The sequence below is a fragment of the Balaenoptera ricei genome, chromosome 17, assembly GCF_028023285.1.
Source record: "Balaenoptera ricei isolate mBalRic1 chromosome 17, mBalRic1.hap2, whole genome shotgun sequence".
Lineage (NCBI taxonomy): Eukaryota > Metazoa > Chordata > Mammalia > Artiodactyla > Balaenopteridae > Balaenoptera > Balaenoptera ricei.
Genome location: NC_082655.1, coordinates 1,456,401 through 1,591,769, shown reverse-complemented (window position 1 = coordinate 1,591,769; position 135,369 = coordinate 1,456,401). Strand labels below are relative to the sequence as shown.

Here is a 135,369-nt window from a genome sequence, read left to right as displayed (position 1 = left end):
CAGGGTGTTGGTGCCCTGGCAGAGGCGGGGGTCCAGGCCTGGGCAACGGCAGGGCCTGGTAGAGGGCCCACATGAACCTCAGGAGCAAAGGCTGCTGGCTCTCCTGGGGCTGGGCTTGGGGCCGCCAGGTAGGGGCAGGGGCTCTGGCCTCAGCCCCAGGCCTCGTGGCAAGCTCCGGCAGGAGAGGATGGCTGCGCAGTGGGCAGCAGTTCCTGGGCTGGAGCGAGGCCGGGCCCGGGGTGGCGGCCCTGGGGGCGGGCGGGCCGGTGGGCGGCCAGCGGGGCGGGCATAGCGGCAGGCCCTGGCCCTCACGCTGGCCCGTCTTCACCACCAGCCTCTCGCCGGCCTCAGACTTCTCCTCTCATGCAGGCAGCTTGCAGGGGGAGAGGAGAGGAGACACTGCCAGGCACAGCAGCAAAGGCTCCGCAGGAGCCTTGAGACCTGAAAGGAAGGAAGACGCGGATGGCCAGGGACTCAGGAACAGGCCAAGGCCAGGAGGGGCTGCACGGGAAGGACATGCGGTGGACGTCACGGGGCTGCTCTCCCATGGCTGCTTCTCAGCTCACCCAGAGGACTGGAGGGGGGGGCCTGGGACCTGGGGGCTGGGGAGGAGCTTGAGGGCCCCGTGTGAGGACAGCCGAGGGACGGGGTCTCCTGCATTACCTGTTGTCACTCTCCTGGCTCCGAGGGCCGGCTGCTGCCTCAGCCGGATTTGAGGACTCAGGCCCTGTGGGACCTTCCGCCTGCCACGGGTGAGTCATCGAGCGGGGCTCGGTCCCTCCCCAGGCTGGCATGAATCAGTGGTGCTGAGGCGAGAGAGAAAACACGGTCCGTGTGAGAGCTGGCTCAGCAAACTCCCCCAGCCCTGCTCCCACCCCAGCCCCCTCTCCCTGATCCCCGGGCTCTCTGCTCCTTCCCCGCCTCCCCACCATGTCCCCCACCCCCCACCCCATCCCGGCTGCTAACTTGCTGGGGATGCGGATGCCCCAGGGCCTCCTGGGCTGGCCTGGAAAGTGGGCTTGGCCCGGGGCCCTCCCGGCTCTACGGCGCCCCCTGGCGGTGGTGCCATGGGGCAGGGGCTCACCTGAGGGGCCAGGAGGCACCAGGACGCCAGGTCTGTTGCTGCCACTGCTGCTGCTGCCTTTTTGGCTTCGGCTCTCTTCCAGGGGAGGGAGCCACACTGCCCGAGGCTGGCCAGCTGCCCTGGGCGGTGGCAGGGGTGCCAGTCGGCTACGAGGCGACTGCCAGGAGAGGCGGCTTCCCAGAAGCCCAGGCTCCTGGGGCACTGGTTCCGCCAGAGCTTCCGCTCTGGGGTGTCCCTTGAGCTTGGTGCCTGTTGGCCCGTGCCATCTGGATACTGGGTTTCTGAGTACCCAGAGGGCCAGGACACAGCAGGACGAGGCCGCTGTCATGGCCTGAGAGTACGGAGGGTGGGGTCGCTGGCCCAGGCCGGCCCATGCTGGGGAAGACAGACCAAGGGAGGGTGAGAGGGGCAGGGCCCCGCAGGGAAGGGGAGCCCCTTTGGTGTTTGGGGGACGCTGCCCACATCTGAATCACACGTGTCTGTTAGAGTCAGGCTAGGAGGCCGAGGCGGGTGTCCAGCTGCATGAGGACGAGGGCTCCCCCTGCAGGGGTCAGCCCGCTCAAAAGTCCCGGTGGGCAAAGGCCACGGCGGGCAGGCGGGGGGCCGGCGCCCTCTATTCGGGCTGGGTCCGGTCACTGGCTACAGACTCGCTGGTGAGGGCTGGCGTGAGGGCCTCGCTCTCCTCCTCGGCGGGCAGGCGGGGGCCGGCGGGCTCGGCCACCTGCGCCAGGCCGTCCTGCACCTCCATGCCCTTCTGGATAAGCTGCTCCAGGGTCCTGGGCAGCGGGGGCCGCAGGAAGCGCTTGAGCTTGGGCTGCAGGGTGCCCACCACGTACTGGATGATCTCCTCTTCCTCGGCATCCACGTGCAGCGTCTGGTACAGGTCCCGCTTGCGCCACAGGAACTGGTCCAGTGGCTCTCCCTGCTTCTGCGGCAGGTCCAGCTCACGCTGGATGGCCTCTCGTGACAGCGTGCCCTCGCTGTACTGCAGGAATTCCTTCTTGAACTCCACCCAGTTCTTCACCGAGCCCTGCTTGAACTCCCACCACTTCTTGGCCGGCCCATTCATGTGGTTCTGGATCTGTGACAGCCAGTACTCCTCGGAGCCGCCCACCTGGCGCAGGTACTCCTCCAGGTGGCTGAGGAACTCCCGCGGGTCCTCGAAGATCTGCGTGTCCACGCCGGGGCTTGGCTGCCCGTCCTCTCCCAGCCCCCAGGGTGGGTACTGCTGGGCCTCCACCGCCTCTTGTCCGGGCAGCTCGCCCGCGGCCGGTGGTGGGGTGATGGCATAGGGGCTGACCGTGTAGTCGTAGGTGTCAGCCTCGTTGCCGTAGCTCTCGGGACCCCCGACACCTACAGAGACGGTGTGGCGGGAGGGGTTGCCGCCAACGGGGTACTTGCCGCCCATGGACTCCAGGCGGTCGGCCCACCTCTCCAGCCGGTAGAAGACCTCCCGCCACACGTGCATCTCCCGCTTAACCCAGCGCTCCAGGTTGGCGATGGTCTCCTGGCAGCGGCACAGGCAGGCCTTGATGGACCTCTTCCAGCGCTGTGAGTCGCCCGTGGGCACGTACCCATCCAGGTTGCTCTCCAGCTTGCCCACCGAGCGGTGCAGTCCCTTCAGCTCCCGCTCCACCTGCTTGGACACCTCGGCCAGCAGGTGCCGGTGGGTCCTCCGCACGTGCTCCAGCATCTCGGCCCGGCACTTACCGATCTGCAGGATCACGTTGGGCTTGGCCACCGGCCCGCCGCGGGGCGCGGGGTAGGCGTGGAGGCCGCCGGTCGTCCTGCGGTCCAGCTCCATCTGCTCGCAGGTGGCGGCGGTGCTCGGACAGGCGGCGGGGGCGCAGAGGCTGCAAAGTCCTCTTGGGACCGACGAGGAGCGGCTGGGCGCCGGCTACGCGGAGCTGCGCGTGGCGGAGGCTCCCGCGGAACAGCGGCTGGCCCGGGCTGGTCTCGGCGGCCGCGGACCCGCAGGACCCGGCACCCGAGCTCTGCGCTCAGCCTCTCAGCCTCGGCCGCCGGCTCTTTATGCCGCCAGCGCGGGCCGTGGGCGGCCCCGTCGCCGAGCCCCGGCTCCCATTGGCCCGGGCGCAGGCTCCGCGCCCGCGCCCCCAGCCTGCCGGCTCGCCTCCCCGCGCCCACGCGCGCTCCCGGCGGAGGGAGGACCCACCCCCTGCACACCCGGCGGCGGCGGCGGCGGCGGGGTGACTAATGCGCTCGCTCGCACCGCCCCCTCCCTGACCCATTCAGCCCGTGGGACCCAGCGACGGTACTGGGAACAGGCCTGCGACGGCCCCCCCCCCCGCCAGCCAGCGCCGGGCAGGGAGGCGCGGTGAGCGCCCCGCTGCCCCCAGCCAGAGGTAAGGAGGGAGCCCCTCCCCCGGGCCTCAGGGTCAGCTCCCTCCTGTGTCTGCTGTGTCCTGACTGGGGCGGGGGGCGGGGGCGCTGGACTCTGCTCTCCTGGGCCGCCGGCCGCAGACCTGATCTTGCCCAGTCCCGCGTCTGCAGGATGTTCAGCCACAGGTGAGACGTGGCAACGACCCCAGTATTCAGACCCTCTTTCCCTTGGGCTGAAGACCTCCAGGAGTTTTCACGTGCACACACACTCGCAGGTGTCAGGTGTGAGCTCCCGGACGTGGCCTTGAGCTTCCGTCTATCCCCGCCCCGGGCGCCCTTGCGTCCAGGCCCTGGGCTGGTCCTGCGCCCCGGGTAAGGGACAGGCACCCAGGCCTTGGCTCTCCCAGGGCCCCTGGCCTTGGTGTGGGTGTGCATCGCCTAGGTGGCAGGAGCTGGACAGGACTGCCCCGTGCCCCGGCTCCCAGGTCTTTGCTGAGGCCCAAGACTTCTCCACTTAGTGCCTCCCGGGAAACCTGGCAGCTGCTCTCGGGGCAGGGTGGGTGGCGGGGGGATGTGGAGGAGACGGAGGGGCCCTCCACCCACCGCAGGGTGTAGGTCCTGAACCCCCAGGCCACAGCCCAACCGGTCAGAAGCTCCAAGACCTCTGGGCGGGAGTGGTGGGGGGGAGGGTGCTGGCAGCCTGATGCAGTCAGGAGAGGTAGAGAAGCAAAACACCATAAAAGGAACGGGGCTCCGGAAGCTGAGATTCCCGCGGGAGGGAGGCCCCTTCTGCCTCCCTGGCAACAGTGGTGGGGAGGGGCCCTCCCCCTGGGTCCCCTCCCCCCTGGGTCCCCATCACGATGGGTGTGGGCCCAGGTCCTCTGCTGCTCAGTGGGCACAGGGAGCACATACCTGCCCGTGGCCACACACAACCAAGGCCAGTCAAGACGCCCTAGCCGTGCTGCCCGTCTTCTGCTCTCACACGCACACTGCACACTCATCCCCCCTCCCCCACAGACATACTCATAGCTCCCCACCCACCCATCCTCCCCCCGCCCCCCCCCCCGTCCAGTCACCCCATCCACGCCCACCCCCTCACAGCAGGCCCGCCAGCCCCCGGGTCTCAGCACACTCAAGGGCACGTGGGTACCCCTGCTCTGGAATCCCCACTCCCTGCCCCCCTTGGAGGCCCCTTCCCTGCCACCCCCTGCCGCTCTCCTGGGAGCACCGCCCCCCAGAGCCAATCTGCCACCTTCTTTCCCTCTCTGAGCTTCCACCCTTGGTGGGGGGAATGTCTCTGGCAGAAACTGCCCCAAAATCGCTCTCCCGGCATTTCTAATTAAAGGCAAGTGGGTGAGCAGAGAGGGGAGGGTGGAGGGGCAGCACGGAGCAGGGAGGGGGAGTCGGGCCAGAAGCTGCGAGAACAGGAATCCCGGAGCAGGAGACAGCGGCAGGCCCGAGCGAGCGTGCCTGTGCGTAAGATGCCTGTGCGGCGGCGAGCAGGCCGGTCACCGTGGGGCCTGAGTGGAGCCGCGAGCCCGCGACCACGTCTGGGTGAGCCCAGGCCTGCGTCCGAGGGCCCTGCTCTGGAAAGGCACGCGATGAGCCAGCTGGGCAGGGACCGCGCTCACACACCTGTGTCGTGTGTGCGCGCGCGCGTGCACACGCGTGCGGTGGGAGTGCCAGAGCCATCACTCGAGTGACCAGGAGCCACCCCTCCACCTCCTCCCACGGTTGACAAAGGCCATGTGGCCCCTGGGGTCCGGCACCCAGACCCGGGAGCCCTGACCAGCTGGGCGGCCCAGGCAGGAGATTGGAAGGGGAGGCACCCCCTTTGTTGGGGGAGGCAGGCAGGAGAGGGGATCGTAGGGCAGCCCAGCAGGCAAAGCTGGTCTTGACCCAGACCCTTGGTGGCCCCTCTGCATGGCCAGCCCAGCCTGACGTGTGTGTGTGGGGTCACAGCCCAGAGGCTGCACTCGCAAGGCCGCTGTGACAGGTGACAGGCCACAGCCGCTGCTCCGGGAACACCTAATCGCTGCCAGCTTTCACCCCAGAAGCCCTCAGCACACCCCACACTGCAGCCTCAGGCTCCACTCTTCTGCCTCCGGAAGGAGGCCTGGCCAGCTCCCGTGCCTCGGGGGGGGCTGCCCCCACCCTGCTCCTCCGCGCCCCCCTCCCACAGGCAGCCTCACCCAGAGCAGGACGACTCAGGGCCGCAGGCCGAGGAGGGGCAGGCGGAGCGGGGAGCCCGACCTGGGCCAGGAGGCAGGGGGCCTGGGCTTCCCCAGCTCTCAGAGCCAAGCTGGTCCGCTGCTCCTCAGGCCTGACAGCTCCTGAGGCCTCGCCTGCCTTAGAAGGTGGGGGCTTTGCGGGGGAGGGTGGGCAGGCGGGGTGACCGCAGGCGGGTCTGCCCGGCGCTGGGAACCAGGCAGCCCCCATTCCAGCCCCTCTGCCCCTCGGGCTCCGGGCTCCCAGACCCCAGGTGCTGCTCTCCTGATACTAAGATGCTTATTTCGGGGGGGGTCTCCCCCCAAGTCCACAGCCTCAGGAGACCCACCCCAAACAGAGCCTTGGGTCTCTCCACTTTCCCTGGACAGCCCCCTGCCTCCCAGCAGCTCCTGCCTTCCCAGGGCTGCTCTGCTCTGTGACCAAGTCCTCCCCGACGGGGCTCACCCCGGCCTCTGCAGACCCTCGGTGCCAGCCCCTGGGCCCGCAGAGGTGCTGGAGGTACCCCTCAGCAGGGCAGGACAGGCCGTGCAACCCGAGCCTCCCTCCCCGGCCCTCCTGGGGGCCGGAGCTGGCCTGCCCTCCAGCAGGGCCCCGGCCACAGTCCTGCGCCTCCCAGCCTCGCGTGAGCACCCAGTGCTCGCAGGAGCGCCTTGGGGCAGAGCTCCCGCATCTCCGGCACACACGCTCTCCCGGCCCAGCCCCGCCGATCGCGGCCGCCTGCCCAGGAGCCGCTGTGGCAGCTGCTCGCGGAGGAGAAGCTGGGCCAGGGCGACTGTCCGCTGCTCACTCTCACCTGACCCTTCCTGCCTGGCTTTGGCCTGGGGTCCAAGTGCCCACCCTCCACATGTACCCACTGCCTGTCCTGCCACCCAGTGGGACCGTCCTGGGTCATGTGGCCTCACTCCACCTCCTCGTGCCCGCCGGGAGCCTGCCAAAGGCATCTCCCGGCCCAGGCGTCCCGGTGCTGCAGGATCTGCCCACCTCGGCCGCAGCTGCTTCTGGCCGCTCGCCTGCCCCGGCTCCCCGCACCAGGCCACTCCTTCCTTCGGCCTGAATCCAGGCCTCCCTCGGTTGCTGCTTCCCTCTCGCTGGCTGCGACTCTGGCACCAGGGCCCGCGTCTGCACCTCACAGCTGAGTCGCCGGAGCCTGGAACAGAGCACACATTCGGGATGAGCCGTGGAACAGACAAAGTTTTGGGCCCTTCTCCCTCCCTTTCTGGTTGGGAAACATTTGGCCGTTGCCCACCTGAGCCTCAACTTTCCACCTGTAAAATGGGGTGACAGTGCCAGGGCCTGGCGTCCAGCGAGGCCGAGTGCTGGCCCTCTTGCCTCACCCGGTCCCTGCCCGAGGACTTCCCCCACCTCATCCTGCCGACAGCCTCCCGTCAGAGTGTCACTTCTGGGATCTGGGAGGTGGGACGTGGTCAGGACACCCTCCCTGTGGCCCCTGGGGAGGGGCTTCAGTGCTACTTCCTTGCTCTGCTCCCCGAGGCAGCACTGGGGCCAGGGACGTCTGCGCAGGCCCCGGTGATGAGGGGCGAGCAGAGGCGCCGGGGGAGCAGCTGGCAGAAGGGGTCTGAGCCCAGGCAGCTGGGAGGACGCCAGGCGCCCCACGGGTCTGCCCCCGCCATGGCTGGCATCCAGCCACCACCCTCCTCTGAGACCACCTGCAGCGGGGCCGGACCTCGGAGAGGGAGAGACAGGGACAGGCAAGGGCCCGGTACACAGGGGTTGGAGCTGAGACCGGGAAAGAGAGCGTCCAGGTGGGAAATGGGGGAGCAGCAAGAGGGAGAGACGCCAGGGCTGGCGGGCTCCTGTCTCGGGAGATGTTCTCCCTCATCTCACAGAGGTTCTGTGAGGTGGGGGCCCTCCCCAGGCCCTGAGCCGGCAGGTGACACAGCTGGGGTCCCTCTGCCACTCCTGCCCGGGATGTCTGCTGCAGCAGAGCGGGCCCTGAGAGACCCCGGGAGGCCAGGGCAGAACGGGGAGGGGTCTTGGGAGACCCGGCAGGGCAGGGCACACACTGACCTGAGACAGGAGCTGACGAGGGAGGGGGCTGGGCCCGCCTCGGGGGCCGTGGGAAGCAGCGGCGCTGGGCCACGGGGAGGGCTCCGAGCGCCTAGAGCCGCAGGGACATTTTTTTCCCATCCTTGCCCCTCCTCCCGGACCTCCTCCTCTCTCCTGGTTTGGCGGGGCGCGCGCTGCGTCCCCGGAACAGGCAGCCTGTTCATTCCGGGCCTCCACACTCCAGACCGTCTTCCTCCTCCCTCCTGCCTTAGCGCCTCCCGGTCCGCTCTCCGAGGAAAATTTTGTATTTTTCTGATGATCCCGGCACGGCGGTGCCCGACCCGGCTGCTCCTTGCACCCTCCAGGCCAGGGGGCCGAGCCGCGGGGCCATAGGCACGGGGGTGGGGAGCCCATCCTCAAAGGACCTTCATTCCTCACCACCCCCAGCCATGGTAGAAGGGAAAGCAAGGCCCCGAGAGGGTCTGGGGCTGGTCTGAGCCCCTCAGCCGGGAAGCCAGAGCCAGGAAAGGCTGGTGAGAGGATGTGGGGCTGAGCCCGCCAGCTCCCGGCGGCGTCGTGAGCACGGTTCACCTCCTGCGTGACCGTGGGTGAGTCCCCTCTGCCCCGCCCCTCCCTGGCCTCAGTTTCCTCACCCATAGAGTGGGTACAGCCACAGCTCTGCCCTGCTCAGCTGTGAGGTGAGTCAGCCAATCAAACAACAGTTCCGGAGCCCGAGTTGGCAGGAGCTGAGCAAGGTGAGGTAGCAGGGAAGTGCAGTTCGCCCCATGAAATAGGGCCATCACCGTGACCCCACACAGTCCCTGGAGGACGCTGGGCTGCGTGTGACCCTAGGCGTGCTGCCTGCTGGGCCACCAGCCTTGGCACTGCGGGCACCAGCAGGCCGTGCCTCTGCTCAGAGGCTCAGGCTTTTCAAGGAGCAGCTGCAGCTTCCAGGGTGCCTGCTGGGACATGAGCGAGGTGAGACGAAGGGAGGGAGGCCGTGTGGCTCCACCGGCGGGGGCTCGGGGTGGAGCCAGGAGGCAGGTGCGAGGGGCAGGAACACTGGACAGGGCTGAGGCCGAGGACGCCTCCGTGCATGCCACCCGCTGGGCGATCACCCACACGGCGTCTGAAGTTAAATGTCCCCTCGGCTTGGCAGGTGCCCTGGCCGGGTCTGCGTGTGTCCACAGAGCCGGGACGGGAGTCAGGCACCTGCCTTCCCCCCTGCCCCTGCTTCTCCCCAAGGCATTGGCTGTGTCACCTGCAAATCACTTAACCCCTCTGTTCCCGCCATCCTCATCACACAACGGGGGTAGATGGCGGTGGTGGGTGGTGAGGAGGAAAGGGCTGGACCTCTGAGGGCACCATTCCCACCACAGGAATGCCCCGGCCAGCCTGCCGCCCACCGCTCCTTGTTTAGCTCACAAAGGCCTGCCCAGTTTCGAAACCCAAGCATAGAAGCTCAGCACGGCTTACGTGGGGTCTACCTCTGAGCCAGGGTCACCACCTCCAGGAAGGCTTCCCAGCCTCCCAGTGTGGTGTTAACCCCGTCTTCTGTGAGCCTTGTCCTCCCTCTTACGTGCCCCCCTTGGAGCCCCTGAGCACGGCCTCTTCCTGCGTGTGCCAGTTTATGAGTGTGTTGTGAGTGTGAGAGTTTGAGAGCGTGTGTGTGTGTGTGTGTGTGTGTCAGTGTGTAAGAGTGTGTGTGCTCGGCTACCTCTTGATCTCTCCAGCCAAGGTGTGCTCCTGCTCGCTGACTGCCAGGCCCTGAGCTTGCTCTGGGCACATGAAGTGGACAGACCCCTGCTTCCTGCCCTGAAGAGTCTCCGTCCGGCCAGAGGTGCCCCCATACCCCAAGTGTGCCAGCAGCCCAGAGGGGCCCTGCCAGGCAGGGACAGCCTGAGGGTGAGTGGGGTGACGTGGGTGCAGGGGAGGCCGATGGGCTGGTTTGAGGGCTCTTTAAAGGGTCAGGGATGAGGGGAGAGCCACGGTCCCGGTGGCCCCGGTGGCCCCGGCCGTCAGGGGCGGGAGGAGCACGAGGGTTCGGCAGCTTGCCTCGGGGGCTGGAGCTGGGCGGCCGCCCCCTCCTCTCCACCCCACTGGGCGCCAGCCAGGCTGCATGCGGCCACCACCGCCTCCCTGGACGCCCAGGCAGGCCCAGATCGTGCAGCAGGAACCCCAAGGGTTGCTGGCCCCTGAGCCAGGATGAGTGGTTCTCTGCCAGCTGGCTCGGCTGGACGCCCCCGGAGCTGGGTGTTGAGGATGCCCGTGCCAGGGAGGGGGCGGCGGCTGCTGTCCTTCTGTTCCCTGTGTTTCCATTTCCATCTCAGAGCGGGCGCAGTGCGCCAGCCTCCACCGCTCACTTCCGGAGCCATAAAAGGAGAGAGGCTGAGAATAGCTGGTGTGACGGCACAAGGAGCTTCCCCACGCAGGTGCGGGCAGCAGGGCTGCCGCAGGGAAGGCCGGCTCTGTCCCAGCTCCTCCCCGGCCCGCGGCCCCTCCTCCACTCCCTCTGCTGCCTCTCCCTCCCCGCCCTGGGGGCTGGGGCCTGAGCCCCCCGCCCTTCAAGCTGCCTGCCCCACCTGGGCATCTCGTCCACGCCCACAGGCCACCTGGTCCAGCTGAGGCCTCTCTCCTGGGCTCCTGATCCCACAGCCGCCAACGCGGGTGCCCTGCCCAGCTGCAGGCTCCTGGGCGGCCCCAGGCTGGCGTCTTCCCCCACTACCCCCCACCCCCCGCCCTTGGAGGTGGGCACCTCCCTGTCTGCTGTCGGCCTCTCAGATGCCAGGCATGGGCCACGATGATCTTTGGCCCTCAGGGGCCCAGTGTCTGCCGGGCCTCAGCCTCCTGGCCCCAGGTCTCAGCTCGACATGTCCCTGGGCTGCCCCACAGGGTGCCTCGAGGGGCATCTGTCCCTGGGGCACTGTCCGCTCCCTCCAGCTCTGTGCTCTGCCGTTGCTGCCGCGTAGTTCTTACTAACTCTGAACAAAGGGCCTGTGCTTCTGTTCTGCCACGGACCCCGCCAATTATGCAGCCGGTCCCACCTGCCACGGTCCCCTTCTTGGTGGTTCTGGGGTCTCTCTGGAAAGAGGGTCGACACAGAAGGCGTGCGGGAGAAGGGGCCCCACTGTGTGCCGAGCATTTCCCGGCACCTTGGAACAGGCTGGGCAAACCATCATTGTCACCCATTTTACAGATGAGGAACTTGAGGTGCAGAGAGGGTGGGGAATGTGCTTGGGGAACCGGCTGGTGAGCAAATGACCGAGACTCCTGGCCCTGAGGCCGATCCTGTCTGACTGTCCGCTGCCGTCGGCCACTGTCAAAGTCCAGGGTCGGGCTACTCCGGAAGCCCTCTGAGCCTCAGTTTCTTCAGCTGATGGGGGAGGGTTGCCCCTTGGAGGTTCAGGGTGGGGGCCAGGTCAGCAGGACACCTGACCCGCATGCCTTGTTCCAACCCACGTCCCCTCTTCTGCATCCTTGGTCCTAAGATCCGTGTCCAGGCAGGTGCCTGACCAGGGGGTGGCAGCGACCTCTGGAAGTGCTCCCTAGGGTGTGGAGGCCGCCGCGCCAGGTGGCTGGGGGAGCTCAGGGAGGATGATGACGTCTCGGACATTCGCCTGCCCTACCACATGCTGGTGCTGTGCCTCTTCCTGGTTTGGGGGTGCCTGTCTGATCCCCACAGGCCAGGGCAGACCCCGGAGGCCCGCACAGACCACTAGGCTCCTTCCGCCATCCAGACACAGCACCCGCCTCCTCCTGTCCCCGCCTCCCTCCCCTGGCTGAGCTCCAGCGGGCTGTTAACCACGGCTGGCCCGGGAGACTGTGACGTCCCAAAAGTCAGGAATCGCCTGAGATGGCCGAGGAGCTGGGTGCACAGCCCAGACCGCCATGGGTGTCCCCACCCTCACCCCACTTCATGGATTCTTCTAAACACACCCTCACTCCTCCCTGGCCACGCAGACTGGGCATCAGGCCCCGGGGCGGGGGCGGGGCAGCACATCAGAGGACGGGCCCCTAAGAGAAGGCCCGGCACCAGGGCTGGGGGGCCGCAGGCTCAGGCCGGGCTGGGCCTCAGAGGGAGGAAGGGTAGAGCCAGCCGTCCTGGGGGTCGGCGCTGCCCACCAGCTCTGGAAGCAGGCCTGCCCTGCCCCGTGCTGGCACCGGCCCATGACTGCCCTGTGGACAGGTGTCCTCCCTGGAGGTGCTGCCCTTGCCCCTCAGCTGGAGGTGAGGGGCTCTGGGACCCCTAAGGTCTCGGGCGGAGGCAGGGGTGGGCTCCAGGGCCCTCCCCGCCGCGGCCCACTTGCCCAGACCCATGGCCGCCCCTGCCCTCTGCTCCCCTCCTGCCTGGGTCCCCGCCTGGCGCTCTCCTGCCACCCCCTCCACCACCATCATCATCACCACCATCATCACCACCATCATCATCACCACCGTCATCATCATCACCATGACCATCATCACCATCATCACCACCGTCATCACCAGCACCACCATCATCATCACCCTCATCATCACCACCATCACCACCATCATCACCATCACCACCTCCATCACAACCATCACCCTCACCATCCCCACTGTCTCAGTCAGCTCAGATCCCTGCAACAAAATACCACAGACCAGGTGGCTTAAACAACAGACATTTATTTCTCACAGTTCTGGAGGCTGGGAAGTCCAATATAAGGGTGCCAGCCCATTAGGTTTCTGGTGAGAGCTCTCTTGGCTAGTAGATGGCTGTCTTCTTGAAGTGTTCCCACAGGGCCTTTTCTTGGCTTGTAAGAAAGAGAGAAACTGAGAGCGATCATCCTCTTCTGATACAGGCATTAGTCCTATCAGGTTAGGGCCCCACTCTCATGACCTCCTCTCACCATAATTACCTCCTAAAAGCCCTATCTCCAAACACTGTCCTGCTGGGGTTAGGGCTTCGTCACATGACTCTGGGCAGGGGGACACAATCCAGTCAACAGCACCCACCATCCCCAACATCACCACCACCGTTAAAACCACCACGAGCTCCTCACTGCCCCACTTTCAGCACCAGCACCCTTGCTACCACGCTACCTTCATCCCCGCCTTCCTCCACCCGGGCTGCTCTGAACAGAATACCACCGACGGGGTGCCTCGCAAACAACAGACATTTTCTTCGCACCATTCTGGAGGCTGGAGATCCAAGGTCAGGGTGCCAGGGTGGTAGGGTTCTGGTGAAAGCCCTCTTCTTGGATGTGGACCGCAGACCTCACTGTGTCCTCACGTGACGGAAGGGGCGAGGGGGCTATCTCGGGTCTCTTTTTTAAGGGCATTAATCCAAATCAAGGCTCCACCCTCATAACCTGATCACCTCTCAAAGCCCCCACCTCCAAATACCATCACCTTAGGGGTTAGGATTTCAACAGTTAAACTTGGGGGGGTTATACAAACATCCAGACCATAGCACCCCCCGTCACCAGCATCCTCATCCACTACCACTATTACTGTCACCTCTACCACACCCACCATCATAACCATGACCTCCGCCATCAACCATCCCCACCGTCCTCTCCACCCCCATCACTCCTGTCATCACCGTCAAAGCCACCACCTCCACTGTGCACAATACATACAACCATCACCACTGTCACTGTGTCCCGCCATCTCCTCTCCACCCCCCGTAACCACCGCACCCACCGCCATTCCCAGCACCACCATCGACATCACTATCACCACCTTCATCATCCACACGACCACCCTACCGAGCCTGCCCTCTGGCTGGCGGTGCACTTCACTGATGACGAGTGAGGGCCTCGAGGGAGGCAGACCTGGGCTCAGATTCCAGTCGTGCTCATTATTGTGGCCACGGCACTTGAACCCACCTTCCTAATTGGAGAAAAGGAGTTCACTGTCCAACTCCAGACCATTGCTTCCTATAAGGACAACTTTGCCCTCTGGGGGCAGTGGGAGGCTGTCTGTCCAGGTGGCCCCATTTCCAGCCCCCAGGAGAGTCTCCAAGGGGTGTCTGGATCATGGGATGACAGCTTGTGACCCAGTGGTCGGGCGAGGCCCTGTCGTCAAGTGTCTGGAAGATTCCGCGTTGTCGGACAGGTCAGATGCAACCGCAGCGTGGGCAGCTCGCGGACCCGGGGCAGGGCGTGGCTTCCAGCCCCCGTTCTTGCAAACAAGCTGGGAGGACCTTTGTGTCACTAAAGAAGAAAGTCCCTTCCGGTGAGAACCAGAGCTGAGGGGATGGTGAACTTCGAAGCGTTTGCTGAAATACCCATTTTGTGTTCTGACGTCCAACCTTCAGTCCTCTCGGTGAGAAACCACTGAACAAGGACTAGTGCTGCACAGGGTGGAGGTGACACGGGGCCGCGGGAGGCAAGGAGACGGGCACTGAACCAGGCCGGCCGGCGCCGCAAGCTCTAACCCTTAGCTGCCGCCCCACGGTCTCGTCCAGGCCTCCAGCTGGGGCGTAGCAGCAGCTGCCCACCCCCTTTGCCAGCCTGGGGCCCAGCAGCATCTCTCTGGCCGCCCAGGACCACCAGGCCTGAGCCTCAATGCCGAGGTCACCGCGCCTGCTGGCTGGGCCCCCCTGCTAGGATGGCGGGGCAGCGCAGATGCCCACGTCTGGTGGACGGCGGCAACTCGAGGCCTCGTGGAATCCGCTGCAGAGCCTCCCGAGGACACCTGGACTCCTCTTTCGTCATTAGGAAGGATCGGCCAGTGGAGTGGCTGGCTCACGGAGAGCCCGGTGACATCACTGCGCCGCTTCGTTAATAAAGTGACGGAACAGATGCCCACTCGCCGGAGGCCGCAGCCGAGCCCCCTCCTCGGAGGAGAATCCTGGGGCCCAAGCTGCTTCCTAAGCTAATGGAGCCCTCCTTAGACCCCTCTTCCGGCTGCCCCCTAGCCCCAGCCCTCTCGCCCTCCTCCGTTTCTCCATCTGCTGCTAGTGGGGCCTCAGCTTCCCCCTAGCTGTTGGCCAGGCTGCAGGTATGCTGCTCGTGGAGGAGAGATGGAGAGCGAGCCTGGAGGATACAGGGTCGGGACCCGGACCCAGGGCCACCTCACCCTTGCTCTGTGGGGTCCTGATCTGGAAGTGGGGAGCAGGGCCTCCTCCAGGCCTTGTTGGGGAACTCCAGGGATGCAGGAAGGTCGGGCACAGGCCCCCACTCCTGCCAGGTCCAGACGTAAAATCCGGGGTCCATCTTCTCCACTGCAGTGAGGCCCCCCCTGCCCTCGTGGTGGCCGGTGTCTCAGTGTCTTGAGGCCTGAGCTCACACCGCAGCCTTGGGGAACAAGGGCACAGGGCCTGCCCATCACCCGCTCCCCAGCCCCTCGCACCTCACACCTCTGTCCCCCAATCCCCACCTTCAGAGGTTCCCAACTGCAGTCGGGACACCACAGCCTGGCAGAGGGGCCCCCAACAGGCAGGTCCCGCCCCCTCCAGGACACTGGCCTTTTGCTCTCACAGGCCTGTTCTGGCCTCCCATTGTCCCCCTGGGAAGCTCTCTCAGCCTGTGACTCCCAGCCCCCGGGCTCCACCGGTGTCGGTCTGCGGGCCTGTGGAGGTGGGACCTGTGTCTGAGTGGGCACAGGGCCAGGCTGGACAGAGAAGGAAGTTCCCCGCCCCCGCAGGATGCCCGCGGCGGGCTCTCTGGCCCCTCCCCACCGCAAAGCCTACAGCCTGACCTCTGCAGCCAGAGGCCACTGGCCCCAGCTGGCGAGTGGGAGGAGCCAGAGCCCAGGTCCCTGGGGAGGGAGGGGCAGAGGCAGGGCAGCTGGCTGCTGGGCCCCCAAGCCCCGTGGTCTCTGCGAATGGGGCTGGCTGGAGGGGTCTCGGCCCTGGTCCCTGCGTGTGCCTGCCCACCAGATGACCGGGGCCTGGCGCAGCCCTGATGCTCCCCCAGGAGCCGCCTGGACCAGCTGGGGTCTGCGCTTGGGCGAGCCCAGCTCTGACACTCACACCTCCCCCGCCCTGCAGTGAGTCAGCTCCACAGTCACTCTCCACCCCCGGAGACTGTCACCCGGGACCTGGAACCGCGCTGCACCTGGAGTTGGGCAGAGGCGGAGGAAGGGGAGTGTTGTGACCACAGAGAGCACTGAGTCACACGTGGGGGAGGAGGGGGGAGGTCAGCAGAGGCTCTTACCTTCCCCCAGGGGAGGAGTGAGACCGACACAGGGCTCCAGGCTCCCTGGTTTTGCCCTCCTTATGAGCTAAGGGAACATGGGGGCCAGGGCGAGGGCTCAGCGTGGGACCAGGGCCAGGGTTCAGTGTGTGACCGGGGCCAGGGTTCAGCGTGGGACCAGGGCCAGGGCTCAGCGTGGGACCAGGGCCAGGGCTCAGTGTGGGACCAGTGTCGGGGCTCAGCTTGTGATCAGAGCCAGCGCTCAGCGTGTGATCAGGGCCAGGGCTCAGAGTGTGACCAGGGTCAGGGCTCAGAGTGTGACCAGGGCCAGGCTCAGCGTGGGACCAGGGCCAGGGCTCAGCGTGGGACCAGGGCCAGGGCTCAGCGTGAGACCAGGGCGAGGGCTCAGCGTGTGACCAGGGCCAGGGCTCAGCGTGTGACCAGGGCCAGGGCTCAGCGTGGGACCAGGGCCAGGACTCAGCGTGGGACCAGGGCCAGGGCTCAGCGTGGGACCAGGGTCAGGGTTCACCCAGGCCAAGCACAGCAGATTCCTGAGTCCTGGCTGATCAGGAACCTTCCAGCTCCTTCAAGCTTCTAGGCTGGGGCCGCCTACACTCCCTCATGAGCCCAGCAGAGGGCACTGTGCAGCCCCTGAAGACAGAACAAAGGAAGCCCCTGTTCTGGAAGGGTCTGTGAGGGTGCCACAACCCCCTGCAGTTTCCACATCCACACACCCCTTGGCCCCAGGCTGGAAGACCGTCCCTGGAGAGGGTGTGTCAGAAGGGTGACCACCACACCTCACAGCCTGGCCTCTGCCAGGGGCTGGGGGCAGCCAGTGAAACCCAGACCCCAGGAGCTACCCTGGGGCCCCCACCCTGCTGGGCCTCTGGCTCCTCTTCTCACTGGGGCTGCTCACGACACGAAGCAGGCCTCGGTTCCGAGCCCAGTTCCCGGGCCCCGGCCAGCGCCATGGGCCTTCTGCGCCTGCTCACGTGTCAGAGGGACGTGGCCATTCCCCCGCCGAGCCTGGGGTCTCCAGCCCACCCTTCCGGCACTGCCCAAGAATCCCCTCCTGCCCAAAGTCCAGAGCGGTGGCCACACTGACCGGGAGTCACACAGCAGTAAGTCTGCGGTCTGGGGCAGGCCTCGGGACCCCTCCGTGAAATGGGGCCGTCACGGGGACGGGCCCCACGTCCACCCGCGAAGGCCTGTGCCCCCCGTAGGCCCGGTTGGGTAGGAGAGGCGGCAGACAGCAGCGGTGGCTCGGGAGGGCTCAGGGCCCAGCGCCACGACCTCCAACCGCGACAGAGGGCCAGGCTGCTGCTGCCGCCTCGGCCTCCCTTTCTGGGCAGTGGGTGAGATTGTCCCACGTGGCTCTGAGACCATCCATCTTCTTCATTTTCATCCTGTCCTTTGAATGGCATAATCTCTATCAGCCTCGAGCACTATCAAGGTCACTAATTCTTCTGTTAGTTCACATCTCCTGTAGAGCCCTTCCAGTGAATTTTTCATCTGTTGTTGTACTTTTCGACTCTGGAATTTCCATGGGTTTTTAAGAGGAATGGTTTTTTGTTGTTTTTTTTTAAATACTTGTATTAAGGTGTCATCTGTCTATTCTTAATTAAGATAGCTGAGTTTCCTTTAAGATGGTCACAGAAGCAGGGTGTGTTTGTTTTTAGACCACGCCCCACGGCATGTGGGATCTTAGCTCCCGGACCAGGGATCGAACCCGTGCCCCCTACAGCGGAAGCACAGAGTCCTAGCCACTGGACCACCAGGGAAGTCCCTCCAGGTTTTTTAAAATAACTTTTTGTTTATAATCTTTTTATAGATCCTCTCTACTTGATACCTTCCTTTCTTTTTTCCCCCTTTACTTCTTTAATCATGGTTTCCTTTCGTTCTCTGACCACATTTGTAAAGGCCAATTTGAAGTCTTTTCCTGTTGAATCCAACATCTCACTCCCTGAGGCAGTATCCGTTGCCTGCTTTTTGGTAACAATATGGTATGTGGCCATATTTTCCTGTTTCTTTGCACGCTCGTAATTCTTGGTTGGAAACTGATCCTTTTAGGAAATGTATCGTACCAACTCTGGGTACTGGGACTTGTTCCCTGCTCGTTTTGTGTTTGGCTGGCTGGGTCATCTCAGTGGCTCCTCTGCAGCCCCTGGCGGCGCCCCCAGTGCTCCTTCTCGGGGTGGGGGGGGGGCCTCCAGCAGGCCCACGCTCCGCCCACCTCCAACCCCACGGCAGCGGTGTTGCCAAAGCTCTGTGCGGTCCCTGCCCACAGCCAGCTGTTAAGTTCCACTCACAGCTGGCTGACTGCTCTGTTGTTTTTTGTTTGTTTGTTTGTTTTTTATAAATTTATTTATTTTTGGCTGCATTGGGTCTTCATTGTTGTGCACGGGCTTTCTCTGGTTGCAGAGCACAGGCTCTAGGTGCATGGGCTTCAGTAGCTGTGGCTCGTGGGCTCTAGAGCACAGGCTCAGTAGTTGTGGTACATGGGCTTAGTTGCTCTGCGGCATGTGGGATCTTCCCGGACCAGGGCTCGAACCCGTGTTCCCTGCATTGGCAGGCGGATTCTTAACCACTGCGCCACCAGGGAAGTCCCTGCTCTGTTGTTTTTAACAATGCCCTGGGCGTAAGCTGCTTCTCAGACCGATCCAGTCAAATTTGGCTCCTTTGAACGAATAGATACTGAGATCAGTGCTTGAGACTTTTTCCCTGACCCACAGACAGCCTCCAGTTTAGCCTGCATCACCAGTAAATCTATCAGCCTCCTCCCACTGGCCTTTCTCCACGATGTCCGGTTTCTGAGAGCAGCCTTAGGCTTGCACTTCTCCACACTCTGCAGCAAACGAAGTCAGCTCCTTAGCAGAGGGACTAGCTCTGTCCCACGGCCCGCTCCTCCCCGGGAAGAACCTGAGCACAGCTCTGGGGCGGGGGGTGAGTGGCAGCCCTGCTTCCCGAGCGGAGTGGTAGGTGGAAGGGGCAGCGATCCAGGCCTCCCGGGCCTGCCATGCAGGTGGCGCACCCTCACACACGTCCTGGGCTCCCCTCAGCAACGTGCCCCGCGTCCTCACGGACACGGCGGCCGCGACCCGGGGAAGCGACTGCCGGACAGGGCGGCCGCCCCAGCAGCCCTTCTCGGGAGACCTGCGCTCCCTGGAAGCAGGAAGGGGCTTTGTCTCACCGCCCTCTGGCCTCAAGCTGGGCCCAACGCCCAGCACGCAGCAGGCGCTGAGCAACGCTACGCGTGGACGAAACAGAAGCACGTTTACGCGCCAAGAAAACCCACTGACGCTGGTGCCTGTGGATGCCTCCTTCCTGGGGCTGCCCAGGCGGGTCCTGTTTGCCCAAAATTCTGCTGCCCCTGTGCCACAGCCTCCCAGGAACAGAAGCAGCGTGTGGCCCTGCCGCCGACCCCCATCCCTCCAGGAACAGCTGGTGACGGCGGCCCCGAGCTGCCTCCAAAGGGCTCTGCCTCCCGACCTGGGTAATCCTGGCCGAAAAAGGTCCAAGCAGAGGCTGCAACTGCCTGCCGTCCTTTCTTCATTCATCTGCCCTCCACCCAGCCACCCTCCAATCCCCCCTACCCCACCACCCGGCCCACCAGAGGTGTGAGTGCTACCACGCGGACACGCCCAGGGCAGGGCCGCCCCCGCCCCCGCCCCCGCCCCCGCGGGAAACACTGGTGAGGCGGGGCGGTTCACCCCAGACCCCTACGCAGGCTCAGCCTTCCCCAGCTGGACGACCTCCAGGACCTCCCACACTGCACCACGGGTCTAACCTGGGGCGCCTGCAGACCCCCCAGCACTGGGCAGCAGGCACTGCAGGCAGCGGACCCAAAGCAAAAGACTGTGAAGGACCACCGACCCACCCAGCCCCCTGGCAGCTGCCTGACTTCCATCTACAGCCTGCGGGTCCAGCCCCTGCTCGGCCAGGCTCAGGCAAGGGGCACCCCCAGCGGAGGCTGCCTGTCCTGCGTCGGGGGCCCCAGGCCTCCCAGCAGACTCTGGCCTCCTCCCCCTGCATCCCGGCACCGCAGGCACTGCCCAGGAACCGTCCCTTATCCACCGCAGGCAGGGCTGACGCCTGCTGCCCGTCCGGCTCCGGGGACGCCCCGATTCCTCCCGCGGTGGGAAGGAGAGGCTGAGGACACGGTGCGGCCGCAGGCGGCTTCCTCCCAGCTCGGGGTCTGCCAAATCGTTTTGACCACCGAGAAGGGGGAAGGTCAAGGTGGGCAAACAGACCGGAAGGGGCCGCCGAGTCCCGACAGGGACGACTCCTGGGCTCGTCCCAGGGCACCGGTGCTGCCTGCCTGGGGCGGGAGGAATGTGCGCAGCTCCCGCTGTGCCCGAGCTCGCTGCCCCCGCAGGGTGAGCAGGGGGCCTGGAAGAGGCTCTGCCAGCGGGACGGAGACCCCACTGCCCCTGGGGGCTTCAGGAGAGGAGACAGAGGGGCCGATGCACGGGCGGATGAGGAGGCCTTCCCACCCGGCTCCGATTTCGCACCCGGTCCAGTGGGGCCCCCGAAGACTGTTTAGGAAAGACTCAGACCAGAACATTCTGACCCCTTGAGCCTCTCAGAAACTGTAAGTGAAGAGCAAAGCCCCAGGGGTGGGCGCCCGGGGGCGGGGCAGAGACGGGGGCATCCCCGGGCAGCTGGGCGCCGCTGGGCTCCGGTCCTCCCCGGGCACGCGCACCTCACGCTGCACCTCAGTCTGCACCCCGAGAAACCTCGCACCGCCCGGGATCTCCAGCACCGAGGCCATGAGGAGGGGCCCGTGCTGGCTCGTTAGGGGAGAGGGAAGCAGGCAGGGCCGAGTCCTGCCCCCTGAAGAACGCAGCACAGGGGGGCGCGTCTGGTCCTGGAAGGAGGACAGACACCCTCAGCCAGGCGGTGACAAGTGCTCATTGATCGGCCACAACACAGCCAGGACGGGGGCAGGCTGTGAGGGCAGGACAAGAGTCTGGCCTGGGGTCTACAGTCTGGTGGGGACAGAGCACCCACGGGGGGCCTAGGAGAGCCGGTTCCACCCGCCCCCGCCCCCCAGCACAGTCCTGCGGCTCCAGAACCGCTGGCCTGGGGTCAAGGGGCTGACAGCGGGGAGGGAGCTTCTCCACGTGTCCGTCCATCTCCACGCTGCCGCCCCTGACATCGGACCCTGTTAACACCTCAAGCAGCTGCAATTCAACCGCACAGGGGACGCACAGGAGTCCAAAAGTGGCACAAAAGTACACGGTGCACAGATGTCGCCCCAAACACGTGAAGGAAACCGATGTGACAACGCAGCAGGAGGCGATCAGGCCCAAAGAATCAGCAATGACACTCTGAGAACGATCTGTGCTTGTTGCACAATCTTCACACACGCATTTAAAGCGGGAAACACACGGTCCACAGAGCAGTGCCAGGTCAGCCACGACTGTCGCCTCACTGTTTGGAAAGATGTAAAAACACCAGAGACATCGACTGCGGACCAAGCCCTCACCTCCCCTCGGCTCTCACGGGAACAGAGGGCTCTCGGCACGCAACAAACACAGGAATGAAAACTATGTGCCGATTCAGCTACCCACGAAGGGGATGCAACTGAAGGCAAGCAGTGAGAAGAGCACAGAAAAGCACGCCCCTTTCATGTACGTTCACAGAGGGCGACCACTGCCGATAAGGGGCTCTCTGTCCTACGGCTGTGCTGACGAGCGACATGGCAGAACGGAGAGGCTGGGAATCAGCTGCAACCCAGGAAACACAGCCGCGTCATCCCGCAATCGGCCTTCAGGAGACCACCAGCACAGCCAGCGTTCCCCACGTGAATCACTGCGGGGCAAACAGCTGAAAAGAGGAGTTCAAATACTGCTAGGCAGCTCAGCTGCATGTTTTACTGTTTTTGTTATATCGCCTAAGGCTAATTTCTGAACATCTGGTCAAAGTTTATTAATGCAGAGGCTGTAAATGTGAAATTCCGGGGAACGAGGCCTGTAGGTTGGACTCGGAGCCAAGATGCTCGAAACACTGGCAGTGTCCTGTAGCCCCGCATTGGGGCGACGGGCACCCCAGCCGCCCGCTCCTGCTGGCTTTAACGGAGCAATTCTATCACATCAAGTCGGCGTGCAGTCTGCTGCATCGTGGGGTCCAAGCCTGAGAGGCAGGATGTGCTGGCAACACGGAGAAACTCTGAGAGACTTGTGCTGCTACGTGAGCTCACGACTGAAGGGGGACACGTGGCCTGTAAAGCCACAGGCAGGGGCCACGCCGACTCTTATTCGTATTGAGTCCCGCCCTCGGTGACCTGCCCTCAGAGACCTGCCCGACCCAGGGCTGGCCCCCAGACCAGCAGACTGAGTCCCGGTGGAGGGGAGCGGTGGGCCACAGGAAGGGCCAGCCCCGTCAAGTGGCAGCGGGTACCGCCATTGGTCGGCTGAAGGCGGCTCTTCCCCACCTGGACAGAGAGACATCTCCACCCTCGGACACAGCAAGGCTCAGCCAGCGAACACGAGGCTGGCTTCCGGCCACCGGAGGCTCCGGCACGTTTCGGGTCTGGGTGGGCCCTTCAGGAAGACCCCCTGGCACCCATGTGGCAGGCCACACGGCAAAACCCCGATGGGGCGGCCGTCCTGAGGGACGTGACCCCTGAGATCGCAGGTCGGGCCCCGCTGCCTCAGGCCTCACCCGCTGTGGACGAGCCGGGCAGAGGGGAGCGAGGCGGGGCGCCGCGAGGCCCAGAGTGCTCCCAGGGCGCCTCGAGCTTGACTGCAGCCCGGAGGGCCCTGCGCCGCTGTGCCTGCTGCCGCCTGCCGAACGCGGAGCGCAGCGCGCGCAGCTGGCCCACCTCCTGTGCCGAGAAGCAGGGCTGGCCCTCCGCAAAGCGCACCACAGCGTCGAAGGACGCAGCTGCCTGCTCCCAGGCCGCCTCGTCACGCTCCCCGGCCTCGGCCAGCTCGGGACTCCCCGTGGCCGCGCCCCCTAGGCGGGCCGGGGCGCCTCCCCCGAGCCCGGGGATGTGCACGAAGGTCTGGTCGGGAGGCTTCGTCCTGAGGCGCTCGGGCTCCTCCTCTGAAGACGAGCCTTCGACGAGCGTGACCTCGGGCCACAGCTTCCTCCAGGCCCGGCTGAAGACGCCGCCCGGCACCGCGTTCCAGGCGCAGGCCACGTCAAGCACGGCATCGTGCACGCTGCAGCGAGGGGTGAAGGCCTGCAGCGTGCCGCGAGGGGTGACGAAGTTCCTCATGAAATCCCTCCGAATGCCCTGGTCCATGGGCTGGATCAGGGAGGTGACGCTGGCGGGCAGGAAGATGGTGAAAATGTTCTCCGAAACCAACTCGGCCTCCCGCGGGTGGGCCCGGGAGCCGTCCAGCAGGAGGATGGCCTTGCTGTCTTCGGGCAGAGCCACGGCTCGGAAGTGCTCCTTCACCGCGGGCACAAAGATGTGATGGAACCAGTCAGTAAAAATCTCCTTGTCCACCCACGCGTGGCCTTGGGCCTTGTACGCGACAGGCAGGTGCTGGATGCCCTGGACCGCCTTGGGGCCGCCGCATTGCCCGACCACCAAGGGCTTGATCCTGTGGGAGCCCGTGGCGTTGGCGCACATGAGGACGGTCAGCCTGTCCTTGTTCTGCTTGGGGCCGGGCACCACCCCGCCCTCCGGGCTGGGACTGGGCGAGCTGCGCCAGAAGAGGCCGGTCTCATCGGCGTTGTACACCTGCTCGGGGGACAGGCCGTGCTCGGCGGTTAAGCTCCGGAAGAAGCCGCAGAACTGCTCTGCAGCCTGGTGGTCGGCCGCCTGTTTCTCGCTGGACGCGTCCAGCTTCTTGATGCCGTGTCTGGCCTTAAAACGCCAGAGCCAGCCGCCAGAAAACACGCAGGGCTCGGTCAGCTGCATCTGCTCGTAGAAGTCCTTGGCCTTTTCAATGAGCATGGGGCCCGAGACGGGCACGCCCTCGGCGCGCTTCACCAGGAACCACTCGTACAGCACGCGGTCCAGGTGCTCGAGCTTGGGCGTGTGCAGCGTGCGCCGGTGCGCCAGGGCCTTGTCCGAGTCGGAGTTGGCGAAGAAGCGGAGCAGCTGGGCCTTGTGGGCCCTGATGTCGTACAGGGTGGACATGCCCACGTTGTACTCCTGCATCAGCGCCTTCCTGCTCTCCCCCTTCTCCAGGCGCCGGCAGATGTCCATCTTCTCCTTCAGGGTCAGCACCACCCTCTTGCGCTTCTCCCCCGGGCTCCTCCCGGCAGCCGGCTTGGAGGCCATGAGGAGGGGGCTCGGCCCGGCCGACAGGGGTCGCGCCTGAGCCAGTACTGGAGGCCTTTCCACCCCTCCCTCCCCTCCCACCACCCTCGCCCACCTGCGTCCTGCTGATGCAGATGCTGACGCTGACGCGGGGCCGCCACGAGCCAAGGCCCCTTCCCGGCTCCGGCAGCTTCCCGGCCCTCTCTGCAGGGGGGACCAGCGTCAGCCGCCCTAGTCTTCCACGGCTGGAACCTCCAGCCTTCTCTGCAAGGACGGTGGCAGCTTCTCCCCTCAAACACGGACCGGAGGGTAAAGGGGCCCCGGAAGCTGGTTTCCGGCAAATCGAGGTTTCACCGTCTGAGCCGTGGGTGCCTCTCTCACGCACATGGTGCTTTAGCAGCTGGAAAGCAAAAGGGGGAAGAAAGAAAAACGTTACGGGGGCACGCTCCTCGGCCACCATAGGCACATTGTTACTTTCGACGTGCTGGGGAGCGGCAGGGGGCGGTGTGGTGGAGGCGACGAACACGCGAGCTGGCCGGCAGGTGGCGCAGGGAAGAGGCCTGCCTGGCGCGCTGGGCACACTGGCTCTTCTCAGCTTCCACAGGTGACCTCGGAGTCGCTCGCTACGGCTCCAAATTAAAAGTGGCTCTCTTGGAAGCAAGCTGGCCTCCCGGGAAAAACGCCAAGGGCGATGCCACTGAACGAAGCAAGGAAGCCATAGACGCTGGGCGACCTGAGAGCCACGTCCCACCTCCAGAACCAACCTTCCCTCTGTAGCTGCTCTCGGCCCACCTGACCTATCCACCTTCACAAAGCCCTTGTTCCCTCGAGGGCGGCCGAGGCAGGGGATGGAGGTGCTGCGAGGGGCAGGGATTCCTCTAGACTTCCGGGGCTGAGGAGCCTGCAAACCTCTTCTGAAACAAGGTCCCCTCAAACCCTCGCTTTGACAGCAGGCCCCAAACTGCTTCTAGAAAACCAGGCCTTGGTAGGCCTCAGGCTCCTCCCAGAGCTGGGAGGGGCTGCCAGTCTCTCAGCTACTGGTCCCCACAGCGACACGCTCAGACGCCAAGGACGCCTCTGGATGCAGTCACACGTGAGTGTGCAAACAACACTCACACGCACCCTCCCTCCATTACACACACACAGGACACTGGAAAGGGCCAGGCCAGGGCGGGCTTCCTGAATACTTGTTGATCGAGAACACTCTATGAATAAATTACTAATTCATGCTGGAAACAAAAACATGAGAACTGTCTTCTGGCCCCGCTGGGAGCAGGGTGGTCTTCCTGCATCAGTTATGTATCCTTGTAAGTAGTAAACTTCGTGTTTAAGTTGACATACACGTCTTTGGTTAAAGCTAGTAAGAGAACATAAAGGAAAGTGACTTATATAAACCCCACAGCTCTGGTCTAACTTGTCTTTCCTCATCATCTCGTCTTTCATCCTCATAAAGATCTGGGTCATTACGGTCCCTTCCAGCTGGTCATGTCCATCCCTTTATGACAATTTCCCCAAACGCCCCCCACCCCTCCCTGCTCCGTGGAGCAGACACGTAGGACTTAGCAGACGGTCCTGGCTGACCTGGGCAGCCTGTGAGAGTCACAGCCCTGTCACATGTCACCTGGTAAAACGCCAACTTCCTCCAGCCCCTGAGGAGCGAAGAGTTGTTATCCCCACACTGACCAGCCCTGGCTGCTCTGCTCGGGCTGTGTGGCGTGTCTGCCACGAGTCCTGTCTTCTCCGTCCCGGCCAGCTGTGTCCCCGGCGCCCCTCTCACCCGGGCGGGACTGCCAGTCACCGAGGCAGCACCACAGGCAGCTGTGTCCCCGGCGCCCCTCTCACCCGGGCGGGACTGCCAGTCACCGAGGCAGCACCACAGGCAGCTGATGGCATCCGTCGCCAGGTCCCAGCGCGGAAAGGCAGCAACTCCCACCTCACCTCCCTCCCAAACCCTCACACTCGGCTCTGTCCAACTTCACGCCACAGGTGAGGCCACAGGACTACTCACGTGTGGGACATAAAAAGGTAGCCCCTTGAGACCACAGCTCAACAGAAATGAAGTTTATTCAGATGTAGCAAGAGTCCCAAAGACAAACCCTAGGCATGTCAGCAGCCAGCCCAAGGTACCTCCTTTCACCCTTCTGAGTCAGTCTCCTGGTCTGCAAAGTGCGGGTGCTGGGCCTGCTGGGACCTATTTTCATCCTATTGGGTTGGCTAAAAAGTTTGCTCAGGCTTTTCCATAAGATGCTACGGAGAATCCCGAACGACCTTTTCGGCCAACGCAATATTTACTGGGTGACAGTGTGATTGTGGACTGCCTGGCCCTGTGGAGAGCAGAGAGAACTAAAGGCCATAATCCATCCTTAAGGAAACATTCAATATAAAACCACCGTACAAACCAGGAGGAAACAGGGGACCCCCGGTCACTTGCGAGGGACTTACTCTAAGCACAAAAGGAAGGAGGAAGGGCCGGACGCGGCACCGGGAGGAGGTTCAGCGCCAGACACGGGCCCACTGCGGACGCTTCCTCACGGCTGAGCCTGATACAAGGGAGATGGAAACACCGGTCCCGCTGGAGACACAAAAACTTCCTTTAAAAGTGAAATTCAGATATTACTTCTGAGACAATTTCTTAAACCAAAAGGAAACAACACGGCCAAAAAATTAAGACGGTTTGCAGCCTTGCCACTGATACCCTCTTGGGCCATAGGGGACGGTAGGAGGGGGCAGAGTTGGGGCAGGAGAGAGAAGAGTGGGGCACCACCTGCATTCTGCCCCTTCCTGCAGGCGGGGAGATGCTCGTCCTTAGAGGAGAGCCTGAGGAATTTAGGAGGAGAATGTGAGAAACCACGTTTCCTCGTCAGTAGCCAGTAGTGCGCAAGGGCGTGTGTGGGGAGCGGGGCGACTATCAGGAAAAATACTCCAGACATAAGTGTTCCGGCCCGAGGAAGGGCTGGATTAAGTCTTGAAGGGCAAGAGGGACTGGGGAGGGGTCCTGGGTCAGGGGCGGACATGGGGGTGCGCACCCTGCAGAGAGGGGAGGCGGGCAGTTAGTTACCCACGCAGACCCCTCCTTCGTGGGCGCAGGTGCGGGGCCGTGGGCAGCCCGAAGCAGGGGGGCGGCTCGGGTTAGGGGAGAGGCTTGTTTTGATAGCGTTTCTAACGCCGGGGACCACGTTTGGGGCAGAAAAGCAAAAACCAAAAAGAAAAGAAAGCGGCCAGGTCTCAGGCCGGCTCCTTCCTGGCGAAGGGACCTCGGGGGCTGGTCCTTCCTCAGGGGGAAGCACCGGCCAGGCTCGGAGGGAGGCTGCGGAGAGACCAGCTCGGTTTCGGGGGCCCCGGGGAGGCTCCGCACCAGCAGCTCGGCCCCGGGCCCCAGCGGCCCGCCCGGCACCCCCGCAGGCCTGGACCCCACTCACCTGCAGACACCGAGCCGCCACCGCCGGCCGGAAGCGCCCCGCCCCCCGCCGGTCCGCGCCGCTCCGCCTTCCCCCAGCCACTTCCGGGACGCTCTAGGCGGCCCGGGGGACTCGGCGTTTCTGTGGGTCCGCGGGTGGCGGCGGGCGCGCGGTGACCGTAGGCTCGGGTTCGGAGATGGGTGCATCTCTGGGCCGAAAAGGCGGGGGCTCTTGTCCTGGGCAGGGGTGGCAGCAGGGCAGGGTGGGCCCGGCGCCCCCGGCCGGGAGGCCTCGGGTGGGGACGTTCCTGATGGAGGAAGGCAGTGCTTGAGCCCCTCCCTTTGCGAAGTCCACCGGCAACGCTGTTTTCCTCCTCCCTGGCCTCATCCACCCCTAATTTAGATGATTTGGATGATGAGATTTGAAACTTCTGAGCTGGGGAGACTTGGATGAGATTCAGACTTGAGTTGATGCTGTAATGGGTTGAGATTTGGGGGACCTTCGGATGGGGTGAATGTATTTTGCATGAGGGGCAGAGGATGTCCAAGCTCGAATCCCCAGAACCTGTGACTGGGTCACCTCACATGGCATCAGGGACTTTGCAGATGCAATTGAGTTACGATTTTTGAGATGGGCGATTATCCCCATTATGAGGATGGGCCCGGTGTCATCACAGGGTCCTCAGAAGTGGGAGGAAGGAGGCACAGAGCCGGAGAAGGATGTGAGGATGCAGGCAGAGGGAGAAAAGGAGATGTGACAGCAGACGCAGGATGGAGTGTGCGCCTAGAAGATGGAGGAAGGGGCCACCAGCCAAGGAATGCAGGGCCTGCAGGAGCCGGAAAAGAGCCTGCAGAAGGAACCAGCTCTGTGGACACCTTGATTTTTAGCTCCGTAAGGCTCGTGTCAGACTTCTGACCTCCAGAACTGTAAGATGATAAATGTGTGTTGTTTTAAGCCCAGTTTATGGTCATCTGTTGCAGCAGCAACAGGGAACTAGGATAGATTTTCATAGTTCTCTCCCTCTTTGTTCACCTTCTTCCCTTGGCTCCCAGGACACGACCACCCCTGGCCCTCCTTCCTCACCTTCCCCTAATGATTCCCAACGGGCCAGCTTCACCCCTCCGCTCTCTCCTCTCTGTCCACGCCCCCTCATGGGATCTCCTACCAGCAAAGGCAGGCAGCTCCCAAGTTTATGCCTCCTGCCAGGACCCTGCCTGCAAACTCTAGCCGCCTGTGCCCTACCCAGCGTCCCGACGTACGACGTACGTAGCCTTCTAACCCTCGAGCCGGCATTTCTACACCTGGGCTCGCACTCCTCCCCCGGCCGGGCTCCAGCTTCACACCACCCACCGCAGTGAGTTGCAGCTCCACGTCTCCATCGCTCCGGCCAAAAACACGGAGTCATCCCTGACTCTTTGTCCCCCCACCCCCACGCTCTGCCCTCCACATCCAGGCAGCGTCTGGCCTCTGCTCACTCCCCCCAGGCCGCCCTGAACCCGCTGTTGCCTTCCCTGGCCCTGGCTTCTGCCCTTGCCCCCAGCGGACTGGAGGGCCCTTAGCCAGCGGGGTCTCCGGGATTGGTGAGGTTGACCCCAGGGAGGCCGGCTTCATCCCCGCATGGCACTCTGCTGCCACCTTGTGGGCACCGGATCTCTTGCGCCCCCCAGAACCTGCTGGGGCCGATGCTCCCACCATCACGCTGGGAGCCTCGGGCCTCGTCTCCAGGACTGAGTCCACTCTGGCAGAGAGGAAGGGGTCGGAAGAAGGAAGACCATCCCCTGGTGTCACATGAAGCCTGGCATGGAGGGCCCCCTCCCCCAAGTATCCCCCCAGTGCACAGGGTCAGGCCCCCGACCAGGCCAGACTGTCCACAGCCCGAAGGCCTTGGAGAGGGTCTGGCTGAGCGGACGCCCCTCCCCGCCCCCTCCCGTGGCATCCCAGAAAGGTCCTCCTGGGCCACCAGGCCTGGCGAGGTCCTGCTCTCACTGTCTTCCAAGCCCACGGGGCTCCTGAGTGCTGTGGTCCCTCTGCCCATGGCCCTTGGCCGGGGCCACGCTGGGCACCCAGCCCAGGTTCCAGACCCTCGGGTGGAGAGATGTCCGGTCCCCCCAGAGCCAGGGCGAGGGTTTCTCACAGCAGAGGGGACTTTACTTGGGGGTTGGGGGTGTGGCCGGAGCTCCTGGCTCCCCGACTTCACTCGGGGAGGGAGGAGTGGACAGGAGAAGGGGGGCCGGCTAGGGGCTCAGTCCTGAGAGGCACCGAGGCCCTGAGGACTTGGGAACACACAGGAGGGGCACCTCTGCGACCAGGGCTCTCTGGGGACTGAGACCCCTGAGCCCAGGACGGACAGTGTGGGGCTGGTGCACCGATCAGGTGGACGGGGTCTCAGTGCCCTGCATGCACACTCAGCTGTGGGACACGCATTTACACACGCCCTCCACATGCACTGTCCACCCAGGAACACACCCTCACACACGCATTCCACACGGTCGCTCCCACATGCAGTTTTCACACACAGACAGCTCACAGAGTCGGAGCTTGCAAGACTCGGCTTTAATTTTGAGAACCTATAATGGGGAGCCCGGCGCCATGGACGCTGTCCCCAGTCTGTCAGGGATCTGGCAGTGCACCAATTACCCTCCTGGTGATACATGCACTTTTCTAAAGGAAAATGTCTACAAATGTGGAAGAGAATTCAGTTGCGGTTTTGCAGTAATACCCCATCTTTATTTTTCTTAATTAATTCTGCATAAAATAATGAATTCATTCAAAACTGATGTCCATTAAAGTGTGGAGCCATGTGGCAGCCCCAGGAGGCGGCAGTGGTCTGTTGGCAAGGAACCCCTGTGAGGTGGGTCTGCCCCACACAGCCTGCCTCCCCCCCAGTGCCCAGCCCCACCACCAGTCCTAGCAGCCCCGGCTGCACACTGGCAAGATGAGGGAAGTCCCTGAGCTATGTGAACAGGCAGGATCTCCAGGGAACCCAACCGGTTTGGGCCCATGGGCGGGCAGGCGGAGGGCCAAGAGAACAGGAAGATCTGGAGTCCCAGGAGGTGGCTGCAGAGCGGAGGAGAGGAGGGGCTGAGGGCGAGTCACATGGAAGCCAGCCCTCGACCCCATTCACTGTACAGAGGGACTGCGGGGAGCCACGCCCCTACGGGCCTTCCCGGGAAGGTGGATCCCACCGAAGGATCCAGGCTCAATTCAGGCTCCCTGCGTGCCCAGAGCACGAGTGGCGGGATGGGGCTCAGCATGGGACCAGGGTCGGGGCTTAGACTTTGACCCCAGTGAGAGCTCAGTTTGGGGCCCAGGTCAGAGCTCAAACTGTGATTAGGAGTGGAGTTTAATAACTGTCCACAGGGCATGAGAGCCGTGGTCTTCTATATTTGAGTCATGTCCATTAGGTCATCTATCTCGGTCAGCTTGGGCTGCCATAACAAAATACCAGAGTCTGGGTGACATAAACAAGAGAATTTGTTTCTCTCCCAGTTCTGGAGCCCGGCAGTCTGAGATCAGGGTTCCTGGGTGGGCAGGTTCTGGTGGGGACTCTCTTCCTGGTTTGCAGGTGGTTCCCTCGCACTGTATCCTCGCGTGGCAGAGAGAGAGCTGGTGCCACATCTTCTCAGGTCACCGAATCCCATCGTGAGGGCCCCAACCTCATGACCTCATCCGACCCTGAGGCCCCCTCTCTGAAAACCATCAGGTTGGGGGTTAGGGCTTCAACATATGAATTAGGGGAGGACACAGTTCAGCCTATAGCACTGCGCCCTTGGCCCTCAAAATTCATGTCCTTCTCACATGCACGGTGCAGTCCCGTCATCCCAATAAGCCCAGGAGTCTTAACTCATTACAGGGTCCACACGAACCCCTAAAGCCCAAGGTGTCCTCCAGACCCTCTCTACATCAGACATGGCCGAGTCCAGGTATGATTCATCCTGGCAAATTCCTCTCTGGCTGTGAATCTGTGCAACCAGACAAATTACGTGCCTCCAAAATACAGCCGTGGGACAGGCCGAGGACAGAGATTCCCACCGCAAAGGGAAAAATCGGAAGGGAGAGTGGCGGGTCCCAACCCCAGCAAAGCAGCGCCATCGCCGGGGCTCCGGGCGGTCCTGCCTGACGGCAGCCGAGGACCCTGCGGTGCTGTGCTGTGCACGGCGGGGTGTGGAGTAGCATTCTCGGCCTGCACCCCTGGACGCCAGGAGCACCCCCATTAGGGCAACTGAAAATGTCTTCAGGCCCCGCCAAACGTCCCCTGGGCCACGGAGACGCCCCCATCTGAGAACCAATGCCTTCCGGTAACCACTTCATATCAAATCACATCAACGAACACACGGGCAACTGTCAATATTTGAAGAATGAGTGCTCCAGGCTGGTGCTAGGTGCTGGGTGCCTTGAACACAAAACAGAGAAGAAAGGCCCCGGCCCAGGGCACCGCAGCTCCCCGTGAACTGGGGTGGGGGCGGGGCGCAGACGGGCAGCCCCACAAGGGAACAGTGAAGGCACAAACATTTTACTTCCCACGTGAGGCAGCTGAGCTGAGGGGGCGGGGGGGCAGGGGGGGCGTGTTCAGAGAGAAAGTAACAGGCGGGCAGCGTGGGCAAGGAAGGTGCCGGTGCAGGGGCCACGCTCACCTCTGTGTGACCTTGAGCAAGTTCCTCCCTCTCTGGGCCCCAGGCTCCAAGGGACAGAGCCCGGCCTGGGGGGAGCCGGGGCGCTGGGGTCGGGGTAGACCCCAGGAGTGCCGTGAATCCCGGGAGGGCTGGGTCTCAGGGCACCCCTGCACCCAGGCGTCCCCCCACTGCGGGGCACTCACCTGCTCCCCGGCCTTCCCTACGGCCCAGGGAGCCCCTTCCCCTGGTGCCCCTGCTCCTGGCAACGTCCTTTCCACCCCTGACGTGCCCTGGGCCCTTTTCTGGGGGGTAAATCAAGGAGAGGAGTGAGATATGCTCCACGAGGCCATCCACAGGGCCAGGAAGATCTGAGGAAATGAAAGGCCCTCTCCCCCTGTGGGAGGAGCTCCTCGCCCCCAGACACACCCTGGGGCCAGCAGGCGGTGGGTGCAGCCTGTGCCTGCTACCACCTGGCCGACACTCCAAGGGGTCCCAGGGAGACTGGGCACAAAGGGAGGGTCAGGTTGAGAGGGCCACAGGGACCACTCATGGCCCCCAGAGCAACAGCAGCCGGGAGCCACTGGCCCCCCTGGTGCAGAGGAATGAGGGGAAGGGCCAGTCCCAGAGGCTGGCTGGAGCCGCTGTGATGGGAGAAGGCTGGTGACATGGAAGCAGCTGCTGCCAGGGTGGCCCAGGCGTCAGGTGTGGCGGAACAGCTGGCCTGGCTGCTGAACCTCTCACCCTCAGGTCTCGGCCAGTGGAAGCCTTTATAGGATCCTTACGGGACCCAGGACACAAACAGGGTGGAGAGGGGGCCTGGGTCTGGATGGAGAATGTCTGGCCCAGTGCCAAGCTCTTGTCACCTCCTCGTCCCGCAGAGGCCCCTGACACGGCATTTCCCGGATTCCCCTGCAGCTAAAGTGCCACGGTGTTGGCGGGGTATCGAGTAAGGTCATGAAGGTGAGGCCCGCAGCTCAGCTCCGGCCCGTACGCTGTGCGCCACACCCTCGCACCCTGGCAGCCTCCCCAGGAGGTCCCCACCAGGCCCCCTCTCTGCAGCCCACGTTTCCTTCCTGCTGATCGTCTGTGCCGTCTGATCGAGGCCTGTCAGCCCAGCGGGACTCAGCCACAGGGGTCAGCATGGCTCCCGCACAGAGCACAGTGGGGCCGAGGGAGGGGCCCTCAACCTGGGCTCAAAGACGGAAGGAGTGAGTGAATCTGGGGAATGCGGTCTCCTTTCTCTGGCCTCGCCGCCCCTCTGAGGTGGTGGAGAAGCGGTCTGGGGCCTCGTCCTGGGGTGGCTGAGACATGGCCCCTGCCCCGGGCAGGCTCTGCCTTCCCGAAGCAGAAAGAAGGCCAAAGGGAGCGGGAGGGTGCAGCCGGGCGGGGGCTGGAGATTGGGACCTGCCCCGCCCTGGAGCCCTGCGGCCAGGAAGCTAGTGGTGTTGACCGTGGGCGGCCACCCCCCCACCCCAGCCAGCAGAGCCATATAAAGCCGCCCAAGGTCTGCTCCCCGCTGCCCACCCGCCACCATGAAGGCTGTCCTCCTTGCCCTGCTAGCCGCTGTCTTGGCCCTGCGGCCAGGTGAGACCACAGGGGGCCAAGGGGCAGGGGTGGGGGGAGTAGGGCCGGGGCGGGGGGCGGATGATCGAGGAAGGCCAGAGAGGCAGAGAGGAAGGAGGTGGTGGGGGCAGGCTGGGCGGAAGGACGGGAGGCAGAGGCGGGGAGAAGGGGCTTTGACCCCACCCAGGTCCCCCTGGGGCAGCTCTTGGTGCAGCCAGGATACCGGGTCATCTCCTAGCTGTCCCCCGAGGCGGGAGCAGGCGGGTCAGAGCAGGGGTCTCTCCTCTAGCGCCGTGGGGCCGGCCTGGCTGCTGGAGGGGTGACGGATGGAGGGATGCGCAGAGAGCCTGTGGGGTGGGCGGGGGGCACAGGGGCAAAGAGCCTCAAGTGAAGAAGGGCCACAGAGGGACGGAGGGAAGAGTGACCGGGCCCTTCTCCCCAGGCCCAGCCCCGGCTTCCGATGGGGGCAGCAGGGGTAGGCTGTGGGCCTGCACTGCTCCAGGACTCTCCTGGCCCAGGGTCCCCGGGTGATCAGTAAAGCTCTCAGAGCCTCAGCTCCCTCTCCTGGAAAGCATGATCATGGTGGTGCCCGAGAACACACGGGTCGGCCGGCGTGTGCGGTGCCCGAGCACAGGCCACCCGCGGGGAACCTGTTGGCACTGAGGTGACATGGATGCCAGCTTCGTCATCGTTTTACCCAGAGGAGACCTAATCGTCACGACAGCTGGGGCCACTGCCCCCAGGGACAGAGCAGGGCCGGGCCAGGGGCGCACCTACGGGCTCACAGCTGCGGCTCGGGGGGAGGGGGATGCTGAGAGGCAGTGTGAAGGGTCCTGTGCCTGCTGCCCCCACCTGCCTAGCGTGCGTCCCTCTCAGGAGCGTGGGCATCGTAGCAGGGCCTGGCAAGCAGGGGGTGGGCGTGGCGCCCTCCCTGTGAGGGGCCCCCGCTTTGTGGCTCTTGTGCACCAGACAATGCTCCCTACTCTGTGTGACCGCTGAGAAAACGAGGCTCCCCCCATCCCCCCGCAGCATGGGTGGGCAGCCTCTGAGCTCCACCCCACCCCCACCTTGCAGGCACCGCCCTGCAGTGTTACTCCTGCAAGGCCAGCGTCAGCAACGAGGACTGCCAGCACATGCAGAACTGCAGCCGCTCTGAGACCCAATGCCGGACCGAGTTCATCCGTAAGTGGCCCTGCTGTCCCCGCAGGCCTCCCTGCGCCCCTGCCCTGCCCCCTGCACCATCCCCTAGAAGCCCTGCACCTTCCCTCCACTGGCAGGGATTCAAAGGGCCTGGGATTAGGCGTCTGCGCTGAACTGTCCATCCTTCTGTCCACCTGTCCCCCTGCCCACTTGTTCTCCTGTCCACACATAAATATTGATGCTCAGCTTCCCATCTGTATTTGGCGGGTGAGTATCCAGGGCCCGGCCCTCGCCCAGTGGTCCCCGTGCCTCCCCCAGGTGCTGTTGATCTCCTGACCCTCATCAGCAAGGGCTGCAGCTTGCACTGCGTGGACTCAGAGGACTACTACGTGGGCAAGAAAAACGTCACATGCTGCTCTACTGACCTGTGCAACGCCAGCGGGGCCCACGCCCTGCAGCCGGCCATTGTCACCCTGACGCCGCTCACCGTTCTTGGCGTGCTGCTGTTCTGGGGCCCCGGGCAGCTGTAGGATCCAGGAGGACCCTGTTGTGTCCCATGCTGGGCAGTGGTGCCCAGGGGCCCGGGGGGCACTCCTCACACACACCTGGTCCAGTCACAGCCCTTTCTGAACCCTAACTCAGGTCGGGCGATGCCCCTCTGCCCTTTCCAGCCCTCCCTGGCTCCCTCCAGGACTCCTGCCCAGCTCCCACCGCCCAGCAGGCTGCGCTCTGTGATGTGGAACAGCGTGCAGATGGCCCAGCAGACCCCTTCCCAATATTCCGACCCACCCCTTAACCTTCACTCAGGCACCTCTTCCTCCAGGAAGCCTTCCCTGCCTGCCCCCGCCACGAGCTGAGCCAGGTCCTGCCTGTGGTGTCCCCCGCACCCAGCATGAAGCAGGCTCTCAGGAGGGCCCCGAAAAGGCTGAGAGGAAACATTCCGAGTAGAATTAGGGTCAGGGGTGTGAGGTCCTGGGAGCCCCAAGAGACGAAGCTTGGAGGGGGGACTAGCTCCCCATGTTCATGGGGGTCCTGGGGCAGCAACCCCAGCACACAGTAGGCCCTTAATAAAGGTCCATGGGCTTGGTTGCAGTGAGTCTGTCCTTGCATGCCCGCAGGCTGAGGTCAAGGTTGGGGTCCAGGGCTGTGAAGCGTTGCCACCTGGGGCCACGTCTGTGGCTGTGGCCGTGCCCTTGGCTCCGGCCAGGGCAGGAGCAAATGTCTGACTCCTGGAAGGGAGGACATCGCTGCAAGGCCGCGTCCCTGGGGCCTCCCGGCTCTTGCTGTGTGGCCTCACACATGTTGCTCAACCTCTCTGAGCCTCAGATGCTCACTGGGACCCATCTCTGCTGTGAGGACTGACCCAGAGACTTCAAGGCATGGAGACATTTCTGGGTGGCAGGGGCTGCTGCTGCATGAGGCCGCCAGACCCCTGCCCTGTCCTCCCCCTTCAGCTTGAGGACAGCACCTCTGTCTGTTTCTTCAATTTCTTATTTTGTTTGTTGTAAGGGCTTCACACCCAGAGCAAAAAATTCAAACTGTACAAGAGGGTCTCCAGTGCTGAGCCAGTTCCCCAACCCCGAGCGCGGGACCCTCCCCTCTCTAGGATGCTCCCATCGCATGCTTGGGGCTCCTTCCGGGGTAACTAACTGTGAGGCCTGGGGGAGCCCCAGGGGACACGGCCCCTGCCTGGCCTCTTTCATACCTGGGAAAGTCCTTCTGAAAACCCAGCTGGCCCCTGCCCTCGGGCGCCAGGGCTCAGGAGGGCCGGGGCCTGGGTGAGACCTGCCTGCACAGGACGGTGCTTCCAGCCCACACCAGGCGCTGGGCGGTGGATGAGGCAGGATTAGAACCCGGGTCCTGGAGGGACCCTCCAGGTTGGCACAGCAGCAGGTGGGGTGGGGTCACGCTCACCAGAGTCCAGGCCAGGGCACAGGGAGCCCCAGGCAGCCCAGTGCCCCGGGTGGTGACGTCGGGAGGGCAGAGGAGACCAGAGGTCTCCACACTCAGAGCCCACGGCAACCCACACCTTAGCGCCTCCCTGTGGAGGGGTGCGCTGCCCTGGGGCCGAGGCTCATGGAGGTGAGGTGCCCTGGGCCCCAGTGGTTTGAATTCTTTGGGTCAACATGAGAGGAGAGAGACGGCAGGTGGGAGGCCTGACCGCGCTCCCCAGGCCCTGTAACCCGGGGCCTCCCCTCGCCTCCTGAGCCATCCCTGAGGTCACGCAGCCTTGAGCCTCCAGAACAGGGACAGGCCCCGGGCGGCCCAGGAGCCTGTTCTGCTCCTGACCCAGCACCTCGGGGCAGAGGTCTCCCCCTCCTGCAGGACGGAGGGCTGACGGGGGCTCTGCCTCTCCAAGGGTGAGGACAGCACGGGGGCCACCTGCAGGGGCAGCCCAGGGTCCCTCAGCCGGCCCAACGCAGGGTCTGGACTGGGATCCCCACCGCTCCACCCCACACCATTTCATCGTCAGAAACTATGCGAAAGCAAGAAAGAGCAAGTGCAGAACCCTCTCCCCGAGCCCTAGGATGGTATCCGGCCCCATTTTCACCCTCATGCTGATGCTTCTTGTGCAAGAATAAGGAGCATCCTGTGAGTTTACACACCTGGTCACACTCTCTTCAGGAAGCGGCTTTTTTTTTTCTAAACCTCTATCTCTCCTTGGTAAGGACTAGACACCCCGTGGTGGTTGAGATGATCCTCCGGACAGACCGACGTGTCTTTGTTTTTAAGATGCCACTTGCTGAGCATCTTCCGTGGGAGAGATACTGTCCTGGTCTGTCTGCATCTCTAGTAATCGGTGATGACAAGAGCAGACATGGCGTAGCGCTCACCACGGGCCGGGCACTCCTCTGCCGCCTCCCATGCAGTCATTCATTCATTCCTCCCCCCTTGGGGGCAGGGCTGTGCAGAGGAGGAACCCGAGGCAGAGAGAGGTGAAGCAACTTGCCCAAGATCACACAGTTAGTTAGAACTGGTGAGGCTGCATTCCAACCCCGGTTGAAAGAGGCTCAGAGAGGTGAAGGAGCTGACCTGGGGTCACACAGAAGGCTCCTGCCCACCCCAAATCAGGCCCCTGAGTGGTTATCTCCCGCCCTGGCCCCAGCTCCCAGCCACACCCAGCCCTGGGCTTTCCTCCCCTGAGGACTCTGGCTCGGCCGGACCATCTCTCCGGCCCCTCGGGGGGCTGAGGTTGATGACTGGTCCGGCTCCCTGGGGATGTCCCCACCCTCCCCACTGGACTCCAGCTGCAGCAGAGAGTCAAGCTAGATGGGAAGGAGAGTGGGTCTCCGGTGGGTGCTGTGCAGTCCTGGAGTACCCCAGGGGGCCCTTCCTGAGTCAGGAGAGACGCAGAGCTCTTGCCCAAGCGCCCACAGCTGCAGGGCGCAGAGCTGGGACCCCATCCATCCACCCCACAAAAGCTGTGGGGTGTTGGGGCAGCCCTCGGGTGAGCAGCTCGCCTGTGCCCGGTGCCTGGACCACCACCGTGGCCCGCTGCCTGAACGTCAACACGCGCCCTGGGGGCCCAGGCCTGCCTCACCAGGGACGCTGGCTCAGGACTCGCCCTGGGCAGACAGCACCCAGAAAAGAACCCTAGCACAGGAGTAATCGAGTCGGTCTCCCCCAGGCCTGCGATAGAGCTACCCTCTGTTAGGGAGACCGCCCCCTTTTTACGGAACTGAGTTTCAGGTGGCCGGCCCCCCAGCTCGCACTGCGGACCAACAGGTCTGCTCCCTCGCGACCCTGGTTCTGTCCCGCCCGCAGGCTACCCCTTCGTGGCACTGTGGTGGTGACCAAGGTGTGCGCGGACCCATGCGAGCCCTCGAACGCGGACGGTCTGGGCCAAAAGGGCTCGCAGAGCTGCTGCCGCCAGGATCCGTGCCCCGCGCGGGGCGCTGCTGGCGTCCGGGCCGGGCCCGGCCCGGGGGCGGCTCTGGGGGCGGGGCGGGGCGGAGCTTGGGCGGGGCCGGGGCGGGGCCGAGGTTGGGTCCCGGTCCAGGGAGGGGCTGCCCGCCGCGTTTCCGCCACTCTCACTGCTGCTCCTGGTTTGCCGGGCGGCATCCTGAGCCCCTGCTCCTCTTGGTTCTGGAGCCTCGAATCCAAGCAGGCAGCCGCTAGAACTTAGGCTGCGGGCCTGCCTCTGGCGGTGACGCCCGGTGCTACCCGGACACGAGAGTCCTTGAGGAACCAAGGGGACCCAGAAGTACCCCTCCGCTGCTCCTCCACCCTGCTTGATACTCCAAGCCAGGGCCGAGGGAAGGGATCGAGGTTCCGCGCCCAGGACTCCTTCCAGACTCCCAATAAACTGCCAGTGACCCATCACAACATGCCTGCGTCCATTGTGTGGGACTGAAGCGGCCCGATGGTGGGGGGGGGGGGGGCGGAGAAGGCGCTGGTCCTTACAGCATTCACGTTTTGAGCGCCCTCGGTGCACCGGGCATCCCGCTGGCCCTGGGATTAGCAATCAACGAGACAGACCAGGCCCTGGCCTCCTGGCCTCAAGGTCTAGCAGGGCGAGAGCCCCCCGTGCCTACGGATCATATCTGTGAGTAAAAGTGGAGTGAGACCAGGGCTCTGGGGATCTAGCCCAGTCCGGGATTCAGGAAAGGGGTAGATGGGGCAGGGAGGGTCCCCTGGCAGAGACAACAGCATGTGCAGTGTGTGTGTGTGTGTGTGTGTGTGTGTGTGCGCGTGTGCGTGTGTGGTGTTGGGTGGCCTCCTGGATAGCAGAAGCTCAGAAGGAAGCCAGGTGGGCGGGGCGGTGGGGGGAGCACAGGCTGTGAGGAAGTTGGGGGCAGGGGTCTCATAAGCTCCCGGCTGGATTCTCATTCACCAAACTTCACTGACATCTCCAGAACCAGGTCTCTAGCTTCGGGGCCCTCCCCAGGGGGGACGGGACAAGGTGGGTGACAAGGAGGCTGTGTTCTCAGAGGAGCAGCCAAGGGGGGCTCCAAAGACATGTCATTCTTCTATTCGCCCTGAGAAGCTAGCTCACCCCCGACAGACAGCTCAGAGCCAAGCCAGGGCAGGGAGAGCATTACCCGGACACGCGTGAGCAATGTGCGGGAAGGGCCTTCTTACCGCCAGGGCTTCCTAGGGCAGCTGGGCCTGCCCTGATAGGAAACGAGTTCCCTGTCCCTGGGAGTATCCAAGCAGATCCAGGGACTCAGGAAAACCCAGACCCCACTCTGCCCAGCTGCTGGCCCCAGAAGCAAAGCCAGAAAAGCAAAAAACTCAGCCTCTGCCCTGACAGTGAATGTGGCATGGGAGGCCACCCAGCCCCAGCGTGGACTGTGGAACAGGGCTACCCCAGGATCTCCTTCAGGGGCTTTCAAGAACCCCTCAACCCGAGCCCAGGCTGGGTGTGGACTGGATGAAAGACCAGTTGCCTCAGTCCAGCTGCTGCCAGATGCGTTCTCAGAGCCTCGGGACCTCAGCAATCACTCCTTAAACCCACCCATCCCGGGACTCCAGTACTGACCTAAGGAGGCGGCCTCCGGGGTCACTGGCAAACGCCGTCGTTGGAGAGGCCTGGAGGCCGGCCGGGCCTTCTCTGGGCCTTCCCTCCCGGCCTCGCAGAAAAGAGGGACAGGACACCTACTGTGCGTGGCAGTCCGCCAGGCCAGGCGTCCCAAGTGCCTAAGGCAAGGCCTTTGAATCGGTTGCTGAGTCATTTACATTTACTGACTCCTCCCTCTCCATCCGGGACATTATTTGCTCCCGCTTCAAAAAGTGCAAAGGGTGGGAATGCTTGGAAATGAGGTTGCGGTTATCAGGACCTTTGGGGAGGAAGTGGTGAATGTGGGGGGAGGGTTAATGAGGTTACAGGCTGAGACTGAAAAGGTGTATTGGAGCCAGACTGAGATACTCCCTGAACCCGCCGCATATGGGGCTGTCGCCCTGCGAAAGTGGGGAGCCAGCCCCTGGTGGTTCTGGAGTAGAGGAGGGTCGGTTTCCAGCAGCCTCCAAGCAGCGCCGCTAGGGACCGGCCTATGTCCATGTGTCCTGCCAAATTCCACAGCCTAGGCCGGGGAAGTGCTGGAGACTTTGACCCTCCCAGATCAGAGGCGGAATCTCCGGGGTCACTCCAAGTCTTCAAGAGCCAGGGAAAGGCGCGAGGGGCTCCCGCTCCCAGAGGGCGGGCAACGCTGGGGGAGACCCGGAACGCTCCCGCGCCTGCAGCGCGGGGCGTGACCGCCAGATGCCGCTGTGGTGCTCGGCGCGCCGCCCTATACCCCGCCCACTCCGGGGAAAGCAAAAGCGGCGCGGGCGGCGGGGGTAGGACGGACCACTGAGAGCGGGGAGGGGGGCCCGGGGCGGGGGGCGGGGCTCCGCGCAGGCCTCCGGCGCGTCTCCCCCCTCAGCCAGCCTCGCGAGATGGTTCGCTCCGGCCGCGCTGCGCTCAACGGTTCCCAGGCTGGCCGGTAGAGCTGGGGTGTCAGGGCTGCACAGCCGCGCGCACTGTCGGTACCAGCGCCGAGGGCTCCGCAGCACCCCTGCGCCCGCCGCTGCCGCCGCCGCCGCGATGCTGGGGCTGCTCATGGCGGTGCTGGCCCTGGCGCTCGCCTACTTCGCGCTGCTGGACGGCTGGTACCTGGTGCGCGTGCCGTGCGCCGTACTGCGCGCGCGCCTGCTGCAGCCCCGCGTCCGTGACCTGCTGGCTGAGCAGAGCTACGCGGGCCGCGTGCTGCCCTCGGACTTGGACCTGCTGCTGCACATGAACAACGCGCGCTACCTGCGCGAGGCCGACGTGGCGCGCGCCGCGCACCTGGCCCGCTGCGGCGTGCTCGGGGCTCTGCGCGCGCTCGGGGCGCGCGCCGTGCTGGCAGCTTCGTGCGCGCGCTACCGCCGCTCTCTGCGTCTGCTCGAGCCGTTCGAGGTGCGCACCCGCCTGCTGGGCTGGGACGACCGCGCCTTCTACCTGGAGGCGCGCTTCATCAGCCTGCGCGACGGCTTCGTGTGCGCGCTGCTGCGCTCCCGCCAGCACGTGCTGGGCACCTCGCCGGAGCGCGTCGTGCAGCACCTGTGCAAGCGCAGGGTAAGCGTCCCCCGCCCCGAGCGCACTCCTCCCGCTGGACCCTGCGGACTCCTGGTCCCTGCCCCCCGCCCCTGTGGAAGGCCTGCCGCCTACCCCTTTTGGGGTGCCCCTGTCCGGCCGAGTACCGCTCCAGCCCTTTTCTTTGGACCCAGGGCCTTCTTCACTGATGCCATTTTTCTTGGGACCTCTCAGGGTCCCCTCATCAACTCTCTGTAGTCGGACTCAGCATGCTCCCCTCCTGCCATCCCTTATTAATCCCTCAAGGCTCCCTGCCCCACGATACGCCTTTTCCAGAACGGGGAAGGCCAGACCAGGCGTCTCCCAAAGAGTCTAAGTGTGGCTTGGAGTGCGGAGCCGGCCTCACTGGTCCTTGGTTCTGAATGTAGCATGGAAGCCAGGTGGGGGTGGGGTGGGGAGATGGGGGCTGGGGCGTTAGTGAGAGGAGGTTGCTGGGAGTTCTCAAGGACCTGAGACCTCCTTCACCCAGCTTAGACCTGAGGGGCTGGGTCACCATCACCTGAGTTAGGGGTGAGCCCTGAGCCCTATAGAGCTGCAAGCCCTTCTGCCTTTTCCAGTTGGAGAAAAGAAGGCTGCAGCACCTGCCTGGGGCTCAAGGCCCCTCCCCAGGGCCTGCTCCTCCCAGCACGGCCTGCTGCTGCAGCGTGGCACCTGGGCCCTGGGGACGCTGCTGCGGTGCTGGTTGCCAGGGCAGGCTCCTGCTGCAGGCACGTTCCTAAAAACATGCTTGGAGCCTCCATGCCAAAGCCAGGGCCCGCTGGGCCCCAGGGTGCCCTCAGGCAGGGTGCTGCCCTCTCTGGCCCTTGACAGGAGCAGAGGAGGGACACAGCCACACGTTAATCACGAGAGGCTAGCCTTTCCTTTATATCGGAGGTGGGGAAACTGAGGCTCAGAGGGGCAATGCGAACTGCTTAAGGCTGCACAGTGGGCCACAGGCCCAGTCCCCTGGTTTTCTGTCTCTTTGAGTCAGGGACGCCCCCAGAGGGCCTGGATCCCTCCCACCCCACACCCACAGAGGTGCTCTGTATGTCCCTTCATGCGTCAGGAGGCTGGGAGGGGACGGCCATCGAGGCTTTAAATCGATGGGCTGAGAGCTGCGAGCAAAAGGCGGAGGAGAGGGAGCCAGGGCCACTTTCCTGCAGGGGAGGGTGGTCAGGCGTGGGTTGATGGGTGAGATCCACATGAGAGGCGAGGGGGCCCATACCATGGCATGGCGAGGACGCTCGGCCACAGATGGCCAGGAGTCAGCCGGCCTGAGCCCCTGGGCCGGGAGGGTCCCGGGCGCAGTCTTGGGTTTAGTGTGGGACAGGCTGAGCCCAGTGCCCAGAGATCTGCATGCTGAACGGCTGGTGTGGGGCAGAACGGCCTTGCAGGGAGAGCTGGGCTACAGCCAAGCCTGGATCTGGTGATTCCAGCTGGGCTGGGAGGAGGACGCTTCCGAGAGCCAGGCCCAGCTCTGCCCAGACTTACCCTGTGACCCGGCTCTGAGCTCCTCTGCCCAGCCTCCCTGATGCCCTGAGGTGGGTGCGCATCTCCCCTCATCCCTGCGAGTCCCGCAAGTCCTCGGAGCCCTCCAGCCTGGCCCAGCCCCTTGCCCCATCACAGAATGGTGGCCGAGTTTGCAGGGAGGCGGCTGGCGTGGCTGAGCAGGGGGGCGCAGGAACGCGCTGCGGAGGCCCCGAGGTGACCTGGGAGGCGGCGTCTGGCTCCTGCTGGCGCGCTGAGAGAGAGGGCCTCAGGCAGGGCCCTGTCCTGGGCTCTCCCGGCAGAGCCGCTCCGACGCCGCTTCTGCCCCCGCACCCCCTGCCCTGCCTCTGGCTGCTCTGGGTCTCCCGTCTCCTGTCACCCCCTCCAACCAGCTGGCCTCAGAGGTTCTTGCCCCTCAGTCGTGACCCAGTCGGGGAGACAGGGCTGATTAAGGGGCGTGGTGTCCTGAGAGCTGGGATGGGGAGGAGCCAGCACTGCGGGGCCTGGGAGGGTGTCAGGGAGGGGGCTGGGGCTGGGGAACGGTGTGAGCCGAGGTCCAGAGGTGTGAAGACCGCAAGCTGGCTGTCCCCCCCGCCCCGGCCCTGCTGGTCCCCACGGCAGCGGGTGGCCCGTGGGAGCCTCACCCTCGTCTTCCCCCGCAGGTGGAGCCCCCTGAGCTGCCAGCCGACCTGCAGCACTGGATCGCCTACAACGAGGCCAGCAGCCAGCTGCTCCGGGCCGGGAGCGGGCTCGGCCACGCTGTAAAGGACCAGTGAGCACCGCAGCCTTCCCGCCCTGCCCACCAGCCTTGACCTGGGGGCAGTTGCCCACCCTTCCCCGCCTGCCAGGAGGCAGAGAGCGCAGAATGGGCCGGCCGGGCTGGGCTCTCTCTGAGCTGGAGTGGCCTTGCGGCCGGCCCAGCCCCCTTCACACGCTCGAGGCCCTCCCCCGCCCCCATTATCGATGCCCCTCTACGCCCCATCCCACGCGGAGCACGGGATGCGGGTGACACAGGCACCCAGACCAGCTGTGCGCTCAGGATGATGACGATGGGCAAACTGGGAGGCCCAGGGCCCTTGGCATGCAGGCAGCGGGGTTTGGGGGTGGCCCACCCAGCAGGTGCAGCCCCGTGTCCATGTGTCGCGTTGGGGGAGAGTGCCTGGAGCAGGGGTCTGGCTAGAGTTGCCCTGAGCACCAGAGCTTGGAGTCCGAGCTGCCGTGGGGGTGAGGCCCAAGCAGTCCTGGAGGCGGGGCTGGGGCTGGCCGGGGCCGGGGCCTGGGGGCCTGGGGGCCTGATTCGGGCGCAGCAAGGAGCTGGGAAGGGTCAGAGCAGCATTTCAAGGCAGATCCCTCTGGCTGCGAGTGAGGGAAGGGGAGGCCCAGGGCAGAGTCTGGCAGACTAGGGGTCAGGCAGACTGACCCAAGGGCACGCAGGAGGGAGGCCTGGCCACCAGGCTCCCGGGATGGGGGCAGGTCCTGCAGCAGAGGCTTGTGGCCCTGGAGAGTGTGCTGGGGCCAGTGCAGGTCAGATGGCACAGGGGCTCCAGTGGAGGTGGTGAACTGTCGTAGCTGAGGGTGTCCTAGTTGGGGCCTGCTGCTGAGGAGGGATTGGGGAGTGGGATTCTGCCTGGGTGCCCTCACCCATCTGCACCCATCAGTGCCCATAGGACTGTGCTGTGTGACGGTGGGGGAGGGGGTCCTGCCCTCTCTGGGCCTACAACACCTCAGTTGTCTGCCCTCCTGCTGGGGCTGTCCTTGCCTGACATTCTGCCCCGCTGTTGACTTTTTTCCTTCCTGCGCAGAGAGCTGCTTCCCTCAGTGGGCTGAGGCTGGAGAGGGTCTTCTTGGTTTTGCTTGAGTGGCTCTGTCCTGGCAGCTGCTCTTGGGGCTCCCTGATGGCGTCACCGGCCGAGGGCTCCCACTCCTGCCCAGTCTCCCGCCTTGCAGCTGGGGAAAGGGAGGCCTGGAGAGAAGCAGGCACTGGCCCGGAGCCTCCAGGAGCGCTGAGGGCAAAGCAGGTGGGCCTTGTCCCTGGCTGGCTGGGGACAGAGGTCAGGGCTCTGGGTGTGGGATTGGTGCTTTCCTGTGTGGGGGCTGCCCAGGGCAGGGTGCCCACTCACCTGTGCCCCTGCAGCTGCCCCCTCCGGCCCACGGGGCAGGCCAGAGCAGCTGGGGCCCAGGACTGCCCCCTTGCCACCCAGCCCACGACCCCGCTGCCAGCTGGAGCCAGGAGCACAGCCGCACCCCTCATGCCTCCCCTGTCCCCACAGTGTCATCTGCCTCAGCCACCGTGGGAACACTGCAGTTTTTCTGTTTGTTTAAAGAAAGCCCAAGAGTAAAGGGTCTCAAACGTGAGCTGGCTGGGGAGTCCTCATTTCCGAAGCCCTGGTCCCCCAGGGGTGTTTTCTGGTGTGGGGGGCTGTCGGGCTTGTTGGCTGAGCTTGGGGAGCACGCTGGCAGGCTGGAATGCTGTCCCCATTCCACAGAACATGGGGTCGAGGCCAGAAAGGAGCTGCCCCAAGCCCCTCCAGCCCTGGTCCTCTTCTCATCTGCAGCTTTCCACAGGGACTTGGGAGGTCATGCCCCAGACTCTGGGTCTGGGCCCCCAGGCTCCTGGGGTCACTGGGCAGGGTGTGGGTGCCAGGGGGGTCAGAGGTCAGTGGGCCTTGATGCGTGGGGGGCCAGGGGGAGCATAGGGGCTGTTCCGCAGGCTGCTCCAAGAGGGCAGGGAGTGGGACCCCTGGGATGTAAGGCAGGTGAGTGATGGAGGGGTGGGTGGTGTCTGTGCTCTGACCACCTGCCCATGAGGGCCAGCAGTGGGACCTGGGACAGAAGAGCAGTTGGAAGCAGCTGGGTTTGCAAGAGGCATTCAGCGATGGGACAGTGGGGCTGGAGAGGCGGGGAGCAGGTCAGCGGTTTGCTGCCAGGGTGGTCGGCTGAGGCCTTGGCCCTTTCCACCTTTCCGGGCAGCCTGAGGGCCTTGGGGACTGATGGGCCGTGCCTCATGCCTGTCCTGAGCCAGTGGCCACGTGGGGGGCAGATGGGCACCCGCACAGAATGTCTGTTTCTCTTCGTGTAAGAGGTGTTTGCACAGGTCCTGAGGGGTTGGGGGCAGGGGAGGTTGGGGGATCGTGTTAGGTGTCTGAGCTGAGCATTGCCAGACAGGACAAGTTCCCGGGTGGGACCACAGATAGGAAATGGTGCACGCAGATGGTCTGGGCCTGGGCAGGTCCAGCCAGTGGTCCTAAGTGGCTGGCTGGGGCCCTGGAGCAGGGCGGGGGGCTGCGGAGGCAGGATGGGGTGCCTGGGCGTGGTCTGACACACTTGGCACTGTGTGTGTGTGTGTGAGTGTGGTGGGGGGGAGAGAGAGAGAAGGGGTGTTCAGGATGGTCAAGGGCATCTGGGTTGCATGTGGCTGCCCCAGGGGCATGGGGACTTCTGTGTCCACTTCAGGGAGATGCACCCCAGCTGGGCAGGGGGAGGGGAGGCTCTCGGTCCACATTTGGAGGACAGGCCAACAGCAGAGGGGAAGAGGGTCCTTGTTGACTAGGGGCCCTGGGGCCAGGGCTGGGGCTTTGGAAGTGTATCTGCAGCCTGGCTCTTCTGGCGAGTCCCACTCTGATCCCGTGGACTGGCCGCTTTTGTTGAGAAATTCAGGTGACTGTTTCAGCCCGCACGCGCGCCGGCCACTGGTTCTCCCCTGGGCCACGCTCCCCACCTCCCACAGGCCGACGGCTACAGAGATGCCCGCGCCAGCACCCCACAACCCTGTGTTGTCTGTGGGGTATCTGACTCCCAGGTGACTCCCCCGCCTGACACCTGCCTGTGGGACACGGGGGTGGGGAGGGGAGGGGCGCCGGAGCTCCTGGCGGGGCAGTGGTGGCGTTCCACACCCTAATCTCATCTCTCCTTTTCTCGATTTTAACTTAATGGAAGAGGGACCCTTGCTCCTTTCCCTTGCCAGTGGGCAGGGGTGGGGCGTTGAGCAGCCCTTGGTAACCCTTGGTGGGCATCTCCCCTCCCTTTGCAGTTCTCTGTGACCCACAGCTTCCCCATGACTGGAGGTGGGGCGTGGGCGCGGTCTGGCACCAGCTCCTTGCCTCTAAGGCCCCACGTGCCCGCAGATGGTGTGAGCAGCTGCCAGCCACCCTCTGGCCACTCTTGAGGCCCCTCCACCGCGGCCTCCCCAGCTCCCGTGGTGGGTGCGGGCCGGTGGGCGTTTCCAGGCCCGCGGGCTGGGCAGGGACTTGGTGGGCCCCCTTGGGCTCAGACCACCTCGCTGAGCTCCCGGTGGAGGTGTCGGCAGGGCAGATGCATGACCTGGGTGCCCAGGGGAGGGGTCCGAGGGGCGCGTGCCCTCTGCTGGCCATGTCGGCGCAGGGCGGAGGCCCCGCAGGTGCCTGCTGCCACCCGCCCGCTCACCTGCTCTGCACCCCTAAAGAGCCCAGAGGTACCCTCCGTGTTGCTCCTCTGCTGAGGCTGAGGTGGGAGTGACTCAGTCTCCCACTCCTTGGGGTGAGGGTCCCCAAGGTGAGGCGGTGGCCCTGGCCCTGGCCTCCAAGTGCAGGGTCCATTAGGTGCTGTCTAGAAGTCTGGCCGCAATGCAGAGCGTGGAAAGTACCCAGCCCAGAGGCCCAATGGCATGGTGGGCAGAGACACCCTGGGCTCACTCTGGCTCCCGCCTCTGCCTCCCTGGAGTGGGGCTGGAGCAGGTGACTGCCAGGGACAGCTGGGAGCCACGTGGGAGGGGCAGGAGCCTGAGACAGGGCCTCCTGGGACCTAAGGACCCTGGGCTCCTGGGGGGTGGTCAGCCTCCGAGGACACTCTGCTGCCCATCCTTGGGCAGACAGGCCAGGCCATTGGGAGTGCTGCGGGCGCAGCACGGCCTGGACCCCCGAGCTGGCCCTGGGGGCCTGGGCTGAGCTGGCATGGCCTTCGTGTTCCGTGCACACAGCCTCCTCTAATCTCAGCTGTCCCCAGGGCCCAGGGTGTAGTAGGCCCGTTGTCACAGGAGGTGACTGAGCCCCGTGGAGATGTATGGATGCCAGCAGGCCCAGGGGCACCCCACTCCTACACACTCGGGAAGACCCAGCCTGGGTAGGCAGGCTGTCTGAGCTCCACATGCCCTCTTCCCCAGCCTCCGCTTGCTGCTGCGGCAGCCCTGGGCTGGACAGGCATACTTGCCCGCGGAGAAAACTGGATTGCAACCCCAGTTTCCTCCCCATCCTGGGGGTGTGGAGCGGGGGTGATGCCTACAGGGTCTCAGGGAATATTCTGGGAGCGGGGTCAGATTTTACTTGGGCTGAGGAATGGGTCCTGCCTGGTCTGACATGCAGGAAGGCTGGCCTAGGATGCATTTCTCCCCCTAAGCCTCTGTTTTCCCATCTGTGAAATGGGTCGAAATGGCCCTGGGTGAGAACGAGGCTCAGGGGCCAGAACACGCCTGGTTCCGCCCAGCTGCCTGAAGGCGGTCTGTGGGCTCTCAGCGTCCAGAAGAAAAGAGGTCATCTCCAGCCTCACCTTATTTATTTTTGACAAGTTTGGTGGAGGAGGGCAGAGTGCCCTGAAACGGTTCTCTCCCCTAGGGTCCCACGAGTAACCTGAGGCCCAGTGAGCTTGGGCCATGGGGGCGTGCCAGCAGCGCTGACCGCCAGCAGTGCCAGGCTCTTCAGGAAAGGAGGTGGCCCAGGATTATGGCCCCCTAGGGACTAGGGCCCCAGCACTGAGCCTGGCAACCCCCATAGAATTACAGAGGTCATGGAAACAGCAGTAGCTGGGGTGGGCAGCCCCGATGGTGTCTGGGTCAGCGTCCTCGCAGGAGCTGGAGCAGGAACTGGTCACCACGGGGCTGTGGTTGAAGGGGAACTCTGCCGGGGAGGGCAGCCATCAGAGACTGGTCCCCACCGCCCAGCGCCTTCTTCAGCCGCCCCGGCCTCCATGCACTTGACCGTGCCCTTCCTGCCTCTTCCCATGCTACCCTGAGACCCCTAAACTAACTGCCGCCCTGGGAAGTTACCCTGTTGGGGTCTGTGATGTGGCCCTGAGATGGGAGCTGGGAGCCCGAGGCTGATGCAGCCCCACAGAGCCAACCTGCGGGCCCCCAGCCTCACCTGACTCCACCGTCAGCTGCGAGGTCTTGCACGCTGTGTCCTCCGGCTTGCAGTTAGTAATGGTCTTGCTCAAAAGAAGGGCCCTGGGCTGCTCACAGGTGACGCATCTTAAGGCCTCACCTGGGAGAGGGATAGGGACAGACCCTCATCATCTGGCCTTGAGACCCATCCTGGACACAGGAGGAAGGGCTGGAGAAGAGGCCAGGGATGGTCCAGCCCCTGGGCCGTTCCCCACGGATCCACCTGGAGCATCTTCTCCTGTCCCTCCCTGGGAGAGTGGCTCTCCCTACTGAGCCCCTTCAGGCCCAGGCCACTGAGCGCAGGCTTGAACGCTGCGACCCTCTCCCCGAGCCTTGGTTCGCCTTCCTGGAGAGCGGGCTGTGACCCTTGTCCTGGGTGAAGCCAGGCTCAGGACCAGGCGGCTCATTTAGGGTGAGGGAAGGTGAGCCCAGTGGGGGACCTAAGGAAGCCTTCCCCTCAAAGCCCCCCAGTGGCCCCCTCCCCACTGAGGAGGTGGGCCAAGCGAGGACCAGAGACAGGGCCCCTTGCCAGCCGGCCGCACTCACCCAAGCTCACGGTCAAGGCCGAGGTGAGATGCAGCGGCAGCAGGGCCCTGGGAAAGGCCGTTCCCTCTGCTCCTGAGCCGGGAGGGCGGCCGCCTGTGCCGGCCTCCGGTGGGGATTTATAGCCAGCCCTTGGGCCCCCATCTGGGTGGCACAGGGCAGAACTGGGAGGCGGCTGGCAGGAGGGCGCGTGGCCGCCAGCGCACGCACAGGCCCTGAGGGAGCGGCGCCCCGCGGCCCCTCCCTGCAGCCCGGCCTGTTCTTGCCACACAGGAACTGCAGGCCTGTTTGTCAGGCTCCGGCCTGGACTGATGTCCCTCTCAAACCCAACCAGGCCAAGGTCCATCTCCTCCACTCCGAGACGTCCTCTACCTGGTGCATACCTGACCCAGGGACCCACCAGAGCAGAGGCCCGGAGGTGGGGTGTCAGGTCAGGTGCAGAGGAGGTGAGTGCCTGGTGAGGGGTGGGTGTGGGCCCACCAGGCCCCCTTTTGGACTGATGAGGGTGGTGCCCGGACCAGCCACCTCATCACTGCCAACCCCTTCCCCACGAATGGCCTTGAGACCAAGCCTGAGCCTCCTCGTTCTAGACCCCAGACAAGAGGGCTCTGCCCATGCCCCCCCAGGCTCCTGGATCTTCTTCACTGCCCACCTCCACTGCACACTCCCATTTCCACGCCTTTGCCTGTGCTCTGCTTCTCACTGAGCAGCCTCTCTGGTCTCCCGTCGTAGCCTCCAATCTCCCCAGTCCAGGTGCTTCTCACCCAGAGTCCTTTCTGGTTTCTCTGTCCTCTGAGGGCTCAGTGAGTGGTTGTGTGGATGGATGGATGGGTGGGTGGGTGAGTGGATGGATAGATGGAAGGATGCACGGATGGATGGTTGAAAAGACAGGTGGGTGGATAGACGATGTTTGAGAGAGTGGGTGCGTGGAGGGAGGAATGAGTGGATAGACGCTGCATGGGGGGGGGCTGGCTGGTGGGAAAGGGGGGTGGATGAAAGAACAAGTGGACGGGTAGGTGGTGGATGAAATGGTGTATGCCATGTGGACAGTGGAGGGGGGCCGGCTGCAGGGTAGGGAGTTACCCCCAGTCTCGGGGCAGGATGGCATGCTGGGAGGAGCTCGGGGCTGGCACCCGGGAGGCCTGGGTCTGGGCTTTGCTGCCGTCTCCACGTGTGGCCTTGGGGTGACTCTCATCCCTCTGGACTGGATTTCTGTTTGTATGATGGGACTAGGGACCCTGGGCAGTTGTGAGGGCAGAAGTGACCTGGCCACGTGGACTGAGAGATGGTTGCAAGGAAACAGGGCGGGGGCGTTGTTTGCAAAGGGAGAGACTGTGGCTAATGCAAGTCGGACCATCAAGTCGCGCACGGCAGGTGCGGCACAGACAGCAGCAGGACGGCCCTCCCCTGGGGCTTGGTCCGCGAGCGCACTAAGGACTTGGTGAGAGGACCCGGGGAGCGTCTGGTCTGGAGCCTCGGGGACTGAGTGGGTCCCTGCTCCCCCGACCTCCCGTGCGACCAGGTCTGCTCATGAGCCACCCTGACCCCCTTCCTTTATGTGTAGACCAGGCAGAGGATCATCGACCCAGAGGGCAGCTGTGAAAACTTGCCCGTGAAGGTCACAGTGGAGGTGGACGTGGAACAGCGGTGGGGTGGGCGTGCCGAGAAGCAGGCTGGTCTGGGCTCCAGGTCGGGAGACCCCGTGTGCTGTCGGGGGAGGCTGCCTGGAAAGGGCCTGCGCCCCGGCTCTGAAGGAGCCGGAAGACCTCGGAGGTGGAGGCTGGCAGGGAGGGCGCTGCCGGGGCGGCAGCGGGGTAGTGGCCAGGAAGGGCACGCAGCCTTCCCGTGTTTGCCTGTAGGGCTGTGTGTGTGTGTGTGTGTGTGTGTGTGTGTGTGTTTACTGAGTCTCAGTCCAGGCTTTAAGGCCAAGTGACCCTCCGCTGTCCTCATTTTTGTGAGAGGCACGAGAAGAGCCAGGTGAGAGGTGCGATGCGTGACTGGGGGCAGTGTCTCCCCCTTGACAAGCTCAGCGCCGTCACAGCCCCCGATGTGGCATGCAAGACAGCGTGTGAACGTTCCTGGCCTCCCAGCCCAAGGGTCCGCCCAAGGCAGGGGGTCTGCGGGGGTCCTGCCGGCTGGGAGCTGGCTCGGATGGCAAGTCTTACCCACAGGAAGCAGAGGTGTGGAGTTGCCAGGGTCCGAGGAACAGGGGGCCTTCTAGGCCACCACCGGTCTCTTCTCCCACAGGCCTGGGGTGCCCTCGGTGGCACCCGACCATGAGTCCTGGCTGCTGCCTTCCTCCCTCCAGGAGCAGGAGGCCCTTAAAGGGGGTGATGGCTGACAGTGGGGCTCTCTGGACCCAGGGTTGCAGGCTGGGGGACACCCTGTGGTGCAGAAGGAAGGCTACACAGCCCCATCTCAACTTGGCAGGAGACGCTGGGTGCTGGGCGCCCCTCCCAGATCCCAGGGGCCCACTCACCCAGGGGCCTAGGAGAAGCTTCTGGAGCAGGGCAGGGCAGGGTGGTGGGGCAGAGAGGAGGGGGCATCCCAGGGTACCTAGGGCCTGTCTCCTGCCTTCCCCTGGGTCCATCCTTCCTCAAGTGCCCGGGCCTGCCTGTGCTGAGTGCTTATAGGACTGTGTATACGTGTGTGTGTGTGTGTGTGTGTGTGTGTGTGTGTGTGTGGTCGGGGAGTGGTTTGAGAGGCCTGTCGGATGGGTGGCTCTCTGGGGAGATGGTCTGGAGCTTTGGAGCTGGCCCAAGACCAAGGTGAAACAGAGCTCCCTCCTGCACTGGAGCTTGGGCTGCCCTGGGCAGCAGGGAGTGGGGCTTGGTGAGGCGGGGCCAGGGGAGCTTTCCGGGGTGGGCCCGGAGAAGGCTTGCAGCCTGCCCCCCAGCCTGCGCCTCTCAGCGCCCTCCACCGCACGACGCAGGGGACCATGTCACCACAGGCCTGACCACGGGGTAAAGCCCTGTTCAGGGGCAGGCCAGTGAGCCTTGGGACGCTTCATGGAGTCATCCCAGATCCTGGGCCGCTTGCCCCCCTAGACCTACCTTCCACCTGGCCTGGCCTGCCCTCCTCTACCAGCCAATGTCTCTGTCATTCAAGGGCAGCCCTAATGCCCCCTCCTCCAAGAAGCCCCCCAGATCCAGTCCTGGTGGATGTGGTGCTCCCCCTGCCCGTGGGGCCCCCAGAGCCCCCGAGGCCAGGAGGGCAGAGACCTGCCTGGTTGGTGGGGGTGTCCCAGGGCTAGTGACCGTCCTTGTCCCCACGTCACAGGGAGATGGAGGGCGCACGGACAGACGGGGCAGCAGTGTGGGCGAAGAGAGAGCTCCCAAGAGAGCCGGGGCGGCTGGGCCCGGCAGAGGTGGACGGAGAGATGGATGGAAGGGCTAGAAGGGCTGAGGGGGACACGGCCTAGGTGATGGAGCCTGAGACACAGCGGGCGGCCCTCCCCATGCCAGCGGGCAGGTCCGCTCCCAGAAAAGAGATTCAGGAGGCCTGGTGCGGCCGTGGGCCACGATTGCTCAAAGGCCCAGGGCAGGCGCCCCGTCCACGTAGCACAGGTCAGTGTTGCAGCAGGACACGGGCCGGGTCCAGCCGATGCCGTCCACGTCCGAGGGCACGCACTTGCTGGCACAGGACTTGGTCACCGCGGAGCCCCCCCGGAAAGGGGACGCTGGGGGTATGGGGGCACCGGCGTCAGGCTGGCCTATGACCCCGTCCTCCACGGCCTCCAAGCCCCAGCCCAGCTGTCTCCTGCAGCATCCACTCTGGGGTCACCACCCCCGTCTCAGTCCCTCCGTGACCCAGCCCCTCCTCCTGTCCACCACCATTGCGCAGCACTCGTGGTGATTCGCTCCAGATGCCCCGCGGGATGAGGCCACTCCTCCCCCAGCGACTCCCCAGCCAGGCTGAAGATTGTTGCCATCGCAGGAAGGACAGGGAGGAACGAGGGAGGGAGGGAGGCCCGGCTGCTTGGACCCAAAGCCCTTTCTGGAACTGACGAAGGTGGCGACTGCTCTCTGCCCACGGGGTGCCTGGCCTGGAGGCAGCTCTGACCCTGGGACCCCAGCCCCGCCCTACCCGGCCCCACTGCCCCATCTCCAGGGAGCAGAGCGTGGTCTTGCACATGGTTCTGTGGGCATTGCAGGTCGTGGTGGTGACTCAGCTGGACACGCTGGTGGGCTCAGGACTGTTGTAGCATTGCAAGGCCACCACTGGGGAAGGAGTGGAGAGGGACGGGTCAGGCAGGCCCCGGCCCTCCCAAGCCCTCTGACCAGAAGGCCCAGGTTTGAGGAGGACAGCTCCACCCAGGGTCCAGTCGCCCACCGACCAAAACTCAGGGGACATTCAAGAGCTTCGAGCTGGGGTCCCCGAGTCCTGAGGCCGACTGTGCCCCTGGAGGGGCCAAGGCCAGGCAGGGATGAAGCAGCTTTGGGAGCACTGGGGAGGCGCGGGGAGACGGAGGCACTGGGGCCCCTGCAGTAAAGGGCCTGGCAGGGGCAGGCGGGTCACCCCTGGCATCCTCATCAGCAAAATGCAGGACCCGAAGGGCTGCAGAGGGGATCGGGGATCAGGCAAGGAGGTATGTGGCGTGCAGGGTGGGCCGGGCTGGGCCCGGTGTCCCCGCTGGTGGAAGCTTAACAAGGGAGGGGAGAAGAGCCACGGTCCAGTGGGACCCAGGCCGGTCAGGGCGTAGGGTGGTGGGGTGGCGGGGGACTTAGGGCACACAGGCTGCTCCTCTTCCCTCCAGCCCCAGTGCCCCACCCCTACCATGGCAGCCCAAGCCGCCCACGTGCACAGTGAGGCCCCTCCACCCCCGCTGACTGTTGCTGTGTCTCTCGGGATGACCTCAGTTTTCCCCTCTGGGAAATGGGCAGAACCATCTGGCTGGGGCCCACCCAACCCAGCTCCTTTTCTGGTTGGGGGTGGGCCCCCCAAGGGCCTGGGATGTCTCTCAGACCCCCAGTCTCCCAGTATGTCTGGTTTGCTTCCCTCTTCTCCACCTCCTGCTCCCCCACCCCCCGGTGCCTCCCTGGTGTCCGCAAGGCCCCTCCTGAGACCTGCCCCCGCACCATGGCCCAGGAGCCGGGGAGCATGATTCTGACCCTGCCCGCCCGCCCCAGCAGAAAGCCCTTCCCTGGAGCCCCATGCTGACGAAGGGCTGTTCTCCAGTGGGCACCCAGGACCTTGGCCACCAACCCCCCTGCCAGTCGCAGCCCTGGGGAGAGGCCCCTCCCCGCCACACCCCTCCTCACCCTGGCCCAGGTCGCAGGCGCCCCGTCTGCCGCAGAGCCCCACCGTGCCTGGCCCACCCCACTGCCACCTCTCCCTTCTCACACCACATCTCCTCTGCCGCCCTGCTTTCTTCCTCTCCCTCCATCCCCCCATTGCCCCAGGCACTGCCTCCTCTGGCGGCCCCGCACCCCTCACCGAGCTCACAGCCGGCGGCCAGCACCAGCGCCAGCAGCGCCAGCCGTGTCCCCCAGAGTCTGGTCCCTGCAGCGCGCGCGGTCCTGGGCCTGCCCCGCAGGGATGGCGAACACCCGCTGCAGCCACCCGACCGGTCAGCCGAGCAGATCAGGAGGACTGTGGGTGGCAGAGGCACGGAGACCCGCCCCCCGCCCACTGGGCCCCACCCGCCTCCACCTGGACACCCGCTCCTCTGTGGTTCCCCCCCCCCCGCCCCTCCCTGCCCCTTCCCCATTCCTCCACCTCCCGCGCAGTCTGGGCCCCTCCCCGCACCCTCGTGACCCCCCTCTTAGGATTGGGGGTTCCTCACCCGCCTCTGTAACTCCCTCGGTGGGGCTCTCTACCTTCTCCCCCCACCCCAACCTGAGACATCCCTGCACCTGAGGAAGACCCCCAGGCCACCTGGAAGGGAGCAGCAGAGGGTGAGGGCTCTCCTGCACCCTGACCCCTGCCTCTGTCAGGCACCTGTCCGGCCTGGGGTCCCCACGCCGTTCTCCAGGGTGGATTGCTGGTCTAGTGGTTCTGCGTTCGAATCCTCCCAGGGCGCCCCAGGTCCCAGCACCCAGCTTCTTTGAGGTGGTCATGTGGGACGTAGTGATGGGGAGATGGCCGCCAGGACAACCAGCCAAAATGTGCTCACAGGCTTAAGGGGACAAAGACAGGAAAAGTGCTGGGTCAACAGGAAGGTCCTGGATGGGGGGAGGGGGAAGGGGCAGGGTCGCCTTGGGATGCTAATCCTGGCGTCCCCTGGGGGGGCAGGCACTCCTGGATCAGGGCCGAGGGGGCTGCCCCTCAGGCGGGGCTCCCCTGGCCCAACTGCAGGTCACGAAGTTGACAGGCAGGCCCCGGCCCGGGCTCAGATGGGGGAGATGTGGATTTGGGCCCTAGATTCAAGCGGCTCCAGGCACTGCGCCCCCCCGGGGCGGCCTGCACCTCAGCCTCGCCAGGTGTGCCCCACCTGTGACCCTGTCACCCCCTCCTCCAGACCCCATGCTGCCGGAGCACACGCTGGGAGGGTAGGGGCGGGTTGATGGCAGGGCTGTGCGCAGAGGCACTCGGGGCTCTGCTGCAGCCTCGCTCCACCCTCCATCTTCTACCAAAGGCTCCAGACCTCACTCCCTCCAGACTCCGCTCCCGCTCTTCCTGCACCGGGGATGCCCTTCCCACCCCTGCCTCTCGTGGTTGAAATTCTGTCTTGGGACCGCCCGCCCCACCCCGCCATCACCCCAAGGCCTTTTCTAGCCTCTGGGCATCAGCTCCATTTGGGGTCTGGTCTTTGACCCCGAGACTGGGAGGGCCTATGTCTCCCTGGGCACTGGGTCGGGGGACACCTAGCCTTCCTTAACACCCAGAATGTGTCAGACACTCCGCCTGCTGAATCTTATTTTTCTCACTACAGCCAACGATGGTACCCAGTGCTGATGCCTGGATTTTGGATGCAGGATGGGAGGCTCTAGCAGCGAGCTGACGGGCCGGTCATCCAGGGAGGGCTGGGCAAAAGCCAAGACAGCAGCCGGGCCTGTCTGATTCTGCTCTTCGCCAGGCTGCCAAGCTGGATGCTGGGTGCAGCTAATCCTGGTGGTGCAGACACCACCACGCACAGCCGAGGTTCTTCCTTGGGTTGAGCCCAATTCCTTTGCTGTGGCTGGCCCAGCCCACCGCCGTCCTGCCCTCAGACCCAGGGCCCCCACCTGTTCTTTCCTTCCGGAACATACCTGGCCCTTGGGCATTAACTCCTCCTAGAGTTTCTGCGTGACCCCTGCTGGGGAGACACAGGCTGAACCTTTCTGCAAAGTTGCTACCTACTTAGGGTGAGGAGGAATGTGCCCCAGCCAGCGTCTGGGCTGCTCTGCTTAGGGTGCCTCCCTGCTAAGAGGTCTACATCCTTCTCTCTGTTTCTCCAGGAGCCTCTGGATCAGAGATCAGCGTGTGACCAGGCTCAGGGGTCAGAGTGTGACCAGGCTCAGGGGTCAGAGTGTGACCAGGCTCAGGGCTCAGCATGTCACCAAGGTCAGGGCTCAGATTGTGACCAGTGTCAGGTCTCAGAGTGTGACCAGCATCAGGGCTCAGCGTGTGACCAGGCTCAGGGCTCAGAGTTGATCAGGGTCAGGGCTCAGCGTGTGACCAGGGTCGGGGCTCAGAGTGGGACCAGGGTCAGGGCTCAGCTTGTCACCAGGGTCGGGGCTCAGCGTGGGACCAGGGTCAGGGCTCCGCGGCTCCAGCTGCCCGGCATGGCCTCCTACCCAGCCTGCCTGTGGGGTTGTCTCCTCAGAGCAGTGTCTGTGGATCCCCAAGTAGGCCAAGGGGTTTCCCTACCTGGGTTTCCACTTACCTATGCCCCTCTTGTGTCCGGCAGAGCAGACTGAGGGCCCTTAAACCCATGTTTCTAAGATGTGAAGAAACTGCGCAGACAGTGTGAAGGGCTCCTGGGGCCGTGGCTGTACCTGTTTCTTCTCTCTGCAGCGCCCAGTGGGATGCCCTGACGGATTACTCCCTGTCCTAGCGGGCACTCAGGCTGCTCAGTCTGTGCTCAAAACACCGCTGTGAGGCCCTCCACTGCAGAGTCTTCACGGCCTTTAGCCACGGGCAATGGGACACACACACGGGGGCCAGATCAGTCCCTCGAGTACCGTGCCGTCTCCCTCCCGGGCAGGGCCCTCCTGGTCCAGTGGTCAGGGCTTCTTACCCCACGTCCCTCCCGTCCCAGGTGTTTGGGTGACGTCTCGGCAGCCTGCACTCAACAACACTCCAGGGACATCTTACAGCTTCACCGGCGGCACCTCCTTGCGCGATTCCCGCCAGGGCACACAGCGGGCGCTGTCCCTGCCCCCTTGGCATCACTGTCCTGCCATTTTTTTGCTCAAAGATTTAAAATGCTACTTCCTTCATTTTGCTCCTCTCTGATTGGAAGTGTGGTTGAATGTCTTTTCCTTTGAACGTGCTACTCATGTCCTTGCCCCTTCCTTGTGGATTTGTAGTTTTCTTTATATAGGAATGGAATCCACCTCTTTTTCGCATATAGCAAATGTTTCCTACCTTGTCTTCTTTTAGATTTGTTTATGGCATTTTTCACGCATTTCTTTTTAGATTTGTATGTCATCATGAATCTTTCTCAATCTGAATTTTGAGTCTTGTTTTTCTTAAAATGTTTTTTCTTTTTTTTCTTTTTAACAGCTTTATTGGGTATACTTTACATACCATGCAATTCACCCATGTGAAGTGTTTTTGGCATATTTAGAGATACGTGCAACCATCAGAGTCAGTTTTAGAATACTTTCATTGTCTCAAAAAGAAACCCCTACCCTTTGGCCGTCACCTCCAAACCCCCTGATGGGGGCCCCTGGGGGCGGAGGGTCAGCCCCCCACCTGGGTGGACCTGGTCCCCTCTCTCAGGCCCTCTTCTGGGCTGAGGCCAGTGGGTTCTCTCCCTGCCCTGCTCCTGACTTGCTGGACGCCTGGGTCAGGCTATGCCCCTCTGAGCCTGGCGCCCCCCACCTGGGCCAGGAGGGTGTGGCCAGCCCGCTCCGCACCCCCTACTCATGGGTGGCGATAGTGATACAGCGCTGGAGCCTGCCGGGCCTCTGGACTTGTGGGAGCATCCTCCAAAGCCCTTGCACTGGTGACACTGCAAGGCTTGGACTGCAGCCACAGGCATAGGGACAGACAGACGGACACACAGACAGGGACAGAGCTGAGGGCAACTCCTGCATAATGGCACCCTCTCTTTCCACTCAGCGACGTCTCAGTGGACACTCAGCACCCGGCGGGGCTCCCATGATCCCCTGGCCATAGGCTGAGCCGGGGGAGGGAGAGGAGGCCGCCCAACCCCCGTGACCCAGCTCTGGCGGTGACAAGGGCTTTCTCTGCATTGAGCTCAGATCCCCCAGTCTTCCTGTCCTCATCCATCCACCCTGATGACCCAGGGGCAGTTCTCGGGGGTCATTGGTGAGGCCTGGGCCCCGAGCCTCACAGACTTTTCCCACAGGGCAGAGACCCCCCTTCCCCAGGGTCCCTGCAAGGGGAGACAGTGGGCAGATCCCAGAAACAGTTGGGAGGGGGAGCACCGGGCCTGGGCCGGGGCTGTCCAGATGCTTCCTCTGTCCATCTCATTTAGGGCCATGGGGCTGGTGAGGCGGGTGCTGACCCAGGTGGGAAAATGGCTGGGGGCTGGGGGAGTGGGCTGGTTGGGATTGGATTGCGGGGGCCCAGCTGGTTTTGTTCAGGCATCTGGGTGGGTGGAGATGCCACCCCAACTCGGGGGTCGGTGGGGAGATGACGAGGCCAGGTGTGGGCAACCCCATTTTGGGACATGTCCCCGAGGACCCCTTGAGCAGGCCTCAGGGGCAGATGCAGCCAGCGACAGTGGATGTGGGCGGAGCCAGAGAAGACTGCAGTGATGGGAGTGGGAAAACTGCCTCCAGAATAAGGCCGGACCGGAAAGGGGAGAGGCCTGGATCCTCCCTGGGGGAGAGGAAGGAGGAAGGCATGAGAGGGTGGACCCAGGAGCAGGCCAAGACATCAAATTCAGGTGGGTGGGGTCACTGCTGGACTGGGAAGGCCTGTGGGGGTGGGGGAAGGAGGGGCCAAGCCAGGGGCAGGGCGCTGAGCGGTCCGCACCTCTTGCAGGGACGAGGACAGGGTGAGGGCTCAGCTGATGGGCCCGCAGGTCCGGGGGTGGGTTGGGCAGAGGGTAGGAGCTGGTGGACGGGAGGGCCAGTGCCTCAGGAAAGGGGGCGCGGGGGCAGGAAGTGGGCTCCCCCAAGGTGGGAGTCACAGCTCAGTGGTGGCCGAGATCGGAGGGACAGGCTTAGAGCCAGCGGGGAGGGCTGGAGAGGAGGTGGCCCTGAGCCCTGGACTCACCCAGCTCCAGGTTCAAGGCAGCGGCCAGCAGGAGCCCAGGGAGCAGCCTCATGTCCTCCTGGGGAGAGGCCTGGCTCCCAGGGCGCCCGGGCTGCTGTCTTACACCAGCTGCTGCTCTGCCCCGCCCCCGAGGCCAGCTCAGCCGAGGAACTGGACTGGGGCCCGGTCCCCAGGCTCGATGGCTGTGTGGCCTCCGGAGAGCCTCATTTAATTCCATAAACCTCTTTTCTGGTCCTCAAATGATACGACTGTGGATCACGTAAGATGGCGTGGCACACGATGAACCCTCAGCGCACAGCCTCTGGCCTCCCGGGTGAACAGGAATGAGGGTCTGGCTCCGGCCTGGGGGCCTAGCCCCTGGCCCTAAACATGCAAACAAAGCTTAGGGCCCGCCAAAACCAGAAGCTTCACCAGCACGGCCCCCTGCGGGGCCCCCTGCGGTGAGTTAGCGGAGCAGCTGCCCTCCAAAGAGCCACAAAGCACGGTCCTCAGCATTCCCATCTGTCAAATGGGCCTCCCTCCAGAAGTGGTGGTTCTGCACTGTCTACCCCCTGGGAGTGACGAGGGACCCTGGTCATGATCGTGACTGTACTGCAGGGCCCAGGACCTGTGGGTGTTCGTCCAGTGCTGGGGGGCGGGGAGCAGAAAGGCCCTTGGTATTAAGAGAGGCCCCATGATGGGTGAGAGCCCAGAAGGACCCTCCTGAGAGCAGGAGCCAGACTTTGTGGGAGCGATGCGCCAGCCAAGCCATTCTGCCAAAATGGGAGGTGCACCGTGCGGGCAGTGTGGGTGGCTGTCCGAAGGGGGCCAGCCCTGCCGGCCCAGAGGCCCTTGTCTGCCCTGGCAGCCCGAGTGGCTTTTGTCCATCCCTCTATCTGGTGGGCTCCTGTGGGCAGTCGGTCTCAGACCCCGCTCCCAGGCAGAGAGGAAGAGCCGGGTGGTGGTGGGGGGGTTCCTGGGGTCCCACCTCCCCCACCAGCCCCGTCAGCCTTCCCCCAGGGGGCCGCTGGGTGAGGTGGTGGGCCTGCCTCGCTCCCAGGGAACCAGAACTGGGGCCGCTCCTGTGAACCCTGGGAGTCCTCCTGCCTCTCCTGTCTGGCTCCCCTCCCGTGGGTCATCCCCTGCCCTGGGCCAGGGCTGGTTCGAGGTCAAGACTGGGTGACCCAGGGTGGGCGGGAGCCTAGGACAGACAGAGCCAGCAGGACCGGCAAACCAGACCACTGGGTGGAGGTGAGCGCAGGAGGGGTGGCTGGTGGGACAGAAAGTCGACACATGTATTCAACCATTTATTCACTAGCTCGAGGAGGTGCAAACGAGACCTCTCCGGGAGGCCGTGTGAGGGAGGGGGGCCATGGCCTGAAGTCGATGCCCATGCTGGGTAGGGTCAGGAAGTGGATAGAAAGGGCACCATCCGTCTGTCTGTCCATCCGTTCATCCATCTGTCCACCCGGTGCCTTCTGTGTGCCAGGCCCCAGACTGGGCAGTCACGCCCCAGCCTGGTGGGCGCTATTGTCCCCATTTTATCAGCAAGACAACAGAGGCTCAGAGATGTGAACGACAAGCTCCAGATCAGCCTGAGGGACAGGATCCAACAAAATTTGGGGGGAGGGGGAGAGATGAAAAAGAAAGGGACCTCTCACTTTCTTTTTACCTTTCTCAGAGGTTTAGAATCATGAAAAAAATACACGTTCATCACCACAAATCAGATGTTACAAAGGGAGGTGAGAAGCAGCTGTCCAGCCTCCCCTGTGCACGTCCGCCTGCACCGGGGCCGCAGCTGTGTTCCAGGCAGATGGACGGCACAGGAGTCCATGGAGGTGCCACCACACAGTCAAGCAGCCGCTCCTGAGACAGGCAGGCTGCTTCCAGATCTGAAACGTCACGAAGAGCCGCGAGAAAGAGCCTGGGCCTCTCCGCCTGCTGAGCGGGCTCTCGTTTCCGTTGGGGCCCCGCGATCCTGACACAGGTGGGGAAGGGGTCTGGGCCAGGTGAGCTCGGAGTGCCTGGCACCCCTCTGCCCTCCTCTGTGCTATTCCACCCCTGGCCCAGCACCCAGACACAGGGCTGGACGCCCTGACTCTGTCCTTCATGGCTTCTCAAACCTCCTGGTGCTGATTTTCTCTCTTTCCTGACCCTAAGCTGTTATAATGATTTCACATGCTAAAATCCTCTTAAATTTATAAACCCACCTTCTCAGCTTCCCCTTCCTCTCCCAGCTGATGGGAGAAGCGACTGCAGGGTGGGGCAGGGGTGCAGTGGGGGCGGGGGACAAGAAGTCCCACCTGGCTTGGGCAACCAGTTCACCTCTCTGTGCCTCAGTTTCCTCATCTGTGAAAGGGGCATGATAACGGCTCCTACCTTGCAGGGTTGTCTTGCAGTGCTTAGAGCCACGACTGCAGGGAAACGGGCAGATGTTAGTTACTAACCTCATGGACAGTCAGTTGGGACAAGTTGACTTGTTTGATTTCCAAGGGCCCTACTGGTGCGTTCCCCTGATTTTGCAGTGCCACGCACTCCCCACTCGGGGGCCCGGCCAGGGCGTGAGCATAACACCTTAGGCGTGTCTGTGCCGAGTTTCGACCACAGCCGGGCCAGGCAGAACCCAGTCTGTGGAGGTGGGACGCGCAGCATGGTCCCCGGTGCTGGGGGCGGTGCCATGGGTATTGGGATGGGACCAGGTCAGGGTGGAGGAGGGTTGGACAGATGGACGCGAGAGGCAGGTGTGAGAAGCTCCCCCAACACCAAGCACACCCAGCTGCTGGATCCCTGATCTCAGTGACCCCAGAGCCCACGGGGGGCCAGGCAGGGCTGTACTCCATCCCCGCCAGGACAGGAGGGAGGGAGGGAGGACCCGAGCTAGCCGAGGAGCCACCGGACCCAGGACAAAGTGCTTGCACAAGCAGGGCAGTGACAGTGCTTCCCAGGCCTCTCCTGCTGAGTCAGGAGGGCAGTCTGCCCACGGCTGCCCTCCCTCCCAGGAAGCATCTGGAGCTGCAGTGGCCCTGCAGCCAATTCTGCGGGGAGTGTGGTCACTTCCCTGAGGTGGACCACTCCTGGGAGTCTTTGGGTGGAGGAGCTGGGGGTGGGGTCTGGCTTCCCCCCAGCCTCCCCCAGGGAGGGGCTCTCACCACACTGGGCATCAGGGGGAGGGGCCACCTGGCCGGCTGTCTGGGGTTCGGTCCTTCTGCTTCTTGGCCCTCTGGGAAGCCTGACCCAGGCCTCCCTAAGGACCTCCTACCCGGGCTCCCCCAGGGCGACCTGATCCCCTGAGGTCTGGCGGTCCCAGAGGGAAGCTCTCAAGAGGGAATTTCCAGCACAGGTCCCCCTGACAGGGGCCATGCTTAGGGGCCAAGGGCTTCTGAGTTCCAGGGACAACCCCCCACGTGGGCACCTGCCACCATCCTGCACACTTGGGCCGTGCCAACCTGAAGGGGCTCCTTGGCCCCTCCCCGGACACTGGAGCTGGGGGCACTGGTCAGCTGAGGAGGCCTCAGGCGCTGTGTGACCCCCGGCACAACGCTGCGCCTCCTGACTGGCCTCACTGGAAGGAGGGCCCGGCTCCCCGGGCCACCCGGGTCCAGAACAGCAGACGCTGGGCAAGGGTGGGGCTCACCTAGGGTGGGTGCCTTTTAAATGATGCCCTTTCTTGGGTCTCTGGGGGTCCCAAGGCCCAGCTTGACTCGGGGCACCTGAGAGCCACTCCCTGAGCTGAGGCTGGAGCGCTCCAGCCGGAGCGGACCTCCCGCCCTCCCCGTGGGCAGAGTCAGAGGTCGAGGGGTCCGCGAAACCCTTTGGCGCCAAGGCCAGCGCACCCGGCACTCGTTCAGTCGGGATCCTGCTGCCGACGGGATAGCAGTCAAGCCGCTGCGAGGGGCGAGGGGATCCCGGCTGCGCGGGGAGGGAGCGTGGCCCTTTGCACTCTCCTTTCCCGACCTGTCCTCCCCTCCTCCCCCGGACCTCCCCTCTCCCTCTCCCCTCCCCTCTTTTCCTGACCCCAGTCCCCCTCCCTTCCCCGACTCCTCCTCCCCTCCTTCCCCGGACCCTGCCTCCCCCTCCCCTCCGGCGGACCGAGCCCACCCCTGCCCGGCGCGGCCCCGAGCGTCCACCAGAGGGCGCCCCGCTCCGGTTCAAGGATGCACCGCCCCCGCCCCCGCCCCCGCCCCGGCGAATCCTCGGCGCCCCCCCCCCCCCCCCCCGTAAAGAGGCGCACTCCGCCAGGGCCTGCTTAGGGCTGAAAGCCAGGCTTCGGGTGGCCACCGCTCTGCTCCCTTCCCTCCTGGCCCAAAATAGTCCTGGGATCAGCTCTCAAGCTCGACCAAATATAGCCTGGCCTCTCCAGGCTCAGGCCTTGCGCAGGGGCCCAGCGCCGGGTCTGGAGGGGCCTCAGGGGCCTCTTTAGGCTGAGCCACTTCCTCCCCTGCCAAGGGCTGCTTAGACACGAGGGGACAGCCGACGGGGGGGGGTGGGCACAGGGCTTCCCCGATCGGCCCGCCATGCCACACGTGCCCTGGGCAGCCCTCCTGGGGCCGTGGAGAGCCTTCTTCCTAGGACTATTCCCCACCCCCTGGGTCCCTAATCTCCCCTCCCCCTCCAGCACACTTACACACCTTCACATCAGTGTTCACCGGCCAACTGAAGATCCCCCATAAACAGCACACCGTGCCCACACCCCCATCCTTGGATAGAGGAGGGGGCTGAGCTGCCCCATCAAAGCCAGATGCCTTGGGAGGTGTGGTCCCACATCGGCCTTCTGAAAACAACAGGTCATGACCTGGAAGCAGACCCCAGGGTGGCTGGGGGAGGTCAAGAGTCCTCTTGCAGACACTCCTGGATGCGGCTGGGTGGGTCTGGGGAGGGCGGGGGGGGGGTGCAGGGGAGAGGGTGGGGCCTTGCTGCTGAGCACTTTGCCCTTGAGTCTGTGGAGGGCGGAACGGGGCTTTAGAGCAGACCCCAGAGGGTGGCCAGGAGTACAAGGGCCAGGGTTGCAGGGGCCGCGAGGCCAGCGCCGTTACAGAGGTCGTACTGGCAGCACGAAGTGGTGGACGCGTGCTTGGAGTAGCCATCGTACACGGTCTCAAAGCAGCTGGGCACACAGGACTTGCTCACCTTCATCCTGGTCGGGGTGTAGTCTGCAGAGGGATGGGGAGGTGGGCCAGGACCCTGAGGGGGCCAACCCCAGCATGCAGGGCCATTAGGCCAGGTTCCCCTAAGCCAGGAGCTCCCAAAAAGGATCCTGGGGCAGGCGGGAGCCTCCCTCCTCAGCCTCCCTCACACTCCCCCACCCGCCGCCGTGCTCCCCAGGCAGGCCTGTGAGGGGCATCCCCGCAACTCACAAGTGCGCGTGGTCATGCAGTAGGTGACCATGGCCGGGCAGCGCACGGGGTTGAAGCAGTTCTCGCCATTGTAGGCACACACGTGGCAGTCCAGAGCCTGGGCTGGGGGCCGGGGGCCGGGGCCGGAGGGAGATGGGGGTCAGAGAACAGCGAGAGGCCCCCTCCTCCAGCCCATCAGCCCCCTGGTCCCGTCAGCTTCCCCAGGTCAGAACAGCTGGGAGGAGAGGCGGTCACTGGGATTTCTGCCCCCACCCCCTCCAGCCTGCCTGCCCCCAAAGGTGGGTCTGTCCATCCCTCTGTTCTCCATCCATCTTACCCACAGGTAGGCCCACCAAGGCCACCAGGAACAGGGCGAGCAGGGGCGCCATGGCTGGAGGTGAGAGGGCAGAGTGGGAGCAGGGAAGTGGAGAGCAGCTGGTCTTCGATTCAACTCAGGCCAGGGCTGGGGCAAGGCACAGAGTGGGTGGGACAACCCCCTGCCCTCTGGGAGCTCCTGGTCGACTGGAGGCGCTATAGCCCTGCACAGAGGGGAATGAGGACAGGTGGTCACAGCAGGGCCTGAGGGACCCACAGGCTTGGGCAGAGGAGCCCCCCAACTCAGCCTGGGAGTCAGGGAAGACTTCCTGGAGGAGGAGACACGAATGAGATGCGAAGGAAGTAGGGGTGGTACACCCCCCCAGGGGTGGGGGGCCAAGGGGAGGCCAGAAGGCTGGAGGGGCCTTGAATGCCAGGCCAAACCCACAGTCTACCGGGGATGGTTGATGCAGGGGCCCAGGAGCTTGGCACCCAGCCCTCTCCCACCCAGGGCCCTGGGGCCCCGGGGGTGGGTCTATCCTCACTGCTCCCCCTACCCTTTGCCCCTGGCGTGTCCCCACGTGGGCCCCCCCCCACTTTCTGACACTTTCAGGGCCCAGCTAGGGGCCCCTCTCCCGGAAGACCTCCAGAGCCCTGCCTGGGGTTTTGAGTCAGTACTGCAGAGCTACCGGCAGCGGAAGGCTTCGGGGCTCTGTCCAGCCTGCGCGGGAATGCGCTTTGAATGCACTCCAGGAGGGCACTTGGGCAAGACAAGAACTTCCCAGTCTGGATCTGCTGTTTGGAGCGGAGATGCCCACTCTCTCGGAAAGGGTCTGGGGGGTGTCTGGGGTACGACTCCCCTCCCCGCACGGATAGTCCAGCCCCGGGTCCCCGCCTCGGGGAACTAAATTAGACCCTCCCCTTCCCGAGAACAACAAATCCATCTTCCATGACCCATTTTCCGGGCGTGCACCTTGGGATGTTCAAGGTCTGAGCAAGGCCGGGCCTGCGGCTCCAGCTCTTCCCGCCCCCTCCCGGAGAGCCCCGACCCCAAGACTGCGGTCCCAAGTTCGGAGGGCTGTCGGGGTGACCTCAACCATGACCTTCACCACAATGAGCCCCCGTTGCGCCTACGACTCACCCCTCGCCGGCCCTGCGAGCCTGGGTCTGACAATGCGTCTGTCCGTGAGCCCCGCCCTGACCACGCCGCGCCGCCGCCCCGCGGCAGAGCCGCCCATCGCGCGTGACCTCACCGCAGGCCCCGCCCCGCCCGCGGGTTCGTCCTTCCCGCGGGGGCTGGGACCCCCCCGCCCCCCTCGGAGAGCCAACCGCGCCCAGACCTAGGCCCCCCGCAGGGACACCCGTGCTACCCTCAGACGCATGCGCACCTCGGGGTGGGGCACGGGCCATCTCCACGGGGACGGAGTCTTCTGCCCCTCCCTCCCTCTCCCTGCTTCCGCCCGCCGCCCTTCGCCCACTCACCCCCGTGTTGCTAGTCAGCCCCGCACCCCAGCAGCAGCCTGCGCCCCTTCTTCCTTTAGCCCAGTTGTACAGGGATGTTAGCGGAGCTGCAGCGGGTGCCGGGGTGGGGGTGGGGGGGCGCTGACTTCTGGGTCCCCACGTGGCCCCGCTTTACCTGCTGTGTGACCTCGGCAAGTTACCTAGCATCTCTGGGCCTCGGTCCCCACACCAGGTCCCTCCTAACAAAGCGTAGAAGCAAGCCTTGAAAGGAGCCCATTGTTTCATGGACCCCCTTCCACGGTAATAATAAAGTTTAAGGCAAAATTTAAGATTTTCATGGGCCCTAAATTTTTTTTTTTTTTCTAATGTGAGGGAAAAAATGCAACATTTTCTTTGACCCTCAATTTTATTTTTCTTTAAAAGAGTTGAACCACTTTGGGGACCCTAGGCCCTGAGCCTCCAACGCGAAGTTGGCACTCTCCCTGGACGCACTGCGATGGTTGGTCACCCTATTTGCCAAATAGTCCCTGAGATGCCACAGGGTGCCAGGAGTTGGGGATAAAACGGGCAAACGTTCCCAAATATTCTCACGGTCATGAAGCTCACACTCTAATGGGGCATAAAATAAACACGTGGGTCAAAACCCAAGTATGCTGTGGGCTTCAGCATCAGATCATGATGAATTAACAGCAACTGGATTTTACGCTTGCCTTTAAACAACTGAAAAATGGGACAAAATAAATGAAGCCATGGTTCTCGGAGGTCGCACAGCAGGCAGCAGGGGCCATGACCCTGGAGGTGGGGGAGACAAAAGAGCTGCAGGCCACAGCGCAGGGAGGAGAAACCCAGACAGAGCCCAGGATTCTCTGATTGAGGAGAGGAGAGTTCAGGGAAGCCAAAGCAGCTGGATCTCACAGGGCAGAGAGGAGAAAGCTGTCCCCTCTCCAACCCACAGGGCTGGGGAGGTCAGCAGAGGGTGCCTGTGTCTTAAGCTGAGGGCCCATCAGTGCACACATTTGAGGAACCAACCCCAAGATGTGGAAGAAGCAGGCACAAGAGTTCCCAGAGCTCACAGAGGGCTGGAGGAGAAACCTTGTATCAACTGAAAAAAATACAAACCCACACAAGCTAAAAGTCTTGAGTTAATATTTTATTTGGGGACCCTACTGAGGACTATAGCCCAGGAGACAGCCTCTCAGCTCTGAGGAACTGGTCCAAAGAGGTAAGGGAGGAGCCGGGACATACAGGAGTTCTTGCTGGGAAAAAACAAACAAACAAATGTACTCAAACATCAAAAGATCACTGCTAGTCACAAAAAGCAGACATCGTAAGTTAATGATTTTAGTGCTTTTCTCTGTTCGGGAAGATGCAAGAGTCTGGGCTCATTGAAATTATTCCTTTGATGTGCATCTTAGCTATCTAGGGCGAGTATCCTGTTTTCCTCTATCCTGAATTCCCCTCAGGGAAACTATAAACTCATGGAACCCAGAAATTCAATGAACCTCAAGCACAAGAAATTGAAGAAAACTATACCAAAGCACATCGTGATCAATTGCTTAAAACCAGTGATAAAGAGAAACCACTAAAAGCAGACATTGTGTGATGCACAAGAAGAGAAGGATGCCAGCAGATTTCTTGTCAGAAACAGTACAAGCCAACACAGTGAAGCAATATTTGAAATACCAAAACACAAAAACAAAACAAACAACTTGGAATTATATGCCCCCCAAAAACATCTCTGAAAAGTGAAGGGGAAATAAAGATGCTTTCAGACATGCAAAGGCAAAAAGAATTCTTTTCTAGAATTAAAAAAAAAAAAAAAAAAAGAGCAAGAAAAGAAAAATCAAAGAGCTCTACTTAATAAAGTAACAAAGGAGATAAAATGGAATCACAGAGAGTAATCTGGTCATTGACAAGAAGGCAGAAAAAGAGGGGAAAGGAAAAAGAACAGGTGGGACAGAGGGAAGACAGAAGGCAGGATGAGAGAGTTAAAACCATGACACCTCTAATCACACTGAATGGTCCAAACACCCCAACTAGGAAGCAGAGGTTGTCAGATTAAATAAAAAGAGAAAGAGTCATGTCTCTGCTGTCCTCAAGAAGTCCACTGTACATGTAAGATCACATGTAGGTTAAAAGGCAAAGCACGGAGGAAGAGACACCAGGCTCACAGTAATTAAAAGAAAGCAGGAGTGACCACACTCATATCAGACAAAGTGGATTTTAGAGCAAAAGATATAGCCAGGAATAAAGAAGGACGTTACATAATGATAAAAGGGTCGGTTCATTAAGGGGACATAGCAGTCCTAAATGTTTATGCACCTAACAACTGAGTTTCAAAACACACAAAGCCATAAAACCTGATAGAACAAAAAGGAGAAAAAGAAAATTCATGATTCCAACCAGAGATTTCAACACTCCTTTCTTAGAGAATTTTTTTTTTTTTGGCTGCATTGGGTCTTCGTTGCTGCACGTGGGCTTTCTCTAGTTGTGGTGAGCCGGGGGCTACTCTTCATTGCAGTGTGCGGGCTTCTCATTGCAGTGGCTTCTCTTGTTGCGGAGCACGGGCTCTAGGCACGCAGGCTCAGTAGTTGCGGCGCATGGGCTTAGTTGCTCCATGGCATGTGGGATCTTCCCGGACCAGGGCTCAAACCCATGTGCCCTGCATTGGCAGGTGGATTCTTAACCACTGTGCCACCAGGGAAGCCCAACACTCCTTTCTTAAGAGCTCATAGAAGTCAACAGAAAATGAATAACGATAAAGGAGACTTGAACAACACTACCAGCCCATGTGACCTACTTGATAAGTACAGAAGGAGAGCCCGTTCTTTTCAAGGACACACAGAATATTGATCAAGATAGACCTATTGTGGGCCATAAAATAAATCTCAACAAATTTACAGGGATTGAAATCCTACAAATTATTTTATTGGGCTACAGTGGAATTAAATCAAGAAATCAAGAACAGAAAAATAAGATCACCAAATGTTTAGAAACTGGGCAACACATTTCTAAATAACCGGTGGGCTAAAGGAAAAATTTTAAAGGATATTAGAAAGTATTTCCAACTGAATGAAAATGAAAACACAATATATCAAAGTTAGTGGATGCAGCTAAAGCAGTGTTTAGAAGGAAAGTTTTGGCACTAACGCTTGTATGAGAAAAAATAAAGTTCTCGACACAATGGCCTATGATCCCACCTTCAGAAACTAGAACAAGAGTAAATCAAACCCCAAGTAAGCAAAATGAAGGAAATGATAAAAATAAGAGCAAAAAAATCAAGGAAATAGAAGAAGAAAATCAATAAGAGAAAATCAATCAACCCAAAAGCTGATCTTTGAGAATATCAATACAATTTTTAACCCCCTAGCCAGACTGCTCAGAAGGAAAAGAGACAAGACAGATCACTAATATCAGGAATGACAAAGGGAGCCTTATGAAAGGCCATAGCAGCATTACAAAGATAATAAGGGAACATTATGAATGACATTGTTACCAAAAGTGGGGTCTGCCTGCTTACCGCTCAAAAGCCAATAAAGAGGCCAGGTTGGTGAAAAGGAAAGTTTGGTTTATTTCCGAGGCCAGCAACCAGGGCGAGGGGAACTCCTGTCCAAAGGCCGACTCCTCCCCACCCCCAAAAAAATCAGTGGGCTAGAGCTTTTATAGACGGAGGGAGCTCCATGCAGAAACAGCACAGGCAGCTCTGACAGTCATCTTGACATTGGTCATCCGTGGTTTGATCAGCAGTCATCTTGATTGTTTTAAGTACAGTTAATCTTCATTTCCAGGGTTGGTTTGTTCCCATTTCTTTGAGGCCAGTTCTCAGAATTGTGGCAGCTAATGTCACGGCTACAGCCTGCTCATCATGCAGTTAACTTCTTCCACCCGGTGGGGGTTTCTAACCCGGGGCCCAGGTGGCCTCGGTTGTCCCTTTAGGGATGGCCGCTCTGCGGAGCCTTCCCTGACCCCGTGTGGCGGCCTCCTCCTCCTTCTGCCCCCGGAAGTTTGCTGACTGCACCCCTGGCTTCCAGGTGGGGGTGAGGGGTCTTCTCCGGAGTTTGGCACCAGGAGGCACTTTCCTCCCTGGCTCCAGCTGGCCTCTCTCCGGAGGCGGATGTCCCTGCCCCCCACCTCTAGATTCCAATCCCAGCCGCACAGCCGGCCTGCTGTGGGATATCCCGAGGACTCGGGATGGTCCGCGCCCTGTTTGTCCCCGCCCCTCTATCCGACCTCAGTGGCCCGCGCGTCCGACCCGGCCTTCCCACTCCCTGCCCCGGGCGCCGGGTGCCGAGGGCACCGAGTGGGCTCTGAGGGAGGGGAGAGGCGTCCATCCCCCCTTGGCAGCTCCTCCCACGGCCCGGCTCTCCGGTGGCCACCGCGGGGGGCGCGCTGGTCCTCGGAATATTCCCGCCGCAGCAGGAGCTACGGTCGGATCGCAGCCCAAGGGAGCGCGGAGCGGGAGAGAACTGCCGCGGGCAGAGGGTGTTGCTCAAGGTCAACTGGTAGGACAAGGTGGGACCCGGGCGAGCCTGGGCAGGCGGGGCTTGGCCGTGAGGGGTGGGGGAAGGGCTGGCAGGGTGGGCGGGGCGGCCCTGAAGGGAGGGGCTCCACCGCGTGGTCTCAGGCAGGCTGGTGGCTGCCTGGTGAGGAGCTATGGCCTCGCCATCACTGCTCCACTGACACGCTTCTGCCGGCGCGCCCACTCAGGCCTCCCCCAGGAGGGCCCTCCTTGTCTGGGGCTGCAGAGGAGGTGCCTGGGGAGGGTCGTGTCCCCTCCAGGGGTGAAGGGTGACGGTGGCCCTCCAGGCATCATGCACGCTGCCAAGACTGGCCCTGGGTGACAAACCCGGGGACTTGGGGGCCTGTGTGTGTGGATGGCTCCTCCCCACCCCCTCTACTCCCGGAACCAGCACAGACACGACCACACTGGTTTGCAACCATTTATTCCTGTGCAGGGCTTTGGTTAGAAAAATAAACGGAAACCAAACAGAATGAATATGAAGCCTGAAGGGAGCCGAATGCCTCCTGTCCCCCCTCCTCCCCCCGCTGCTCAGGGAGGGACGTCCTCTTGTGCTGGGGGAGGCGCGGCTCCAAGCCAGCAGCTCTTCGTGCCGCACCGCCGCCCTGCCCTAGACCTTCCAGGGGAGCCCCCATTCTGGCCAGGGAGAGGAGGGGGTGGGGCCCCGGTCCCGAGGGTCACAGGCTGGGGGCCCAGGTGAGGGCGAGGAGGCCCAGGGCCAGCGCCAGGCCGAGGGGGGCGCTGGTGAGCAGGGCGCGGGCGGGCGCAGCGCTCTCCAGATTCTCGTTGCACAGGTCGCTCAGGCAGCACAGGGTGGACGAGGACCCCCTGCTGACTTGGCCCTGCAGGTTGTGCGTGGGCGTGCACGACTCCACGCAGTCCTTCACCACCAGGTTCCCAGATAGGGGCTCCACTGGGGACGGGTGGGCGAGGTCAGGCCAGGCAGCACCTCCGACCCCCAGGGCCTCCCAAGTACCAGTTCCCAGCTTCCATCGCCACCGTGACCGGACGGTCACCGAGATCACTCCCACCATCCTCCCCAGGGATGATCGTCCAAGCCCTGGGACACGGGGACAGAGCCCTGGAGTGTCCTGCAGGGGCCCCTTTCCCCTCCCCCAGATCGCTCACCCTTGGTCACGGTCCTGCAGAATTTTGAGTTGACTGAGCAGGTCTGAGGTCCCTTACAGTTGGTGGAGCTTGTGCATATGTGACAGCGGAGAGCCTGGGCTGAGGGCGAGGGTGTAGGGGTTTCAGCAGGCCCCAGGGAGACCTCCCAGGGAGACAGGGAGGCCTGGGTTTACTGCCGGAAAAGACTCCTCCTGGACAGAGCCCTCTGCCACCCCTGCCCTAGGCCAGTCCCCTCTGAGGCCCCTGGGCCCCGCCAGGGTTCAGATCTTGCACACAGCCTCAGAAGGCAGGAGGTGACAGTCCCTGTCTGCTGGGGCCCTGGCACCCCGCCCGGAGGAGCTGTCCAGCGCCGGGCATCCCTACAGGACCAGTGAGGAGGTGGCCAGTATGTGGTGCACTGAAGACCCTTCCCCAGGGGCATCAGAGGCTCTGGAATTTGCTAACAGTGGCTCACAGGACCTGGCTGCAGTCCCCACCCTGGGGGCTGTCTCCTGGTGGGCAGCCCACGGTGAGGACCTGAGGCTGCGTTGGGGTCCCGGAGGCTGTCAGGTTGGCCATGCTGAGCCTGCGGGAGGGAGGGTGAAGGGTGACCCAGGAGGGCCCTGGGCCCTGGAGAGGGGGATCAGGGGCTGAACCCTGGGTATCTGTCTTTCCCCAGGAGAGGCATCTCAAGACAACTCCCAGCATCGCTCCTTCTCAGAATGTCTGATTCTCAGGGTTGATTCTCTGATTCTGAAATATTAAGTCTGTGATCCCACAAAGTTAAGATGCGGGGTTCACTTTGTTCTAGGGTTCACAACGCCGAGGTTCTCTGTGCCTAGAGGTGAGCAACTCCAGGCTTCCAGGGTCCGGCTCCCCACTGCCCCCAGCCCCCAGCCAGCTCCTCACCTGGCCCAGAAGCCACAGCCAGGGCAACAAGGAACAGCAGGGCTGCCTTCATCTCGGGCGTTCCCGGGAACAGTGGGAGCCCCTCCTCTCCAGAGGCCTTATCGCTGGGACAGGTGCTGGTGGGAGGGAGGAGCGGGGAGCGGCCCCTCCCTGCCTGGCCCACGCCCTCCAGCGAGGCACACCTCTGCCCTGCCAGCTGGAGGGATCCCTGCCCCCGCTCCACCCCCACCCCACCCCACCCCCACCGCGCCGCCTGCCCCTCTCTGGGCTGTGGACAAAGGCCCTCAGCTGGTTCTGCAGCCCACCTCCTCTCTCTGTCCTCTGCCCAGCTCTGGTCACTTTGTCTTTGACCTTCCACTTTGTCTCTGACTTCCACCCTCAGATAGGGTCACAGAGTCCCAAGCCTGTGTGGGTGCCCTGGGGGTGCCCAGCGCTGTGCTGGGGCCAAGGGGCGTGGTGCAGGAGGGAGGCTCAGGCCCTGCATTCTTGGGCTCCCGGGGGCTCTGGGTTGCTAGGTTGACCCCCAGGGGTCCTGGGGAAAAGACCCTGGGGAAGTGAAGTGTTCACTAAGATGTCTGGACCTGGGGGAGAAGGGGAAAGAGAAGCCCTCGGGGCAGGGACGTGGATGCCAGATGTGCCTGCGGAGAGGTGAGCACCGACTGGCTGAGGGCTGTGAAGTCCAGCGGGACCTGGGGCTTCGGAGGAGGGGCAGGGGCTGGACTGCTGGGGAGGGGGTGGTGTGGAGGCAAAGACGCAACCCCCCATCGTCTCCACCACCCCTGCCTCCCATCTTTCCAGGCCCCAGGACCCCTCCTCACCAAGTGCTCCCTCCGCCATGCTCCAGCCCGGCCCTCCTCCAGCAGCTGCCCGCATCCTGCTTTGTGACAGTTGCTCTCTGTGTCTGCTTTGGTCCTGAAAGGCAGTGTGCTCTTCCAGGCCAGGCCTAGGGCCCCGCCTGGTGCGGGGTTCGGCTGGGGGGTGCCGGGCAGATCCCGCCCCACCCTCTCCCTCTGGCAGTGCTCACAGGAGGGACGCGGGCCTCTGCGCATAGGCTCCCCCTTCCCTTGCCCCTCTCCCCGCAGGTTCCCCTGTCTGCTTGCTGGCCCTGGGACCCCACTACTTCTCCGATGTGCCCGGCAAACCCTGCTGGGAGGTGCGGGTGGGACCCGCAGAGGCAGGCTGTGATGACGCCGAGTGGGGCCGGGGCACTGACGGAGGTCAGCCCTGGGCCGCCGCCAGCAGCCCAACCTGCCGGTGGACACGCCCCTGAGGGTCTGGTGGGGCAGCGCCTGCTGTGGGGATCTGGGCCAGCCTAAGGCTCTTTGGAGCAGAGGCTCAGGCCGGTCAGGTCTGGGCTCCAGACCCCTGGCCTTTCCTCCTGGCAGGCCCCCGGGCAAGCTGGCTCGTGAGCTGGGCCTCACCTCCTCCCTGCCGAGTCAGGGGTGCATATCGTGATGCTGGGGGTCCAAAGAGGTGTGCCCACCCTGAAGCCGTCACTGGACCTGCAGGACCTGCACGATGGTGGAGGGGCGGTGTTGCGGTGCCTTCCAGGATCCTGGGGGGCACAGGGAGGGGGCAGGCAGGAGCCCCCGAGGCAGCCTCGCATCAGCCTCCTGAGCCCGCGAAGGCTGCCTGTCCCGCTGGCTGGTCCCTGGGGCTTGTTTAAGGCAGCTGGGGTGCGGATTGACAAGGCAGGTGACGTGGGGGTCCCTGGGCCCTGATCCAGAGAGAGAAAGTCACCCTGAGATCCGAGGTCTCCCCCGAAGCGGGAGGGAGGATGCCCAGGGGGCCCTGGGAAGCAGGGCACAGGGCTCAGCGACAGGGTGGCAACTGGCAAGGGGTGGCGGATGGCAGGTGGGGAGTGGCGACTACTTGGGACAACGGTCATGGAAGCTGCTGGAAAAACAGGTTTGGGGGATTAGGTTTCCTGTCGGGCCCGGTGGCGCTGCGGGATCCAGGGATGTCGGGCCGACTGGGAGTGGAGGTCTGGGCGTGAGGGCGCTGGGCAGCGGGCTCCCCGCATATAGGGCTGGAGGGGGCCCTGTACCCCCGATCCACCTCCATGAGGCACCTCAGGCTTTTATGTGACTGTGTGCCCTGGTGGCAGGGCTAGACACTGGAGCAGAGGCGGCAGCTGGTCCTGTTCTGTGGGAAGGAGGCCTTTGCCCCGGCAGGGCCGCCCACAAGGATGTGAGCTGCCTCTCCTGGGGCGTCCTAGCAGAAACATCAACCCCAGATACACTTTACTTGTGGGAGAAAGTGGGTGATTCCAATGACAGGAGCTCTCAGAGAACTGGGAGTTATCAGGACGGTGCAGTCGGGGAGGGCTTCCTGCAGGCAGTGCTCTGGCCACCACGGTCTTAGAGGCCGGGTTCAGGGGACAGAGGAGCCCTGAAACTCGTCCCCTACCAACCCCTTTCACTGGTGAGGAAATAAGGGCCAGAGAGGACCGGGCTGGCACCAGGTCATCCGGGAGTGGGGCAGAAACTGGCACTTGTTTCTGTCACCACTGACCCCTCCTTCCCTCCCCCCTCACGTGCTGGAGAGAGCAGCTGCTTTCCAGAACCCGAGCCCTCCTATCAGCCTGGGTCCCTAGACCTGACTGTACCAGCAGGCGTGACGCCCAGGAGAAGCCTTGGAGGGAATACTACCCACTACGCCCACCCGCTAGCCCTGCCTGCTCCCTGAACTCAGCTGTCCAGGAAGCCAGACGCCAAGACAAGCCCGGGCCTCTGCCTGCAGCTGAGGTTCTCCTGCCCGGGCCCTCTCCCTGCACCTGGCCTTCCTGCCCTCTCCCGCTGGTCTCAGCCTGGGCATGGGCGAGGGGCCAGGGCCACTGGGCTTACGCAGAGCAGGAGTGTGGCCCAGAGAGGGAAGCGCCCCGCTCAGCGTGGCACAGCAGCCGCCCCAGGCCTGCCCCGGGCTGAGGGCGGGCGCCTCCAAACCTCAGGCCAGGACAGGCTTCTTCAGCTCAGGTCACCATAAGGGCAGCCCCGGCCCCGGCTACACCCCCAAACTTCCCTCCACCTCAAGGCGCCCCATTCACCCCCTTCTTCATTCCTTCAACAGAGTTTTAGAAGGACTCAGCTCGTGCCAGGCACAGAGGGTGTAACAGAGGCTGAGCGAGGAGAGACAGGGCCCAGGCTTCAGGGCCCCCCGACTAGCTGGGGAGAAGTCGAGAGGGTGGACATGTGATGCTGTGTGTGTACCCGACGTGAGCATGCTGATCAGGGAGGCCGAGGGACCCAGGGGGGCTCTCCCCGGGGTGGAGTGGGGAAGGGCATCCCGGCGAGGGAGCCAGGGTCTGGCTCAGGGGCCGTGCGTGGCCTTGGGGGCCATGCTCCCTTTCTGTCTCTCTCTTCTTCCCCAGCTGGAGTGAGGTGACTTCCCCTGAGTCAGGCAGCGGAGCGATGCAGGGTCTCCCTTGGGCCTGCTCTGTTCCTGTAAGTCACACACATGCATGCATACAGGGCCTCAGCTGACATACAGAGGGTAGGGCCTTGCCCAGGGTCACCCAGTCAGTGAGTGGGAGCCAGAGCTGGGCCTGGCCCCCCAGCCTGGGGCTCTAACCCTCACCCAGGCCTCTCCACTCCTCCCTCCTGGTGCAGGAGAGTTGCCTTTACACCCAGGGCCGCAGGCCTAGATGTGGGTCTCTCTCACCAACTGCCCAGGGCCTGACATGGCCCCATCCATCCTAGATCATGGGACCCTGGCCACCAGCTGCCCTTCTCCAGAGACACCTTCTCCCCATCGCTGGGTGAGGCTTCTGGATGCAGTTAATATCCTTGGGCTGGGCTGGGGGCTGGGGTCCAAGGCCGGCTCTGCCCCTCTGCGCTGGCCTCTCATACCTGCGGGGCGCTTCTTTCCTGCTCTGCCAGGCCGAAAATCCAGGGAGTAGCCACGTGGGCAGCGCTTCCCTGCCTCGAAGCACAGCCTGTCGCCAGGAGTGGCTGGGCAGGAGCCCTAGGGCCAAGAGAGACCAACCCCCCTGAGAGAGGCCTCACAGGACCCCTGCTCACAGCAGCTCCGAGGACCAGCACAGGGCACCTCTCCACGGAGCCCCACGTGGGCCCTGACTGTCAGCTTCTCTGGCTGTGTCCCTGAGAGGACACTGGGACTTGGGGATCTGGGCGATGAGGGCGAAGTCCTCAGGTGTGGGCTGCGTCCTTCCGTGAAGGCATGGGTATAGGTTCTGGGGTAGTGACCTCGGGGCCCTTCTCACTTTCCACCCTCACTTCTCTGCCCTCACTTGCTCCCGACACCTACCCACCCATCCACCCATCTATCCATCATTCATGCATGCATCCGTCCACCTATCCGTCCACCCATCCATTATCCATCCATCCATCCTCCCCATCCGTCTAGCCACTCATCTACCTAGCCATCCATGTATCCACCCATGCTATTATCCATGCATTCATCCAGCTTCCATCCGTCTATCAATCTATCCATCTGTCCATCCATCCATTCATCCGTCCACCATCTACCCATCTACTCATTCCACTTACACGTCCTCTAGGAAATAATTACAATGATGTTTCTCTATCTCCTCTCTCCTCTTCCCTTTCTCATTTACACACACACCTACCCCTGACAAGAGAAAACAGTAATTCTCAAAGACCACGGAGTGAAACCTGGTGGGGCTCGGAGAGCCTTAGGTCTGCAGGTGGTTGGCAGGCAGCTCTGGAACTTGCAACACCTGACATGCAGACACTCCGTTTTTATTTAAGATTATGTTAACTGGGGAGGAGAAGGGGGCTTTGGGAGGACATCACTGATCGTAACCCTTAAGAGGGGAATAAATATCTAATATAAATCATGCGCTCCGTGTCTGTCCGTCTTTGGCACTAGTACCTCTTACACAGGGCAGTGTAAATTCCTTTCCTTGGCAAACCTCCACCCCTGTCACTTTGTCCCCTGCCCCTTGGGAACAGGAAATGACCCCTTTTTGGGTGCTGCCACTCTTTAAGCCCCACTAAAACATGGCCAGGACAACCTAGAATTTTTAAAAAAAAAGGTTTTTTGGAAACAGCTGATGAAACTGTGGAATTGGGACTATGTGTTGGGGAAGTCTTCAGTCTGCAGTGAGACCCTGATTTCAGACGTGGACAGCCTCTCTGCAGACCCTGCATTTTGCAGACATGGTTCCCGGGCACAGGGCAATGGGAGCCAGCAGGGTGGCATCTGCAGCAGCCACGTGGCCTGGGGGCTAGTGGCACTCTGTCCTCACGGGGCCGGTGTCTGCTCCTCCAGGCCTCAGGCGGCTGCTGAGCTTGGGGTCTGGAACAGCCCAGCTCCAACGCTCTCTGCTCAGCTTGGTGGCCTCAGGGACCCGGCTCTGGCACCAGTCCCGGTCCAGGGGTTTGCATATTGTTGCAGCCCACTCTGGGTGTGGGGACAGCCCCCAGGCAGGGAGGTGGGTCCCAATCTGGGCCTGCCAGGAGCTCATGACTACAATCCCAGGGGCTCAGGGGATCAGAGGGTTTGTGCCGTCATAACTTGGGGACGTTATGTAAGAAGGGAGCAGGGGCGGCCCCCCTGGCTGGAGGGAAGGTGACTCACAGAGGCCCAGGAGCCCCGGGGATGGGCCCAGAGCAGAGGAAGCAGCTTGACTGCGAAGCCCGGGGCACACGGAGGGCCTGGTGCTCCAGGACCCCTGCTGGCTGGCGGTCTGGGCTTCTAACCCAGAAGACTGCAGAGCCACCCCTGCTGCCAAGCCGTCTGAGCTCCAGCTGCCTCCCTGCCCTCCGACCCCACCCCCTGTTATTCAGGGATTTCAGAAATAACAGGTCGCAGCCTGAGCCTTCCACGGACGGCCCCACCCCCGCGCCCCCCGAGTGCTCCTCCCTAAATCAGCAGCAGCAGCAGGGGCTCCAGGGTCAGAGCCAGCCTCCCTGCCCCGCTGCCCCCGAGCCCTGCTCTGCTGGCGCGTCAGGTGCCCACCCCCAGGCTTCCTGCCAGGCGTCCTCTTGAAGTCCCTCCAGCCCTTCCCTACCTCCAGGACTTTGCACCTACCGTCCGGCTGCCTGCCCGTGGTCAGGATCACAGCCACAACCTCGCCCTCTGAGAGGCCGGTGAGCCCTGCAGCACCCGACCTCCTCCCGAGCCCCCGTCACAACTTGCGGGCCCACCTTTGCTTGTCGGTTTGCGGGCTACGGCCCCCAGGTCTGCTGTGTCACCGTGGTGTCTCAGTGCCCACGTGATCTCTGAGTGTCTGTTGATTTAATGACTGGGGGGCATCTGTAGGTGGGCGTGGAGAGAACTCAGGCTTGGGTGCAGACCACCACTCCGCCACCAGGAGCCGGGGGGCCAGGCAAGGGTCCGGAAGGCTCTTCGTGCCTCAGTTTGCTAATCTGTAGTGAGGGAGAGTGAGCGTCTTCATCTGGAAACAGCCCCCTTGCCCCACCCCTACTTCTGAACACAGAAGCCCTTGGAGGAGGCGGCCATGAGTTGTCATGTGGCGTCCAACGTGGTTCTCCGTTGGGACTTGTAGGGGTGGGGCCTGCCCCAGAGGGAAGGTTGGTCAGACAAGAGAGGCAAGAAAGGAAATTTCCACTTTCCTTAAGAGAAGAAACCCCAGGCTTCTAAGGCTGGGTGGGGTGGTCCAACCCTGGGCTCCACCTTTGCTGCTGGGACGGCTGCCCCATACGTGCCCCATAACCACCTCTTCCTGGGCCTCGAGGCCTGGCTGTGCTGGGGGCTGGGAGGGCCCCCGAGGGAATCCTGACACCCTTATTTCAAGGCAGGCCACCCTCAGCCTATCTTGTCCCCCAAACAGCCCAAGGTGCAGACAGTGGGCCGAAGTCGCACAAGAGGGCAGGCCCCTCCCACTGGCTTGAAACCTCCGCTGCCCTGTACTTCTCGGGACCGCTGTGCTCCCCGACGGAACGGCCACCACCGCCCTGTCACAGGAGCAGGGGACCAACAGTGGCCGGGCACACAGGCCCTGGGGCCAGAGAGGTGGCTGGCGGGAACAGGAAGGGCCTTCCTCCCTCTGGGGCAGGTAGACGGGCTCATGAGGAAGGGCCCTGGGCAGACGTGTGGAGGAGCAAACCTGGAGAGCTGGGGGCCTTGGGCCCTGGGAGGAGACTCAGAGCTCCGGGCGCCTGGCGTGCCCCGATCGGGGATGTAGGACGGGCAGGGGTGGGCACAGAGCTGACCACCCATGCTGGGGGACACTGAGACTCCGAGGGGCTCCCCGGGGGGCACCGTGTCAGCCCCCAACTTGGGATTTGCTGAAAGCATGTTTCTGCCTCTCTGGCCAAGGGGGTTCGGGACAGAAGTTGGCTTTTTAGAGAAGAGGACATTGCTGCATCCCCACCTGAGCATGTGCCTTGTTGAGGACGCCCCCCATAAAGTGCCACCTGCCCCTCCAGGTGCCACCTGCCCTTGGTCCTTGGGTCCAAGCCCCAAGACTGAGGACTAGAAAACTCACCAGACCCCACGTCTCAGACTGAGCTCAGAGCAGCCCTGCAGCTTTAATCCTTCTCTCTCAACATCCTGGGGGGTCGCCTCTGGGGGAGGTAGGGCCACCTCCCAGTCCCTATGCCCCCCGCAGTGGGCAGCCAGGGTACCGTGGGAAAGGTCTGCCTTCACCTGGCAGGGGCTGGCAGGGGTGCCAGTGGCCTTCCAGAGGCTCCGTCCCTCCCCAGTTTCAGCACCCTGAGCCCCGGAGGCAGGCAGGAAGGAGGCCCCCTGGGTCTGTGATGCATGAACGCTCTAGCTGACCAGTGGATGGGAAGGTGGGAGAGCGAGGGGAAGAGGGGCCAATGGTGGACGAACGAGCATCCGTGTGGGCACGGGAGTGGCCGGTGGGGCGCATGGAAAGCCCAACCCTCAGATCTGCCTCTGCCTGCACGGGAGGCGGCTGGAGGGACCTGATGGCCACGGAGCACAGGGGTCCTGGGAGGCAGGACCTCGCGGAGCCCCAGGGGAAGCCCCTGAAGTGGGATGGAGGGTGCTGGGGAGAATCGAGGTGCCCATCCCACTCCGGGATGGTCAGGGGACCCCAGGAGCCCTGGAGAGGGCTGAGGGTGTTCCCGCATCGGTGGCTCCCTGAGGGAGGGGGGCTGGTGTGGCCTGGGGGGAGCAGGGAGGAGTGACAGGGAGACAAGGGCTCTTCCTGCCAGCGCTGGGGTTTGTGGGGGGATGCGTGGGCTGCAGATGGACCCCGTGCAGCCTGAGTCCAGGCTGAGAGGGGTCAGGCGAGAGCCAGGGCCGGCCCATGGCGGGTGGGCTCACCGGGCTGCCTGGAGCAGCGCCCACAGCGGGCTGGCCGAGGCGCTGAGCCCCAGGGTGCCATGGCCGCCCATCAGACCCACGGCCGCGCTGCTGTTGCGCTGGCTGCGCTGACAGCAGGAGACGGAGGGGGCCAGGCCGTCCGAGGACACGGTGCTGCTGGGGCACGTCGGGGCGCGGGACCTCATGACCAGGATGCCTCTGGGGCTGGCTGTGGACAGAGGGCCAGGGCCCGTGGGTGCCTGCTCCGTGCGCACCCACCCAGCCAGCCCGTGGGGAAGTCCTGCCGCCTGGGGCCGTGGGCACTGCAGGCACAGCCCCTCTCTGGGCTCCGGGATCTCACGTGTGAGTGTCCCAAAGAGCCTTCCGCTGTGTGCGCAGGTGAGTCTGGGGAGACCGGGCGCCCCCGTGACACCTGGGGTCAGGGAGTGACACGGTGACTCTCCACGCCCAGGCTGTCTTCCCCTCCCTCTGGCACGTGTGGGGGCACTTCTCTGCTCTGGGTTTCAGGCTCCAGAGGGAATGCCAGGCCCTGTCCTCACCCCGTCCCCTTCTGGGACTGCAAAGCCCTAGGAAGTGGTGGGTATGGGATTAGAAGGACACCGGGCAGGCTGCACAGTTGCCTTTAGAGCTTCACAACCCTACGGGGAAGGGAAAGTGCTAGCAGGGAGCAGGGGCCCCTGGGGAGTGAGTAGGGCGCTCGGGTAAGACGCCTTCCCCCGTGGGCACTGGCTCGGCCTCCATACCTCCACGACAGGGCCGCTAAGCAGGGCTCCTGAGATGCCGCTGTCGGCAGCTCAGAGCCCAGTGGTGCTGGGTCAGCGTGAGTTGCTTCCCCCAACCTGTCCTGTGCAGAGCGCGCTGGAGCCTGTGAGCCTGACCGAAGGGGACTCCTGTTCGCAGCCGGCCCAGAACCCAGAGGACTAGAGGGTCTATCTCAAGGCACCTCAATGTCCTTGTCTGGAGAAGGTGGGTAATAAGAGGGCCAACTTCTGTGGTTGTTTGGGGTTAAACGGATTCATTCATGAGTGGTGTTGACAGCAGGCTGAATAAACGTCACTTTTGGGTTGGCGTAGTTAGGAGCAATGTTTAGGGTGGTGCCATCAGAGCCACCAGTGCAGGAAGGACATTGCCCTCTAAGGCCTTGGCCAAGCAGAGGGACAGAGCTGCCAGCTCCTGGTGGATCGAAGCTGTGCCCTGACCAGGAGTGTCACAGGCCAATGTGACCATTTGAGGGGCCTCGAGCAAAGGCCAACTTGCCCAGGTGGGCAGCAGTCCCCTACCAGGAGGCCACATTTGTGGACATATCCGCTGGGGCAGTGTCAGGCCGGACACCGGATGGGGGCATTTCTTTACCTCTTACCCCAGCAGTGGATTCTTCAATTAACATGATGATTAGTCACTGCTCTGCTCAGTTATTTAAATAGGGAGCTGTGTTTTTGTGGATAGAACATAATAGGGGCATTCTTGGAGAAACCCAGCAGGACCTTGGGGGCCCTCCCGGGTACAATGCCCTTCATGTCCTCTCTTCTTGTTGGCCTTCCTAGAGTTCCAAAGAGCAGACTCAAGCAGCTAATGATTAGGATGACAGAGCCACAGGACTCCTTGTTCCTCTGGAAAGGACACAGATGACAATCTGATGCATATCTCTGAGCTGTTCTATGGAAACTAAGGCCCCCACCCAGTGGAAGATGGTAGCTACATGCTGACCACAAGCACTAGACCCCAGATGAGCTGGAACCAGAAAGTCAAGGTTCCAGAAAATCCCCCAGTTAGGTACTTCACCACCAACCAATGGAGAAATGTCCACGAGCTGATCACCCCCCCTGCAACCCTCATCCCTAATGTTGCCTTTAAAATCCCTTCGCTGAAAGCCTTTGGGGAGTTCAGGGCTTTTGAGCACGAGCTGCCCACTCTCCTTGCTTGGCACCCCGCAAATAAATGCTGTACTTTCCTTCATCACAACCCAGTGTGAGTAGACTGGCTTTGCTGCGTGTCAGGTGAGCAGACCTGAGTTCTGTTTGGTAACAGTGGTAGCAGTGACTAACCCGTTTCTGAGTTACTACTGAGAAGACACAGCAGGTGCTGGTGACACCGCCCAGTGTGGGCACGTCTTCCCTGGAAGGCTCTGAGCTCCAGCTTCCTGGCCTGAGAAATGGGATATTAGGCCAGGGCTGTTGGAGGATTGACTGAGAAGATGGACTCATATCTTGGGCCTGGCGCCCAGCAGGGGCTGGCTCTTTGCTGTGAGGACCTCCGAGGGGCTGTGGTCCCAGACCCCTCCTCACCGGATCCACAGAAGCCAAGGTTCAAAGATCACCCCGTCCCCCAGGACTGCCCAGCTACCATCCCCATGGTCAGATGAGAAAACTGAGGCTTGGGGAGGCACCATGACCTACTGGAGGCACTTTGGGGGGGATGGGGGGGCGCAGAGGAGTGACCGCCCCACCACTGCCCAGGCTGAGTTGGCCAGAGGGCTCTTGTCCCTCCACTCGCTGTCCCAGGCCCCCCAGTGCCCCCCATCTGCATGGGTCTGCCAGCACCCTCCTTCTCAGTGGGGCCTCACTGCTCCCTCCCCACTTGTCAGCCCGGGGGACCCCCTGACCACATGGTCAGGTTGGGTCTGACTGCTGCCCCTGGAGGGGACACTCAGGGAGTGCCGCTGGGTCAGACAGGTGGATGGACAGACAGATGGGCAGTGAGGGGCAAGTGGGAGGTGGGGTGAAGGCGGAGACAGCAGGCCTGGGCAAGGCCCCGCCCCAGGGAGGGAACTGCAGCCCTCAGGGTGTCTGGTCCTGTCCAGGGTGAAAGAGCTGAGGCCCTGGGTGTGAAGGGAGACCTGGTGGGGGTGGTCCTGGGCGTGCTGGGGATCGCTGGGGAGAAGCAGTGCCCCCTTGGTCCCTCTCACTTTGAGACTTACTGTTTCCTAGCCACTTCCCCCCAGTAAGCCCCTCGAGGACAGGGACCTTGTGGTCCCTGCCTTGTACCAGGGCCAAAGCCAGGGGCGCACAGTAGGTGCTCAGGGGCCATCTGCCAGGTGGCTGAGGGAGGAGCAGCTCCTGGCTGTGGCCCCTGCAGCTGGGGCTCTGCCAGAAGGGGGGCTTGTCCCCTAGCCTCTGAGAAAGTGACATGCTAGTGCCTCTGGGCAGGGTCTTTCTCTGCCTGACAGACAGCAGAGGGTCCAGGAGGCACTGGAGGGGCCCTCTGCTCCCGCACGGTGTCCCTGGGCTGAAAGGAGGCTGATGGCCAGCTGGGTGGTGGGGAGACCCCCGCATGGGTCCCAGCCCTGCCGTGCACTCGTGGGGGCTCTGGCCATCCGCTGTGCCCCCCCTGTAATGAGTCCCGGCTGCTAGGGCCTCTGTCACCATCGGGATTGACAAGGGGCTGTGGCCCAGAGGATGGGTCCCTGGTGAGGCTGCTGGGCTGCCCTGTGCGTGGCAGAGCCCCTGCTTCCTGTGGGGAGCCTGGGGGACACGGCTGGGGCCTCTGCAGACGTGAGCCCAACGGTGGCAGCACCCTGCAAGGGGAGAGGGCTCCTCGTTCCCTCGCAGAAACAGACAAAGCTGCCCGGCCGGCCTCCCCTGGACCTCACGCAGCGCCCATAACTGACCGTCACCACATCACGCCTCTTCTCTCTGAGGGGCAGCAGCTTCCGGGGCCCCCTTCATTTCAGGTCCCCACCCTATCCCTGCCACCCCTTCCAGGCCAACCATTCCTGCCGCACAGACGCCCACCAGGTAACTTCCCGGGGCCCACCGGCACCCTGACCTTCCTGTCGCTGTCACCAGCAGGCCCTACTCGAGAGCTTGGGCCCCGGTTCAGCCCGCGGCTGCTCAGACCCTAAGAGGGGATCCCGGGAGGTTGGAGGAGGGAGGGGCCTGCCCTGGGGGTGTGGGGGGAGCCTGGAGAAGGCAGGGTCCGGGTGTGGTTGGGCAGGGCAGGCCGGGGCCCCAGCACAGTGCGAGGTGCCCGGGTCAGGGGTCCTGCCACCCATGATGTGAGGTAGGGAGCCCGGGAGAGGCACCCCGGCCAGGCTGCCGACCGAGGCCCGGCGTCCCAGGCATCACTCTCCTTCCGTGCCCACGTCTTGCAGAATCCGTGGACCACCTGCTCCCTCCATCCCAAGTATTTCACATGGACTCACTCAAACCGGGAAGCCCATGCTGGGGCCTTGCTGTGACAATGTTGTTGGGTTGCTGAAGGAGTGTCTCTTAACCGACCCTTGTATGGACACGTGAGTAACACAAGCAAGGACGGGTAGTCCCTGCCCCCTACAGCCCCGGGGTGGGCCCCACTGCGGGGTTCCTGCTGGAGGGCGTGGTGTCCCCGAGGGTCTGGGTGGGCCGAGGCCACGGGATGGTGTGGGACTCACCGGCGTGCATAATCACACGGCACTTGTCGGGCGGGGCGCACTCCGCCAGCGGCTCGCAGGGCTCGCGGCCACAGCGCTGCAGGGCCTGGGCTGGGAGGAAAGGAAGCACAGGCCTGTGGTCAGTCTGGGCTGGGGGCTCGGGCAGTCACTGGGGTGGGCGGCCTGGGGGCCTGGGCCTGGGGCTACACTGAGCACCTCCTCTTCCTCCCCGCTGCCCCTGGAGGTTCTCCTGGTCCCCTGGGACAGGCCGAGGGGCTCAGGATCTGGTGGCAGGGACTGATGCGCTCCGCTGGCCCTGTGTGTGTGAGTGCCCGTCCGGCAGCAGGAGTGAGGGTATAGGCGGTGGGTGGAGGTCCGCAGGCTCCCCCGGGACAGAGGCGATCTGGGCCCTCCTTCTCACTGCCCCTGTCCCTCTCTGGGCCGCAGTGTCTTTACCTACAAGATGGGGCTCCAGGTTCAGGACTGCTGCCTGCACACAGTAGGTGCTAAGGGTTGTTTACTAACAGGAAGGACAGGCCTTGCCCCTCAGTGCCTGGGGCCTGCTGGTGCACCCCACCCCAGGCCGATCGATGGCGAGTCTGCAGCAAAAGGTCCGGTCCTGGCTCGCCCCTGAATGCTGAGCAGGCGGCCCTAGGTCCCACGACAGGGAGACCGTCCAAGGGTGGCCGCCCGAGGTACAGCGTGTAACCCCGAGTGTGCGGGAGCGGAGTGTGCAACGGACACTCTGTGGGCACTTGGCCGAGAGGGACCGCGGTCTTAACAGAGGGTGGGGGCCGTCTGGGAAAGCTCCCTGGAGTGGGTGGCCCTGGAACTGGGCCTGGACAGATGAATGGATTTTTACTTGTCATCTGGGGAAAGAACCCTCGGGCAGAAGGTGCAGCCTGGCGGAGGCCAGGCCTGCGGGGACCAGGCTGCGAGGACCCAGGAGCTGCGACAGGGCAAGTGGGCAGGTGGGAAAGCTAGGAGCCCCTTACGTGGGGTATGGGGTTGTGCTGTAGGAAAGGGCGCCTCTCTGCCAGGGCTCGGGATAGGGGGCTGTGGGGGCCCCGGGCGGGGTGCCCCGTGGGGTGTCCTTGCCCACATGGGTCAACTGATGTCAAAGCTATTTCCCCCTATGGGGAGGGTTGGGGCGCTTGTGGCTGGACCATGGGCAAGCAGGAGGTCAAGCTCAGACCTCCAGAGCCCCCACCCTGGGCTCGGAGGCCGTACTTCCCAGGTCAGGCTTCTGGAACTCACCAAGAAGAATAGGCCTCTGTGTCTGAGGGTGACCCTTGGCCACCCTAGTCCTCTGTGTGCAACTAAGTCCTGGGCGCTGGTGGGGTGGGGAGACACTCCTAGGTTCCCTTGACCAAGAACCTTATTGTGCCTCAGTTTCCCCCACAGGGGTCCAGATAGGCCCTACGTCCTCGGGCCGTGCTGAGCACTAATGGGTTAATGCTCCATAGATCCCTGTGCTGTCCCAGTGTCAGCCTCCCAGGAGCGCTAAGCCCTGGAGGACAGAGGCGTCCCAAGCCCGCCCGCCCCCTCCCTTGCTCCCACAGCTGGACCCGGGGCACAGGCGGTGGGGCGCCTGCCCAGTGCCGGCTCTCTCTTCCCGCTCCTCACCTCTGCACCAGGCTCTCTTTTGAGAAGCGACCCTGCCCACTGCCCGGTCCATGGAACCAGCCTCACACCCTTGCCCGAAAGTCCCCTCCGTCTATCTTTCCGGCCCCCCCAATCTGGGACTGATCCCCAAGGTGCCTCGTTCCCCTCTGCCCTCTACCCCGCGGGGCCTTCCCCGGACAGCTGGCTGCTCCCCGTCAACCCTCGCCCCCCAGCCACGCTCAGGGAAGCCACAGACGGGGCTAATTATCCCCGGATGATAATCATTCAGCTGATAATCACGGGCTGTACCACCCACTCCTCAGGCCCCATTTCCGGTGACCTTAAAAGCAGGCGCTGATGTTCAAGGTCATAAAGCCAGGTCATCAGGCAGGGGCAGAACTGGGACTGAAGGGGGGTGACCGATTCCTTCCCCTGGTTTTAGCACCGCAGTCCCACCTCCCAGAAATCCCAGGAAGACAGGACAATTGGTTACCTTGGCTGGAGCCCAGGTCCCCCTGCCTAGCCCAGAGCTCTGCCGCCTCGGACCGCTCACCAGCGCCCTTCACCCCACAGGAGGCGGATATGCCAGAAACTGTGCCCAAAGGGACACCAAGGTCTCCGTGTCTGGCTGGTCAGGGCCTCTCCCCCAAGTCCCTGCAGCCCCCCATCCAGGCTAAGGCCGCAGACCCTCAGACCGCAGCCAGCCCTACCCGGCACCTCCCACCCCGGTCAGCGTCCCTTACTCAGGTCAGTGCACGGCGCAGCCGGAAGCAGAAACACCAGGAGTGGCCTCATCGTGGGGCATCTGCCAGCTGGGACTGGGGACACAGGACACCGCCTGTGGCCCCCACAGCCGACACCGGGGGCCTTCATACGGCTGGCTTCCTGGCCAGGCAGACCTAGTAATTTAGCCGGAGATGAGCTTGGGCCGGCCAGGCCAGCCTGACTCGTGACTCCTGGGCCTCCCCTCGCCCTGCCCCCCAGGGGCCCCAGGGGCTCTCAGAAGGTCTCCTAATCCTCTCTGCCTGTCCCTCTGTGCTGAGCCATCGGCCTCTCTGTCTCTGCAGTTATCACGAGGCCCCAGGTTGAGCTGCGAAGAAGGAAGGCAGCACGGGCATGGTGTCTGTGGGTGACAACCCGCTCTGGGAGTCTTAGGGACAGGGCCCTGCCCTGGGGTCTGGTCTGGGGGTCACAGCTCTGCCCTGGGGTCTGGGGGGACACGGCCCCCCCAGAGCTCTTCTGAGTAGGCATAGCCATCTCCCCTGGGCCTCTCTCTTGGGCCAGGGCCGGCAGGGAGGCATTTTAACGGGGCAACTGAGGCACCACAGGCTGAAAGCTGGCTTCGGACCGGCCGGTCGATCCAGAGCACGCGCGCAGATCACCTGGGCCCAGCAAAACGCTGCTTCTGACTCGGAGCGCCGGGCGGGACCTGAGCCTGCATTTCCAGCGAGCTCCTAGCGTGCGGGTGCTGCTGGTCTGTGGGCCCAACTGACCAGGGACAAGCGGAGCCAGGGGCGTCCCCCGGCGTCCCACTGGGAGCTGCTCTGCGACCCATCAGGCCTCCAGGCCAGGCTTGAGGGACCGTGGGTGACAAGGGTGCCCTGGGGGGTGCAGCAAATGGCCTACTCACACGGGGCTGCCCCCACTTAGTGTCTTGGGGTGGGAGCTCACATCTCCTGGGGTCTCTCCTCCATCCCCTCCCGGGGCTGCTGCCGGCCTCTCTCTCCTGGCGGCTACCGTCCCCTCCCCAGCGACTACAGCCGCCCTTCCGGAGGCAACTCTGGCTGGGCCACCGTCTGCTGAGAGCCCTCGGCCCCCGCTCTCTCAGTGACTCTGCCCTCACATCCGCCTCCAGGGTGGACCCACACATACCTCCGGCGCTCCCTCGCCCAGGCCTGGCCGGCGCCCACGGCCCTCTCCCCACCTTCCCCTCCCCGGCAGAATCACCTCTGTCTAGAACGCTGTCAGACGCTCCGCCCTGGCCTGTGTCCTAGAGGTGCCCGCCTGGAGCCTGCACCCTTCCCCAGGACCCCTGTGGGGGGACCGCTCCTCCACCCGCCCGCAGAGGATGGGCAGAGCTGCTGGGTGCTCGTCCCCAGGCCCAGGCGTGGCGCAGGGCGGCTGGAGGTGGGGGTGGGAGGCGGAGCTGGCGCACAGGCTGGGCCCACAGGCACGCAGCACCGGCCTTGCAGCGCAGGGCAGCCCAGGTCTCGGGCTGGGGCCAGCCGCGCTCTGTGCAGCCAAGGAGCCGGCAACCTAGAGTCGCACTAGATGGTCCAGTTTTTGTCTGTTTGTTTGTTTGGGTTTTTGTTTTTTCCACGCCATGCAGCACGTGGGATCTTAGTTCCCCGACCAGGGATTGAACCCGCACCCCCTGCATTGGAAGCACAGAGTCTTAACCACTGGACTGCCGGGGAAGTCCCTGTCCAGTTTGTTTCGATGGTATATTTGTCAATAATATTTTAGTTTAACTCTTTTAAAGCTTCTTTTAGAACTGTCATATTTTTGGCTATATGGTATGTGGGCTCCCATTTGCCCCAGGCCCCAAAAGATAAGGGTGGGCAGGGAACCAAAGTTCTGATCACTTCCCCTAAAATTGTGCACGTCTGTGTACTGAGATGGGACGGACACGGGCCAAGCAATCCTGGTGTCCACTCCATCCACTCCGTCCACACCGCCCACTCCGCCCACACCGTCCACTCCGTCCACACTACCCACCCCACCCACACCATTCACTCCATTCTACTCCTCCCACTCCATCATCCCTCCGAGCTTGGTGACCTCCTGCGCCCATGGCCCATGGCAGTGGCCAGGCCTTGCCCACCAGCCCCTGGCTTCCCTGGCCTGAAGCCCAGCCTTGCCTGGAGCTGTCCTGAGATACGGACTGGACTCTGAAGCCTGGGTGCCTTTCCAGACTCCACCGCAGCCCTCAGCCCAGGCCTGAGGAAGTTCTTTGATCTTGCTTCGAGGGGCATGTGGCTGGGAAGGGCAAGATGGAGCCCAGACTGGTGCTGTGAGAGTTTTGTTTGGAGCACCAGGCAGTGGGCCGGCCCTAGACCCAGCGCAGAGGCCAGCAGGCGGAGGCCAGGCCTCGGGTCTGTGGGTGCAGCAGACAGGCTGTGGGAGGGAGAGAGCACCGGGGGCTCTGGGCTCCCCCTGCTCCGGGTGTTGCTGATTTCTACTCCATAACCCCTTGGTCCTGGGGTGCAGGGACGAGGGGCTGAATGTGAGGGATTGGGGGACCCGCATTCAGTGATCGGTCGGGTAACACACGGGAGCCCTGCGCGCAGCCTGGAGAAGGTGGGCTGCATGTGAAGTAGGGGCGACGAGGGGCGGGGCTTGAAAGAAGAGGAGCCAGTGCAGCACAATAGGCAAGGGGGCGGGTTCCCGAAGCTCTCCCACGGGCAAAGTCGGCTGGATCTCACCCAGGGGCACAGCATTTCTCAGCCTGAGGTCTATATTCCCGGGGATCTGTAAGAGCTTTTGTTCCCCTGATAGGGCAGTGTGGGAGATACTGAACGTAAGGACTCTCAAAGGGCCTTTCGCAGCAAAGATTCTGCAGTCCTGTGCGGCAGGGGCCTGAGAGGGCCCAGCTGTCTGCAGAGACGCGCTCAGGGAAGCGGGGGATCCTCCGCACCAGGAGGGCAGAGGCTGCCCTGGCCTGGCGATGGGCAGAGAAATGCGTCCCAAGTAGCAGCCTGCCCAGGGGCTGGGGGCGGGGGTGGAGCCGCCCCTCATTAAACTAACCAGGCATTTGAAACTCACTCTTTTACGAGCTGGACATTCTCCAATTAAGGCCCAGGCTCCCACCCCAGGTCACAATGAACGCATGGCCTCCTAAGCCTGGCATTGGCCTCCACTCCCCAGAGTGGCTGAGAGGAGACATGGAGCTCCCTGCCCCACAGGTGTGCCGGGCAGGCGAGAAAACTAAGATCCCAGTGAGGCCCTGGACTGGACACCTGCCCAGAGGAGCTCGATCCCACCCTCTGGGAAAAGACCTTGACCCCAGTTATGAACCCCAGGACCGCCACATGAGCAAGAGGCTGAGTCCTGCTCCTGCCTCCCCCTTCCTCCCTCCCCTCCCTGCTTCTGACCCTTCCTCCCGCCCTGTGCTGGGGACAGAGTGGTGGGGACCCAGGATGTGAACTCAGGCCCCACGCTGTCAGGCAGGTCTGGAAAAGGGATGTTCCCATGCCTATTTCACCAAGGGGGCTCCAGAGCCCTGATCCTGGTCACATTCTGAGCCCCGATCCTGGTCTCACTCTGAGCCCTGACCCTGGTCCCACTCTGAGCCCTGACCCTGGTCACACTCTGAGCCCCGATCCTGGTCACATTCTGAGCCCCGATCCTGGTCCCACTCTGAGCCTGGGCTTTGGTCACATGCTGAGCCTTAGTCCTGGCCATAAAGAATGGAAGCTGTTCTAGTCTTAGGACCCATGACCAGAGTGTTGGGGAAGGAAAGAAAGGCTGGTTTGCTCACGGGCACAGGGTGCCTCGCAAAGGGCTTAAGCAGCCACTGGAGAGCTCAGGCTGGTGGGACTCCGAGTGTCCTGAGTAGAAGGCTTGGTGTCCTGAGTTGCTCTGGCACCTGCCCTCGGCCAGTCTCCCCTCTTCCTTCCCTTCCTGCTCACGCAGAGCCTGGCCCCTACCCCCGGCACTGCAGCCTTCTGTTCCCTGCAGCAGGGAGAATACCAGCTCCTCCATACCCAGCCTGAAGGACCCAGTCTCGGGGTGGGGGTCTCTGAGGGTCCACCTGGCCCAGGAGTGTCCCAGCGAGCCCCTCCTTGAGCCTCCCTGGCTCCTTCAGAGGAGGGACAGAGAGAGAGGTGGAGGATGGGGATAATTCACTCTGGGTCCCCGGGTGGGCGGGCTGCTCCTGTTCGGGCTGGTCTGGGCAGCGAGGACCCACGATGCAGGGGCGCCCGTGCTCCTGAGCATGGGCAGCTGGTATTTTCCAGGAGCGAGAAGGTGGCAAACTGGATAAACAAGGGAGTCCCAGCAGCCAGCATCCGGCAGGGCACACCTGGGACAGCCCGGCACACCCTCCTTGCAGGTTGGGGCTGAGCCACGTTGTCGGGGGGGGGGTGGCACTGCCGGCTCCCCAGTGAGGGGCACTAGCGATGGGCCAGGAAGGGTGAATAGGAGCTCACCAGCCAGAGCAGGGGCCAAGGTGAACAGGTACACCATCTCAGGGGATGTCCGCGTGGGAGAGGCTCCCTCTCTGAGATGGTGCCCTTGGGTTCTGTTCCAGCAACACGTCACGGAAACTTCGGCGCACCCTGGGCAGAGCCGTTATCCTGTTTAATGCGGTGCCAAGGGACAGCCATGTCCCGGGCACAGCTCCTGCCCTCCAGTGTCCATCTCCCTCTAGCACCCTCTGCTGGCAAAGCAGGAGTGTGGCAGGCAGCGTTGCTGCCAGAAGCTGGGCACAGAGGGTGGGTGTGGACCTGAGCCCATTTCACCACCAGCACCCTGTGAAAATTAATGAAGGGAAAGTCACTAAAGTGGAGTCGGGATGCCAGAAGAGGGCGCTCTCATGCACCTACCCCTCAAGGTCAATACAGATCCCAACAGGAAGAGACCTACCTTGCATCTCTGGCAGGAAGTGACACTAAGACCAGCAGGAGGAAGGAAGATTTTTCTCCCCGCCCGACAACAGCCCAGCCAATGAAAAGCCACCACTCCGTCAACTCCCAGTTTCCTCCAAGGGACTCTGTTTATAACAGCCCCTCCCAGCTCCCCTTCTCCTCTGCAAAAGAGTCTCCTCTTCTTTGCTTTACCAGACTTGCATACAGTTCACCACAGCTGCATTCTTTGCAAATTCCAAATTGCAGTCCTTTGCTATTCCAGAATAAACACGTTTTGCTGGTAGAATAACTGGCTGTTATACTGTTTCAGGTGAGCAACCCCCGCCCGTGGCCGAGACCACGCGCCCCTCAGGGCTCTTTCAAACCTCGCTCCAGCCCAGGACTGGAAGACGCCTCTAATGGGCAGCCTGGGCCTGGCCCAGCGCGCACTCCCTCCCGCCTCCCTGCGCCGTGGAGAGGTCTGGCTGCTCCTACGCCCTCCTGTTACCCTCCTAGGGCTCCAGAGAGCGAGGCCACCGGTAGGGGCTGGAGCAGGGTGGCTCCAGGGCCACACTCCCCACCTGGACGAGGAAGCAGGGCTCAGTGGAGGCTACGCTTGCTCGGGCAGTGGAGCTTTCTCTGCCAGGTTCAGACCTCGAGTTCGTGCCCCTTGCCAGGTGGGGAAGGGTCTTGAACAGGCACTGAAGTGGCTGCGTGGGCACAGGATTGCCGCCCATCTTTCCCCAGCTTGGAGGATGCCAGCAGGGATGGTTTTGAAGGAGAACCTTGTGTCCCCAATGCTGCCCTGAGGTTCTCCATCCCCAAAGTTCAGGCACCCTCTTGGCTGGTGAGGGAAAAGCCGGGTTGCTGGTCTGTGGGCAGGGACCCAGGCCTCAAGGGCCCGTCTCCTCCCCACACTCCACCCCACGCTGTTTATACCACCACTGGGTCCCCTCTGCCTGCCCGTGCCTGCAGTGCCCAGCTTGGAGCCTGCCACCTGGAGGGCCTGTGTCGCTGTAGGGCAGGTGGCTCCTGCAGGACCGTGCCCGGGCCTGGAGAAGTCAGCTGGCCTCCTGGAGGCTGGAACGCCCCGAGGGCAGCACCACCTTGCTGGTTCTGCTGCAGAGGCCTGGCCGGTGGGCAGGCTGGGCCTTGGCATCTTGGCCACCAGGACCCTGGCAGATGTCCTCAGTCTGCAAACGGGAGACAGGTGAGGCAGGACTGGCTGAGTTGGAGACAGTGAGGGCCCCTATGCACTGATCTTTTTCATTTATTCACTCATCCACAAATGTTTACGTACCTCCTCATGCTGGGCGCTGTGTCCAGCACTGGCTCACGCTGGCCTCGGCTGGATTGGAAAGAACAGTGGCTCCACAGGAAGGGGGCCCTGGGCGTGAGAAGAGTGAAGGGAACAGTCTCTGCACGCGCTTCCCACAGTCCCAGGGAGCGGAGAAGACCTTTCCGGGAGGTCCTCAGGCGGGGGCGGCGGGCCGGTAGTTCAGACACCTGACTGTAGCCTCTGGCCTCCAGCAGTGAGAGCTTAGGCAAGCCGCCTGCTTCACTCTCCGCCTTACCATGGGCCCCGGTGTGGCCAGCCCTGGAAGGCACCTATGCAGACGCCGCCGTAGGCCTGGCCGCCTCGCGCCTGTGTCCCGCTCCCGGCAGCGGCGCTGCACTTCCTGGCCTGGATCCCATTTCCCCCCAGCAAGGTAGGGAATCGATACCCCCCTCGGTCCCTGAGGCCCCAGCACTGACAACTGGGGTCGGGGAGTCCGTACCCGCACTTCCTCGCCCAGGTGGGACGATTCTGAGGTGAGGGCTCTACATGGGCTTCAGAGAGTCCCAGGGGACAGAGGGTGTGGTCTGCAGTGGCAGCTGGATGGTGCCCTCCCTTCCCCGTCTCCCCTGGAGATGTGCCTTCACCTCCGGAATAAGCCACCTGCTCTCCAGCCCTTGTCTCAGGGCTGCTTCTGGGAGGCCGGGAGCTTAGTGCCTTCAGCGCCTGGCACAGAGCTGATCAACAACCAGCAGCTACGGTCGTGATGCTAATGATCATCTCAGGGGTTACGGGGCTCCCGGGGCGGCTGCAAACACCTGCACAGTAGACCAGATGTCTGTCTGTCTGCCCACGGCCGAGGGTCCTGGAAACTGCGGCTGGATCTGCCCTGGGCTGCTGAGTCCGCAGAAACCTTCCCAAGTGGAAGCTGAGCCAGGTGCGCCCCCCAGACCACACTGAGGCTGCTGAGATCACACAGAGCAGGAAAAGTTGTGCACTTAACTCGCTGTTGCAACTGTTAGGACACGAGGAATGTATTTTCTTTCTTTTTTTTTTTTAATATTAATTTTTTTTTTTTTAATGTATTTGGCTGTGTTGGGTCTTCGTTTCTGTGCGAGGGCTTCCTCTGCTTGCGGCTAGTGGGGGCCACTCTTCATCGCGGTGCGCGGGCCTCTCACTATCGTGGCCTCTCCTGTTGCGGAGCACAGGCTCCAGATGCGCAGGCTCAGTAGTTGTGGCTCATGGGCCCAGTTGCTCCGCGGCATGTAGGATCTTCCCAGACCAGGGCTCGAACCTGTGTCCCCTGCATTAGCAGGCAGACTCTCAACCACTGCGCCACCAGGGAAGCCCAGGAATGTATTTTCTTGATTCAGTTTTAAAAATACAAGGAACAGCAAGACATAGACATTTAAGATCTATTAACGATGGATCGTGTTCTGACATCACCTGGAGCCGAGTATGACTATTTAAATTCAAATTAAACAACGTAAAATCAGTTCCTCTATCACACGGGGCAATGCTTCACGCACTAGGCAGCTGCAGGCGGGCGGCTACTGGCGTGGAAGCAGCCCCGGGGGAAGGGCAGTGCTGGCACCTGGGGAACCTGCAGCCGTGGTCACAGGGCCTTCCTCCTGCTTCCCACATCCCCAGCTCCACACAAGCCAACGCTACCGCTGCATCAACGGCTCTTTTGCTGGCAAACCAAACATGTCTCTCAAGTTCCACTTGTCCCAGTGACCCCGTGGGGCGAGTACAACCCCATCTTTCACTATTTGCCGTACGGAAACCAAGAGCCGGCCAGAGGCACTGACAGTTTGCGGGGAGGCAGCCCTGCCTCAGAGCTTTGCAGGCCAGCCCTTGTGCGTGCGTTCTGCCGCTCCTCCCGAAGCCCTGCACACGCTTCCCAAAGACCTAACAAGATAAGGAGCGTCCCAGCGGGGAGCCACCAGAGCCAGTGGATCAGGGCCGATCTAACCACTTTCCTTCCATAAAGTGTCCCAAAGAGGAGGAAGGTCTCTGACTTGGCTCGCTTTGGGGATTTACCCCGTGGCGAGCTTGAAACATGTGTTCAACTGAGCCTTCATTTTGTCACCTGTAGGCTGGAGAAGGTGTGAGTGCCCTTCTCACTGGGTGGACCTGTGCGTACCGAGCTTAGGACGACCGCTCGCCACATACTGTTCATTCATTTATTGATCACCGGCTGCATAGACTCGGCTGCCTTCTCATCCTCAGGGGGTTCTACTATGAGGCTTCCCCATAACAGGTCCTGGGTTTCTGGATGGTTTGAGAAAGCCTGTATCATTATGCAGATGGATCCCCATAGTAGGTAGGGGGAGACTGGTTGCTTTTTTCACTCAGCATAATCCCCTTCAGATTCACCCAGGTTGTTGCCTGTTTCAATAGTTTGTTGCTTTTTATTGCTGAGAAGTATTCCATGACATGGTTGGACCACAGCTGGTTTAACCACTTGCCCATTGAAGGACATCTGGGTTGTTTCCAGTTTTTGGCTCTTTTAAATGAAGCTGCTATACACATTTATCCTCAGGGTTTTCTTGTGAACATACATCTTCATTTCTCTGGAATACGCACTCAAGAGTGCAATTGCTAGGTCATATGGTAGTCGCATGTTGAGTTTGCCATTGTGGATATAGTTTTACACTCTCACCAGCAGTGTATGGACGATCCTGTTTCTATGCATCCTCATCAGCATTTGGTCACTATTTTTACTTTAGCACTTTGATAGGTGTATAGTGATATCTCATTGTGACTTCAATTTGCATTTTCATAAAGGATATTGCTGTTGAAAATCTTTTCATGTGCTTATTTGCCACCTACCTCTGCTTATTGGTGAAATGTCTGTTCATGCGTTCTGACCCATTTTCTTTTTTTTTAATATTTATTTATTTTATTTATTTATTTATTTTCTTTATTTTTTTGGCTGCATCAGGTCTTAGTGGTGGCACACGGGATCTTCGTAGAGGCATGCAGGATCTTTCATTGCGGCGCGCGGACTTCTCTCTAGTTGGGGAGCGCGGGCTTCTCTCTAGTTGAGGCACGCGAGCTCAGTAGCTGCAGCATGCAGGCTTAGTTGCTCCGAGGCATGTGGGATCTTAATTCCCTGACTAGGGATCGAATCCGCATCCCCTGCATTGGAAGGTGGATTCCTTACCACTGGACCACCAGGGAAGTCCCCTGGCCCATTTTCTAATTGGATTTTCTTTTTTTTAATTGTTGAGTTTTGAGAGTTCCTTAGAATTTTAGATGATACTTTGTTGGATACCTGCCTTGCAAATATTTCCCCCCAGTCTGTAGTTTGTCTTTTCATCTTCTTATCAGAGTCTTTAGCAGGGCATAAGTTTTTAATTTTGATGAAGCCCACTTTATCAATTGTTCCTTTTATGCACTGTGCTTTTGGTATCAACTCTAAGAACTCTTTGCTTAGCCCTAGATGGTATCTTTTTCCATATCTTTTTAATGGTTATAGGACCTGTAGACATGTCATCCTTTTCAATCCTGATATTGATAACTTGTGTCTTCTCCTAGTCACAATCATTCTTTCTAGGGATTTATCAGTTTTACTATTTTTTTCAAAGAAATAACTTTTGATTTTTTTATTATTTTGTGCATTTCTATTTTACTAGCCTGTTTCTACTTCTTTTGGGTTTGTTATTCTTCTTCTAATTCCTTGAAATAGATACTCAGATCTCTGACTTTCAGGTTTTCCCCATTAATATATGATTTCAGATCACAAATTTCTCTTTATAAGCATGGCTTTAGCACTATGCCACAGGTAATAATATGTCATAGACACATTGTAATTTAATATAAATATTTTCTAATTTCCATTGTGATTTTTTTGAGTCTTAGGCTATTCAGGAATGTATTGTTTAATTTCCAAATATTTGGGAGTATTTTAATTTTTGTTCTTAGTTTCTTATTGAATGTCACTGTGGTCAAAAAACACACTCCAGATGATTTCAATCCATTGAAATTGTTGAGAATTGCTTTACACCCAGCATATGGACAAACATTTGGTGAATATTCCGTGTCCTTGAAAAGATTGTTCAGTTGTATGTAATACTCTATATATGTTACGTGGAATTAATTAAAGAAATCTCAGCTAAAGTTGTAGTTGGGACAGGCCTGGAGTGGGGAGTGCTCCCCCCATATGCATAGTCAATTACCCCAAGGGGAACACACAAGGGGCTACATACATTGCCACAGGAAGGAACCCCTACTTCCTCTCTAGCAGAAGGAAGACACTGCTCTCTGCAACCCGCAGCTCAGCCAGTCAGAAACAGCAGCAGCCGAACCAATGGGAAGCCTCCATCCATCGGCCTCCCAGCTCTTCCAATGGGCTCTTTGATTATCATGACAGCCCCGCCCAACTCCCCCGTTTCCCTATAAAAGCAAGTTCCCCTGCCTCATTCTCTGGGTTTGCCTATAGTTGGCCCTAGCTGGCTTCTATCGAGTCTGAATTCCTCTCACTACTCCTGAATAAACTCAGGAATAGTTTATTTTTGCTGGTAAAATACCTGGCTGTTATATTATTGAAGTTGACAGTTACTAAGTCAAGATTGTTAGTCATGATGTGCAAATATTCTATACCTTTATTAATGTCCTGACTTGTTCTATTGTACACAGAGAAAAATATACTGAAATCTACCAATTCTACTTTTATTTCTGTTAGTGTTTGCTTTATATTTTGTGGCCATGTTAATAGATGCACGAGAATTTCTTTTGTACGCTTAAACGGTGGGGGTAGGGGGGAGCGGGGGGAAGCAACTTTTGTGAAATATATGAAATTCAGGTTTCATCTGTCATAAGTAAAGTTCTTTTGGAACGTAGCCACGCTATCCATTTCCATGTTTACCGCCTTTGGCTCCGTGTATCTCGCTGCCACCTGTGCCACTCCTGTCGCAGGCAACTCTTTACACTATTGATATCGTTGGGTTAAATATGCTATGTAATTCTTTAACTCTATGTAGTGAAACCCCAAGACCTCGTTGTTATTGCTTCAGATAAGGATATTCATTTACACTGTCTCACATTTACTCTTTTTCTTCCCTTCTTTCTCTGCATTTCTGTGCTTATGTTTGAGATCATTTTTCTTCTACCTCTTACAATTTTTTTTAGTGTGGTCCGCTGGGGGTAAGTTCTCTTAGATTTTATTTCTTCGAATTTGTTGTTACCTTTGATTTTTTTTCTTTTTGTTTATTTAGGGGTGTTTTTTGTTTTTTGTTTTTTCTGGCTGTGCCGCGAGGCATGTGGGATCTTAGTTCCACCACCAGGGATTGAACCTGCACCCCCTGCATTGGAAGCGCAGTCTTAGCCACTGGACCACCAGGGAAGTCCCTGTTACCTTTGGATTTTGAAGGATATTTGTGCTTTGTATTAACTTCTAGATTGGTAGTTATTTTCTGCCAGTGGTTTGACGATGTCATTCCATTGTCTCCTGTCTTTCACTGATTATTTTCTCTTTTAGAACTCAGTTGTTAGTCTTGATGTTGCCCCTTTAAGTGTGGTGGCTATTTTCTCTGGCTGCTCTTAAGATTTTCTCTTTATCCTTGGTGTTCAGCAGTTTTACTGTGATGTACGTGGGTATGATTTTTCTTGATCCTGCTTCAGTTCCTTAAGAATTTCTTAAATCTGTGGGATGCTATCTTTAATCAGTTTTAGAATCGTATTAGCTCCTGTATCTTGAAATGTTGTGTCTGACCCATTCTCTTTCTTTTCCTCTTGGTGGATCCACATTGTCTCAGTTAGCTGCTGCTGCTGCTGCTGCATAACCAGTGGCTCCAAAGCTCTCAGGGTTAAAGCATTGACATTATCATCCATGCATCTGAGGGCAGGCTGGGTTCAGTGCTTCTCACTGCACATCTGGGGTCAGCTGAGATGTTCAACCACATGTGTGTCTCATCCTCCTGCTACAAGGGCACTAATGAGCATTTTCTCTCATGATGGTGATAGCGGCATAAGAAAGCAGCCCCTGGCAAGTTGCAAGATTGAGCCCCAAGTCAAGGTCAAGGAAATAAATCCAGCCTTTGGTTGAAGGGACTGCAGAGTTATATGGCAAAGTGTTGGTTAAGAAATGGGGTCCATATTTACATCTGCATTCAAGTATGTTAGACCCTTCACCATGTCCCAGATATCCAGCTCTTTGCTGTTTTCTAGTCTTTTAAAAGTGGTACTGTGTTTAGTCTGATGTTTTCTACCTACTACTCTTCTCGATTACTAAAATCTCTCTCTTTGGTTTTGTCTCAAATGCTGCTAATCCAACTCTTGGTCCTTTCTATCATACCCTAGATTTTTATTTCATTAATTTCTGCCACTTCACTATTTCTCATTACACGTTTCTAACTTTTGAAATGGAATGTCTAATTCCTTAGTTTTCCAATGTTCTTCTTTTCTGTTATAAGCATTTGAGTTTTAAAATCAGTTTTCCCCTGGAAGCTGCTCTAGCTTTATCCCAATGTTTTGTTGTGTATTGTTTTGTTTTCTGTAGACTTTGTTAACTGTCCAATTTAAAGTACTTGAAAATTTTCATCATGGTGTCTTGTTTTTGAGCAGAGTGCCTATGTTGTAATTGTTGGGTGCAGGGTACAAGATATGTTAGCTGTGTTGTTCAGTGTTTTTACTAAACTTCTGCCCTCAGGTCTGTCAGTTGTTGGGAGAGGTGTGTTTAAACATTCCATAGTGTTGCTGGTTTTGTCCATTTCTCCTTGTTGTTCTAGCACTTTTTATGTATTTTGGAGCACTTCTGTTAGATAGATACACATAAGTTTTAAGTTGTTAAAAAAATTTTTTTTCCGGTGAGTTGAATATTTTGTCATTTACGTCTCTTAGTGATTTTTGCCTTAAAGTCTATTTGTCTAACATTAATAGTGTAAGTCCACGATATCTTCTTCCATCTTTTATGATGAATTTTTCTGTGGTCTTTTGTTTTGAGTCTTTTCCTGGATGAAAACAAAAACTTCAGTCTAATAATCTGTCTCTGAGCTGGTGATTTTATTTATTGTGGTTGCTAAGGCAGGCAGATGTATTTCTATTATCAGTTATGTAGTACTTTTAATTTTTTCTATCCGTTTTTTCTCAATTATGACTTTTTTCTATACCTATGCAGAAGGTAACAAACGCCATTTCTGTGACCCTTTGGCATTGACCCTTTATGCCTATGGCATCTCTAACCTCTCTGTGAACCACGTAGAAACCAGAGAACACTTCATCGTTAAGCATGTTCCTCCTGCCTTTTCATGCCGTTTGTATCCCGTATCCTGTCTTATTTTCTTTAACCTCCCAAATAAGAAATTATTATTTTTGTGCTCTCTAGTCAGTGTTTGTTTTGCTTTATCCACATGTCTTAGTCTGCTCGGGCTGCTACAACAAAACATCGTAGACTGGGGGGCTTAAACAGCAGACACTTATTTCTCACAGTTGTGTAGGCTGCAAGTCCAAGATCACTGCCTTGTCCTCTGCCTCCCGTGTTGAGCTGTCCCGGCTGGTTCATTTTCTGGTGAGGGCCCACTCCCTGGCTTGTGGATGGCCACCTTCTTGCTGTGTCCTCACACGGCAGAGAGAGAGCTCTCTGGACTCTCGTCTTCTAAGGATACTCATTCTTTGGATCAGGGCCCCACCATTATGCCCTCATTTAACCTGAATTACTTCCTTAGTCCACATACGGTCACACTGGGGATTAGGACTTCAGCACACGTGTTTGGGGGGACACAGTGCAGTCCGTAGCACCACAAAGTAACACATTTTTTTAAAACTGATCCTTCTTGCATTCCATCTTTCTGTTTGGGATTATTTTCACTCCTCATAAAGAATGCTTTTGGGGAGTTCCTTTAGTAACAACTAATCAGTGGTAAAGCATTTCAGCTTTTTACTTATTGGAAAAAGCCTTCAAGTATTCAAATCCAGGTTAATTTCTAGTTATTTTCTTTCAATGCTTTGGAGATATCACTGCCTTGTCCTCTGTCTCCCATGTTGAGCTGAGGTCTGCACAGGGTGTAACTGCTGTTGCCTCCGAGACGTGTCTTTTCTCTCTGGCAGCTTTTAGGATTTTCTCTTGGTTTGAAATATGGACGTTTTACTCTGAGTGTGTCTCAGTACAGGTCTGTTGTGATTGCTTGACCTGAGTATTCATGTCTTTCATCACTTTTGGAAAATCATCCATTGCTCTTTTCTTTGAACATTGCCTGTACTCCATTTTCTGTGTTCTCTTCTTCTGGAATTCTGCCTGTTTCTGTATTAGCCTCTCTCCTTCTGTTCTTCATGTCTTCTAGTTTCTTCTCTGTGTTTTCCATTTCTTTTAATCTCTAGGTTGCAGTGGAATAATTTGTTCAGCTCAAATTCCAGTTTATTGTTCTCTCTTCATCTATGTGTAATCTGTTATTTAATTTCTCCCTTAAGTCTTTTTTTCTGAATTTTATTTTTTTTATGCAGCAGGTTCTTATTAGTTATCTATTTGATACATATTAGTGTATACATGTCAGTCCCAATCTCCCAATTCATCCCACCACCATCCCCCTTAAGTTTTTATATTCAAAGATTACATCATTTGCTTCCAGCAGTTTCCTTTATTTTTTTGCCGAATATTTTTTGATGGTATCTTGTTCTTTCCTCATGTTTTCTATGCTCTTTTATTTCTTAAAGCAAATTTATTTTGTATTATATATCTATGATTTCCAATGTTTGAAACCTTTGGTGATCTACTTCTGCTTACTCGTTGTTTCTTGTTTTCTTGTGTCTTTTGTGATTTTTGATTTTTTAGCAGATATTTATTGAGATAATACCTTTGGGACTCTGACTTCTGAGTTGAGCAGATATTCCTTCAGAGAGGATTTTCCTTTGTTCTTCTAGGTATCTACAGGGTGAAACCCATCATTGCCACTTAACATTTATTTTGTGGCTTGAGGATTATTGGAATAAACCAGTAGTGGAAATACAAGCCCCAAGGTCATAAGAGTTTCTAATTCTCAGGAAAAACTTCTCTTCATATGTTTTTCTCCATGTAGAGCCAATACTGACACAGACAAGCTTCCTTGTGCAGAGAGTATCTTTTTTTCTAGTTTAGTATTTAATTTAGGGCATACCCCTTCTGAAGCTCCTCATTTGTGTTTTTTTTACCTTCACTTCCTCTCTTATGGAGACCAGTGCCTTGTCTGCCACCCAACCTGTGGCTCGAGGTGACTGGAAAGAAGCAAGTATCCTGAAGGCAGCTGCCAGCTTCACTACTTGCTGTCCGTATATTGTCAAGATTGTTTCCTTTTCTTTTCTTTTTCCTTTTTTTTCTTTTCCCTTCCTTTCTCCCTCCCGCCCTTTCTCCCTCCCTCCCTCTCTTCTTTCCTTTCTTCCTCTTCTGAAATGTTCACATTAGCTTGGCATACAGTTGAAAAGTATTTAGAATGTTTTTCATGCAGCATTTTAAAGTGTTTTGTAATAGGAGGGTTTTTAGCTGCACAGTTAGACTTGTTGCTGGGGGAAGGCATTTCTATAGTCCTTCCTTTATTCTCCTTCCTTTGTGACATGTCTAAGCCTCCATTTGAGCATCTGACTGTAGCCGGGACAGTGTGTGTGTGCATTACGTTCTTGGGTTACATGGGAGCACTTGGAATCCTTCACCACTAAGTATGGTGTCTGTTTTAGGTTTCTGGTGGGTGACTTTTATTAAATTACTGACATTTTTTTCCTGCTCCTAGTGATCCAGGATTTTTACAACATCATATAAGTGAATGTTGATGATCCTGTGGTTATTATCCTTTATCTCCTTGGTTGACATCTTTTTCTAAGACTGACTCATTCTTAATGTTTCTGGAGCAAATTGTACTTGGTCATACCTGTTATTATTTTAATACAGCCAATTAGCCAGTTTTTTTTAGTTCACAGTTACGTGGACCTCTTGTGTTCCTTTCTTGTACTGTTTTTGTTTTGTGGTAGTATCGGTTCTGCGCTTGGCCTATGAAGGGAGTGAGTTGGTAGGAGCGTTCCAAGTGCTTGAGACGGAGGATGACGTTTCAGGTGGACGTGCTTGTTCAGAGATGCAGAGGCTTTGGCGAGCCTGTGTGTCCAGCACCTTGTGAGCTGCTCCATGTGTATCAGGAGGGGGGGGCCTTTGCTGTGGGTGCGGAGCAGCGTTTGAAGGCTGCAGTCCCTGGCTCCTCTGCGTGTCTTCACGTGGCCCGTTGAGTCCAACCGTCCAAGGCACTGGCAGCTCAGAGCGTCTGAGGTACCTGTTCTCCCTAGAAGACCGCTTCCTATACTCAGAGTGGACCCTCACATTCTCAGTTTTCTTGCTTTTTAAAGCCTACGTACAGGTGACAACTTGGGCATGCATATATATTTTGGAGAACTTGTCACTTTGAAAGAGATCCTGCTTTTGCGGCCCCCCACACTCCGCTCCCCGAAGCGTGTGCCCCGAGCTGCAGCAGCGCTCGGCAAGGCGGAGCGTGCTTCCCGCCACGCCGCGCCACTCTGGGCTGCTGAGCGCTGCGCTTCGTGTACGTGAGCCGGAAACAAACACTTTCTGCCCTTGCTGAGGTCACCATGGTTTGGGGTTTTCTGTCACTTGCACCACACCGGCTCTTAAGGAACACGGTGGCCCACCTTAGCAACGCCACTCGCGGAATCACGCGTCCTTCCCCAGCACGTGAGCTTTCCCTTACCCTGCACGGAGTTCTGAGGGGTCCGGGTGACTGTAGGCCCCTTCCCTTCATGCTCTTCCCTCGGCTCTAGCCAGCACTCTGCCCTCTACCTCCACGTGGCCTTGCGGGCCTGGCCCAGTCCTATTCACCTTGGCTGGACCTCCTTCTCTATCTGGCCAAGTTTCGACAGGTCGTCACTCAGTTGCTCTCCTGAAACCAAGTGCAGTTCCCTCCTGCCCTGGTGACCTAGGGGATTAGCTCACAGCAGGCTTCCGAGAGCCCCCACCATTTCCGCTCCTGCGCCTCGACTGCTCCTGCGTCCTCTTGCCAGCAAGCTCTTCTGGGTCTCCGCCATGACCTCCAATCTCTCCTGCCTGCAGGGACGGTCCCAAGCTGCCATCACGCCCCACCACGTCTGTTCGTCCACTCTCTTCAGCAGATGCCCCCGCCTGCCGCTTCACGGAGCAAGCGTGACTGTGGGGAATGAAGTCTTTCAACTTCCCGGCTCCTTCCCACACATGCGCTCTCTGTGCGCTCCTGCCCGTCGCCCTGCTGGCTCACGGGAGAAGCGTCCCCGCTCCCTGCCGGGGCTGCGGCCTCTGCTCTGGATCCCATTCCATTCTGCCTGCACCAGCTGGGCCCCCGCCTCCTGCTTCTGTCCTTCACCGACTGGCTCCCCACTCTTCGCAGATAAAGGCTCCCAAGTCTTTACATTCTTACTGTGGCACCGATGTTGACCCTTGATCTGTTTTTTCTAAACGCTACCCTCTTACGGCTCCTTCCTTCCACAGTGACTTCTAGAAAGAGTATCTGTCACACTGGTGACAACATGTTTCCCAATTCACTTGAACTCCTCATCCTGCAATACGCTGGTATCTCCCATCATCTGTCATCGAAAGTGATCCTCATCAAATCACCAAAGACCCACCAGATCCAAACTTAGAGATTCTCCATATTCACACGTCTTGACTTCCTGGTTATCTTACACTGCACCTAACCGTCCTCCTGGTGAAGAGACTCCAATGTCAGGGCCATGGTAACTCTCGCGTAGTTGACCTCTTGCCTCTCTTGCCTGCCCTAACAAAAGGGATGCTCCCCAAGCTCCATCCTAGGATGTGAGTCGGGAGCAGCTGGGGGACGCAGTTCCTGGACCCAGGTGTGAGCGCAAAGCCTGTGCTTGGACAAGGGACACGCACGCAGTAGGAGCCTAACAGATGCTGGAAATCTTCAGTCCTGGAGTTGCCGGCCAACCCTCAGGGGCCTTCTGGCCCACCTAGACCTCTGGTTTAGAGGGTCCAGATGTGACAGAGAGGGCCCTCCTCCCTGCCTGCCCCACAGTGCCTCCTTCTGCGGCCACCGAGACTCTTTGGAAGGTTCCCAGGCTGCCCCAACCAGCAGTGTCCCTGAGTCAGACCAGGTTGGGGCGGGCTGGAGTGTGGGCAGACGGGGTAGGAAGGTGAGCTGCAGATGGCGCTGCACGCATCCTAACACCGAGTCGACGCCACGGGGGAGAAAGCCTTTGTTTTGTGCACAACTATGACTCTGACTTTTCAGCTGTCTTTGGACAGCTGCGTCTCAACTGAAAACTGAGAAAAGGCTGACCCTGCTGCTGTCTACCTGCTCAAGTTTCAGATGCTGGACAAATGCACGTGAAAGAATTTGTGAGTCCACCCACCTGTGCCAGCTGGTGGGTGACGTCCATGCTTATTCAGCAGAATTCCTTGTCTTCTGTCTCCTGGGAGCTGGTAGCAAGAGCTGAAGGAGAGCGGCCATGGGGCCTCCCCCGTCAGAAGACGGCTGTCCCCAGGATGATGTCCCACTCCCCACGCTGAGCAGTATTTCTTTCGCTTCAGGGATGTCTTACGCCCAAATCATTCTGTCTCCCCCACTGACCCTGGGCCCCCCCAAAGGTCAGAAGCATCCGAGCACTACTGCTCATGGGTGGGCCTCAGGCCCTCGCTTACATCAATACTGAGGCCCTCCAAGGTGAAGGGGAGTCAAGAGTTACAAGTCTTGATTTCAAAGAGAAACAACTTGTAGACAGAATCACTATGGGGAAGGTTTGGCCTTGCTCTAATTCGACCTGCTGACCTGCCGGCTAGAGCCAAATAGATTCGATCTCCCCACTCCTTCCCCATTTCGAGGTCCCTGGAAAGTCAGACCACCAGTGAGCTAATCAATGGAAAACAAGTTTAATGCAACAGGTTCCAACCATCTGCAGCCAGTCGGCTTCATCACGGCAGCCTGAGGCCCAGGAGCCCAGAGGCCAGTGTCAGGAAAGTCACCAGCCCCGCACCGCTGCCCCTGCTGCCCTGCCCGCGGCTGCCGTCCTCCCCGCCCCCCTCTTTGTATCTATCTTCTATGTTTTCTTTGATGATTGGTTTCTGGTTGTTGCACAGGTTCTGCTTACAGCACGCCATGAACAGGAAGGGCATGGGCTTTACGAGCACGAACGACTTGGCCATCTGCGGAGGCGGACTGGTTATCCCACAATACTTTACGCACTGCTTGGAGACATAGAAGAACCGTGGAAATATTCCTAATGGGAAATGAGGACAGAGAGACAGAAAGGAGTCACGTGAATTGAAAACGACACCAACACCCTTTCTGTCTGAAATCTGCCCAACACTGACCCTTCCGGTGCCGCCTCTCAGAAGCCCCGCTCAAAGAGGGCCCCTGATGGGGAGTCAGGAGCCATCACCACAGAGGAAGAGGATCGGGGCTTTGTGTTCAGATTTGCTTCTGGGAGTCGGTGCGGCATCGGATGCCCCAGCCTCGGCCTGTCCACGCGCACCGGGAACCTGGGCCTTGCGGTCTCCCTTTGGGAACGTACAGGCTCCTTCGGCCTCAACTTCTCAAACGCAGGGTCGCTCAGGCCTTGTGACCACGGACAGACACACGAGAGCAAGGGGCTCCCGGCCGACCGAGCCACTGCCCGGAGCTTGGAGCTGGGCCTCTTGAGGAGCCGCTGCCCAGGGCCTGGGTGTGAGTGCTGTGCCAGAGAGCCTGCTGCAAGGGCACAGGTCAGCGCTGGGGGACACGGCCAGTCTTCCGACTGCACCTCATCTCATATTTCACTGTGCAGTCACCTTTCCACGCTAAGTTATCAGGTCCACGTGAGGCTGCAGTGGGGCTTACACCTCGACCGACTCAGTACCCCGCACACTTCCGGGAACATGGAAGCCTCCAGAAGCGGCTGACGAACGGAAAGTGAATTCTCCAGCCCTGACGGAGCCACTGCTGGGTCACGCTGGGGCCTTCAGACTCACCCTCGGGAGAGAGCTCTTCATGAGGCCAGAAGTCCTCGGGCGAATTTCAGATGACACAGCAGTGGTCTCCAGACGTTTTAAAGCATGCACACTCCTTTCAGAACATATTTTAAGCCCACGCCCCTAATTATGTACATCTCTTGTAAAAGCTACTCTTGGTGGGACATTTGAGGTCCTTAAAGCTTAATTTTTCACTTAGAAGTGAATGAAAAGAACTCTCCGTTACCTTCTTCCTACACCTCAGTATTTCACCCTGACCAGCGGTCAATGCGTGTTGCCCTACATCGGCCCTGCTGTGACTTACATAAGCTGAGTCTCCTGCATGGCCCACCTGCCCTCCTGGCTCTACAGGACTTTGCTCTTCAAATTTAACAAAAGGGTCGCTTTCATATTAGTTATTCTCTATTGAGGAAAACTAGACAGACCCTAAACCCTGAAAGTATTCTACTGACCTGCCTGTGGAACCCCAGTACTAACTGAGATACTTACTCACGGCAACAGAAGTACAATACGGAGTGTCCGCTTTACAGTCTGTTGGTCTTTCACAATCGAAACTGTTCTCCTCCTCGCAAACGTGACACCTCAGTACGTCTGAAATGAGGTATAAAAAGAAAACGGAATGTGGCAGCTCTCAGGTCCTGTCAGACCAACACCCGCCATCCTCTCCTTCCTCCAAATGAGAACAGCCTGGGGTCCCTCTGTCTTTCCAGCTCCCCACAGCCCGCCCCATCCCCGGAGCTCCTTCTCTCCTCTCTGGGCTTCCCTCATCCACGCATAGGGTGTGTCTCACACGTCCACACCAAGACCCACCGCACGAACACCGACACGCACAGACACTCGCCCCAGAGACATGCAAGCTCCCACGTTCATATGGCAGCACCCAAGGCTCGCCTCCCCCCACCCCGCCCAGGCTCAGGGGCGCGCCCCATCCACACACAGCTCTGGCATCTCACCTCTGACTTCTCTAGAAAAAGAAACCCCACAGCTTTGGAGTCTGCTCCCACACACCCTTCCCCCCCCCCCTTCCTGGCCCGCCCCACCTCCTTCAGCACCGGGCTCCCCCGTCCCCTCCCGAGACCCGGAGTCCCTCCTGACCCCGGAGCGGCGGCCCACGGTCAGCTCTGCGTCACGCTCCTGCAGCTCTCTGTTCTCAAAGGCAGCCCCAGAAGGCCCAGTGACGGCTGGGCCCCCAGCCTGACCTCCCCCAGGAAGGCAGGGCCACGGCAGGGAGAGCTGGGCGCTGGGGGATGAAAGCAGCCATCCCGCCCTGCTCCTGGGGGGCTCCGCATCAAGAGGCTCCCCCACTCGGCGTCCAGGCCAGCTGACCACCCTCCTCACGCTCTTTTGCCCACCGAGTCCTCTGTGCGACAACTGTCCAAACCCACCTGGGGCCAGGGCGGCGTCCAAACGTGGACGGCCACCCCCGAGTCCGCACAGGCGTTCCAGCCCACCTCCTCCCCCCAGCCCAGGAGGCCGAGGGCCTGGAACTTACTTTGCCTTCCAGACACGGTGACATTGGTCTCCACCCACGGCAGGCTCATGACCAGCAGCAAAGCAAGGAGGCCCCTCATTTCCCGCGATGTCTGGCCCTGGACGTGAGGAGCGAGCAGGGCCACTTGGTCAGCCCTGTGGCTCCAGGGTTAGATTGGCCCCCGTGTGTCCACCACCATTCGGAGCCCTTCCCCACTGGACACTGGGGCAGCCGCTCTCCTCCTCAGCCATGGGCCTGGGGCTAGGTGTGGCCTCTCGGTGCCGGGCGGCCTGTCACCGCCACTAAGTCCCCTCTGTCCCCAGGGGCGTCACCACTCCCTGGAGCTCCGCATTCACTCACCCATGTGCCCCAGCAAACCCGCTCGGCAGGTGTGCCTGCCGCTGCTCCCTGAAGGCTGCACCAGGTTTCGCCCACCGCTGATCTGAACTCCTGTTCTCTCAAGAGCCCGCATGGGGCACCCTCCCACCCAGCACCACCGGCCTCCCTCCTCCATCTCCATCTCCCTCTCCATCTGTGGCCAGGTCATCACCAGTGCATCCTGACCCCAGGGCACAGGAAGGCTTGGGTACCCCTGCAGCGCCCAGCCCAGTCCAGGCTGGCCTTGCCACCCCTGATGCTGAGGCCGGCTCTCCTCTCACCAAGCCTGCAGGCCTCACGCCCGCCCCCCCCCCCCCCCCCCCGTGCACTCCTGCCCGCTCCCTTCCGGGCTCCCCTCTCCTGCTCCTTCTGGAATGTTCCCCAAGTTCCACACCTGCCTTCGCCCTGCTATCTGGCGGGTGGCCGGTCAAGGAGGAGAGACACTGGCCACGCGTCTGGGGGCGCCAGGGCCCTCCCGCGGGGGGAGCGGACACCCACCGCCCCTCCCACCCCGCAGGGCCCTGCCCCCTGTGGGCGGGCCGCGCACGCGCAACCGGCGCCTGGCGCTCGGGGAGAGGCTGCTCCGGGTGCCCCTGGCGCTCGCACCCTGTCGCTTCCCGGGCCGCACGGGATCGCGTTCTGGTTTCTCCCACGTCATGGCCCCGGAGGAGCGTGGCGCTGCGGGAAGAACGTGGCTGTTCCCCGCCTGCGTCCTTCCCGCGCCCTCTCCTGCAGACGTGCCTGTGTTAGCGCTGGCAGCACCTTCGCAGGAATTCTCCTGTTGTTTTACAAGGCGGAGCATCCACGGCCTGGATGTAGGATAGTGTATTACAGAGCCTCCTTCCATGAGCCTTTGTGTTGTTTACAGCGTGTCATACTAGAAATAGAGCTGCAATTGTCCGTAATGTTATTTCTTACGAGTGCAGGTACACCGGAAGGACGGTTTCCCAGAAATTCGACTGACAGTCTCAGGTTCAATGTAGTTGCAATCTAGATGCACTTGCCCAACAGCTACATCAGTTTTCTCCTCCCGTCTTTGAGAAGTGTGAGTGCCCGTTCCCACAGTATCGTAAAAAAGAATGCATGCTTATCCATCCTTTGGGTTTTCACCAATCCAGTAGGTAAAAATAGTATCCCGTAGCATGAATTTGCATTTCTTTAATTATGAGTGACGTTGAGCAAGCTTTTGCATTCAGGTAGGTACGTGTATTCCTTTTTCTGTGCTCTCTATTCGAGTCTGTTGTCTAAATGCACTGTGACAGCAGTCCATTGTCTGCCATAAAAAGTCAAAACAACTTTTTTCCTATCTGATACAGGTCTTGGTATTTTTGCCAAGCAGAAGTGCTTGCTTTTCATGGTCAAAGATAAACAAAGCCAGACACTAGTTAAAGTGGTAAGGATGGATTTTGATCAGGAACATTCTATTTCAGTGGGGAAAAGAGTCTGCGTGAAGGGAACTCCACTTGGGTTTGCACAGGGGTGACTGGGCATTTCAAAGGGAGAGTGAGGGAGTAGGGAGGTAGTGAGAGGGGCTCAGTGGAGTCAGGGAGGTGAAAATTACAAAAGCAGGAAGGCACGGTTGGTCCCTGTGAAACCCACTTGGGTTTGCTAACTGGCACTTGTCTAAGTTAAGCTCCCACCCTCCCACGGAGGCTGGGAGAAGGGGCCCATCTTCAGGTGGCCGCTGGAACACAGTTCTTCAGGCAGGTACTCTGAGGCGGGGGTGGGGGGATTTGGGTCATCCTAGGGATGTGGCCTTCAGCTGTTAGAAGCGACCTTAGTGTTTGCTCTAGTCTTTACAGGCCAAGCTTGAGGCCTAGTTGATAAAAGGCCCAGAGGAGCGTGGCTGGAGTTTGGTCAGGAGAGGAGCTTTATCACCATCTTTTATTTTATGGTTCTGGATTTTGAATGGTAGTTAGAAGAAAGCTACAGTAACCAAGACAGTGTGAGGCTGCAGCTGCAGAAAGCTTAGACATACAATCAACAGAACGGATTAAAGAGTCAAGAAACAGACCTACCCATGTGTGATTAATTGATTTTAGACAAAAGTGCCAAGCAAGATAATGCAATGAAGAAAGGGCCACCTCTGTGACAAATGGTGCTGGGACCTTTGAGCAACCAAATGCAAAAGATATGCCCCCAAATGAAAAAAACTTGTAAAAAAGAAAAGCAAAAACATAAACGTGACTTTCCCCTTACCTCACATCATATACAAAAATCCATTGGAAATGGATCACAGGTATAACTATAAGCTACAAAACTTATCTAACTACAAAGCTAGAAGACTTCTAGAAGGAAACAGAAACAATTTTTTCAATCTTGGGTTAGTCAAAGAATGTTTAGATAAGACACACAAAGCATGAATCATGCAAGGCAAAACTGCTACAGTTTGTAGGGGAAAGAATGCTAATGCCTGTAGTTCCTTTTGAAATGAACCAGAAGATAAGATGAATTAAAGCCTGGTTGGAGAGATGGATGGATACATGGAAAAACTAGTCAAATGTTAAGGGTGGACTTTAGGTGGTGGGTATCCTTGTATTTGCTATAAATTCTTTCAACGTTACTGTTTCAAATAATTTATATAAAGTGCCAGGGATTAAAAATGTGCTCTACAGAGAATTCCCTGGTGGTCCAGTGGTTAGGACTCCACGCATTCACTGCCATGGGCCCGGTTCGACCCCTGGTCAGGGAACTAAGATCTCGTGAGATGAGTGGCGTGGCCAAAAAAAAAGTTTTTAATTAAAAAAAAATGGGCTCTACGTGATTTAGCCCAGGTTCAATCCATTATGAGAATCGTGACACAGAGCAGAAAATATCTCAACAAGAGGCTGAATTCACCTCCTCAGTTAAAGACTGAAGGTCCAGAATTTGATTGCATAACGCTGAGTGTAGGAATCTAAGGCTTTGCAGCGTATAGGTTAAACGGGCTGGGGGTGGTATTTAGAATGTTTTAGGATTGCTAGTCACAGTCTTACAAGCTACAGTGACTTCTGTGGGGATAGAAAAAGGAAGAAGAACATCATTAAATGAATGAGAATTAAAACAGGTGGCCCTTTGCACTGCTTCAGTTGTCCCTGATATGGCAAAGACTGCGCAAGAAGAAAAACAGCTGATGGGAGAATTGGTGTATCGAGGACAACTTAGCTAAGGCCTTCTTCTCCCAATTCAGGCAAAAGGTGTATTCTTTGGAAATGAAACTCATCATACATCTATAGTTTTGCCACAGAGGAGTTTGAATTTGCCAGCATATGTGAAAATCCAGTGTGGTGGGTCTCAGACCGATAACCATCATGAATCAGCGAGTAGCTACATTGATAATACCATGTGGATGACGTCCCTCAAAGAAATGTGTGATAGGTAACCTTATTCAGTGCCAACTGGAAAGAAATCACCTGAAGAGATCTCTGGAAAAAAGATCCTGGGGATTACTCTGGACCCTGGATTATTTTGAGCCCACCCCCCCAATTTTAGCTCCAGAGGTTACAAAAGGTTGTAGAAGGCAAAGTTCAGCAGCAGCCTGTAACCTCATTTTTCCTCTCGGTTGGGGCCACTAGTTTGGGAAGGAAAATGATGACCTGATCAAATCTCTGTGCTGGTCCTCCACTGAGGGTGTCGGCTAACAGAAAGATAACAGAGTGTCATATCTGTGAATTGCTTTTAGCAGGAAATACCTGATCCTCCTAGGGGCTTAATTTAAATAAACCTGGAATCTACAAGGCACGGGTATATGAGTCCGGGAGCCTTGGGACTCAGGGGAGGGGATGTTAGGTGGGGTCCGGGTAGGACAGGGATTTCAGTGGTGAAGATGCCGTGTGGGTTCAGTGGGCCATCCGTACCCAGAAAGGTGATAATATATGCCATATGTCATCATATTTTATATGGCACAGGGGGTGGTGAAAGGGACACCCACAGGAAGGGCTGCTAGGTGGGTAGAGAGGCCATGGGACCCCAGGGGAGGGATGCCGTGTGGTCAGAACGGATGGGTGGTGGTAATGGGATCTGCGACCCCTGCTCCAGGAGGGCAGGGCCAAACCCCAGGATCTGCAGACACTGACCTGAGACCCAGTCCAAGCCTGCAGCACTGCCCTCACCACCCTGCATCCTGCCCAGAACTTTCGGCACCTTCCCGCCCCACCATCCGTCACCCCCCCGCCCCCCCCATCCATCCCCCTCCCCCCATCTCCTACCCAGACCTTCTGGAATCTGCCCCATCCCTGTGTCCTGCCCGGACCTTCTGGAACCTTCCCCTCCCCCCCTCCCAGCCCACCTTCTCCCCAGACTTTCTGGAACCTTTCCCTCCCCCCTCCCAGCCCGCGTTCTGCCCAGACTTTCTGGAACCTTCCCCTCCCCCCTCCCAGCCCGCGTTCTGCCCAGACTTTCTGGAACCTTCCCCTCCCAGCCCGTGTCCCGCCCGGACCTTCTGGAACCTTCCCCTCCCCCCTCCCAGCCCGCATTCTGCCCAGACCTTATGGAACCTTCAGGGACACGACCTCAAGACAGGCTCCCACAGGCCGTAGAGAGCGCAGCCGCCGCAGGCGAGTGAGGAGAGGCCGGTCAGGCTCAGAGCCCAGACCCCACCCAGGAAGGACTGAAGGGCGTTTCCCGTCAGGCTTCGCGCGGCCTCTAAGAAGTTTCGGCCTGGCCTCGGGGCGGAAGTGCGTCCCCAGAGGCGGTTTCCTCAGAGCGCCTGGCCGCGGGTCGGTGACCGAAGGTCTCGGAGGACACGGAAAGGGGAGATGGTTCCAGAAGGTCTGGGCAGGACGGCGGCGGCGTGGAGGTCTCCAGAGGGACCACACCAAATGCTGGGGAGGATACAAAGAAACCAGATCGTTCACACATTGCTGGAGACCCAGAAAAATGGTGCAGCCAACGTGCAGGGCAGGGTGGCAGTTGCTTTAAACGCTAAACAAGCAACTACCATAAGATCCCCAACTTTACCTCTCTGTTTTCCCCAAATTGAAACGTGTCCATAGAAAACATACGCATGGCTGTATATGACAGCTTTATTTGTAATATCCCACGACCAGAAACAGCCCAGATGTCCTGCAGTGGGTAAACAAACCATGTAACTTTCTCACCTGGGAAATTACTCAGCAGTAAAGAGAGGAAAATGTGATAGATGCACTGACTTAAATGAATATCCAGGGACTTAAGCTCAGTGAAAAAAGACGATCTCCCAAGGTTACATACCACACTGTTTCTTTTATATGCCATTATACAGGTGACAAACTTTTATAAATGGACATGAAATTAGTACTGCAGGGGACACTGTTTCCAGATATGGGTGGAAAAGAGGTTCGTGTGTCCATATAAGGGATAACTGCAGTGATCAAACCAATCTTTTTCCTCACTATTGTGAATGGCACTACCCTATTAGTCTTAATACTGTACTATATTTTGCAAGATATTAACAAGTAACTGAGTAAAGGACTCGCAGGATCTTTCTATATTTCCTGCAAGTGCATTTGAATACACAATTATCTCAAACGTTTAATGGAAATGAAATGTTTAAACAAACATATCATTAATTACATTATTTACATGGCTACAATTAGGAACTCAAGACTTCTGGGGTAAACAAAAAATAACATATGCTCTTTATTAGAGACATGCTTTAAAACAAGGACATGAAAAGATTGAAAATGAAATATAGAAAATGGTCTACAATTTGATTGCCCCCCAAAGGACCCTCTTATACACACACACAGGCTGAGTAAATATTAAGACAAGAGCGTTACTTATGTGAAGAGCCACATTGTGTAGAGGCGAAGGGACAAAATATCAGAAAGACATTACAATCATATGTACCCCCTAACATGGGGTCAAAATACGTACAGAAGATACCTTGGTGGAATTTAGGTCCTGCAGACAACTCCATTATCCTAAATTTAGTTCTCATCAACACTTCCCTCTCCATAGCTTCTAGATGCTGGAGCAAGGAGAAGAAAACTTATCACAGCAACAGACCCGGATCAATCAATAATCTTTTCCTGGAAGGAGCAGACAGCAAATGTTTTCAGCTTTGTAGGCCTTCTAGTCTCTGTCGCTACTACAAAACACTGTCTTTGGCGGTGTGGAGGCAGGCATACAGGATAAGTAAACATATGATCGTCCCTGTGTTCCAACAAAGCTTTATTTACAGACACGGTTGGTGGATGGGGTTTGTCCCACACGCTCCTGTTTGCCAACCGCTGCTATAGAAGGTCTGAGCAGCCTCATTAACAAACTAGGAAAAATCAGTATACATAACAACAGACCCAGAGATGACCAGATACAGCTTTTTACAGGGTCGCATATGACTCTACAAGGTTGAGTTAGTGCCATGACATAACCCAGCATCAACAAATCTCAAATGATTGATGTTACTTAGAGTTCCTTCTGTACTTCAGTGAAATTAAGCTAGAAATGATTAGTCAAAAGAGAACCAGGAAATCCCCAACTGCTTACTAATTATTCAGGGCATTTCTAAACCAATTACACAGAAGACACGCCCCAACAGAAATTGGGAAATAGTAAGGTCTAAATGATTATGAAGTTATGACAAGTTGAAAGTGTGGGGAAAGCAGCTGAAAAAGTGCAAAATATATCACATCACAGGCATCTAGTAGAAGAGAGAACAGGGTGAAAGTTTTCTCAGCTTCCATTCACGATGTTAGAAAAAGAATAGATGATCCACCCAGAGAAATGAAGTATAAAGAGGATAGCAGAATGAACACGAGGTAAATTCACAAAACCAAGGTTGGTATTTTGCAAGGATTCAGGGTATTGGTAACATAGAAGGAGATCACAAAGAAGAAAAATAAAATTCTCATTGCCAATATCAGAAATGGAAAGGGAGGCATCAATCAGCCCTCACAGACCTTATAAAGAAAATAAGGGGCTGTTACGAGTAGGCTCCCTGTGATAAATGTGAGATTTCTGATGACATGGACGAAAACTTGGAAAACACTGGAAAACATAACACAATGAGAGAGGGAGGCTGAAATGTCCTTAATAGTTTTCAAAAACCCTATGAACCAGAGATTCTATTGAAGTTAAAGCCTTAAAGCAAAGCTTATTGATGGTGAGTCCCAATAGAGTAAAGGTTAATCTACAAATTCAATGAAATTGCAGTCAGTCTCAGTAGGTGGTGTGTGTGTGTGTGTGTGTGTGTGTGTGTGAGTGTGTGCGCGTGAAGTTGATTCCAAATGTTCAAGTGTTTATGGAAATGGAAAGGGCTAGAATTAGCCAAGGCAAGCTAGTGGGAGAAGAAAAACGCTGGAGGACTTGCACTCTCAACTACCAAGAGCATTTATATCGTCTCATTTATGAAGACAGTGTGGGGTGGGCTCAGGATCGAAAAATAGACCAACAGAGGAGAAAAGCAAAGTCAGAAAGCACATATATCCAGTTACAGGCTTTCTGACGAAGCCGACCCCCCCACTGGAGTGGGGATAGACTCTTGATTGCCTTGATGAGTGGTGGATACATGAGATAAGGTACACGGTATTCACACCACGCAAAAGAAGCAGGTGCAGGATGTTTGTGGATCTCAATGAATACTCAAAAATGAAGTTGTTAAAATGGAAAATGTAGAAGGCTATCTTTATGTCCTTTGGAAAATTAAGAATTTTCAAAACTGAACAAAATTCTGCTGGTCACATAAGAAAAAAATGATAACTGGCATTATGTAAAACTTCACAATGTCTGCCCCTGAGAAGGTACTGATAAGACAGTAAAAATGCACGCCATAGATGAGGAGAAAGCACTTCAAACACATATCTGCTAAACGACTCATATTCAGAAAATAGAATGAACTTCTTCCTACCAATCAGTAACTAAAATAGTAGATCATCTAATAGAAATTGGAGCAAAAGGCATGAAGGCAGTTTACCAGATATGAAATGTGTATGGGTAATAAGTATAAGAAAAGTTGTTGAACACGATTCCTCTTGGTGGAAATGCAACTTGAAACCACAATACGATGACCCCAATGGGAATGACTAAACATTCAAAGACGACCACACCATGTGTGGCGAGATTTTGAAGTGTGCGGGATCCTGTGAGGTATAAATAGGTACACTCTGTGGAAATCTCTTCAACAGCCTCTGCCAAAGCTGTACTCAAGCACGTCAAAGACCCGGCATTACCACTTCTGGGTACGGAGCTCCTGAAACACTCGCAATGCCCCACCTCAAGACAAGGACAGGAATATTCACTGCAGCACCACCTGGGGTAGGTACAACCAGAAACGGCCTTAATGTCCATCAACAGTAAACTGTGGTTTATATTCATCAATGGCAAGTATACAACTACGAGAGTGAAGAAGATAAAACCATGCACAAAGGCAGGGATGCATTTCACAAACACCAGCAGAGAAGAGGAGGCAGCAGCAGAAACAAACAAAGTAGGATTTCACTGTCATTGATTCAGAAGCAGGCAAACTCATGTATAGGCTCAGAAATGCAGACACTTCCTTCTTGTCTTTGGCCTTGGCGCTTCTAGTGCCTGAATGGAGGAATGGAGGGAGGAATTCGGGGAGGGGTGCCCTGGGGGTGGAGGGGCACGGCCTGTGCCCAGGTCTGAGCCCTGGCCCCGTGGCTCCTGCAGACGGCCTTCCCCTTGCTGATGACTCTCTTTGAACTGGCTCGGAACCCGGAAGTGCAGCAAGCCCTGCGCCAGGAGAGCCTGGGGGCCGAGGCCAGGGTCTCAGAAGATCCCCAGAGGGCAACCACGGAGCTGCCCCTGCTGCGGGCGGCCCTCAAGGAGACCTTGAGGTAGGCGTGGTAGACCTGGGCTACCCCCGCTGCCCTGGCCCCGCCGTCGGGACAGCCCGCTCGCCGGGGCTTGCAGGCAGACGCCGGGGCTGCTGATCGGCAGCTTGGCCCAAGGCCACGTCCCCCTGCACCTCCTCTTCCTCTCCCTAGAGGGATGGGGGTGCTTCTCCCTCTGGGATCCCACCTCAGTGTCCCGGGACCATCGTCGGTCGTGTCCTCATTGGCCCGGGGCTGCTCAGGCCGGGGCAGCTTTGGCTGACTCAGGAGATGCAAGGAAGCAGCCCCTCGGGATTTGGGCTTCCCGGTGCCAGGAGCGGCCTGTGAGGGCGCTGGGGGAGCTGCCCTCGGGCCGGGGGCGCTGGGCTAGGAAGGCTGCACAAGGGAAGCGAGGGCCCTGTCCCAGCTGAGGGCCCTGTCGGCCGCCCCTGTGCGCAGGCTGTACCCCGTGGGTGTCTTCTTGGAGCGACAGGTGAGCTCAGACTTGGTGCTGCAGAACTACCACGTCCCGGCCGGGGTGAGTGAGGCCGCAGGGCTCCTCTGTCAGACACCCCGCCCTCTGACCTTCACCCACAGGGCTTCTGACCCTGCCCCCCGCCACCTGTCTGCAGACGTTGGTGAAGGTGCTACTGTACTCCCTGGGTCGAAACCCCGCCATGACCAAAACCCTCTTCTAGAGACTGGTGACCTGGTGCCCACCTAGCTTTGATATGGAACTCTCAAATCCAGGGCAGCAAAGAAATGAAAAGTACTAAGTAAGAAATATACTAACGACACGTTACAACTTGAATGAACCTTGAAATATTACACCAAGTGAAAGAAGCCAGACACAAAAGGCCATATACTGTACGATACCTTTTGTGTGAAATATCCAGAGTGATGGGTGATTTCACGTCTCAGCTTAGCTAAGCTATGGTGTTCAGTTCACTGGCCAAACACCAATCTTGATGTTGCCCTGAAGATATTTTTAAATGCGATTAGCTCTTTCATCAGGAGACTTTGAGTACAGCCAATTATCCTCCATAACACGGGTGGGCCTCATCCAATCCGTGGAAGGCCTTAAGAGCAAAGACCCACCTTGAGAGGCGGCTCGAGTCACGCGGGGCGTGTCTTTCTGAGCCACGCAGGGCACTGGACACAGTCTCTATGGCAGGCCCCGACAGCCCACATACCACCGCATCTCCAGGACCCTGGTCTGCTTCCGTCGTCCCCACCTGAAAACTGGGAGGATGCAGGCTCAGGTGCCTCGGGTGCCCGGGGTCTGAGCAGACCTGGCGCCACTCTCTCAGGGGGCACGGAGACGATGCCCTGTGCCTGTTTTGCTTTTATTAAAATGCCCCATCTCTGCTCCCTAAAGTGGCAAGATATTTTTGTCTATGTGTGAGATGATGCCTAATGAGGGAAAAAGGGATCAAATGCTAAAACCACAAAGAAGTCTCTGAGTCCACAGTACCCAAACAATAATGCTGTTTATTTCTCACTTGAAACAAGCCCTCAATGGGTAACTCGCCAAGGGGGGCCCTGGGGGGTCCGTGTCTCTGGCTCACAAGAAAGCAAAGGACCACCAACTCGTTCTGCGAAACAGGGAGACGATCGGTCCCTCCACAGGGGCTTCTCACGCCAGTGTTTTGCTGACTAGGATGGAGACAAAGCTCAGGAACAAGGTTGACCCCCCCGGTCGCACAGTTCCTTCGAGTTCCTCCTCAACTGTATAATCGGGTAAGATGTCCCTCTCAAGATTAGTAGGTCCTCCATAATTGCAAGTCATAGAACTACAACAACTAACCCAGTAGAAACTGTTAGTAAGAAAATATCTTTTTCTGGGGGCTTCAGGAGGCTGATGGGCTGCATACACAAATGTGCAGTTGTCTGTACAGTTCTTGTAAACGAGCAGTTCCCGAGGACTCAAACCTAAAAATGAAGTAGAGATGCAAATCTTAGATTTCACGATTTATACTTGCAAATATCAAAGCACGTTTATCTTAACTAGCTCCATCCCCCAAATGTTGTTACACTGCCTAAAATTCTTGACTGAGCAAGAATATTCAAGCCCACTAGAGGTTTTGGTTATTCCATGAAGAACTTCCCCTGGAGATGTCTTTCAACCTACACTGCCACCTCATCTAGGCATCTGGCCTCCCTAAGTAGTTTTATGGTCCCTTGGCCCGTAGCTATACCAATGAGTGGTCCTGTTCGTTGTTTGTCATAAGGATTCCAGGGACCCAGAAATAAAATGGAGACCTGGACACATGTTTTGTTTGGATCCCAAAGATCACACAGACCCTCAAGCAGAGAGCCCCTATACTAGGGCCTTCAGCTGATTTTCTGCAGTTGGCATGGCCCCTCTAGATGAGCTCCTGCTGAGCCCCTCTGCCTGCTGTTTCCAGCTCCTGGCCCAATATAGAAACGCTGATGCCCCAGGGCAGACCTGACGCACCATCCCAGGCAGAGCCCCACGAACACTGTGATGACCTTCGCTGGAGGGCTCACCAATGGCCTAGACCAACCAATGCTATCTGATCAGGGCTCCCCCTGAGACCTGCCTCGTGAATCCCTGCGTTAAATTCCACAGGCCTCATTCACCTGTTCTGTTCCCCTTGTGTCTCACAGCCTTTGCACAAATACTTCCTTTCCTCCTGGAACTAGCCAGGATGGATGTACCCACTCGTGCATCTGATGTCACCTCTTTAAACACATCAGAACGATCTAACGGCTACACTCCAGTCACTTGCTTTTCTTTATGTTTCATATGTGATAAAGAGCTCATTAAAGTCCAACATTCAAAAGAAAAGTGCATAATCGTAGGCCAACATCTTTAATGGATTTTCACCAAGTGCATATCACCATGTGACAGCACCCAGCTCAAGAAACAGAACTGGGTGGAAAGCCCCGAATTCCTCCCTCCGTTCCTCCATTCAGGCACTAGAGGTGCCATGGCCAAAGATAAGAAGGAAGTGTCTGCATTTCTGAGCCTATACATGAGTTTGCCTGCTTCTGAATCAATGCCCATGAAATCCTACTTTGTTTTTGCGGCTACCTTCTCTTCTCTGCTGGTGTTTGTGAAATGCGTCCCTGCCTTTGTACATGGTTGTATGTTCTTCACTCTCGTAGTTGTATACTTGCCATTGATGAATATAAACCACAGTTTACTGTTGATGGACATTAAGGCCGTTTCTGGTTGTAACTACCCCAGGTGGTGCTGCAGTGAATATTCCTGTCCTTGTCTTGAGGTGGGGCATTGCGAGTGCTTCAGGAGCTCCGTACCCAGAAGTGGTAATGCCGGGTCTTTGACGTGCTTGAGTACAGCTTTGGCAGAGGCTGTTGAAGAGATTTCCACAGAGTGTACCTATTTATACTCCACACGATCCTGCACACTTCAAAATCTCGCCAGCACATGGTGTGGTCGTCATTGAATGTTTAGTCATTCCCATTGGGGTCATCGTATTGTGGTTTCAAGTTGCATTTCCACCAAGAGGAATCGTGTTCAACAACTTTTCTTATACTTATTACCCATACACATTTCACATCTGGTAAACTGCCTTCATGCCTTTTGCTCAAATTTCTATTGGATGATCTACTATTTTAGTTACTGATTGGTAGGAAGAAGTTCATTCTATATTCTGAATACGAGTCGTTTAGCAAATATGTGTTTGAAGTGCTTTCTCCTCATCTATGGTGTGCATTTTTACTGTCTTATCAGTACCTTCTCAGGGGCAGACGTTATAAAGTTTTAGATAATGCCAGTTATCATTTTTTCTTATGTGACCAGCAGAATTTTGTTCAGTTTTGAAAATTCTTAATTTTCCAAAGGGCATAAAGATAGCCGTCTACATTTTCTGTTTTAACAACTTCATTTTTGAGTATTTATTGAGATCCACAAATTTCCCGCACCTGCTTCTTTTGCGTGGTGTGAATACCGTGTACCTTATCTCATGTATCTACCACTCATCAAGGCAGTCAAGAGTCTATCCCCACTCAAGGGCAGGGTCGGCTTCGTCAGGAAGCCCGTAACTAGATATATGTGTTTTCTGACTTTGCTTTTCTCCTCTGTTGGTCTATTTTTCAATCCTGAGCCCACTCCACACTGTCTTCATAAATGAAACGATATAAATGCTCTTGGTAGTTGAGTGTGCAAGTCCTCCAGCGTTTTTCTTCTCCCACTAGCTTGCCTTGGCTAATCCTAGCCCTTTCCATTTCCATAAACACTTGAACATTTGGAATCAACTTCACGCGCGCGCATACACACACACACACACACACACACACACACACACACACACACATAGCACCTGCTGAGACTCTGACTGCAATTTCATTGAACTTGTCGATTAATTTTTACTCCATTGGGACTCACCACCATAAGCTTGTTGTATCCTTCTATTGGTTTAAGGCTTTAACTTCCATAGTGTTTTTGTAGTTGCAGTGTGGAAATCTTGCACAAATCTAGTTGGATTTCTTCCTAGGTAGTGATACTTTTGTGTTTTTTGTAAATTTCACTTTCAGTTGGTCAGTCGTTGGTGTATAGAAACACAATCGATTTTTAAGATTGATTGCTGAATACTGACCTTGTATCCAGGGCCTGTGCTAAATTCACTTGTTGTTTCCAAAGCCTATGGTCTTTGGTGACTTGTAGCAGTGTAATTCCTGTCTTTCCAATCACCATGTGTTTTGTTTGTTCCTCTGGCCTAACTGAACCGACCATGAACTTGGTTCCATGGGGAGCAGAGGTCGTGATGGCAGGCATGCGCACCCTATTTTGACTCAGGAAAATCCTCCCACCCTTCTATTGAAATATCATAATTTCTATGAGATAAAATTCCCTTCTGCTTCCATTTCCTTACACTTTTCTTCTTAACTGGGAAAGGGTATTGGATTTTAACATAAAAATTTCTGCATGTTGATCAACACTCTATGATGTTTCCTATTTTCTTTGTTAATGTGGTGAATTGAACTAGTAGGTTTCAAACTGTAAGCCACAATGCAATTCTGTAATCACTCCCCTCTTGTCTGTCATCACACTTCCATGGTACATTAGTCCCAAATGATGAATGAATATTAATAAATTCTTATTAACTCAACTCCACACTTATTCAGAGCTCATTCATTTCCCCTTTTTGTTCTTGTCCTATTCCAGGATCCCATCCAGGGTAGGCATGCATTGGGCATCCAGCAGGTCACGTAGACAAGGGTTTTTTGGCAAATGTTTGGTTAGTACCTTTGCATCTCTAGTCATAAGAGATGATGGTCAGAGATTTCCCACTCTTCCACTGTCTTTCTCGGGTTTTGCGTTAGGCTTAAGCTGCTACAGGAAATGTGCTGGGGAGCAGCCCCTCCCTGTTTGTTATCTGGAGAGGATTGTGGAAGATTGGAGTGATTTCTCCCATGAAACTAGTGAGGTATTTGCCAGGGAAGCAATCTGTGGTTCATAGGTTTTTTGGAAAGTATGATGGACACTTCAGCCTCCCAATCTCACTGGGAGGCAGTTATGCTTAACAGTGTTTTTCAAGTTTTTCCCCATTTCATCAGGAATCTCACATTTACCACAGGGAGCCTACACATAACAGCCCCTTATTTTCTTTGTAAGGTCAGTGAGGGCAGATTGATGCCTCCCTTTCCATTTTGATATTGGCAATGAGAATTTTATTCTTCTTCTTTGTGATCTCTTCTTCTGTTTTATCAATACCATAAATCCTTCCAGAAAACCAACGTTGGCTTTGTGAATTTACCTTGTGTTCATTTCTGCTATCCTCTTTATATTTCCTTCTCATTTCTTTGGGTGGATCATCTATTCTTTTTCTAACATCTTGAATGGAAGCTGAGAAAACTTTCACCCTGTTCTCTCTTCTACTAGATGCCTGTGATGGGATATATTTTGCACTAAGCACTTTTTCAGCTGCTTTCCCCACACTTTTAACTTGTCATAACTTCATAATCGTTTAGACCTTACTATTTCCCAATTTCTGTTGGGGCTTGTCTTCTGTGTAATTGGTTTAGAAATGCCCTGAATGATCACTAAGCAGTTGGGGATCTCTTGGTTCTCTTTGGAGTAATGATTTCTACCTTAATTTCACTGTAATAGAGAAGGACCTCTAGGTAATGTCAATCATTTGAGACTTGTTGATGCTGGGTTATATCATGGCATGAACTCAACAAGTAGAGTCATGTGTGACCCTGTAAAAAGCTGTATCTGGTCATCTCTGGGTCTGCTGTTTTATGTGCTGATTGTTCCTAGTTTGTTAACAGAGCTGTTCAGACCTTCTGTAGCAGCGGTTGGCAAACAGGAGCCTTGGGACAAACCCCATCCACCAACCATGTCTGTAAATAAAGCTTTGTTGGAACACAGGGACGATCATATGTTTACTTATCCTGTATGGCTGCTTCCACCTGCACAAAGACAATGTTTTGTAGTAGCGACAGAGATTAGAAGGCCTACAAAGCTGAAAACATTTGCTGTCTGCTCCTTCCAGGAAACGATTACTGACCTGAGTCTACCACTGTGGTAAGTTTGTCTCCTTATTCCAGCATCCAAAAGCTGGGGAGAATCTTTTGTGTGGTAGGCATTGTCCCAAGGAGTCCAAGGTGCATCTACTTCTTGGGCCTGCTTTGCTGGAAGGCCTCGCCAGAGGACCACAATCCAAAGGGCGACAAGGAATTGCCCAGGCCGCACTGGGGCATCGACCCACATGACCAGGGACTGCCAAGGCGTGGAGGCCTTGAGGTGCAGCTGTCCTCCCAGCCCCTGGAGACATCGCAGGTCACGTGTGCACAGGAGGCTCCACCTGGCAGGGTTTGTGTCTCTGTAAGAGGCTGCTACTGCCCGTTCCTGGGGCCGAGCCTAGTTCTGGGAACATGCTCTCAGGATGGGGACAGAGGAGGCCAAGGCCAAGGGGCTGGGCACAGAGAAAGGACAGAGTGGCCCTGTCCCTGAAGCTGCTCAGGTGGGGTGACTAGTTCACAGGTGTAAGAAAGATAATCAGGTACTTACGAGTGGAGACAGTCAGGCAGCGCCTGAATTCATAAGGACACTCTCTAACATTTGGACAGGTGAAGCTGTTTATGGCCCAACAGTCATGGCATTTCAAATTATAGGTCCCTAGATAACAGAGGGCAGTGTCAGGCTCCTGCTGCGACGTGCCTTTTCCTCCTCGTTGCCACCCGCTGCACCCCTCCGGCAGCTGTCCCCTTCCCTCAGCACCAAGGGCTCCCCGAGTCTGCAAAGCTGAGCCGTCCGTGGGCCCTGAGCCAAGGCAGGACGGGCTCCCTGGACAGAAGCCGGCTATACCCGGGCGTTTTTCCTGTTCTCAGAGACAGCTTCCCAGGAACACCTCCAGGCGGCCAGGTGTGTGAAGCCTCTGCTCTGTTGATTGGACTCACCTTTTCAAGGAAGGCCTGGTGGTCATAAGAGGCCAAAGCCCCCCTGAATTCCCTGAGCTCAGCCACTCCTGCCTGTTCCAGATGAGGAAGGGCCACAGCTGGAGGCTGCCTCGCCCCCTCAGGCCCCAGGGTCCACTGGTCTTTGGAGGAAGCCTTCCTCCACCCTGACCCTCCCCCTTGCTCACGGACACCCGTGCCCCCCAACGGCACTGATGATGGAGATCTCAGCTGGCTGAGATGATGAAAGTTCCATTCACACCCTTAAAATGACCCCAATTAAGAGAAGTCTCACCCCCTCCAAGACACAGAAGACCTGATACTCACATGCTGAGTCAGCGAAGCCCAGGGGCCAGCCCGGGAGGAGCAGTAAGGCCAAGAGGAGCATCGTCCCTGTGGGGCTTCAACCTGCAGGTGAGGAGACCCGGGGCGCAAGTCAGCGGGGGCGTGGCTCCCCCCGGGGGGCTTCCGGCTCCCAGCTCGACCAGCACGCGAGTGCCGGCCCCCTTCCCGCCTTCCAGCGCCTCTCGCTCCGGGCTGGGCGCTCCTCCGCAGGGACCGGGCAGCAGCCCTTCCCACACACGATGGCTGCGCCCAGCTCAAGCCTTCATCCTGGACGAAGGCATCCTGCCTGCTCTCCACCGGCAGGGCGCAGCCGGGCAGCGAGGCCCTGGGGCTGTCTCCACGTGGCCACACGGCCGCACGTGTCCGCTTATCTGCTCGCTGTCTCCCGACCTCAAGGGCGCCTCGTGCAACGAGCTCGAACATCGCCCACGGAGCTATATCTCCCGCTTGCACAAGCACCGCGACAAACGCAGGGGGCGGTGACTAGAGCAGGGGAACGAGTGCAGAGGCGCCGGGAGCCTAACGTGCCCTGTGGCTACGAAGCGTGGACCCCGTGCAATCATGTCTCCCGGGCCTGGGCATCACAGAGCCACGAATTCCCAGCAGGGGAGGGTCTGGGGCTGGTCACACCCGAGTCCAGACGCCAGCACCTGCTCCAGGGGACGCCCGCCAGGCGCCAGGCAGGGTCCGTATCTGAAACCCATGTGCACCCCGACTGCTGCCAATGCCCGTGGTCCTCCTGGAAACTGCCCCCCCAGCCCTAGGCAGGCGTCTCCCTGGGGCGCCCCCTCTCCCTTCTCAGGAGCAGGACGTGCCCTCAGTGCCCAGTGGGGCTCCTCTCTGAGGGACGCTGCCTCGCCTGCTGCCGCCTGTCACCCCGAGGAGACCCACCCAGCTGGTGGCAGCCCCTGACGTGCACCTGCCACGGCACCAGCTGAGGGGCTCGGGACGGGGGCTGACGGTGCAGAGCCAGCCGTGCCCCTGAGGTGGGGACCATACGGGTTCCTCCCCGGCCCCCCTGCCTTCCCAAGTCCAGCTCTCTCAGGGAAGGCTAGGCCTCGACCCTGCTTGTAGCCAAAGGCCCTCCCGCTTGGGATGAACACGGCTGAAGCACCCGGGTGCGGAGGGCCGGGGTGGAGGGGCTCAGCGGCAGTGTCCGGCGGGGCTGCTGATTCGCTCAGCCAGTCGGCCGCCCACGTGGATGCCCCCACGCCCAGGCCCTGCTTCCCCACTGCCCCTTCCCATGCGGTGCTGCCTGCTGTCCCTCATCTGCCCCCTCGCTCATGCCACCCTTGCTCCCAGGGCTGGTCTCACCAGCGGCTCGTGACCCAGAGCAAACGCCCAGAGGCCCTCTTCTTCTACTTGCCACGCCAGACACTCTGAACCCTCCTGCACTGCAGATACCCGAGTGGATGCTGACCAATTCCTACCAAATGTCTTCACTGACGCCCCGCTGAGACCTTTAGGCTGATGGGAAAATACTCAAGAGCTAGGATGAAGTACACAGCAGAAATCAGACCGGAAAGTGTCCACGAGCAGTACAATTTCCTGCATCGTTTGTCACCCCCCAGCGCTCAGAGATTCGGGGTTTGACAGCTGAACAGGTCCTGGAGACGAAGCCAGGGCCCCTGAAAGGCGGAGAGTGGGGACTGAGATTCTCACACCGAGCAAACAGGATCCCCCAGGAGTGAAACAGGAGCAAAGTGTCAGAGAGCGAGGTGGGCCGGCGAGTGTGGCCTGCGGGCACAGAGATGCCTGGCGAACTCACGTGGGCCTGGGCTTCAAGGAAAAGCACGGAAGGAGCGCGCGTTTCTCCACAGCAGGCCTGGGGTCAGGAGGGACGTGACTGTGGGACTGTAAACTTCGGGCAGGAAAATCGCTTTGCAAAGGTCATGAACGTCCTCGTCCTGGGAAATGTGGCAAAAGCATGAGAAACCCCCACTGGAGGGACATGCCTTCCACTCGGTCACTCGGCCTCCAGGCAGAGTCGTGATGACCAGTGCAAGCTGACCACAACGAGAGAGAGGCAGGGTGCTACTCGGGCTGCCACAACCAGGAAACCCGGCTAGGTTTAAGTCCCATTTTTTGAGCTTTAGGACAGATGTGGAGGCACCAAGGCCCAGATGAACTGAAATTGCAAAGAGGGACGAGCCCTTCCCAGGGGAGTCACTGTCATCCCAGGTCCTTTGGCCTGTCTGGCCACTGGCTGAAGACCAGGCTGGCCTCAGGCAGAGGGAATCTGGTAGGGAAGGCCAACCAGGAGGGCTGTCTGCGCTCACGGGGGCTGGCGAGGCCCGCAGTCTCCAGGACCCATAAAGACCAAGCAGATTTTCCCACGGCAGAGCCTCCAAGAGCTCTCGGTGGATCCTGGGAGACCAAGTGCTCTGGAAGTGGAGCCTGTGCCCATCACCCCACCGGCATCTGCCATCAGCCTCTGGTCCACGTGTGACAGGTGTCGGGGAGGAGGTGAATGAGCTAAAGTCAGAAGGCAGACAGGGAAAACCCTTGGAACTGAAGATTCCAAGTGCTTAGAGGTGAACCTCACTCTCTAAGCACTTCCTCTAAGGTCAGGAACAAGAAAAGGATGTCCACTTTTTTTCAGGATAGTTTTGGAAGCTCTAGCCACAGCAATCAGAGAAGAAAAAGAAATAAAAGGGATGCAGATTGAAAAAAGAAGTCAAACTGCCACTGTTTGCAGAGGACATGATCCTATACATAGAAAATCCTAAAGATGCTACCAGAAAACTACGAGAGCTCATCAATGAATCGGTAAAATTGTAGGATACATAAGTAATACACAGAAATCTCTTGCATTTCTATACACTAACAATGAAAGATCAGAAAGAGAAATTGAGGAAACAATCCAATTCACTATCACGTGAAAAGAATAAAATACCTAGGAATAAACCTACCTAAGGAGACAAAAAACCTGTACTCTGAAAACTATAAGACGCTGATGAAAGAAATTGAACGTGACACAAACAAATGGAAAGATATACTGTGTTATTGGATTGGAAGAATCAGTATTGTCAAATTGACTATAATACCCAAAGCAATCTACATATTCAATGCAATCCCTATCAAATCACCAATGGCATTTTTCAGAGAACTAGAACAAAAAATTTTTAAATCTGTATGGAAACACAAAAGACCCTGAATAGCTAAAGCAATCTTGAGAAAGACAAATGGAGCTGGAGGAATCGCACACCCAGACTTCAGACTATATTACAAGGCTACAGTCATCAATACAGTAATGTACTGGTAGAAAAACAGAAATATAGATCAATGGAACAGGATAGAAATCCCAAAATAAACCCACCCACCTAGGGTCAATTAATGTACAACAAAGGATGCAAGAATATAAAATGGAGAAAAGACAGTCTCTTCAATAAGTGGTGCTGGGAACACTGTACAGCTACATGTAAAAGAATGAAATTAGAACATTTTCTAACACCATATACAAAAATAAATTAAAAGTGGCTTTAAGACCTCAATGTAAGACCATGTACTGGACTTCCCTGGTGGCGCAGTGGTTGAGAATCCGCCTGCCAGACATGTGTTTGAGCCCTGGTCCGGAAAGATCCCACATGCCGCAGAGCAACTAAGCCCGTGCACCGCAACTACTGAGCCTGCGCTCTAGAGCCCGCGAGCCACAACTACTGAGGCCCGCGCACCTAGACCCCGTGCTCCGCAACAAAAGAAGTCACCGCAATGAGAAGCTCGCAGACTGCAACAAAGAGTAGCTCCTGCTCACCACAACTAGAGAAAAGCCTGCGCACAGCAACGAAGACCCAATGCAGCCAAAAATAAATTAACTAATTAATTAAAAAAACAAAGAAAAAAACCCAACCAGGTACTATAAAACTCCTAGAGGAAAACATAGGCAAAACACTCTTTGACATAAATCTCAGCAATCCCTTTTGGGGTCCATCTACTAGAGTAATGGAAATAAAAACAGAAGTAAACAAATGGGACCTAATCAAACTTAAAAGCTTTAGCATAGCAAAGGAAACCATACACAAAATGAAAAGACAACCTACACAATGGGAGAAAATATTTGCAAACCATGAGAGAGACAAGGGATTAATCTCCAAAATATACAAACAGCACATACAGCTTCAATATAAAAAACAACAAAAACAATCAAATCATGGGCAGAAGACCTAAATAGACATTTATCCAAAGCAGACATACAGATGGCCAAAAGGCAAATGAAAAAGAGGCTCAACATCGCTAATTATTAGAGAAATGCAGATCAAAACTACAATGAGATATTATACCAGTCAGAATGGCCATCATCAAATAATCTACAAATAATAAATGCTGGAGAAGGTGTGGAAAAAATGGAACCCCCCTACACTGTTGGTTGGAATGTAAAGTGGTGCACCCACTATGGAGAACAGAATGGAGGTTCCTTAAAAAACTAAAAATAGAGCTACCATATGATCTTGCAATCCCACTCCTGGGCATAAATCTGGAAACAACCATAATTCAAAAAGATACATGCACCCCAATGTTCATTGCAGCACTATTTACAATAGCTAAGACATGGAAGCAACCTAAATGTCCATCGACAAATGAATGGATAAAGAAAATGTGCTATATATATAAACTGGAATATCAGTCATAAAAAGAATGAAATAATGCCATTGGCAGCAACATAGATGGACCTAGAGATTTTCATACTAAGGTAAATTAGCCAGACACAGAAAGATAAATATCATAAGATATCGCTTATATTTGGAATCTAAAAAAAAAAATACCAATGAACTTATTTCCAAGTCAGAAAGACATTTACAGGCATAGAAAACAAATGTATGGTTACCAAAGGGGAAAGGGGGGGTGGGAGAGAGACAAATTAGGAGGTTGGGATTAACAAATATACACTACTGTATATAAAATAGATAACCAACAAGGACCAACTGTATATAGCACAGGGAACTGTACTCAGTAGTCTGTAATACCATTTAAGGGAGGAGAATCTGAAGAGGTATATATATGTATATCTTGATATATATATATTTATATATGAATCTCTGTGCTGTACACCTGAAACTAACACAATACTGTAAATCAACTATACTTCAATTAAAAAAGAGATATGTTAATTGCTTGGGAAGCATTGTCAAACAAGTGATGCGAAAACACCCTTAGATTATGTTTTTGTGGATATATGTTATTAGTATAAGTATTCCAGCAATTATATTAAATTCTTAGACATCTGATATGTTATCACTTGTAAGTCTACCTATTATCTTGAGGTGTTATCTGTCACAGAAATAACCCACTTTCTTTGACAGTTGTAACTCTCATCAGATCTTTACCTCTGGCCATTTTTTAAGTCTTCTGGCACTTACAGTTATTGTTCTACTCTGACGCTTTTATGAAAGTGTTCCTGCAAAAGTGCTTCATCTTCAGGGAGATTCACGGAAAGGACTCGGACAAGCACTCTAGAAAACACCTTTCTGATAACACTTCAAATCATACCACTGAGCTAGGGAAGAGTTTACAGAACTCTAAGGGAAACACCGATGGCTTCAGAAAACCTCTCACAAAAGAAAGATCAAGAGCAACAAGAAAACTCACACAGGAAGACCGATCTCAGACGTACCACAGCTGAACGGTGGAAAGCGATTTTTAGTAAGAGAAAATCTGCACATCAGCCAGAGGAAACCCAGGCCGCACCTTTAGGCAGCCAAATCCCAGCCATGTCTGGTCTTTCCACAAAACCAGGAGAAACAGAAAACCTCACGGACAATCACTTCCAAACGCTGTAGAAAGAAGACACCGATCACCAGGACTTCTATTCTAAGGAAGGGAAAATATGCTCCAAAAAGGAAGGTAAAATGAATATGGTTCGACACAAAAACAGTTCGGCTGTCGCCTTACCAGCAGATCCCACTACAAGGCATGTTTACTTCACATCGCATTTAGAAATAAAGCATTTGACAACAAGAGCCCCACACAGAGGGGGTAACAGAATTGAGATGTGGAAACAGCTCCATTAGTATCAGCCAGTGTAGACTTCAAGGCAAAAGGTAGCGTGAGAGTTAAAGGCAGATGGAGATTTCACATCCATAAGGGATTTTTGAAACTCACTCAGAGTACCTTTCCTGACTACAGCCGCGTTAAGCAAAAACCAGTTGCTTCATGTGTTCGGACATTAAGAACAATTCCAACTAATAAAGCCTCCACACCCCTATCACTCCCAGGAGAAAACAAAAACTATTTTGGGCAGCACGATAATTAAAATATTACACAACAAAACCAGACCTAATCAGCCCCAAGGCGTGGCAGGAAAGGAAGGGAGGCCAAGCCACACATCAGAAAGGCAGAAAGGCTGAAGCCCAAGGATCTCATTTTCCATCTCAAAAGCCAGGAAAGTGACAGCAAATTCTGCCCAGAACAAAGGGCCTGAAAAAAGACACAACGGAAGCTGGAATGGGGAGGGGCCGCTTCGTGGGAGGTTGGAGGTTCCTGTACCCAGGGGAGGGGCGGCTAGGGGGGTAGGGGAAGACCAGAGACCCCATGGGTGGGCCTGCTTTGGGGTTCGGATGGCTGACTGGCGCCCGCGGGATCCCGGAACCTTGCTCGAGGGGGTAGGGCCGAACCTCAGGACCGGCAAACGCTGACCGGAGGCCGAGTCCGAGCCTGCTACACGGCGCCCACCGCCCGTGACCTGCCGAACCTTCTGGAACCTTCTTCCCCATCCCCGTGTCCTGCCCGGACCCTCTGGAACCTTCCCCTCCCTGCCATCCCCGTGTCTTGCCCAGACCTTTTGGAACCTTCTTCGGGACCCCGTGTCCTGCGAAGACCTTCTGGAACCTTCCCAGCCTGTGTTCTGCTCAGACCTTCAGACCCTCCCTGTGGCCGCATTTCCTGCCCAGGCCTTATGGGACGTTTTCCGCCCCCCCACGACCCCCCCCACCAACGTCCGACCTTTTGGAACCTTCCCTGTGACCCCGTGTCCTGCGAAGACCTTCTGGAACCTTCCCTGATGCCCGCGTCCTGCCAAGACCTCTAGAACCTTCCCTGTGGTCCCGGGTCCTAGCGAGACTTTGGAACTTCCGCCGCAATCCCCGCCCCGCCCCACCCCGCCCGTCTTGCCCAGACCTTCTGTAAACTTCCGGGCACGCAGGACTCGTCCAAGCTGTAACCTAGGCGGTAACCTCCAGGTCCCCAGCGAGCCTGCTTTCCTGTTTCCGCCATACGAGGCGTCATCACCGGATCTTGCCGCTCCTCCGCCTTTGATCCTATTTGAAACAGTTATTTGGTGCATGTAATTGTCTAGTTCAGTTCAGATGCAAAGTGTATCATGATGTTGCAGACTTTTGATATGTGTTCTCACTCATTCAATGTTGTCTTGGTAGCTCGTCCTTCTATAGTTGGTCATCCTTCTTAGTGTGTGTCCTGTAGCAAATCCTTCCACCGTTGTTAGCAATTCAGTCGTGTGACTGTAAGAGAAGGGCTCACGGTCTGTGCTTGTTCATGCTTATTAAGATAAGTATGGGCTTCCCTGGTGGCGCAGTGGTTGAGAATCTGCCTGCTAATGCAGGGGACACGGGTTCAAGCCCTGGTCTGGGAAGATCCCACATGCTGCGGAGCAACTAGGCCCGTGAGCCACAACTACTGAGCCTGCGCATCTGGAGCCTGTGCTCCACAACAAGAGAGGCCACGATAGTGAGAGGCCCGCGCACCGCGATGAAGAGTGGCCCCTGCTTGCCACAACTACAGAAAGCCCTCACACAGAAACGAAGACCCAACACAGCCAAAAATAAATTAATTAATTAATTTTTTTTAAGAAAATCAAGTTGGCATAGATTACTACCATTAAAAAAAAAAAAAGTATGTAAGTGAAAGGTAAACCTCGTTTACATCACTCGTACAATTCAATTGTGTGAACGTTCCACTTTTAATTTTTATTTATTTATTTTTAATTTTAATTTTTTAAAAAAGTTTATTTATTTATTTTTGGCTGCATTGGGGCTTCGTTGCTGCGGTGCGGGCTTTCTCTAGTTGGGGTGAGCGGGGGCTACTCTTCGTTGCGGTGCACGGGCTTCTCATTGCAGTGGCTTCTCTTGTTGCGGAGCACTGGCTCTAGGTGTGCGGGCTTCAGTAGTTGTGGCACTCAGGCTCAGTAGTTGTGGCGCACGGGCTTAGTTGCTCTGCAGCGTGTGGGATCTTCCCAGACCAGGGCTTGAACCTGTGTCCCCGGCATTGGCAGGCGGATTCTTAACCAATGTGCCACCA

The 135,369-nt window shown here is 58.9% G+C and overlaps 9 protein-coding genes and 1 long non-coding RNA gene across 16 annotated transcripts in view; 4 read left to right on the top strand and 6 right to left on the bottom strand.

The window, feature by feature from the left end:
* ARC (activity regulated cytoskeleton associated protein) overlaps positions 1 to 3,072 on the bottom strand; it is a 3,408-nt gene extending 336 nt beyond the window's left edge. The window contains exons 1-3 of the mRNA XM_059901512.1: positions 1,085 to 3,072; positions 664 to 806; positions 1 to 441 (exon numbers count right to left, since the gene is read on the bottom strand). The exon at positions 1 to 441 is cut by the window's left edge and continues 336 nt beyond it. Of these exons, the coding sequence (XP_059757495.1) occupies positions 1,698 to 2,888 (1,191 nt within the window). The 5' untranslated portion in view covers positions 2,889 to 3,072 and the 3' untranslated portion in view covers positions 1 to 441; positions 664 to 806; positions 1,085 to 1,697. The remainder of the gene's footprint in view (positions 442 to 663; positions 807 to 1,084) is intronic.
* An 11,161-nt stretch (positions 3,073 to 14,233) lies between these two features.
* Positions 14,234 to 20,339, top strand: LOC132352093 (basic salivary proline-rich protein 2-like). The gene is made up of 5 exons (XM_059902407.1): positions 14,234 to 14,352; positions 15,108 to 15,204; positions 15,507 to 15,616; positions 18,822 to 19,379; positions 19,565 to 20,339. Exons 1-5 carry the CDS (start codon positions 14,234 to 14,236, stop codon positions 20,337 to 20,339), a joined length of 1,659 nt encoding a protein of 552 aa, XP_059758390.1.
* A 758-nt stretch (positions 20,340 to 21,097) lies between these two features.
* JRK (Jrk helix-turn-helix protein) lies at positions 21,098 to 27,448 on the bottom strand. Of its 3 annotated transcripts, none has more exons than XM_059901996.1 (3): positions 27,403 to 27,447; positions 26,426 to 26,574; positions 21,098 to 24,383 (listed from the first exon to the last, which is right to left on the bottom strand). In XM_059901996.1, exon 3 carries the CDS (start codon positions 24,002 to 24,004, stop codon positions 22,418 to 22,420), a length of 1,587 nt encoding a protein of 528 aa, XP_059757979.1. In that variant the 5' UTR covers positions 24,005 to 24,383; positions 26,426 to 26,574; positions 27,403 to 27,447; the 3' UTR covers positions 21,098 to 22,417. The 3 variants fall into 3 exon arrangements, with proteins under 3 accessions (XP_059757979.1, XP_059757981.1, XP_059757982.1); XM_059901998.1 differs by having other exon boundaries at positions 26,426 to 26,555; positions 27,403 to 27,425; XM_059901999.1 differs by lacking the exon at positions 26,426 to 26,574 and having other exon boundaries at positions 27,403 to 27,448.
* A 6,053-nt stretch (positions 27,449 to 33,501) lies between these two features.
* On the top strand, positions 33,502 to 35,785 carry PSCA (prostate stem cell antigen). Its single transcript, XM_059901897.1, has 3 exons — positions 33,502 to 33,578; positions 34,632 to 34,739; positions 35,016 to 35,785. The coding sequence occupies exons 1-3, from the start codon at positions 33,527 to 33,529 to the stop codon at positions 35,225 to 35,227; spliced, it is 372 nt and encodes a 123-aa protein (XP_059757880.1). The 5' UTR covers positions 33,502 to 33,526; the 3' UTR covers positions 35,228 to 35,785.
* A 5,299-nt stretch (positions 35,786 to 41,084) lies between these two features.
* Positions 41,085 to 45,523, top strand: THEM6 (thioesterase superfamily member 6). Of its 2 annotated transcripts, none has more exons than XM_059901741.1 (2): positions 41,085 to 41,577; positions 43,884 to 45,523. In XM_059901741.1, exons 1-2 carry the CDS (start codon positions 41,224 to 41,226, stop codon positions 43,995 to 43,997), a joined length of 468 nt encoding a protein of 155 aa, XP_059757724.1. In that variant the 5' UTR covers positions 41,085 to 41,223; the 3' UTR covers positions 43,998 to 45,523. The 2 variants fall into 2 exon arrangements, with proteins under 2 accessions (XP_059757724.1, XP_059757722.1); XM_059901739.1 differs by having other exon boundaries at positions 41,085 to 41,736.
* Positions 45,524 to 48,912: 3,389 nt separating this feature from the next.
* On the bottom strand, positions 48,913 to 57,099 carry SLURP1 (secreted LY6/PLAUR domain containing 1). The gene is made up of 5 exons (XM_059902405.1): positions 57,085 to 57,099; positions 56,782 to 56,859; positions 55,772 to 55,823; positions 49,332 to 49,451; positions 48,913 to 49,088 (listed from the first exon to the last, which is right to left on the bottom strand). The coding sequence occupies exons 1-5, from the start codon at positions 57,097 to 57,099 to the stop codon at positions 48,913 to 48,915; spliced, it is 441 nt and encodes a 146-aa protein (XP_059758388.1).
* On the bottom strand, positions 53,422 to 55,741 carry LYPD2 (LY6/PLAUR domain containing 2). The gene is given in 4 exon segments (XM_059902394.1): positions 53,422 to 53,575; positions 53,997 to 54,114; positions 55,331 to 55,486; positions 55,714 to 55,741. Coding segments are annotated over 4 exon segments (456 nt in total).
* A 4,403-nt stretch (positions 57,100 to 61,502) lies between the features above and the next one.
* LYNX1 (Ly6/neurotoxin 1) lies at positions 61,503 to 67,098 on the bottom strand. The gene is made up of 5 exons (XM_059902060.1): positions 66,998 to 67,098; positions 65,879 to 66,080; positions 65,563 to 65,664; positions 64,837 to 65,358; positions 61,503 to 61,803 (listed from the first exon to the last, which is right to left on the bottom strand). The coding sequence occupies exons 2-4, from the start codon at positions 65,928 to 65,930 to the stop codon at positions 65,168 to 65,170; spliced, it is 345 nt and encodes a 114-aa protein (XP_059758043.1). The 5' UTR covers positions 65,931 to 66,080; positions 66,998 to 67,098; the 3' UTR covers positions 61,503 to 61,803; positions 64,837 to 65,167.
* Positions 67,099 to 71,920: 4,822 nt separating this feature from the next.
* Positions 71,921 to 78,671, top strand: LOC132351933 (uncharacterized). Of its 2 annotated transcripts, XR_009498536.1 has the most exons (6): positions 71,921 to 73,472; positions 73,623 to 76,599; positions 76,922 to 77,066; positions 77,223 to 77,295; positions 77,551 to 77,609; positions 77,731 to 78,671. It is a non-coding gene; the product is annotated as an uncharacterized LOC132351933 (long non-coding RNA). The 2 variants fall into 2 exon arrangements; XR_009498535.1 differs by lacking the exon at positions 77,551 to 77,609 and having other exon boundaries at positions 76,922 to 77,053.
* Positions 78,672 to 107,742: 29,071 nt separating this feature from the next.
* LY6K (lymphocyte antigen 6 family member K) lies at positions 107,743 to 115,197 on the bottom strand. 3 transcript variants are annotated; one of them, XM_059901868.1, is made up of 5 exons: positions 115,116 to 115,197; positions 110,294 to 110,390; positions 109,291 to 109,392; positions 108,166 to 108,541; positions 108,016 to 108,071 (listed from the first exon to the last, which is right to left on the bottom strand). In XM_059901868.1, exons 2-4 carry the CDS (start codon positions 110,370 to 110,372, stop codon positions 108,183 to 108,185), a joined length of 540 nt encoding a protein of 179 aa, XP_059757851.1. In that variant the 5' UTR covers positions 110,373 to 110,390; positions 115,116 to 115,197; the 3' UTR covers positions 108,016 to 108,071; positions 108,166 to 108,182. The 3 variants fall into 3 exon arrangements, with proteins under 3 accessions (XP_059757853.1, XP_059757851.1, XP_059757852.1); XM_059901869.1 differs by lacking the exon at positions 115,116 to 115,197 and adding an exon at positions 111,045 to 111,127; XM_059901870.1 differs by lacking the exon at positions 108,166 to 108,541 and having other exon boundaries at positions 107,743 to 108,071.
* Between the last annotated feature and the right edge of the window lie 20,172 nt (positions 115,198 to 135,369).

Excerpts from the sequence above, each read along its gene's own strand:
- LYNX1 (XM_059902060.1), bottom strand. The coding sequence starts at position 65,930 with ATGGCGCCCCTGCTCGCCCTGTTCCTGGTGGCCTTGGTGGGCCTACCT. Across the intron at positions 65,665-65,878 it reads CTTGGTGGGCCTACCTGTGG|CCCAGGCTCTGGACTGCCAC; the intron begins GTAAGATGGATG and ends CCCGGCCCCCAG. Across the intron at positions 65,359-65,562 it reads CTGCATGACCACGCGCACTT|ACTACACCCCGACCAGGATG; the intron begins GTGAGTTGCGGG and ends ATCCCTCTGCAG.
- LY6K (XM_059901868.1), bottom strand. The coding sequence starts at position 110,372 with ATGAGGGGCCTCCTTGCTTTGCTGCTGGTCATGAGCCTGCCGTGGGTG. Across the intron at positions 109,393-110,293 it reads CACCGTGTCTGGAAGGCAAA|ACGTACTGAGGTGTCACGTT; the intron begins GTAAGTTCCAGG and ends ACCTCATTTCAG. Across the intron at positions 108,542-109,290 it reads TTGTACTTCTGTTGCCGTGA|CAGGCTCTCTGGCACAGCAC; the intron begins GTAAGTATCTCA and ends GTGCCCTTGCAG.
- LOC132352093 (XM_059902407.1), top strand. The coding sequence starts at position 14,234 with ATGGCGGGGCAGCGCAGATGCCCACGTCTGGTGGACGGCGGCAACTCG. Across the intron at positions 15,617-18,821 it reads CACACCTCCCCCGCCCTGCA|CAACGTGCCCCGCGTCCTCA; the intron begins GTGAGTCAGCTC and ends GGCTCCCCTCAG. Across the intron at positions 19,380-19,564 it reads CCACCCGGCCCACCAGAGGT|ACCCCCCAGCACTGGGCAGC; the intron begins GTGAGTGCTACC and ends GGGCGCCTGCAG.
- THEM6 (XM_059901739.1), top strand. The coding sequence starts at position 41,224 with ATGCTGGGGCTGCTCATGGCGGTGCTGGCCCTGGCGCTCGCCTACTTC. Across the intron at positions 41,737-43,883 it reads AGCACCTGTGCAAGCGCAGG|GTGGAGCCCCCTGAGCTGCC; the intron begins GTAAGCGTCCCC and ends CTTCCCCCGCAG.
- JRK (XM_059901999.1), bottom strand. The coding sequence starts at position 24,004 with ATGGCCTCCAAGCCGGCTGCCGGGAGGAGCCCGGGGGAGAAGCGCAAG.
- SLURP1 (XM_059902405.1), bottom strand. Across the intron at positions 55,824-56,781 it reads AATCCAGGCATCAGCACTGG|AGGCAGGGGTCAGGGTGCAG; the intron begins GTACCATCGTTG and ends GGTGCCTGACAG. Across the intron at positions 49,452-55,771 it reads CCTCTGCTGCTCCCTTCCAG|GTGAGGCCTTAAGATGCGTC; the intron begins GTGGCCTGGGGG and ends TCCCTCTCCCAG.
- PSCA (XM_059901897.1), top strand. The coding sequence starts at position 33,527 with ATGAAGGCTGTCCTCCTTGCCCTGCTAGCCGCTGTCTTGGCCCTGCGG. Across the intron at positions 33,579-34,631 it reads TGTCTTGGCCCTGCGGCCAG|GCACCGCCCTGCAGTGTTAC; the intron begins GTGAGACCACAG and ends CCCACCTTGCAG. Across the intron at positions 34,740-35,015 it reads ATGCCGGACCGAGTTCATCC|GTGCTGTTGATCTCCTGACC; the intron begins GTAAGTGGCCCT and ends TGCCTCCCCCAG.